General features: G+C 32.2%; 5 protein-coding genes, 3 long non-coding RNA genes and 2 pseudogenes across 22 annotated transcripts; 1 reads left to right on the forward strand and 9 right to left on the reverse strand.

Moving 5' to 3' along the window:
• Positions 1 to 320: 320 nt before the first annotated feature.
• LOC115984317 (beta-glucosidase 17-like) lies at positions 321 to 7,672 on the reverse strand. 2 transcript variants are annotated; one of them, XM_031107313.1, is made up of 14 exons: positions 7,573 to 7,672; positions 7,313 to 7,481; positions 7,044 to 7,113; positions 4,145 to 4,203; positions 3,944 to 4,019; positions 3,655 to 3,732; positions 3,488 to 3,575; positions 3,145 to 3,397; positions 2,881 to 2,996; positions 2,256 to 2,473; positions 1,816 to 1,847; positions 1,605 to 1,707; positions 1,407 to 1,515; positions 321 to 721 (listed from the first exon to the last, which is right to left on the reverse strand). In XM_031107313.1, the coding sequence occupies exons 2-14, from the start codon at positions 7,442 to 7,444 to the stop codon at positions 511 to 513; spliced, it is 1,545 nt and encodes a 514-aa protein (XP_030963173.1). In that variant the 5' UTR covers positions 7,445 to 7,481; positions 7,573 to 7,672; the 3' UTR covers positions 321 to 510. The 2 variants fall into 2 exon arrangements, with proteins under 2 accessions (XP_030963173.1, XP_030963174.1); XM_031107314.1 differs by having other exon boundaries at positions 7,569 to 7,648.
• Positions 7,673 to 10,790: 3,118 nt separating this feature from the next.
• On the reverse strand, positions 10,791 to 46,197 carry LOC115984402 (beta-glucosidase 17-like). Its single transcript, XM_031107435.1, has 14 exons — positions 45,385 to 46,197; positions 45,213 to 45,282; positions 44,730 to 44,788; positions 44,475 to 44,550; positions 44,232 to 44,309; positions 19,881 to 19,971; positions 19,464 to 19,716; positions 18,980 to 19,095; positions 17,861 to 18,078; positions 17,536 to 17,567; positions 17,316 to 17,418; positions 17,127 to 17,236; positions 17,082 to 17,095; positions 10,791 to 10,995 (listed from the first exon to the last, which is right to left on the reverse strand). Exons 1-14 carry the CDS (start codon positions 45,604 to 45,606, stop codon positions 10,791 to 10,793), a joined length of 1,647 nt encoding a protein of 548 aa, XP_030963295.1. The 5' UTR covers positions 45,607 to 46,197.
• On the forward strand, positions 36,964 to 41,884 carry LOC115984320. 2 transcript variants are annotated; one of them, XR_004090479.1, is made up of 7 exons: positions 36,964 to 37,289; positions 37,389 to 37,603; positions 38,436 to 38,505; positions 38,848 to 38,937; positions 39,279 to 39,394; positions 40,592 to 40,713; positions 41,679 to 41,884. It is a non-coding gene; the product is annotated as an uncharacterized LOC115984320 (long non-coding RNA). The 2 variants fall into 2 exon arrangements; XR_004090481.1 differs by lacking the exon at positions 41,679 to 41,884 and adding an exon at positions 41,552 to 41,666 and having other exon boundaries at positions 40,592 to 41,288.
• A 2,384-nt stretch (positions 46,198 to 48,581) lies between the features above and the next one.
• On the reverse strand, positions 48,582 to 57,581 carry LOC115984315 (beta-glucosidase 17-like). 4 transcript variants are annotated; one of them, XM_031107308.1, is made up of 13 exons: positions 57,220 to 57,581; positions 57,048 to 57,117; positions 56,565 to 56,623; positions 56,310 to 56,385; positions 56,067 to 56,144; positions 55,876 to 55,963; positions 55,534 to 55,786; positions 54,605 to 54,720; positions 52,307 to 52,524; positions 52,025 to 52,053; positions 51,828 to 51,930; positions 51,622 to 51,724; positions 48,582 to 49,099 (listed from the first exon to the last, which is right to left on the reverse strand). In XM_031107308.1, exons 1-13 carry the CDS (start codon positions 57,439 to 57,441, stop codon positions 48,886 to 48,888), a joined length of 1,629 nt encoding a protein of 542 aa, XP_030963168.1. In that variant the 5' UTR covers positions 57,442 to 57,581; the 3' UTR covers positions 48,582 to 48,885. The 4 variants fall into 4 exon arrangements, with proteins under 4 accessions (XP_030963168.1, XP_030963167.1, XP_030963170.1 ...); XM_031107307.1 differs by having other exon boundaries at positions 52,025 to 52,056; XM_031107310.1 differs by lacking the exon at positions 56,565 to 56,623 and having other exon boundaries at positions 52,025 to 52,056; positions 57,220 to 57,230.
• Positions 57,582 to 72,751: 15,170 nt separating this feature from the next.
• On the reverse strand, positions 72,752 to 73,641 carry LOC115984319. Of its 3 annotated transcripts, none has more exons than XR_004090478.1 (3): positions 73,389 to 73,641; positions 72,895 to 72,976; positions 72,752 to 72,809 (listed from the first exon to the last, which is right to left on the reverse strand). It is a non-coding gene; the product is annotated as an uncharacterized LOC115984319 (long non-coding RNA). The 3 variants fall into 3 exon arrangements; XR_004090477.1 differs by having other exon boundaries at positions 73,286 to 73,641; XR_004090476.1 differs by having other exon boundaries at positions 72,895 to 73,636.
• Positions 73,642 to 80,770: 7,129 nt separating this feature from the next.
• Positions 80,771 to 89,722, reverse strand: LOC115984316 (beta-glucosidase 17-like). 2 transcript variants are annotated; one of them, XM_031107311.1, is made up of 13 exons: positions 89,557 to 89,722; positions 89,297 to 89,366; positions 85,508 to 85,566; positions 85,275 to 85,350; positions 84,985 to 85,062; positions 84,818 to 84,905; positions 84,476 to 84,728; positions 84,205 to 84,320; positions 82,727 to 82,944; positions 82,283 to 82,314; positions 82,072 to 82,174; positions 81,874 to 81,982; positions 80,771 to 81,170 (listed from the first exon to the last, which is right to left on the reverse strand). In XM_031107311.1, the coding sequence occupies exons 1-13, from the start codon at positions 89,686 to 89,688 to the stop codon at positions 80,960 to 80,962; spliced, it is 1,545 nt and encodes a 514-aa protein (XP_030963171.1). In that variant the 5' UTR covers positions 89,689 to 89,722; the 3' UTR covers positions 80,771 to 80,959. The 2 variants fall into 2 exon arrangements, with proteins under 2 accessions (XP_030963171.1, XP_030963172.1); XM_031107312.1 differs by lacking the exons at positions 89,297 to 89,366; positions 89,557 to 89,722 and having other exon boundaries at positions 85,275 to 85,361.
• A 3,065-nt stretch (positions 89,723 to 92,787) lies between these two features.
• On the reverse strand, positions 92,788 to 99,919 carry LOC115984318 (annotated as a pseudogene).
• A 3,052-nt stretch (positions 99,920 to 102,971) lies between these two features.
• On the reverse strand, positions 102,972 to 121,998 carry LOC115987684 (annotated as a pseudogene).
• On the reverse strand, positions 103,996 to 105,702 carry LOC115987685. The gene is made up of 3 exons (XR_004091188.1): positions 105,620 to 105,702; positions 105,400 to 105,460; positions 103,996 to 104,234 (listed from the first exon to the last, which is right to left on the reverse strand). It is a non-coding gene; the product is annotated as an uncharacterized LOC115987685 (long non-coding RNA).
• A 3,706-nt stretch (positions 121,999 to 125,704) lies between the features above and the next one.
• On the reverse strand, positions 125,705 to 134,426 carry LOC115987681 (beta-glucosidase 17-like). Of its 7 annotated transcripts, none has more exons than XM_031111268.1 (14): positions 134,171 to 134,426; positions 132,725 to 132,899; positions 132,540 to 132,609; positions 131,654 to 131,712; positions 131,366 to 131,441; positions 131,082 to 131,159; positions 130,893 to 130,980; positions 130,551 to 130,803; positions 129,676 to 129,791; positions 127,637 to 127,854; positions 127,354 to 127,406; positions 127,158 to 127,260; positions 126,958 to 127,060; positions 125,705 to 126,016 (listed from the first exon to the last, which is right to left on the reverse strand). In XM_031111268.1, exons 2-14 carry the CDS (start codon positions 132,866 to 132,868, stop codon positions 125,803 to 125,805), a joined length of 1,575 nt encoding a protein of 524 aa, XP_030967128.1. In that variant the 5' UTR covers positions 132,869 to 132,899; positions 134,171 to 134,426; the 3' UTR covers positions 125,705 to 125,802. The 7 variants fall into 7 exon arrangements, with proteins under 7 accessions (XP_030967128.1, XP_030967129.1, XP_030967130.1 ...); XM_031111269.1 differs by lacking the exon at positions 134,171 to 134,426 and adding an exon at positions 134,132 to 134,149; XM_031111270.1 differs by lacking the exon at positions 134,171 to 134,426 and having other exon boundaries at positions 127,354 to 127,385; positions 132,725 to 133,476.
• Between the last annotated feature and the right edge of the window lie 2,664 nt (positions 134,427 to 137,090).

The following is a 137,090-nucleotide window of genomic DNA, read 5'->3' on the forward strand; positions in this document are numbered from 1 at the left end:
CTATAAATATTTCATGTAAGTCTGGTAGTGGTGGTGGTGGCGGCAGTGGCAATAATGAAGGGGGTGCATGGTGGTGGTGCGGCGGTGGCAATAAAGACAATAGTGATGACAATGGTGGTGACGGTGGTGGAGCAGTAGCGATGGTGTTAGTGGTATAAAGGAATGAAGGGAGTGAGAGCATAAGGGAATGATGAAAAACACTTTCTACTTTCTAAAAGTGGAAAACGCTTCTTTTGTTGTTGATTGCAGAAAACATTTTTCATTAACTTTTGTTTTTTGTTGTGTCAAACAAAAAAGTAATAGGATTCAAAACTCCACACATTAAAAAGTACTAGTAATTCTAAACAAATCTGATCAAACGTTTGGTATTTATCAACGTACCAAATTAAAGCTATTTGATCATCACTTCTACAAGACCATCACTATTATCTTAGTATGAAAAATGGAAGCCACAAGTTCATGTTTATTACAATTACGACACACATAGTGAATCACTCACTTTAAATTTCATCACTGATCAGAGTACAACAATGGAGGCCCTGTAGTGACGTTTTCCTTTTGAAGAAAATCTCTGAACCATAAAGCAGTGGTTTTCATATATCTAGTTAACCCATTTTTGTAATCTACATAATTGATGCCAAGCCGATATGCATAGCCAGATTCCCATTCAAAGTCATCAAGAAATGACCAGACATAGTATCCTTTAACGTTGATTCCAGCCCTGCAGAGAAGCCTTACTTGTTAATATCTTTGACATTGGAACTAAAAGATACTAGAACATTCACATCCCTTTTTTGTAAACTAGCCTAATACAACAAGTTAAAATATTCATCATAAATTATGTTTTTATTTTTTATTGAGAGAGAGAGAGAGAGAAGAAGAAGAAGAAGAAGAAGAAGAACATTGCTCTCTCCAAACTTGTTGAGCACTATAGCATTTTACCAAAAAAAAGAAAAAAAAAAAGAATAATATTAGGGAGTCACATGTTGGACAATAAAAAATGTTTTGAAGAGCAGGTTGCTAATAGCTAGCTATAAGTTTATCCACATCTCTAAGGAAATATGCATAAAAATTGTACATTTCTTATGTGAAAACATATTTTATCCCTTGATGCCAATTTACATTTTCAGTCTTCCTTGTAGTATTATTATTGTTAAATATTGTCAAGGTCTTACCAATGGGCAAAAAGAAAAAAAAAAAAAAATAGTTTTGGATATATGCAGCATCATATTCACAACATGTGAGTGGGACCCACATGTTGTGAGTGTGATACGACATCGACATGCATCCAAAACACTATATATCGTCTCTTTACATGATACATTTATCTTCACAGCAAGTGTTACTACATGAAGAATATTCATGTATTTGTTCAATATTATATGTATGCATGAATCAATACTCACTTGATAACTTTTATGAGACTTGATATATGGAGTTGGTGGTATTTTAACCTCAAGCTATCATTGAGAGCATCTTGAATTGGCAACGAGTTATTATTTACTTCAACTAATCCTGAAAAGAACAAATGCATAAGATTACATCCTATACATGATTAAAATTGTAAGTATACTACTTGTAAAGAGAATATAAGATTGTCTTACCGTTTTCTGTAATTATTATAGGTGGATTGTTGAATTCTTTCTTTACATATAGCAGAAGTTCTTGAATTCCTTTTGGATAGATGTAAAGCCAGCCAGAAGCAGTCTACAAAAGTAATTATTTATGACATTATTTGATCAATAAAATGAGTATAATCACATTCTTTATTTTAGAACATGCCAATGTGAAGGTGTGCTAAGAGAGAGAGATTACCGGTTCACCAATTGGAATTCCATCTTTGTCCGCTGCGTGTGACAACAAATTATGTGAATATATAAGTTAAAATCTTATAATTTTAGGTTAAATTACATATTTGGTCTTCAACATTTCACTTTTGTTACAAAATTGTATTTACACTTCAAAACAAATCACAACAATTTCTATACTTTCAAAATTAGTTCAAAAGGACTATATTTTCATTTGATCAATGGAAAAGAATAACGTGATGAAATAAATTCTAGTCACCTTATAGGCTCTATGCCATCAAAGTGACATTAGTTTCATGAATTCCATTTACTACGTCAAGATTTTCCATCTATCAAATGATGGTAAAGACAACAAAGAGAATTCGTTAACAATCGTCGAAATTTGGGGACCAAATATACAATTTAGCTAAATTTTCCTGCTTAGAAGGTTGTAGTTTTTGAACATACTAGTCAAATCTACATGGCTATCTGTTGAGTAACTTAGATTGACGCTACTAGAGGATGTGGAATCTTCTGCATATCTTGCAGTGTAGTAATTTACTCCGACGAAATCCAGAGACTCTTTTACCATTTTGGATTGTGCTTCAGTGAAGTTGGGTAGTCGATTCCCCACCAAAGCTCGCATGGACTCAGGGTAGTCACCATATGTAATTGGATTAACAAACCTATAAAAAATTAATAATAGTAATATAAATGATGTTGAGTTTGATGAAAATTAAAATAATAGTGATAATAAAGAAGATCATAGGACATTAAAGACACACAAGTGCATTAGAGTTGGACGTGGACCATCAAGAAATTGGTGCTTGCATAATTACTTTTTTTTTGGGGGGGGGGGGGGGGGGTAGGGGGTTATTTTTATCAATTGAGAACACTTTCTATGTTTTACGGTTTTAGGTTTATGCATTAATAATCGTTGTAACTTCTATTGTAGCCATCATAATTAAATTGCAGCAACTATGTGCACATATTCAAGAGTAGTAGGTAATTACTGTTGGTAATTATTTTCATGGCAAAAAGTGTTTCTTCGATGGAAAGAGCGCTAGCAGAAAATTGTAGTCATTGTACTTACCATCCAAATGCAAAATCAAGAGCTCTAGAGGCAGCGTTGCTGCTAGAAACTGTTGGGTACTTGGGCACCATCCAATAGGTTGATAGTGAAATACCGATCTCCCCCATTTGAGAAGCCTATAAAATTAAAATTCCCTCTATCATATGCATCCTAGATAACAATAAATATGTAAAACATTTTTATAATCCCATAGACTCTTCGCGTGCATATGTGTGTATACTGTATATCTATGTATAGCTAAACTATCATTATTTAAACACAAACCTGATAGTTCTCCCTATACAATTTTACAGCAGTTGCATGAGAAAGAATGATGTGATGAGCTACCACATAAGGCTCTGTTCCTGAGTTCCCAAAGGCGCAATTTCCTTCATAGCTAGAGCATCGACCAGGTGCCATTCTACCGGTGTCATAACCTTCACTGCTATACGTATTTGGCTCATTAAAAGTTGTCCAATTCTTCACTCTATCACCAAATTCTTTGAAGCAGAAGTCCGCATAGTGGTAAAAGTCATTCCTAATTTATTGGAGGATAAGGATCATTTTTTTTAATTGGATAAGGATCATTTGTACCTTTGATTAATGTTGTTGATTGCATGTAACTTACACAATGTTGGTGCTCAAGAATCCATTGTATTCATCTTCAAGTGCTTGTGGAGTATCAAAATGGAATAAAGTAACCATGGGTTGTATACCTGCTCATTATTGTGGAAATTATGAAGGGAACTTGCCAAAGAATACTGTGTTTGGGATGAAAGGGTAATGAAAGTTTACCATTATATAGGAGCTCATTAATGAGTTCATTGTAGAATTTGACACCTTGTTGGTTCACTCCCCTGCTAAGTTTTCCCTCTATGGACCAAATAAACTTCATTTATATCATAAATATCATTGGCAGTGACAATACAAATAGCAAGAATTCTTAATCCTTTTTTTTTTTTTGGTGTGTATTTTCTTTCTTTCATTCATTTTGTTTGTTTTGGTTTGCATTTGAATGAGATAGTCACACTAATCACCACCATATTAGGTACAATGGTATGGGAAGTATGAAGGATAAACTTACTAGGAAGTACTCTGGACCAAGAGATGGAGAATCTAAAGGAGTCTAAGCCAATTTCTTTCATCAGAGCTATATCCTCCTGAAACAAAGCTAAGTTTTCTTATCAAAATAACCCTCCCCTCCCCCCTCCCCCCAAAAAAAGAGTAAAGATATTCCTCTTTTGCACTGTGTAAGATGCTGAAGATAAAGTGAAGTAAATCATACCTTGAAACGATGATAAAAATCATCAGCTACCTTCCCTGAACTATGGTCCAAAATTTTTTCTGCCATGACCATAAAATATCTCAGAAATCATCATAAGATAGATACGTTGAAAAATTGACATTTATGATTTATATTATAATAAAGTATTAAAAAGTCCCCCCGCACGTGAGAAATTATTATTTACACTGAGAGAACTGTTGATGTGGTCCTTCTTGACCAATAAGATGATATCATCTATGCAAATATATGTGTAAACTTCCTAATCAACACAAGGAATAAAAAAAATAAAAATTACTAGATGATGTCACATTTACATAAATAATAGCATTTTATTGGTTGAAATGACAAAGAAGACCACGTTAGCAGTCTTCCTGATGGACTTAATAATTTCTTCCCTCTAAAGGAGTTAAAAAAATATTTAAAAATGAAATGTATTAACCGCTGGACTATGTGTACTGAATATCAGTGAATTATCGTGGGTTCAAGCAAATATATGAACTCCTGGAATTTAGAAATTCAAAGAAATAATTTTTTATTTTATTTTATATATTGGCTGGTAGACCACACATGGCCATCCTTCCATTATATCTTACATATATCTATGAAATCAAGTATGGAATGTTTTTGTTTTGGTAAACCAAGTATGGAATGTTTACTCACTTAAATTGGGTATCTGTTTCTCTCTTTCTCTTTTTTATAATTTAAAATATTGTATTTTGTATATCTGATTGAGTCTTTCAATTTCAAAATAGTTTGAAAGAAGTGCTTTGAATAATTGAAATTTGACACAAATTTATTATATATAAAAAAAATCTAATAAACTTTTAAAATTGTTTGTTTATACATTCTCAGAGTAGGACAATCTTTCTTTTCACGGAAAGCAATGAAATACATCTATGAAGGAGTTTGGTGAAGAATCTTAGCATCCCAATGTTGGGATATACATGAGTGAGTACAAGTCCCACATTGAGCAAAAGTAAAAGAAATGAATAATCAATTTTTAATTTGGGTCCAAAACTATAGATTTAAGGTTTTGAATGGTAGTGTATAGTAATTCAAATAATATCTATGATTTATGGTTTCAATCAATTGGGGATTTTCATTCTTCTAAGAGTTATTTAAAGCTAGCGTATGTTGTAAACAAATAATTCACATAATCTCTTTGACTTATAGTTAAAGGTTCAACCTTTTAAGGGAGAGAAAAGGGGGGGGGGGGGGGGGGTGGCATTATTCTAAGGATTCAATAATTGAAGTACGTTGACTTATGAGTATATGGGTTCACGTGCACATATGCCCTCAGGTGGATCTGGTTGCTTCTTATTCATTAATCATTAGTCATCAAGTCATAATAGGCCTAATTTAGAATAAAGATAATGTCAACTTAAAAGATATGTATTCAGGATCAAAAAGAGGCAATTGTATTACTATATATTGTTCCAAACTTTTTTATGGATAAGGTTCCAAATTTAGTTGTATAAGAATTTCTAATTTGACTACGTATATATAATTAGAAATAGGTTGGAGTAAGTCTTTTTTTTTCCCCCTAAAAATGGCGGTGAGTCTATTGGCATGGAAAATAATCAAAATATTACCAAATAATTCACACTTTCTCCTCCTTTTTCCATTTTTTTTGTTTTGTTTTGTTGTGTGTGTGTGTTGTTGTTGTTGTTGTTGTCGTCGTCGTCGGATGGCTGAAGTAGGTTCTATATGAAAGAGAACAAAAAATCCGGTGAAAAAATCTGTCTACAGCACCGCTCTTCTAAATATACACCGGATATAAAATTATATCTAATTTCTGTCTCTTTCTTTCCCAAGTCCATCTTTCCTTTCTCTTTTCTCATATCCCATATCTCTGTCTCTATTATAACTCAAAACTCTCTCTATTTTTTGTTTGGTTCCATATCTCAGATACATTTTTTACTCCTTAACTCAAAATTTTGACAAATTGGTGGAGCCCCTTATAACTCATAACTCAAATTTTGGAAACATTCTAAATACTGAACTTAGTTTTCATGACTCTTAACTCAAAAATTTGAGTTTTGAGTTATATAGAAAAACTACTAAAAAACTAAACCAAACAACTTACATTTCAGTGGGGCCCACACTTTTTGAGTTTTGAGTGATAAAAACTGAGTTATGAGTAACCACTCATGCACTCTCCCATAGTTAACTCTCCTCAAACCATTGTTAACTTGCATTGGGCTCTCTCTCCCTCTATGTTTATTATTTTATGTCACAATTGACATATAATATCATCTATTTTATAGGGGGTAGAGTCAGTAAACTCCTCAAGTGTGAGATCTAGTGTGTGTTTGGATCCACTGAAGCTGCTGCGTTTCACGTTTACGTTTCAGGCTTTTTTTTTTTTTTTTTTTTTTTTTGTGATGCTAAAACGCTACTGTTCATCACTGTTATGAACAGTAGCCGCATCTTTTGACCGTGAACAGTGTATATGTGCACTGTTCACGGACTCACAAATTACACTTTTCAGCAACTTTTTCATTAAAAATGGGTCCCACGGTACTATTCACACATTTAAAAATTATTTTGCTACAGTGTTTTCAGTTTTCAGTTTCAGCAAAATAAGTTCTATCCAAACAGACCCCTAGTCTCATATGAGAGAAATGTTGTATGTAATTGTTACATAAGATGCCGTATTTTCTTTTTCTCTATCTCTCGCACTTACAGAGAGAGATAGAATAGGAATGTTAACTTGCATTTGATATTCCTGCTCCTTTAAATTTTGACAGAATTTTGTTTCTACATCTCAAATCTCGATAAGTAGCACAATATTACCTATACTAGAAAATACATTTCAACTTGCTAAAATCATGTGGGCAATGTAATCTTGCAAAGAATTAATGTACCAGAGAAAACATTGATGCAAAGAGAGAGAGACCTGGATGTATCGCAGTGAAAGTATCCCATATGCTAGGTCCTTTCCCATCTTGGTATGCTGCCCCTTCAAGCTATAAAGGGGAGGAAAAAAAATCAAACCGCGAAACATACTTTTTTTTGCAGGAGTAACACCATACCATTGCCATCGTGCTATGCTACCCTTTCATCCTCCATATATATATATATATATATATATATATAGACACACACACAATGTAGGACATACGTATAAATGATAGAGCTAGCACAATACAATTGCTGCATACATACCTGGTAAGCACTTGACCCTGCTCCAAACACAAAACCAGCCGGAAAATCACTCCGGTTGAGACCTTCAATGCAAGCAAAAAAATAGGCCAAGGCCACAAGGTAGAAGAGCAAATGATGATGATGAATTTCCATGTTTGGCTTTTGGTTGCACTGCACTCTCTCCAAATCCCTATATATATTGTAGGGCACGATTAGGTGATGGACCAAATTAATTATTGGAAGTTTGATACACTTATGCTACCAACAATTATGCTACCTACACTTATGCTATCTACCGTATCCACTTTGAAGTTTCCTTTTTAGGTTTGAAATACCATCGAATCAATCATTTTGGGATTTCTTGCTCACTTATTTCTTTGAATTTGGAACCTGAAATAACCAAATATTCACCGACAGTCAACATGTTTAGCTGCAAAATGAACACAAACACACCCAAAAAAAAAAAAAAAAAAAGCCCAGCACCTTACAAAACAAAAGCTCAGCTAATTTTGAAATAGCAAGTCATTTTTGAATAGTTGAAAGTCGTAGAATATTAGTTAGCAAGAATGTAGGATGCATAAAAGTTTCCCCATATCATCGTTTACGTACTTTTCAACGTCTGGTCCAATCCCACATGGAAAGCCCAAGGAAAAAGAATGCGAATTGTGGTTTGTAGGCTAAGATGGTTTTTTCCTACAAATTTCTGGGTTCTATGGGGAAACTTTTGTAAGTGAGCTTGGATTGTTTGTAGTAAAGCCCATGGAAAGTATCATAAACCCAAAAATTTATTAACTGACAAGCCAAGCTGAACTAGGCAAACCAGATTGCTCTATATGACGCAAAATATTTAATCTTCCTAACCTCCCACAAATTTTTTTGCCCAGACGTCTATGAGTGTAATGCTGCATGTATCAGAAACATAATATACTTTTTCCTATAGACAGTAGCATATCGCTTTGAAATAATATTTTCTTTGAGGTTATGATGGGTGTGTTTTGTTTGGTAAAAACTAAAATTTGAAAGGGGGAAAGTTTGTTACCTTAAAACTGTTTTGTCTATTCTATTAGCATCATATTGGAACACAAATTAGCCACATAAATGGGCTAAAATCCTTAAATGTTAAGCTAATATATAAAATTAAGTTTAGTTCATAAAAAATTATTAAGAGGCTAGCTTTAAACACTACATTAACCATCATAATTTAAAATTCTTGTATATTATCGTTTTGTATGGACTTTTTGTTAATATGACTTCCTTATTTTGTATCTTTTCTTTTATTTTTCTCTCATTTGTAAGTGAAGTGAAAGTCTGAAAACCTAGACTTTAAATGTTTTCACTCTCATTTAATGATAAAAATATAATTTTAGAAGATTATATCACAAACTATTCGCATATCTCTTAATTAAAACTCTTCAAGTGAATAATTAAAAGATAACTTCGTATCCTATTATATCACAAATAAAACAATAACTTCAAACTTACTATATAATTTTTTTTTTTTTTTTTAGTAAAAAAGGTAGAAAATATTATTAGAAAAAGAAGAAGAAGAAGAAGATTATACAAGGAGCAACAAAATATTCAGCACAGGGGAGAATATTACTTAAAATGATACATAGGCCAAGCTTGCAAATTCTTTGTATATCATGGACTCTCACATTTGCTATGTAATTACAAATGGAAATCCCTTTTGCTTTAATTTATTAGCCTCTTGAGTCTTGACCTTCGGCTCACTTGTCATACAAGACCATCATCAATATTACAATTTGAAAAATGGAAGGTACAAGTTCATATTTCTTACAAAGGTCTGATTAATGTATGCCCTTTTGATCATTATTCATTTTGAGAAAGTTTTTATAAAAAATTGAAAATGTTTTCAAAATAGTTAATCTCTTTTTCATTTTTTCATAAAAAGTTACCTAAAATGGCTTACTAATGTATGCCCTAATGGCACATGTTAGTAAAATCCTTCTTACAATTATAGTAAATACAATAAATCACTTACTTTAAATTTCATTACTGATCAGAGTACAACAATGATGATACTCGTGGTGAGATTCTCCCTTGGAAGAAATTTTTTGAACCATAAAGCAATATGTTTCATATATCTTGTCAACCCATTTTTATAATCTATGTAATTGATGCCAAACCGATATGTATAACCCGATTCCCATTCGAAGTCATCAAGAAATGACCAAACATAGTATCCCTTAACGTTGATTCTAGCCCTGCAACCAAAGCCTCAATTACTGCTTAATATCTTTGACATTGGAACTTATAGATAATTAAAGCTATGCCATTTATCCATATCTTTAAGGCAATGTGCAGAAAATTTTTCTCAATTTTAATGCAAAACATGTTTTTGCTCTCTTGTTGTTAATTTACATTTTCAATCTTGCCCGTGGCCTTATTATTATTGTTATCCGTCGTTACCTATCAGAGATAAAACCTTGAAAAAACTTCAATTGAGGCCTCAATATAAAGATGTGGGTCTTTCACTCACAAGTGTGTGTGCATGTGTGCATAACAATTACTACATGACGCAAAACAAAAGTGTAAAAGAACTAGTTCTTGTTTGAGACCCTTATCATTCACAAAGTAAAAAAAAAAAAAAAAATTAGGAATCCACAAAAAATAAAGAATCCTCAATTTTATTGAAAATGTATTGTTCTTTTTTCTTTTACAAATTGCCAATCTATTTAAAGGCTCTAAAAAACTTATTTCCCAAGTAAAGATAATCCTATACATATTCTAATGGATAGAGTATCAAAATAGGACTCTAATTGAGTAGGAAAGTTTTAAAAGCATTTAGAATCAAGGAAATAAGGTCCCATCTTCTAAAATTACTAAACCTAGTTTAAAACCCTGTATGTGCACATACACAAATACAATTAAAAATGTTAGGTTCTAAATGTTTAGAACAATTGGCAAATCGTGAACACAAACTTGTCTAGATATAAATCTTAGAGTCTATAGGTTTTATTAGACAATGCTCAAGGTGATTCAAGTCAAGATTCAAGAATATACAAGCTGCAGGAAGAAGACTTCATATTCTGCCTGGTTCGATCGATCGAAGAACAGGCTCGATCGATCGAAAATCGTATCTGCAGAATTTTAAGTCGGCCCAAACAGCAGCTTAAGCCCATTAAGGATTAAGGTTTTAGATCTACTTCTCCCACTATATAAAGGAAACCCTAAGCCACGTTTTTGAGACAAAAGAGAGAGAGAGAGATTAGAGTGCTTCTTATGCCTCTTTTGGTTTTAGGGTTTTGTACCCATCAAAGGTCTGATTAATGTATGCCCTTTTGATCATTATTCATTTTGAGAAAGTTTTTATAAAAAATTGAAAATGTTTTCAAAATAGTTAATCTCTTTTTCATTTTTTCATAAAAAGTTACCTAAAATGGCTTACTAATGTATGTCCTAATGGCACATGTTAGTAAAATCCTTCTTACAATTATAGTAAATACAATAAATCACTTACTTTAAATTTCATTACTGATCAGAGTACAACAATGATGATACTCGTGGTGAGATTCTCCCTTGGAAGAAATTTTTTGAACCATAAAGCAATATGTTTCATATATCTTGTCAACCCATTTTTATAATCTATGTAATTGATGCCAAACCGATATGTATAACCCGATTCCCATTCGAAGTCATCAAGAAATGACCAAACATAGTATCCCTTAACGTTGATTCTAGCCCTGCAACCAAAGCCTCAATTACTGCTTAATATCTTTGACATTGGAACTTATAGATAATTAAAGCTATGCCATTTATCCATATCTTTAAGGCAATGTGCAGAAAAATTTTCTCAATTTTAATGCAAAACATGTTTTTGCTCTCTTGTTGTTAATTTACATTTTCAATCTTGCCCGTGGCCTTATTATTATTGTTATCCGTCGTTACCTATCAGAGATAAAACCTTGAAAAAACTTCAATTGAGGCCTCAATATAAAGATGTGGGTCTTTCACTCACAAGTGTGTGTGCATGTGTGCATAACAATTACTACATGACGCAAAACAAAAGTGTAAAAGAACTAGTTCTTGTTTGAGACCCTTATCATTCACAAAGTAAAAAAAAAAAAAAAAATTAGGAATCCACAAAAAATAAAGAATCCTCAATTTTATTGAAAATGTATTGTTCTTTTTTCTTTTACAAATTGCCAATCTATTTAAAGGCTCTAAAAAACTTATTTCCCAAGTAAAGATAATCCTATACATATTCTAATGGATAGAGTATCAAAATAGGACTCTAATTGAGTAGGAAAGTTTTAAAAGCATTTAGAATCAAGGAAATAAGGTCCCATCTTCTAAAATTACTAAACCTAGTTTAAAACCCTGTATGTGCACATACACAAATACAATTAAAAATGTTAGGTTCTAAATGTTTAGAACAATTGGCAAATCGTGAACACAAACTTGTCTAGATATAAATCTTAGAGTCTATAGGTTTTATTAGACAATGCTCAAGGTGATTCAAGTCAAGATTCAAGAATATACAAGCTGCAGGAAGAAGACTTCATATTCTGCCTGGTTCGATCGATCGAAGAACAGGCTCGATCGATCGAAAATCGTATCTGCAGAATTTTAAGTCGGCCCAAACAGCAGCTTAAGCCCATTAAGGATTAAGGTTTTAGATCTACTTCTCCCACTATATAAAGGAAACCCTAAGCCACGTTTTTGAGACAAAAGAGAGAGAGAGAGATTAGAGTGCTTCTTATGCCTCTTTTGGTTTTAGGGTTTTGTACCCATACCTCTCTAAAGTCTTGGTTGCTTAAGAGTTGTATTGTTGCTCATATTTGCAGTTTGTGTAAATATCTTGTGAGATCTAGAGGAGCTTTCCTTTACACAAACTTAGGGTTTTCAAGGAGGAGATATTTTCTACACCTTGATGATCAATTCAGTTGCTGCTATTGAAACTTAAAGACTACATAAGCGGGTGTGCTTGTAGCTGGTGGTGAATCCAAGAAAGAAGGAGTCTGTGGATTCAGAGCTTGCACGTGGTCGTGTCAGTAAGTTCTACTGGTTGGTAGCAATAAGAAGTCGAGCGTGAGGGCTTGTAAGTCTTATTGTATGAACTTCGATTCTTTCAAGATAGTGGATTCAAGTTTACCTTGAGGATAGCTAGGTCAAATCCTCCCCAGGTTTTTACCGGTTTGGTTTCCTGAGTGATCATATCTTGTGTTATTTATTTTCCGCTGCTTTGGATGATTTGATCTTTATTATTGTGATAACCTAGACTTGTTTAATTGGACTAAGTAACAACTTGGCTAATTACCTAGGTTTAATCAATTGTTTAAGGGGTCTAAAAACTGTCAAAAAACATACACACCCACACACCATATATATAAGTTTCTGCCTAATAAATAATGACTGTTTATAGTATTATGTAAAAAGTAGATAAATTTAAAATATTTTTAGCTAGACAAACAAATGGCATTTGAAAACATAAACTTTCAAACTCTCTCTTCTAATTTTAGAAATATAATTAGATATACAATTCAATTTTTTATGGTTCATTTATATTAGACTCCTCATATTTTGCACCGAATTAACTCACTTGACATAAAAATTATAAAGATTTGATGAGATACATAACACAAAATTAGACTCCAATTGAAATTCAAATTGGATTTTAATTGAATTTCTCTTAGATTGGTTATCTATATATATATATATATATATGAGTAAACATTCGATCAGGCTGTGACGTAAAACGAGTGTTTTACGCCAGCCAATAGGAGGCTGCCACATCATCAATTAAAATATCTTTTCTCTCTCTCTTACTGTCTCTCTTGTCTTCTCCGTTTCACAGGTCTCTCTTTTCTCTCTCTCTCTCTCTCTGTTTTTTTTTTTTTTTCTTTCTTTCTCACTTGTTCTCTTACTCTCTCCAGCCCTCTCACCCATGCCTTTCTTCTCCATCTAAAATCAAATCCAATTAAAAGCTTCAAGGCCATCAGCCCCTTCCTTTCTCCCTCTCAGCAAAGCCAGAGATTATTGTATTGTACTGTATTAGTTTTTGTTTTATATAAAATTAGTCGCTAACCCGGGCGATGCACGGGAAATAAATTGAATATAGTATATGGTTTAATCTTACTAAATAATAGTATATAGCTATAACATAAACTGATAGTTATATGTTATAAAATGAAGAAAAAAAATGTCTTGTACAATTATTTTTATTATTTACAATGCATTAAAATAAACTTATGCAACATTAAAAAAAAAATGTCATTTTAATTAACAGAATTATCCGTGTGATGCACAAGGAATCTATCGAGAATGAGGTATGATTTAATCTTGGTTTAATTTACTACAATCATCATATCAGTATAATTTAACAGGAAAACTTAGTTTGTATAAATGCATAGTATACTAGAAACGTGAGGTAACATTAATAAAATACAAATTGTAGCAATTTTGCAAGATTATATCTAAAAAAAATTGAACAAATATGATATTTTAGAACATAAAGTCGTGGGTTCCAGTTAGCTTAAGTGATAAAATTGAGTACTATCCAACAACATTATAACTCTTTTGGGAATGAACCTTAAATGAGCACAATGTTTAGCAAATTTAAGAACAAAAATAAATCATTTTCAATATTTTAGGGATGAAAGAAGAACTTTTTAATAGTTTAGGGATGAAAAATAAATTTCTTAAAGTTTAGGGATGAAAACCAAACTTTTGATAAAGTTTAGGAATCAAAATAACATTTTACCCTTTATTTTTCTATGATATATATGAATATTTTGCAAACATAACTTTGATAGATTTTTGTAAAAGATTTAAAAAATTCTTCATTTCTTCTTCTTTGATTGCACATTAAGATTCTAATTTAAAAAATCCCTAACATCAATATGAAATATTCAATTAAACAAAAATTTAAATATACATTAGGATTCTAATTATCTTGCATGCAGACCTACTCCCTTCTCTTGAACAATGTACCTCATAACTATTCAAGATACTATTTAATGATGATAATTACATAAAAGAAAAAGGGAAAAGAACAATAGTAATAAACTGAAACACAAAATACTATTCTATCCAATAGATGTTATAAGACCTTTTTTTTTTTTTTTTTTTTTTTTTAAATATTTGAAATTTGAAAATTATTTTTGTTACAAAGTCTCTATAGGAACTTATTTAGTTATATAAATTCCATCTGGTACTCAATTTTTGAAAGTTGAGTTCCAAAGTGGAACTCAATTTTGCCAAAGTCTATGAAATTCAGTAGAACATAGAACTCGAGTTTCAGAAAATTGAGTTCCACATTTGTCATATATCATTGAATTGTATAGAACTCGATTTTGGTGAAATTAATTTCTACTTTGAACTTGATTTTGAGAAAATCAAATTCCAAAAGATGCTACATAACAAAATAAGTTGTAGTAGAAACTTTTTAACAAAACAATTTGCATAAACTAAATATTTAACAAAAAAACACCGACATTGCAATGTTAAAAGAAATTTTGTAATAAATTGAAAGACAAATATATTTTTTCTAAAATTATTGTGATTGTTTTGTAACTTTTCAAATCTGCTAATCAGTTTCAAAAAACCACCTAGACCACAAAAGAATGATATCTAAAATCAAATAAATGTCAATTTAAATGTCTTGCAAAATAAGTTTATCAATTTGTATGACTATAAAACAACACAAATCAACCAATAATTACTTTGAATTTCAATACTTCACATTAAACAGTCAAACCCATTAAGCCAAGAGTTTAAATAATATTTTTGACATTTGAAATTCAGGGTATTCCTCTTTGAAACATTTTGTGGCTAGAATGTGTACTTACTCGGGCGTGGTCATAAGTCCCACCCTTTCTATGTAATAATGGTTAATCTATGAATGAAACTTTGGCAGACTTTTCTCTTGGAATAAAATGGAAAAATAAAAAATAAAATAAAGAAAGGCTACATGTTATCCATATTGTGCATCGGACTTGTTTACCTGGCATTCGATGAGAGTGCCAAATTGAACCAAATAAAAAAAATTAAAAAATTAAAAAAAAAAAACGAAGAAAAAGATATAACAGAAAAAGAAAACAAATTCACAGAAAAATAATACTGGTATCAAAATAGAAGTTAAAAACATATATTGTAGAACCCAACTTACAGGAAGAAGCGGAGGAGAAAGAAAGGGTAGTAAAGCCATTGAAGAAGACTTGTTTGTTGAAGGGCTGTGTTTGTTTTCTAAATCTTTGTGGTGTTCAAACTTCAAAGGCTTTCGTGTAGGGTTTACACGTTTTTGTGTCTATGGGTTTTAAAAAGAAATTCCTATATAGTCAAAATTGGTGTTGAGATTGTCAACGATTTTTTTCCAAGACAAAGGTGTGCCAATGGAAAAGAGAAACTGCTTGCAAATCGCAATTTTTTTGCAGTCCAGTTTTATTTATATGTACCGAGGGGAAAACAACTGTATGATTCAATGTAACGACTTGTTTCTTTTGGTTGTGGTTAGTTATTTAAAATCCCAAAAGACACAATTGTTCAGTGTCTTATTCTACAAAACGAATAGACACAATTGTTCGGTTTTTAAATGTAGGCGTGTGGCATAAATTTATGTAGCCACGTGGCGCAATGAGGCATGGTTAACAAAAAGTCAAACGTTTCAGCTATTAGTTATTATATAGATATAGATTCCCAATGAATCGGATCAAATCTAAAGCATTCCCTCTGACTCAAAGACGAAATCACCATCATGGGTTTTACAAAGAAATTGATGAACAACAACAACAACAACAATCTTAGCAACCAATTTGAAAGAGTGAGATTTTGATTATATACAAATATATAATTTCTTTTTTATATTTTCAGATTTGGGCCCCCAAAAAGAAAAGAAAAATAAAAAGAAAAGTAAAAAGAAAAGAAAAATAAAAAGAAAATAGAAATGTATAAAGCGGTGTTGTATCAAGGGGAAGAGTTACTTGGAGAGGTAGAGATATACCCATAAGAGAAAGAGAAGATCGAAGTGAAGGAAATCAGAATAAGTCAATTTTCACAAGCAAGTGAAAGATATCCACCACTGGCTGTGCTTCATACTATTACTACTACTGGGATTAAAAGCTTCAAGGCCATCAGCCCCTTCCCTTCTCCCTCTCAGCAATCAGAATGTACTCTTGCCAATTACAACATCTAGAACGAGTTCATATGCAATGCGGCAAAACTGCGAGGCTAGATCCTTATGGGTCAGGCTTGAGACGAGGAAATCCACATTAGAGGAGTTGCGATCGATCTGTGGCCATGGTCTGGGCTCTATGGTGGATCTGTGGTGTCAGGCGGTTGGGATGTGGTGAACACTGAATATGGGTTTAGTAAATTTGAGTTTGGGTTTGTGTAGTGAGATCTCTGGCTTTGCTGAGAGGGAGAAGGAAAGGGGCTGATGGCCTTGAAGATTTGATTTTAGATGGAGAAGAAATGTATGGGTGAGAGGGTTGGAGAGAGGAAGAGAACAAGTGAGAAAAAAAAAAAAAAAGGAGAGAGGAGAGAGACTTGTGAAATGGAGAAGACAAGAGAGACAGTAAGAGAGAAAGAGAAAAGATATTTTAATTGATGACATGGCAGCTTCCTATTGGCTAGCATAAAACACTGGTTTTACACCACAGCTTGACCGAATGTTTACTCTCTCTCTCTCTCTCTCTCTTTATATATATATATATATATATATAAATTAATAAATGATAAATATAGACACCTATATTCTTTCCTACATCACTACACAATGAGTTTTATCAATATCATATATATATATGCATGTATATAAATCGATACTCACCTGGTAGCTTTTAAGAGACTTTTTTTTTTTTTTTTTTTTTTTTTGAGAAGTAGCTTTTAAGAGACTTGATAGATGGAGTAGGTGGTATTTTAACCTTAAACTATCATTGAGAGCATCTTGAATTGTCCACGAGTTATTATTTACATCACTAAATCCTGAAAAGTATAGATGCATAAATACATGATTAAAATTTTTTAGTATAGTATTTGTAGAGGGAATACAAGATTGTCTTACCGTTTTCTGAAATTATAATAGGTGGATTATTGAAATTTTTCTCGACATATAGAATAAGTTCTTGAATTCCCCTTGGATAAATGTAAAGCCAGCTGGAAGGGGTCTACAAAATTAACCATTTATGGCATTCTTTACTTAGTAAATTGAGTATGATCACATTCTTTAAATTTCAACATAACTATATGAAGGTGCTGTGCTAAGAGACAGAGAGAAAGATTACCAGTTCGCCAATAGGAATGCCATCTTTCTCATCTGCATATGGCAGCAAATTGTGTGACTGTGTAAGTGAAATTTTCATAATTTTAAAGCTAAATAGTTACATTCAATTTCTTGGGTACTCTAGGTTCTCTAATTAAATTATACCATGTGGTTATACTGTTGTTGGGAAAGATAATCAATGCTTTTTGCACTTCATTGATCATTGCAATCATGTTATTGAATTTAATTAGAAAACCAAAGCAACAATACCTACGGTAAAATATGTAGTTTGTATTGTATTTTTATTGTAATTTTTATAATCATAAGGTTGTGGCTTTTGAACTTACTGGTTAGATTTACATGGCTATCTGTTGTGTAACTTAGGCTTACACTACTAGAAGATGTGGAGTCATCTGCATATCTTGCAGTGTAATAATTTACTCCAAGTAAATCTAGAGACCCCTTTACCATCTTGGATTGTATCACAGTGAGGTTGGGTAGTCGAGCTCCCACCAAAGCACGCATCAACTTAGGGTAGTCACCATAGGTAACAGGATGAGCAAACCTAGACAAGTAATAATAGTAACACAAATGATGATGAATTTAATAAAAATAATCACTATCAATAATAATTGGGAAACACACAACATATTCAAGAGCATTATTATATTTATTATTATCTTGGATACAAAATAGAATTTTACTCTAGCCTAATCTAAGTGTATATGTGTGTGAAGCTCCTTCCTGGAAACTTGAACCCCGACCTTTGCCCCCCACACTTCACAAACATTTATACTTATGGAGCGACCATCGCACCAAGGGTGTGTGGTGATATTCAAGAGCATTATTGATTATTGTCATGAAAGATCCAACCATTAATATGGTACTAGATTGTTAGTATAACTTATCACATATTTATGTAAAGGTTACATGATATTTTAATTATTCAAACATCAACTGGTCTAAACAAATTCATTTCATTTATTTATATCAAGATGAGACGTGTGGAATATGATATAATTTACTGGTTTTGTCAAGGATTTGGGAACTAGGGTAGTAGATCTCTAAAAAATTGGTGTCTGTACAATTATTGGGGATATTTCTAATATATGGGAAGACTTGTCTTAGGTTTATTATTGTAATTTTCCACATACATGTAGCTAGGTAATAGGATAGCTCAACTAATAAAGCCTTTGAAAATTGAATAAGAGATTTGAGGTTCAATCCCCTCCTACACCAAAAACCGATTGATATCTTGGTCTGATGATAATAAAACTACAAAAACTCTGTTGATGTAACCATAAGTCTGGGTGAATCATGCAAAATTTGGTATTCATGTGTGTGCATAGGTCTTTGTTGTTGTTTTCTTTTTCTTAATTTTTTTTGTTCTTTGCATGTCATAAATCCTAGCTTAGGTTTCCTATTTCCTCACATTTCTAGCAGAAAATTCCATTCATAGTACTTACCATCCAAATGCAAAATCAAGAGCTCTAGATGTAGCCTTGCTACTGGCAATTGTTTGGTACTTAGGCACCATCCAAAACGTTGATACTGTAATTCCAATTTCTCCCATTTGAGAAGCCTATAAAAAAATAAAAAAATAAATCCTCTATCAAAAGCATATTAACACTATATATGTAATTTTTTTTTTATTCCACAAAAGTTGTGTATGTATATATGTATAATTATATTATTATAGGCCAAAAAGTCTAATTATACAAAAAAGATTAAAACTATCAAGCTGACATGATATAACTAGCATACATTAAAAGTGGTATCAATTGAAGACTTGTGTAAAAGTTATATTGCACTAACCACAATTTAATATCTCAAAAAATTATGAAAAAAGTTGTGATTTTTATTTTTTATTTTTATGTTTCTAGCATTACTCAGCATAGATAGTTAAAGCCTTCTAAAATGATTTTTGAATATTATTGTTTAGGCACAAACCTGATACTTTTCCCTGTACAATTTTACAGCAGTTGCATGAGAAAGAAGGATGTGATGAGCTGCCATGTAGGGCTCTATCCCTGAGTTCCCAAAGGTGCAGTTTCCTACATAGTTAGAACATCGACCTGGTGCTATGGTACCGCTTGCATACCCTTCACTACTGAATGTATTTGGCTCATTAAAAGTGGTCCACAGCTTCACTCTATCACCAAATTCCTTAAAGCAGAAGTCCGCATATTCATGATAGTCATTTCTGATTTTTTGGAGGATAAAATGACTAATTTGTTAAAAGCACATCCAATAGAAATTTGTTGAATAATGTAACATTGATAAAAATTACACGAAGTATATCTCTATTTATCTCTCTCACATCCTTGGCTATTGCTTAATCAAATGTTGATGGTATGTCAAACTTACACAATGTTGATGCTCAAAAATCCATCATGCTCATCTTCAAGTACTTGTGGAGTGTCCCAGTGGAATAAAGTTACACAGGGTTGTATACTTGCTCATTATTCTGAAATTAGGAAGGGAATGTACCAAAAAAAAAAAAGGTTGGGATGAAGGGCAAATGAAGTTTTACCTTTATATAGGAGCTCATTAATGAGTTCATTGTAGAATTTGACTCCTTGTTCGTTCACTCCCCCGCTAAGTTTTCCCTCTAATTAAAAGACCAAAATGAACTTCATTTATTTATATTATACATATCTTTGGTACTTTTTTTCTTTTTCAGAAGAAATATCATTGGTATTTTGGCAGTGACAATATAAATAGCAAGATTTCTCATCCTTAACTTTTATTTTTTTGGGAATGAAATAGTCGATTCAAATGTGATTCACTAATTGCTACCATATTATGTAAAATGGTAAGGGAAGTATCATGGATGAACTTACTAGGAAGTACTCTAGACCATAAGATGAAGAATCTAAAGGAGTCTAGGCCAATTTCTTTCATTAGAGCTATATCCTCCTGAAACAAAGCTAAGTTTTCTTATCAAATTAACCCCACAAAAAAAGGTAAATGAAGAAAGTATATTTCTCTTTTGCACTATGTAAGATGCTCAAGGAAAAGTGAAGTAAATCATACCTTGATATGATGGTAAAAATCTTCAGCTACATTCCCTGTGCTATGGTCCAAAATTTTTTCTATCGTGATAACATAAAATTTCTCAGAAGCTATCATAACTATAAGAAGGATATGCGGTAAAATTGAAATTTATTACATCAAACCTTAGTACTATAGTGAAGTATAAAAAGTAAAAACCCTTTTTCCACTCAAAAGGTGTTAAATAAAATGTATTAAGATTGTTTGCTAGTTATATCTGTACTATATCTCATAATTCAAGATCTAAATAGTTGTTTATAAACTTAGATTAACCTGGTATATCTCTAGTCTGAGATTCAATTCACCGTATCAAATGGATGAAGTAAAACAAAATAGAAACAAACCTCTCTCTCATTGATATAAACAAAATATAATTACATGTTAAAGCTAGCGTATTTTGTAGGTGGTTAATTTTTTAATCAATAATGGAGCTAAATGAATTCTTTTGAGGGTACTATCCCTATCTCTTCTTTATTTGATTTTTGCCTTGGGATGCAGGAGGAAGATTGGAGTGCATAATCCCTTTCGTAATCTGTATGCTGTTTCTTCTTCTATGCACTTACCCTTCTTTCTTTTTTCTTTTTTCTTTTTTTTTTTGAGAGAAAAAAAAATTATACTAAGCATTATGTGTGGGTTTGGATCCACGTTTCCAAACCGACGTTTGTGGCTTTTTTTTTTTTTTTTTTTGTTTAAAGACTAGCACTTGGTGCACTGTTCATGTCCCATGAACAGTGCACCAAGGCATATGAACAGTAAAAAAGAGTGAACAGTACTTTTTCACACATTTAAAAATTATTTTGCTGCAATATTTTTAGTTTTCAGTTTTCAATTTCAACAAAAATAAGTTATATCCAAACGGACCATATATATATATATATATATACATACATACATGACACAAAGAAAAGCCAGCGTATTTTGTAAACAAATAAGTCACATAATTCCATTCACTTATAGATATAGGTTCAACCTTTTAGGGTCAAATGCCAAAAAAAAAAAAAAAAAAAACCTTTTAGGGTTTGCATTATTCTAAGGATTCAACGGTTTAAGTACATTGACTTACAGATTTACGTGCACATGTAACATTCTTAGGTGGATTTGGTCGTTTTGTACTCATCGCACATAAGTTACCATTACCCCTTAGATTTAGTACCCGTTTGGATTCCACATTTAGTGTTTTGCTTTTTTTTTTTCTCTTTTTTTTTTTTTTTTTTTTTTTTTTTTTTTTATTACCAACACCTCTTGCACTGTTCGTGGGACATGAACAGTGCATTAAAGCAAATAAATAGTGTTTGGGGGAGTGAACAGTAATCCAAAAATTATTTTTTTATTATTTTCAGCAATAAGTTTTTAGTAAAATAAGTGGTATCCAGACACATTCTTAGAATAAAGACACAAAATGTAAATGTTAGAGCATTAGGATCGAGAGATGCAAAAAAGAAAAAGAAAAACCTATTTTCCATTCTTAAACACTACTTTATATTTTTTATCAACTTATTTTATAACTTACCTTACATCCTAGTTTTTATTTTTACGTACAACCCAATAAAATAATATAAATTACCTAATAAAATAATAAAAAATATTATTCTCTCTCTTTTTCCCCACTCACTTTTTCTCTTCACACACAACCACATATTAAAATAATATATATTTTTTTACAACTTATGAATAGTAAGCTTGTATATATGCAACCTTACTATTCATAGGTTGCAAATTTTTTAAGTTTACAAACCTGGATGGAGTGAGTTTTGGGTGACTTGGATTGTAAATAGCAACTAAAGGGTGTTTACACCCCCAATACTAGTACTCTTAGAGATATGAGAGGGGAGCCTATTGTATTATAGTGTTCCAAATCTTGATATATAGGAATTTTTTACTTTACTAAGCATACTTAAGGGTAGCTTGGAGTAAGTCTTACTATAAATATTATTATCTATACTACTATTTAAGGGGTTTCCCCTGTTTGGATTCTACATTTTTCATACCTAAGATACCCTCATCATACCCACTTACAAGTTTTCAACTACCGGGGATAGATATGTAAATTAAAACTCCTACATTTTAAAACCACAAACTCACGTACGCTTTGCAGTTTCTATCTCACTTTCTCTCTCTCTCATTTTTTTCTTTTCAGATTGAAGACATTTAGTTTAGCTCTACATCCTCCTTTCTTTTCCTTCAGATTAAAGACATTTACTGTCAGAGGCTTCAACAAATTTTCAGGTTCTATTTTTTGCAAGTTCCTCTTTATTTTCTTTTCTTTTGTTTATGATTGACTTTCTTTAAGTTCTACTTTTTTTTTTCTTATATGTATCACGTTAACTTTTTTTTTTTTCTTCTTCTTTTTTTTAAATGTAATTTTGAAATAAATGGTTCCTTCATATACTCTACCATTGCACTTCTTAATGAATTGTCATTTCATGTTGTAGGTATTGTGATCCAAAGACAGGGCTGCCTTATGCTACAAAAGAAGCATTCAAAATCATTCGTAAATAGTTAAACAGTATGACTTCCCTTACCTCCTTTAATAGCCTTTGTTTACATTTTATTTAAAAATTTTGAATTGAAATAAAAATAGTTTCATATAAATGATCAATTACTATTTCCTTCTCCTTCCTCACTTCACTTCTTTTTTTTTTCCTTCTTCATATATATATATATATATATATATATATATATTTTTTTTTCATTGTATATGTTTTTGGCGTTAAATTTTTTTATTTAGGTATGTAGCAACCTTGAGTTCTACATTTTTTTTTAATGTATCACGTTAACTATCCTTTTTTTTTTTTTAAATGTAATTTTGAAATGTTGGTGGTGACTGAATGTATATGTTTTTGGCGTTAAATTTTTTTATTTAGGTATGTAGCAACCTTGAGTTCTACTTTTTTTTATTTTTTTATTTTTTTTATATATATGTATCACGTTAACTCTCTTTTTTTTTTCTTTTCTTTTTTTTTAAAAATTTAATTTTGAAATGTTGGTGGTGATTGAAAACAAAAAAAGCCACGTTGTATCAAAAAAATTATCTACCACGTTTCTATTTTGAAAAAAAAAAATCCTACATTTTGTAAAAAATAAAAATAAAAAAAAAAAACTCTGGCCGACCCTTTTTTAATTCAAATTCAAAAAAAAAAATAGAAAAAAGAAAAAAAAACCTTAACATGTTTGAATTCCACTCCCACATTTTACTCCTAACAAATTGTTTGAATTCCACTCTCCCATGTTTTACTCCTAAGAAACTGCTTTACTATCAAATTTAAAAATTTTTAACTTCTCCTTAATAACATGCATGCTAACGTTGGTTTGTTAATTAAAGTTTTTTTAAAAAAAAAAAAAAATACTTTGTTCCCTAATTCTTTTATCTCTCTTAGGTTCATGTATGCACAAACTTTTTGGATTGCATTGAGGAGTCATTGGAATGGACATGTAAAATAGTAGGGTTAGACATGTAAAATTATCAATTTAAAGAGTCCTAAATTTTAGATAAATTTGACAAAACATTACCTACAAAATAGGAACACTTCTACTAACCCACTTATTCTAACACATGTTTCTAATATTATATTCTTAAAAAAAACCTCACGTTGAGTAAAAAAAAAAAACACAACTAAATAGTAAAATTTCTAATATTTTATTCTTAGAAAAAACCTCACGTTCAGTTAAAAAAAAAAAAAAAACCCTAATGAAATATCCTTAATTTAATAAACTTATCTTTATCTCTAAATCATAAGAAATGGTTTAAAATCTTAAATTGATAAAAATTGAAAACAAAAAACCTAATGAAAAAAGCCACGTTGTATCAAAAAAATTATCTACCACGTTTCTATTTTGAAAAAAAAAAAAAAACCTTAGCACGTTTGAATTCCACTCCCACATTTTACTCCTAACAAATTGTTTGAATTCCACTCTCCCATGTTTTACTCCTAAGAAACTGCTTTACTATCAAATTTAAAAATTTTAACTTCTCTTTAACTTCTTTTGCTTATCCAGTTTTTATTTAAGTTTCATGTTATATCCTCCTTCCTTTTCATCTTCTTCTTCTTCTGGATATATCAAAAAAAAAAAAACCGAATAGAATATTACTGCATTGGAATAACAAAAGACTTCATTACTTGACTTCCAAGATTATCCGGATAAGTATATAAGAAAATATTATTCTTTTACTTATAATGTTTTTTAGTTTTCTATTTCTTACATTCAATTGATGCTTTAAAATATTGTATCTGTTTTTGCTCTCAAGTTGAAATATAAGTTATATCTCTAGATTTATTATATCGTTATATGAAAAGGAAGGGAGAACTTTGCCTAACTAACATAATATTCTAGGAGTTGAGCAAAATATCAATATATATGAGGTTTTGTAATCTGTTATAAAAAAATAAAAAATTTAAAATTTAAAAAAAATTTAAAAATTTTAACTTTAATAATAATTGTAGCTTGCAGTTCATCAACATCCATTATCAAGGGTACTAACCTCTAAGCACATGCTCATGTGCATGCTCAGAGGCTCTTCTATTTTTTGGGTAAGGGTTAATTTATAGCATTTATTATAATTTGGGATTACTACATTTTTCAATCACAAAAAAATTTAGGGGTGTGATGAGTTTCACGTGTGGAGAAATAATTTTCCAATCACAATAATATTTCATCACAAAAAAATCTAGGGGTGTGATTGGGCAATTATTTCTCCACACATGACACTCATCACACCCCTAGGTTTTTTTGGTGATTGGAAAATGTAGTAATCCCAAATTATAATAAATGCTCTAAATTAATCCTTACCCAAAAAATAGAAGAGCCTCTGAGCACGCGCGTGAGCGCGTGCTCAGAGGCTAGTTATTTTTTAATAATTTGATTAGTTGTTGATGTACAATGAAATAGTATTTACTGTGGGATATGTTTTAAAATTTAAAAAGAAATATAATAAGTTTATTTTTTGGGTAGGTGACATATGGTGCCACCTGTATTGCTATTGGCCAAATTGGTAGATATGGTAAGTGAGAATTAAGTCCACCTACCCCAAAAAATTCCTTCTCACTCTTCATAATTTTCAACTCCTTTCCGAAACAGTTTTTACCCTCCCTTAATCTCTTCTATCTTACCAAAACTCTTGCTCTTTATTGGCAAATATTCCTTCAAGTATTAGTAGACTTTGTTAACACCTTCCAAAACAAAGGTCTGCAGTGTCATGGGAAGTTCTCAAATATTACGATGGGTTTGTTAACACCTTTCAAAAAAGAAATCTTTAAACCGTGCACCTATTATAAACAAAGGTAAGGTTTCGTTCAAATTATGAAAAAAAAAAAAAGTGATAGGTTCCATTCGGTGCACTAATTTTTCTTATATTTTTTTGTTGTGTTCTTCGATCTCTTTATATTGGGCGTCCAATGACGAGTTTGAAACACTATTTGTGAGTGCGCACACCAATAGAGTTGCCGTTATATCTTGGAGAGCGAAATCGCTTCTTAAGGATAATGGATTTAGTTCCATATGTCTCAGCAATAAGTTTCTGCTTAATCTTGAATTATATATGCTATTACACTTGTTGATTTTGTTTAGTTGATCTGAGCAAATCCTTATTTTACAGTATTGCTATATTATTGAAATTGATTTATATCTTTGTTAATTAATTTGAGCAATCATTCAAACTATTTTTCCAACATTTACTTGTCTTCATACAACAACTGAATTCTTATTACCATTGTTAACTTGCATTGGTTTCTCTCTCATACACACACACAAAGTAAGAAAAATGAACTCAATGTTAAGTGGCATTCAGTGTTCCAAGTTCTTTTACTTTTGAAGAGACAATCCGCTAAAATCATGTGGAGAATGAAATTTGCAAAGAATTAATGTACCAATGAAAACATTGATGCAGAGAGTGAGAAAGAAAGAGAGTCTGAGACCTGGGTGTGTCGCAGTGAAAGTATCCCATATGCTAGTCCCTTTGCCATCCTGGTATGCAGCTCCTTCATACTGTAAAGGAAAAAGATTTAAAACACCAAACATACTTAATGCAAAAGCACCATACATATATGTTAGAGCTGGTAATTAATCCTGGTAAGCACTTGATCCTGCTTCAAACACGAAACCATCCAGAAAATCACTCCTGCTGAGACCTTCAATGCTAGCAAAAAAATAAGACAGAGCCACAAGGTAGAAGAATAGTTGATGAATTTCCATGTTTAACTTCTGGTTGCAGTGCACTGTTTAGCTCTAACTCCCTAGCTATATAATGTTGGGGGATCATCAAAGTCATTAGGTGATGCACCATATTAATTATTGGAAGTTTTAAATACTTGCATACGTACCCAAATTAAAATCTTTGAGACATGTGTTCTTAGTGTCTCTTTCCTAATCCACATGCAAATTAAAAATAAAAAATATAAATCGTAAACCGATTGTTACTCTTGGTCTATATTAAAGTATTATTTTTGGTCATCTGGATCACATGGCTTAATAAATTAAGGCCTAAATTTGTCCTATAATATAGAATTATTACTACTGGTTGACCGGTTGGGAAGCCATTGGCGATTCACCAACAGCAGCTGCAAATTGAACAAAGGAAACACCAGCAAATTACAAGATAAAAGCTCTGCTAATTCTAAGACGGCGAGTTAGTGTTGAGTAGTTGAAGTCGTAGCACATTTGGTAGCAAGAATGTTAGGTGCATAATTTTGCACCAAAGTACACTGTTTGGGTATATTTTAGAGCCCTACATAACGAGCTGAACCAGATAAACTTCACGTCTATGGACTTGAATACTAAGCCCAATCCCCAAGAGTAGATGAAGTGGGTCATGTCAAGCAAAGTAATACCTCCCAAACTACACGAACACATATAAAAAACCAAGGCCAAGTCAAGGCCACCCTTTAAATGCTACTGGCCGATATTCCGTGGGATGCCCGGTGCATTTTCAAAAAATCTTTAAGAAATTATCTTATAACCCGTTGGGTTCATCAATAGTATACTATTATTGTTAGTCATGACTAATCTACAAAGTTTGCTAGTAAAACTAAGTTCAAACTAAAACCTAGTCCTTGTAGGGAATTTAAGCCGAATTCCTTACCTGTGAGAAACAAAAAATAGAGAAAACATATGCCAAAGAAAACAATTACACGCACAAGACAATATTTACGTGGTTTGGCAATTTGCCTATGTTCACGGAGTTGCAGGGATTTCACTATTATTAGGGAAGAATACAGAGTACAAAATTGCAACTACAATAGTTTTTCTCTCTATATAAAACACGGCAACACAACCTCCTTAAAACCCTAATCATCAAAGTCGGTTTCTACATATACATAATGGGCCAAAAAACCACACAATATTATTCGGGTCGGGTCAGGTTGTCGAACCAGATCAAACAAAACTAGGCTCCACAAAGCCCAACAGTCCTTACCCATTTTCGATTCCAAAACTGGGTATCTTTTGTCATTTAGTGCTTTGCCATGAATTGTAAGAGGGAAATGAGACAAATACATTTTACAATGTTTAAGAAATCATAGACTTGAGCATAAAAGAAAAAAGTTACCACCATCTATGTCAATGTTTAATAAAAAAAAGTACTCTCCATAAATCTTTCAAATCTTCATCATATATACATAGAATATTTTATAAATTACATAGCAATCAAATACTTTGGGTTTTATCCTCTCTTCCATTATATACACCTACTCATAGCCCTCCATGCCAACTCATCTCAAATACACATGAAATTATCCAAACAAATAAGGATATTCTTTAATTTCAACCTGTCAACTACGCCTAGCTACCCAACCCCATGGTTCATCTTCTTCCTTTAGTTGTTGCCTTCTCTGAACGCTGATTGTTTTTTTTTTTTTTTTAAATAACATATTGGTAAGCAATCTCACTTGTAGAAAAGAGATTATAGATTACGTAACCTCTCTTTGACTTTAATTTAATAGTTATTGACGAAGTAGTACCATATTTTGTTTATATGCTTTCTATTAAACTATTATTATAATGAACGAAAGAAAACAAATAGTTATTATCTTTTATTTGGTGTCTAGTCTTGAAACAATGAACTAAAGGAAGCAAAGAGCATTATCTTTTAATTAATGGCTATTTAGTACAAAAAGAGTCATTATCTTTTAATGCGAGAGAATTCTCAAGAAGAGCGCTATATGGCAGAACCTCATACTTTTCCACATAAAGGATCCGTTTGGATACAACTGAAATCTGAAAATTGAAAAACACTGTAGCAAAATAATTTTTAAATGTGTGAATAGTACTGTGGGACCTATTTTTTTGTCTCTTAAAAGCGTGCCAAAAAAAAAATCCAAACACAGACGCGTTGGCTTTTTCAGCCGAATCCAAACATAACCAAAGTCTCTATTCATATATATTGATGATTGATTGATTGATTTACTAGGATGAGATAAGTAATAGATAATTATAGAGAATTCAAGGAGTACTATAAATATGTTCTTGCTACTCTCATATAATAGTAAATCTCACTAATTAAATTTATAATGAGATTTAATAATCATGTGATAGGGAAGTACCTATTTATAATACTTCAAAAGTATTTTATAATTTAACCACCGCACACCCTTGGTACGATAGTTACTCCACAAGTATAAGTGTTTGTAGAGTGTGGGGGGCAAGGGTCAGGATTCAAGTCTTCAGGAGAAAACTTCACACACATATATACTTATATTAAACTAGAGTAAAATTCTATCTTGTATCAAAAAAAGTATTCTATAATTTTCTAATAAATACAAATGTCATAAACCTTTTTTTTTTTCCCGTAATAAAACTTTTATCTAGGTGTAAGCCCAAATAATCATCTTTTTACTTTTCCTTAAGTGGACCAAGCCCATAGAAAGCCCAAGGGAAAAAGAATGTGAATTTTGGTTTGGGGGCTAAGGCTGTGTTTGGTTCGCGTAAAATCATTTCCAGAAAATATTCTATTTTCCGGAAAGGAAAACGTTTTCATGTGTTTGGCTGTCACAAAATTCATTTTACGGAAAATTAATTTTGGTGTTTGGTTCATTTAATTATTTTACCAGAAAATGCATCAAATTCAGCAAAACGCTCGTCCGACGAGCGTCCGACGAGCGTCCGACGAGCGTAGTACGAGCGGCGCTCGTCGATCGACGAGCGCGCTTGTCGGACGAACGCGCTCGTCTCTCGTCGATCGCTCGGACGAACGCGCTTGTCTCTCGTCGATCGACGAGCGCTCGTCGAGCGCGCTCATCGATCGCGATCGTCGATCGCGCCGCTCGATTGACGATCGCGATCGTGCACCGCGCCGCTCGTCCGCGCGGTGCGATCATCGGACAAGCGGCGCGATCGTCGATCGCGCCGCTCGTCGGCGGGATCATCCCTCTCTCTCTCTGATCTGGGCTCTCTCTTCTCTCTCTCTCTCTCTCTCTCTCTCTTTTCGGAAGTGAATTGAAGTGAAAATGAAGGCAGAAATGGATTTCCGTGGTCAAAGGGGAAATTTGTGGTCAACCGGAAATCATTTTCCGGAAAATAATGTTTTCCGTGATAGCCAAACGCATGCATTTTCTGGAAATTGATTTCCGAAATTGGTTTGAAGTCGATTTAAACGCAGCCTAAGAGAGGGTGTTTTTCCTCCTTATTTTTGGGTTCTATGGGGAAACTTTTGTAAGTAGGCTTGGAGTGTTTGTAAAGCCCATGGAAGCTATGCATACGTAAAAAGCCCAATTGTATGGGAAAGATGCTTGCACTTTGCACTCCAAGATATAAACTTCATTTGCAACCTCATATCCGCATATAATGCTAGCCTAATTGCAATTAATGTCCACTATCATAAACCCAAAAATTTATCAACTCCAAAAGATGCCAATACTCTTATACCAACAAGCCAAATTGAACTGGGCAAACCAAATTGCTCTACTTGACAACAAACATAATCATCCTAACCTCCCATAAACTTCTCTACCCAAAGTTTGAGTTATGCTAATACCCAGTGTTCTAAACAGGTCTAGAGCTGAGTCTTTCCTTAATATAGCAGTATAATAAGAAGCGATTAAATTCAATACAGATTGGATGTAAAACTCTTGTTTTACACCCTCTAATCATTGTGTGCCAAGTCAGCTTATTGCACTTAAAAAATATAACTTGACACACGATCAAGTCTTTTTAGCTTGTTGCACCTAATTTTTTCTTTCCCTCATTTATAGCTCATTATTAATTGAGGATTATTATTCATCAAGAGCTTTGTAATTTGATTGACACCTCTCTATGCACAAAGTGCTTAGGAGTTTAGGGAGAAAGAGTACTAGCAAATCAAAACCAAACACGTGTGTGACAAAAAAAAGGATCCCAACATAGATTATTATTATTTTTTGATAAATGAGAAAAATTATTTCATCGCCCAATCTCATGACAGTTATGTTTTAAGTTGTGTTGATAAATTTCTATATCAAAACAAGTGTTAATGATGATTGCATCCAAAATAGTTTAGTTATGTATTGTGTTCAGTCAAGAAGCTGATTGAAGAACTCAATCTTCAAATGACTTCAAATCTGCTTGAGATAAGTAGGTTTACTTATCTTTAGCAACAAGAATTAATACCAGATTGGTTGTCTCTTATCATCTTTAGACCCAAATTAAGAAACTGGGAGACCCCTATTGTAATACACTATATAGAAATTTAGAACTGATTTTTAGAATACGTGCATGTTGGAGGATACAGCAAAACAATTAATTCAACATACAACAAATCAGTTGCTCAAAATTAAATTACTACTCATGTACAACAAAGGTTCGCTTTTGATGACATTTTCCTTTTGGAGAAAATTTTTGAACCACAGAGTAGAGCGTTTCATGTATCTTGTCAACCCATTTTTGTAATCTATGTAAGTGATGCCAAACCGAAGAGTATAACCAAAATTCCACTCAAAGTCATCAAGAACTGACCACGCAATGTATCCTCTCACGTCAACCCCAGCCCTGCCAAAACCATAATCATTAATGTTTTAGAGAGAGAGAGAGAGAGAGAGAGAGAGAGAGAGAGAGAGAGAATATTACAATTTTCCACCCTAAATTATTACTCCAATTACACTTAACCCATGAGCTATTAAAATGGACGATCAACACTCCCCCCACCCCCCCCACCCCCAAATTTTAAAAATACGTTGTATTTAACAATTTTTCATTTGTTTTCCTATTAACGTTAACTGAATTCAGCATTGAAAACTCAATTTATCCCTTAGTTGTCCATTTTAAAGAGGAGTATAAGGTTTTCAGTGCGAAATTCTGTAATACTTAATACCAAAATAGATAGTAGAGAGGACATTGAAACAAAGTTATAACTTTGAGGGGTCAATCATACGTTTTGATAGTTAATAAGGTATTAAGTGTAATTGTATATTGAGAGTTTAGATGAAAGTAGGAGTATAGGTGTAATATGAGAGCTGGAGGGTTAATATTATCATTGCATAGCTAAATTAACCATTAATAAAAGTTTATAGTATATGGATTTGGTTCTAACTAAGTTATACATTTTTTTTTTAAATTTTAATTTTATGCAGAACTTTAACTCATGTGGGTCCATAGTTTCTCCAATATTTTTGGAGTTATGATATCCAGTATAGAGTTACTGATGAATGTGATACGCAAATATAATAAAGTTACTGTCGTGTGTGACCCTGTTACTGCATGTCTACAATTATTACAAAATTAAGAAATAGAAAAGAGTTATTAAGTTTTGTGATTAAACCTACATTAGATTTGAGGTAAAAACTATCATAATTGACCATATCATAGTTAAAAATAAAATAATCAAAAATAAAATAGGAATATAAGAAAATTAATTAATGCTCAATGTGATGTAAGTAACTAGCGAATATGACAAAATTACCATATCTAAAAAGTTGTGGGTATTATAGCATTTCCTTTTTTCATGCATATATAATATATCCAACATTAGGGTTTAAATGCTAATTCAATTGTCATAATAACATCATTTATGGTGCCCCATGCATGTGGTTCGAACTCCACTATCCCTCCACACATTTATGCATAGTCACTTACCTTATAGCCTTTAGGAGAATTGATAGATGACTTTGGTGGTACTTTCCTTAATTCACACACATATAATATATTTAACACTAAGGTTTTGGTGATCATCCAGTCATAATGGCATCATTTAGAGCTTGTTTGGTTTTTAAAAAAATGGTCACTCATCACTCATCACTCAGTTTTCATCACCTATCACTCATCACTCATCACTCATCACTTAAAATATCCCAATTTTTTGATTCCACCTGTTTGGCACAAATTTTCAACTTTTCGTCACTCAAATTTTTTTACTTTTTGTGGGACCCATACCTGAGCAATGGTCAGAGACTGCTGTTAGCCTACTAGCCAAACCCTCATCTCCCACCATTTTCTTCATTGCACATTTCATTTTGCTACCACCACAGTCACAGTTTAACACAAAAACTCCATTCACAGTTTAACCAAAGAAGTACAAACAACAAAAACTCTCAACAATTTAACACCACATAAAGCAGCTCATCACCCTCAAATCAAAACTTCATTCATACTTATTTATGATACACCACGAAATTTAAAAAAAGAAAAAAAGAAAAAAAGAGCTTCTAGATCGGAAACGAGCTTCCAATGGAGCTGTTCCTGGCGCCAACAACAGAGCTTCCAGATTGAATCTTTTCCAATCGTTTCCAATGGAGATCCGTCGTTGCTGTGGATGCTGATTTCGACGCTCCGGCCAGATCGAAGAACGAGTACGATAGCAACAATGAGGAGAACGAGTGCGTGGTGGAGCTTTTTGGCATATGATCGAAGATTGACGCCGATGATCTCTCAGCTTGGGTCGGCGTGGGTTGGCGTGTGAATGACCGGTGGGAGAAGAACAAAAAAGAAAGAACAGAAAGAACACTGAATCGGAAGAAAGCAAAAGGAACATTGCGCGTGTGAGTGGTCAGTGAGTATGAGCTTTTTGCTCTAAAGAAGAACAAAAAGAAGAACAGATAAAGAAGAAGAGAGAAAGAAAGAAAAGTGGAGGGAAAAAAAAAAGAGAGAATGACTGGTGGGATGTGACTGGCTTTTGGGGCCTATAATCTCCTCCTATTTACAAACATGCCACTGAAAATTAGATTTTGAGTTATGAAAACAGGTTTCATTTTCCATGACTGTGATCCGGATTTTTGAGTGACTGAGTCATGAAAACAATGACTGGAAACTCATCCAAACAACTACTCCTCCATGGGACCCACACAATTTGGATGATGGAAACAGAAAATTGAGTGATATCACTCAAAACTCATCCCATCCAAACAACCTCTTAGGGTGTCACATGTTTGTACTTTAAACCAGCACACCTCTCTCACTCCCACTATCTACCTATATAAGAAAAAAAAATTCCCAATACTATATGCATAGCAACTCACCTTATAGCCTTCAAGAGATTTGATAGATGACTATGGTAGTAATTTATCCTTAAGCTATCATTGAGAGCCTCTTGAATCGGCAATGAGCCATTATCAGGAACTCTTGAAAAGTATTAATATATATGTATATTTGATTTAGTTACAAATAAAAATTTCAATTACACTACTGAAACTGAAAGCGTAGATGATTGTGATTAACCTTTTGATAAAGTTGGATGTATTTAGTGCAAATGCAGTTAGAAATAGATAATTGTGGTTAACCTTTTGATAAAATGAAAAACCTTTTTTTTTTTTTTTTAAGAAATAATAAAATTAAAAACCTAATAAGAGAGTGATGGACATTGTTGACCTTATTTTTTTTAAAAAAAACTCACTATCTATTCATGAGGTGATCAAGGTTATAATTTCTTAAAATGTAAACAAAGGCTATTAAAAGAGGTAAGGGAAGTCATACTGTTAAACTGTTGGAGAATGATTTTGAATACTTCTTTTGTAGCATAAGACAACCCTGTCTTTGGATCACAATACCTACAACATGAAATGACAATTCATTAAGAAGTACAATGGTGGAGTATATGAAGGAACCATTTATTTCAAAATTACATTTTAAAATAAAGAAGAAGGGGAAAAAAAAAAGAGTTAACGTGATACATATAAGGAAAAAAAAAAAAAGTAGAACTTAAAGAAAGTCAATCATAAACAAAAGAAAAGAAAACAAAGAGGAACTTGCAAAAGATAGAACCTGAAAATTTGTTGAAACCTCTGACAGTAAATATCTTTAATATGAAGAAAAAGAGAAGATGATGTAGAGCTAAACTAAATGTCTTTAATTTGAAGAAGAATGAGAGAGAGAAAGTGAGATAGAAACTGTAAAGCGTACGTGAGTTTGTGGTTTTAAAGTGTAGGAGTTTTAATTTACATATCTATCTTCGGTAGTTGAAAACTTGTAAGTGGGTATGATGAGGGTATCTTAGGCATGAAAAATGTGGAATCCAAACAGGGGAAGCCCCTTAAATAGTAGTATAGATTGGTTTGGTATATAATTTATACCATGATATATATATATATATATTTTTTTTTTTTCATATTAAGTTACATAATAATTCTTGTAAAGTCTCTCACCCGAACTTATCTAATATTCCATTCCAATGACTCCTCAATGCAATCCAAAAAGTTTGTGCGTACATGAACCTGAGAGAGATAAAAGAATTAGGGTTAAACCAAGTATTTTTTTTTTTTTTTTTTTTAAAAATTTTAATTAACCAACCAACGTTTGAATGTATATGTTGTTAAAGATAATAGCTTAAGTTTGTTAGAGTTTGTGTTTGAAATATTTGAATTCAAATAGAAATAGAAAATAGAAAATTCTTCTCCCAAAAAAAAAAAAAGAAATAGAATAAAGCAAACATTTGAATAAAATAGTAGTTATCCGAAAATGTTGGTAGTGATAATCATCAATACCACGTTTTCGGATAATCATAAACGTATTTTTTTTTTTTATAATAACAAAAAATTATCTACCACGTTTTTATTTTGAAAAAAAAAATCCCACTTTTTGTAAAAAAAAATAAAAACCTAAAACGTTTTGAATTCCACTCCACATTTTACTCTAACAAATTGTTTTGCATTCACTCTCCTGTTTTACTCCTAAGAACTGCTTTATATCAAATTTAAAATTTACACTTCTCTTTAATAACATGCACGTTGGGTATTGACGATTTTTTTCTTTTTCTTGAACCCACCTGATTACCAAATGCATGTGGGCCCATAAATTTGAGATGGATAACCTTTTTTTTTTTTTTTTTTTGAGATGTAGACAACTTTAATTGGATAATTTAGATATACATAAAAGTTACACAAATTAAAAAAAAAATTCATTCTAAATAAAAAATTTAGTAGCTGTTTAGTAGTGATAGACGTGTAGATGATTGTGATTAACCTTTTGATAAAGTTGGATGTATTTAGTGCAAATGCAGTTAGAAATAGATAATTGTGGTTAACCTTTGATAAAATGAAAAACCTTTTTTTTTTTTTTTTAAGAAATAATAAAATTAAAAACCTAATAAGAGAGTGATGGACATTGTTGACCTTATTTTTTTTTAAAAAAACTCACTATCTATTCATGAGGTGATCAAGGTTATAATTTCTTAAAATGTAAACAAAGGCTATTAAAAGAGGTAAGGGAAGTCATTCTGTTTAACTGTTGGAGAATGATTTTGAATACTTCTTTTGTAGCATAAGACAACCCTGTCTTTGGATCACAATACCTACAACATGAAATGACAATTCATTAAGAAGTACAATGGTGGAGTATATGAAGGAACCATTTATTTCAAAATTACATTTTAAAATAAAGAAGAAGGGGAAAAAAAAAAGAGTTAACGTGATACATATAAGGAAAAAAAAAAAAAGTAGAACTTAAAGAAAGTCAATCATAAACAAAAGAAAAGAAAACAAAGAGGAACTTGCAAAAGATAGAACCTGAAAATTTGTTGAAACCTCTGACAGTAAATATCTTTAATATGAAGAAAAAGAGAAGATGATATAGAGCTAAACTAAATGTCTTTAATTTGAAGAAGAATGAGAGAGAGAAAGTGAGATAGAAACTGTAAAGCGTACGTGAGTTTGTGGTTTTAAAGTGTAGGAGTTTTAATTTACATATCTATTCTCGGTAGTTGAAAACTTGTAAGTGGGTATGATGAGGGTATCTTAGGCATGAAAAATGTGGAATCCAAACAGGGGAAGCCCTTTAAATAGTAGTATAGATAATTGTAGAAACCTTCTCCTACAATTAAGGAGATGTTAACACGTTACACTAAAAAAAGCGGTAAATTACATCATTTGGTATTGCTCCGCACCGTTTAAAAGCGATAGATTATGATTTTTCACTACGTTAAACACTGTTTGGAGCCTTCTTGGTATAAAAAAGAAAACTAACCGCTTAAGACCAAAAAAAAAAGAAACTGCTACACGGAGAAAGGAGAAAGAGAGACTGAGAGAAAAGAGAGACAGAGGAATAGAGAGGCAGAGAACGGAGAAAGAGAGAGAGATCGAGAGATCAAAAACTGCAGTTTGCAATCAAGAATGAAAAGATGTGTCTCACTTTCTGTCAGATTTATTCATCTAACTGTCCGCTAATTTCTTTCCCTGGAATAAGAAGAAGTAAGGAAGATGAAGCGTCAAGAACGAAGGGGAGTCAAGAATGAAATAGAGGGGCAGAGATAGAGAGAAGGGCGCCACCCAGATCTTCTGCCATCACCGTAAGCCTCCACTCACTACCTGACTATCGGAACCGGAATCGCTACTGGTATAGTTCTGTTTTAAATTTAAAAATTTAGGGTTTTTGGTTTTTATTTGGAGAATCAATTGGGTGTTAATTATGATTTAGATTGGTATTTTGGGTCAGAAATAGAGAGAGGCGATGAAACAGAGAAAGGCGATGAGTACGCGGAGAAAGAAGCAGAGAAAGAGAGAGGCGATGAAATCAAAAAGTTTCATTAAACAATTTTGCAGGCCCAAAACCTTGGCAGAATGGTAAACAGAGAAGGCACGGAGTGGGGGCTGGGTAGAGAAAAATCTGCCACCATCAGAGAGATAGGCTGTGTACCCATAACCAGTAAAGTTAATTTTTTTTTTTTTTCCTTTTCCTTTTCGTTTTCAAATCTGGGAATTGAATATAATTTAGGTTTGAATTTCTTGGTTGGATTGGTTTAGATTTAGATTTAGATTTTTTAATAATTTACTCAGGAATTTGGATTAGAATAGGTTTTGTTTTGCCTATTTGGGTTGCATTCGTTTTGGGTATCTGCCTACATGCATGGCATTTCATTCATGTATTTTTTTTAAAATTTTTTTTTTTTTATAATTGATATATATTTCATTACCTTTTCGATATATTTTGGTTTCCTATGTTCTCTTTGTTCGTTTTTGTAAAGTTATTTGAGTGCATTTTTTACTAATAAAAAAAAAAAAAAAAACACTTTCCCCATTATTTTCCCCATATTAGCTAAGTTTATACAAATTTTCCCCATTATTTTCCCGGTTCTTAATTTATACTTCTGTTAACAAGTGGTTGATTTTGTATTTACATTTAAAACACCGAAACATTGTCACTTTTCGTTTGGTGCATTAAGGAAATGTTTCAATGATATTTTTCACATTTTAATGTTCAGTCTCTCTGATAGGCGCCTCTTCTTTCTCCCACCATTTTTTCCCCTAATTTAAATGGTTAATTTGACATGCTTATTATTATTATTTTTTAATCTCTGTTTTCTGTTATTAATTGTTGTGTTTGGTTTTTGGGACACAACTTCAAAGCATAAAAACCTAGAACCATCTGAAAACCAAAACTGCAAGTTGTTTTTTTATTTTTGTTTTACTTTCTGCTTCCAATTTGTGTTCTGTTTTTTCTTTATTTCGTATATTTCTTTCTCTTTTGGCTTTCACTTTTCAGGAAACAGAGGTCTCTTCTCACGAAACCTTGCAGCAAGTTGTTCTCGCAGGTCCAACACAGATTCTGATTGGTACCTCTCATTTCTTTCAAGACTTTGTTTGCTCAAGTAATCAATTTTATTGCTCTCCTAACTCATTATTATTCTCAACTTTATTCCCATCATCTATTACAGTTTCAATTTTCATTTGATTTGGAATTTGTTCTTCTCAGATTGAAATTGCTGATTTATGCCCAATATGTTTAGAATGGGAATTTAATCTTAAGCTAATTAATATGCACTTGAATATTGTCCAGGCAACTATGGTTAGATATGGGCTCAAATTGCAAATTCGGAAGTACTAATACATATGTGTTTAGGAAGGTTTTTTTGTCAATGATTCATTAAGTGTTGTTTCTTTTACATGTACACAAGCTGTTTGATAAAATTCTTCAAGTGATGTTTGTTGGCCTTTTTTCTTCTCTTCCCCAATGATGATTAGCCCAAAGCACCGACTCCTTCAAGGTCACTCTTTTCCTCCCTTTCCGACAAAATTGCATAATATAATTGTGAATTGTTTTAACTTTTATTTAGTTTTACTAATTCTTTTATTTTTAAATTGCTTTTAGTTCAAGTATTGTTGATTTCAAAAGTCAATTTGGATTATAAGACTAAAATCTGCACCTAAGAATCAGTTAAATTGTTTGTTCGTTTTTCAGATTTCAATTTGTTTCAAATAAGGTTCCATTTCTTTATTTCAGCATGTTTTCTTTCCTTTTTTTTCCCCCTTTTTTATTGTTGTGTTTGGCTGCAGAGAAAGTCTCTGATATTTTCAGAAGTATAAAATGAGATTTTTTTATTGGCAGGTGGTTGACAACTTTCATTGTGATTTGATGGTTGGGTTGTGTACATGAAAGCTTCTTAGAGAGCAACTTGGCTATTGTTGGTGGCAGTGTACATTTAATTTGGAAGGATTGTCAAGGTAATAAAAAGTTTCCACCTGTTCTTGAGTGTGAAAAGGATTGTGGGCTGTTTTTTATTTTTTGGTTTTTATGGGTTTTCTTAATTCTTTTATGTTAAAGTTTATTGCATTGATTTTAGCAATGCTAATGAATTTTTTTGGGGGGAGGATTTGTATATATATATATATATATATATATGATTGATAAAATTCCTCAATGAAGGAGTGGTACTGGTATACTATATAGATTAAAAAAGAGTTGTATTTGTAGTTTCTTTTTTTTAATTTTTGTTTGTTATCCCACCAAGGAGATTAAATTTAATCTCAAACTATTGATATTGAACCATACTTTTTTATTGTTATTTTGTTGTGAAAGTTTAATACGTAGAACAAGCTTCTTCTTCTTCTTTTTTGTGTGTGCATGTTATCTCATTTATAAAATTTACTAAAAATTGAAACCATCTATGTTTGGTATGGTTTTTGGAGCCTAGATAAGCCTGCTGTGAGGTAATAACTTTTTTAAATAAAAAAACATAAAACAGTGAGAAATGCTTTTGTAATTGATGATGGAATTTATATAGCAACTGATATCTATTGGTAAGCTATCTCAGTAAGTGAAAAACATATTACAATACATAGTCTTCTGTCATATAATTTACAGAAACTACGATTGCAAACTACAAGATGAGAAAGCATGGTTTGTTTGGCTGATACTAGAAAAACGTAGCAGAAGGCCATAATGTTTCTATGATTGAACACAATATGATATTTCGGTTTTGGTCTTTTTTATTTTTTAATATTGTAAGAGCCTATTGCATTATTAGTAGAGAATTTGTTGTGTCAAGGATATTTAAAAAAGAATTTCGGACCCATTAGATTGAGAAGTCTTTTTTATCATAAGCCTTACTTTTAGTTACTTCTTGAAGTATTTTTCTGTAATGCTTGGTTTTTATTTATGCAGTAAGTTTTGGATTTCTATTGCTTTAGTTTCTATAGTTCACATTTGTATGTGCAATTTATCTTTTTAATAAAAGCTTATAGAAATTGCAATTGGTAAATCAATTTCGCGAACACATTTACGTCTTTGATTAGTTTTGGTGATAATATGTTTTTTCTTTTAAAGATTGCCTTTTAAAAATATTGTTTGCTAATTTGTGGGTTGAAAAAATAGAACTTGAATAGTTTTTTTTTTTTTTTTTTTTTTTTTTTTTTTAACAGAGTTGGTCTAGAATTTCCCACAGCCAAGGTGGGATGCAAAATTGGGTGTGGATACATAGCTTGAGGTCATTCACAGTGAAAGCTCCTACCTATGCCTTGGAATTTTTTTAAGAGCATGCTCTGTAAGTACTTTTATTCTGTTTTGAGATGATTAAAGCTTTATCATAATTATCTCATTGGAATTTTGGCATGGTTAAAAAAGGGGCAGCAAGGTATATAAATGTGCACATGCATAAATATTTGTATGTATCAGTCCCGCCAATTTGTAGTAAAGAATTATTATCTTCAACTATAAGATTTAAAATATATATATTGTTTCTTTAGCCAATCTGATTATTTTGGTTTTGATGTAATAATATTATTCTTATTTTTCTTTTTGGAAGGCATAACAAATTGAAGATATACTATATGATAGTAGGTCTAAAACAAAACTAAAAAATTAAACTAAAATCAAAGTAGAAATTTTATTCATATATATATATATATTGTTTTGCTTTCAAAGTTGGCTAAATTAATAATGTCTATCATGTGTTGGATGGAATTCATGATATATGTAATGGTTAGTGGAACTCATTTGCTGTTTCATATATCAATGTTTAGTATTTTTAAAATAGGCAAATACTTCCATTCTTCATATTTTTATAATAGGTCTTGATGCCTACAACGTCCCATTAAAGATTATGCCACTTAGTTTAGTGTTTTGAAGTGCATTGTTTTCCCATAACATTGTACTGTAACAAGAATAACTCAAGACGTTGGTTATTGTGTCTTTTATATCACAGAGGTGTAACAATGTATATTTTCTTTATTTGTAAGCAGTCAATTTACGTATTTGCAAGCAAATTTGGTAAGGACAAGTGAAATGATTTGTTGGTGGTAATGTAGTTGAGAAGATTTTGGATTCATAAGTCAACCTTTTTTTTAAAAAAATGTGAGCTAATGTAATTTTTTTTACTCAAGGTTTTCTTATATATTGTTCAATATATATTTGGCAGCCAAAACAGATTCATTTCGAATTGAATAAATTTTTTATTTCAGTTGTTTTCAATAACTGAAATTTAGTTTGCTTTTGGACGAATTCTGTCAGTTCATCAGCAATAAAATAGTGCAGAAAACCGGGGTACAATGCACAATTAACCACTACAGGAAGATATTTTTAGTAGTTGGGAGCTGCCGGAGTGGGTGCCGTTATAGAAATTCAGTGTTTCTCCCAGTGATTGCTATGCAAAAAAAAGACAATTTGAAAATCCTCTAGAAGTTGAACTGGTAGCTGTTTTGCATTGCTAGAATTTTGCTCATGAAGAACAGAAAAAAGGCTTATATTTTAGAAGGTTATTTTGGTATTGTTGCTTTGGTATATGAATGAAAATAATTAATTATTTACTGAGTTTTGTTTTGTTTTTTTTTTTTATTATTTTATTTTATTTTATAAATATTCTGGAGTATTTAATAAAACCCAATTTTTGGATATGTAAATCCAAGTGCTATTTGAGAAGAATAGAAAGTAGTTTGTATCAACTGAGAATTTTTTTTTTGATGTTGTTTGTGCAGAAATGGAAGTGTTTTTCTTTCAAAGTGCTTTTTGATAAGTAATTAAAGTAGAATTAATAGTCTATCTAAAGTGAAGGAAATGTCTATACTTGGTGAAAAGAAGAAATTTTACCTCTATTCTCTAATAGTCTGATGTAAAAAGTTAAGAAAACAGAAAATATACAAACTGCTTGATGAGTTTAAATTTTTTAAAGATGAGATTTTAGATGCAATTCCTCTAGCATGTATGTGCTTCAACTTTGGACATCGGTTTAGTATAATTTTCTAAATAACCACTTGAATTACAACTTATCTAAAAATAAAACCATTTGAATTACAAGAACTATGTGCTTTTAATTATTAAAAAAAAAAATCTCTTGACACTATAATGCTTATGACCATTACACACTTGAAACTTCCATAGTGGAAATTTGGTGGCTAGGACTGTAAGATGCATTCTTAGAATTCAGACTACAAAATATTGAGCAAATTGTAACTTGGCAGAGGAAAAATATGAATTTATTTTTCTTTTCCAATTTTGTTTTAGGTTCTTTGTTCTTTTATGGTTTTCAACTTTTCACAGATTTAATTTAGATGATGTTTATATATTAAAAATTTCAATTGTTAACCATGTTTGATGCTTTGTTTATTTATATTTATTTAAGATTAGAACAAAAATCTTTGGCATCTACATCAATCTGTTGCTTAGTGCTAAGGTTATAAAAGATCTTATAATACTTATATAATTACATCAAAGTTCTTTTTTATATCAGTAATGCTTTCTCTTATCAATCAGTTACTTTCTACCAATAGAAATTAAAATATTGTTTCTTTGTATTTATACATTGGAATTTTACCTTATATTATTATTGAATATATTCTCCTTACATGGAGCTCAAAAGGTTGTATTAGTTTCTATTATTTCAAAGATTACTTTTAAATAGATCTTCGTTATGCTATTGCCTCCAGTTGGACAACAATCACCCATTTAGCACACCAAAGAATCCATTTGAGGGGGTTCTACATATTTGCTATAGTTTTTGCAGGTGGCTGATGATGACTCAATTCATCCAAGTGAAACAGAGCTGGCATTTATAGTACATCAGACCTAGCTAGAATATGGCTTTGCTCACTAGATGTTTTTTTGGTTAATAAGTACTTAAGACTTTATTTTTTGCTATGGGGAATTTTGGACTTTTGACATTGTTATCGAACCCGACACTACATTGCACAATTGTAATTTTTGTTTTTGGAATTGATTGGCATTATTAAAACAAAGCCTTTAATAAACATATTAATTGTTGTATTTAATTTTATTGTTATGTCAATTTGATGGTATTTTAAAAGTGTATAATTTTCCCCGCGCATTACGCAGGTTAAATGCTAGTTAATTTAATGGCCGGTACAGTAAATTTTCCTAGTATGGCTAATACCCATACTGTTCTTTGTAATTTAAAGCACAACCTTGTATTGCTAAACACAATCTCTCTCACACAAACATGACTTATTAAATATTAGAGTCATAAGTTGGTATATCATCTTTAAATTGATAATTGTTAAAAGCACAAACCTGATACTTTTCCTTGTACAATTTCACAGCAGCTGCATGAGAAAGAAGAAAATTATGTCCCACTATATAGGGTTCTGTTCCGGAGTTCCAATGCGTGCAATTTCCGATATAGTTTGAACATCGACCAGGTGCCGTGGTGCCGTCTGCGTACCCCCCAATGGTAAATATATTTGGCTCGTTAATTGTGATCCAATACTTCACTCTATCACCAAATTCTTTGAAACAAAAGTCCATATAGTTGCGATAATCATCCCTAATTATAGAAGATTATTAATTGTTAATTAGTCAGATTACGTATATACTAATTGCATAATAGATTTTAATGTGTAATTTGAAACTTACACTATGTTTTGGCTCAAGAATCCACCATACTCATCTTCAAGGGCTTGTGGAACATCCCAACGGAATAGAGTTATAATTTATAAACGGTTTTAAACCTAATAAATTAACTATAGTCAATATTAAGAAGAGGCATATATTGATATAGAAAAGAATGATTAGCTTTATGAGTAGCATGTGTAAGGGAGAATGAAATTTCACCTTGAGACAGTAGCTCATTTATGAGGTTATTGTAGAATGAGACCCCTTCTTGGTTCACTCCCCCACTGAGTTTTCCTTCTGAGGACAAACTTAGGTTTTATAAATAAGATTACATGTTACTTGGAATATATACCATATAAAGAAATTATGCCATGTTTTGTAGGTTCTTAGTAAGGAAAAAAAAAGGTTATGAAATTATGCCTAATTTCACAAAATATAACAAAGGTTGAGCAATGGTCTTACTAGGTAGTATTCTGGGCCATGAGATGGAGAACCTAAAGAAGTCTAAACCAATTTCTTTCATTTGAGCTATGTCCTCCTGAAAACATTTTTCCAGTCTCTTTATTAATTTAATGCAAAAAAGAGAAAGAAAAGTAAAAGAAAGAAAACATAAATTCAATTGCAATATAGTGGGTGTAGAAGGGTAGCTAGGGATAGAATCAATTTTTTTTTTTTGGTGTGTAAGAAACTAATAGAATACAATCATATGAACCATACCTCAAAGCGATAATAAAAATTTTGAGCTATAACCCCGGTGCTATGGTCCGCAATTTTTTCTGTCATGACACCATAAAATTTCTCAAAAAAAAAAAAATCCTCACTAATGAGTTAAGTGGTACTATCTTTAGGTGGATTTGGTCTGTGGAGCAGATACTCTACCTACCTAAAAGTCAAAATTTTTATCCAAAACAAAGCACTATGCAGGCTTTGGAGGACACCAATTTCTGTCTTTGACACTAACTAGGGAAAGCTAGTTCTAATTATTTTTTTAACAAATAACTTTTACTTGTAAGTTGTCATTAACAATATGCTCTTAGTGAATCACTAATTGCTGTGAATGGTTTTCTTTCTCTTAGCGAGGCAAGTGTAATTTAGTTTGGAGAACTAGCTAGTAGCTGCTTGTTTTGCCTTTGTTTGCACATTTGTACATTCATGTTGATTAAAAGTTTCCCATATGCAGAAAGAGAGAAAAAGAGAGACCTGGATGTTCCCTAGTGAAAGTGTCCCATATGCTAGGTCCTTTTCCATGTTGATATGCAGCCCCTTCATACTTCCAATAGAAATGAAGAGAACGCATAATATTAGTATAAGAACATAGGGAATTAGTGTAGAAAGTATGTAAATATTAGTGTTATTGCGGTGACATATGTACCTGGTAAGCACTTGAGGCCCCTCCAAATATGAAACCAGCTGGTAAATCTCTCCGACTTAAACTTTCAGTGAAAGAGAAAAAATAGGTAACAACAAGCAGCACATACCAAAAGAGACGATGATGATGATAATGAATTTCCATGCCTGACTTTCTCCAACTCCCCATGAATGTGTTGGCCAACCAAAGTATAATTAGCACACTTATATAGTTGTTGAATTCCATTACTCATTCTCAGTGCACGTAGTTTATTGTTTTTTCACATAAAAATCAACTAAAAGTGTCATTTGGTTAACCAGGCAAGTAATCATCACGCTTAATTATATATGTATTTGGGATTGTGTCCAAAAGTACTTGTACCCTACCAATCTTCCAGCATTCCTAAAGGTCTTGGTGGTTATTATCATGCATTTAATTTGTTGCTATCCCAAACTTGTCCGTGGCTCCAATGATAATGTTAGAAAGAAGCAAGTACACCAATTTTTCTTGCTTCACGTGTCCATAATGTTCTTAAGTGGATTGGTTGTTTCGTACTCATCAGGTTTAGAATAAAAGACACAAAATGTAAATGTTAGAGATATGAGCTCAAGAGCCTATTTTATTATATCGTAATTTTTAACTTTACCAAGTTACCTTGGAGTAGTTTCTCAAAAAAAAAAAAAAGTTACCTTGGAGTAAGTCTTATTGTAAATATTAAGATCTGTAATTTGACTCCTAGGTTTTTTGAATGGATAATTTGACTAGTTGTACCTGCACATTGCACAATAAAATAGTATTTACTTGTCTTCATATGTTACATATCACCATTGTTAACTTGCATTGCTCTCTCTCTCTTTCACACAGTAGGAAAAATGAACTGAATTTTAACTTGCCTTCAGTGTTCCAAGTCCTTTAACTTTTGGGCAGACGATCCACCAAAATAATGTGGAAAATAAAACTAGCAAAGAATTATTGTACCAATAAAAATAGGCTAAAGACATAAGGTAGAAGAACAACTGATGATGATGAATTTCAATGTATACTTTTGGCTGCACTGCACTCTTTAGCTCCCAACTACCTGGCTATATACTGTTGGGGAATTATGAAAGTCATTACGTGATGCACCAAATTAATCATATATTGGAATTTTTAAACACTTGCATATGTGCCCGAATTAAAATCTTCACCAAATGTATTTTTAGTGTCTATTTTCTAATCCATATGCAAATTAAAATTTAAAAATATAAATAGTAAACCGATTATTATTTTTGTATTAAATTAAAGCACTTTTTCGGTCATCCGGATCACATGGCTTAATAAATTAAGGCCTAAATTTGCCCCACGATATAGAATTCTTTGCGTATAGGGAGGTATCGATTAAGTTATAAGACTCTCAGCCATCATATAGAATTCTTATTGATTCACTAACGGAATTTTTACTGGTTGACCTATTGGGAAGCTATTGGATTTACTTTTGAATTTTTTGTTTACTGTTAAATTTAGATCCGGAAACAAACAAAAATTTCCCCAACAGCACGTTACTGTTTATGAGTAGATGAAGTCGTAGCATTTTTGGGATTGAGAATGTTAGGTACATAATTTTGCACCATGGTTGATTGTTTGGGGCTAATTTTTTATAACTTGAGATAACGAGCTGAACAAGATAAACTTCACGTTTTTTGGACTTGAAAATCCTCGAAGGCCCAATCCCCAAGAGTAGATGAAATGGGTTATGTAAAGCAAGTAATCCGACCCCAAACTACCATACCAGACCACATAAAACCAAGGCCGAGACAAGGCTATCCTCAGAATTGGGATGAGACAAGCAATGGATAATTATAGAATACTCAACGAGTACTATAATTGCTCATCTATATTTATATATATATTTAAAAATTAAAACGTAGCAATTATTGTTACTATGCTCGTGTTGAGCCACATCATCGGTCACGTAACTATATATTATTATTATTATTATTATTATTATTCTCTCAACTTCACTTATTATTATATATATATATATATATATATATTGATGATTGATTGATTTATTAGGATGAGACAAGTAACGGATAATTGTAGAAAATTCAAGGAGTACCATAAATATGTACTTGCTACTCTCAAATAATAGTAGATTTTACTAATTAAATTAATAATGAGATTTAGTAATCAAGTGATAGGGGAGTATCCATTTATGATACTTCAAATGTATTCTATTATTTTCTGATAAATACAAATTCCATAAAATTTTTTTTTTTTTCCGGAATAAAACTATTATCTGGGTTTAAGCCCAAATAATCATCTTTCTACTTTTCCTTAAATGGACCAAGCCCATAGAAAGCCCAAGGGAAAAATAATGAGAATTTTGGTTTGGAGGCTAAGAGAGGGTGTTTTTCCTACTTATTTTTGGGTTTTATGGGTAAACTTTTGTAAGGGGGCTTGGAGTGTTTGTAAAGCCCATGGAAACTATGCATACGTAGAAAGCCCAATTGTATGGGGAAGACGTTTGCACTTTGCACTTCCAAGATATAAACTTCATTTGCAACCTCATTTCCGCATATAATGCTAGCCTAATCACAATTAATGTCCACCGTAATAAATCCAAAAATTTATCAACTCCAAAAGATGCCAATCCTCTTATACCAACAAGCCAAACTGAACTGGGCAAACCAAATTGCTTTACTTGACAACAAACATAATCATCCTAACCTCCCATAAACTTCTCTACCCAAAGTTTGAGTTATGCTAATACCCAGTGTTCTAAACAGGTCTAGAGCTGAGTCTTTCCTTAATGCAGCAGTATAACAAGAAGCGATTAAATTCAACACGGATTGGATGTAAAACTCTTGTTTTACACCCTCTAATCATTGTGTGCCAAGTCAGTTTATTGCGCTTAAAAAATATAACTTGACACACGATCAAGTCTTTTTAGCTTATTGCACCTATTCTTTTCTTACCCTCATTTAGAGTTCATTATTAATTGAGAATTATTATTCAATAAGAGTCTTGTAGTTTAATTGACACTTTCCTATGCACAAAGTGCTTAGGTGTTTAAGGAGAAAGAGTTTGAGCAAATCAAAACCCAACGTGTGTGACAACAAAAAGAATCGCAACATAGATTATTATTATTTTTTGATAAATGAGAAAAGTTATTTCATCGCCCAATCTCATGACAGTCATGTTTTAAGTTGTGTTGATGAATTTCTGTATCAAAACAAGTGTTAATGATGAATGCATCCAAAATAGTTTCGTTATATATCCTGTTCAGTCAAGAAGCTGATTGAAGAACTCAATCTTCAAATGACTTCAAATCTGCTTGAGATAAGTAGGTTTACTTATCTTTGGCAACAAGAATTAATACCAGATTGGTTGTCCCTTATCATCTTTAGACCCAAATTAAGAAACTGGGAGACCCCTATTGTAATACACTACATATAAATTTAGAACTGATTTTCAGAATAAGTGCATGCTAGAGGATACATCGAAACAATTAGTTCAACATACAACAAAACAGTTGCTCAAAATTCAATTACTACTCATGTACAACAAAGGTTCGCTTTTGATGACATTTTCCTTTTGGAGAAATTTTTTGAACCATAGAGTAGAGCGTTTCATGTATCTTGTCAGCACATTTTTGTAATCTATGTAAGTGATGCCAAACCGAAGAGTATAACCAGAATTCCACTCAAAGTCATCAAGAACTGTCCACGCAAAGTATCCTCTCACGTCAACCCCAGCCCTGCCAAAACCATAATAGTTAATGTTTGAGAGAGAGAGAGAGAGAGAGAGAGAGATAGAGAGAGAGAGAGAGAGAGAGAGAGAGAGAGAATATTACAATTTTCCACCCTAAATTATTGCTCCAATTACACTTAACCCATGAGCTATTAAAATGGACGATCAACACTCCCCCCACCCCCCCACCCCCCCCAATTTTAAAAATACATTATATTTAACAATTTTTCGTTTGTTTTCCTATTAACGTTAATTGAATTCAGCGTTGAAAAATCAATTTATCCCTTAGTTGTCTATTTTAAAGAGGAGTATATGGTTTTCAGTGCGAAATTATGTAATACTTAATACCAAAATAGACAGTAGAGAGGACATTGAAACAAAGTTATAACTTTGAGGGGTCAATCATACGTTTTCATAGTTTATAAGGTATTAAGTGTAATCGTATATTGATAGTTTAGATGAAAGTAGGAGTATAGGAGTAATATGAGAGCTGGAGGGTTAATATTCTAAATTAACCATTAATAAAAGTTTATAGTATATGGATTTGGTTCTAATTAAGTTATATATATATTTTTTAAAATTTTAATTTTAAGCAGAACTTTAACTCATGTGGGTCCATAGTTCCTCCAATATTTTTGGAGTTATGATATCCTGTATAGAGTTACTGTTGAATGTGATATGCAAATATAATAAAGTTACTGTTGTGTGTGACCCTGTAACTACATGTCTACAATTATTACAAAATTAAGAAATAGAAAAGAGTTATTAAGTTTTGTGATTGAACCTACCATCAGATTTGAGGTAAAAACTATCATAATTGACCATATCATAGTTAAAAATAAAAATAAAATAAAATAGGAATATAAGAAAATTAATTAATGTTCAATGTGATGTAATTAACTAACGAATATGACAAAATTATGTCATGAGAAATCTTGTTATTAGTAGAGATACCATATCTAAAAAGTTGTGGGTATTATAGCATTTCCTTGTTTCATGCATATATAATATATCCAACATTAGGGTTTAAATGCTAATTCAATTGTGATAATAAAATCATTTATGGTGCCCATGCCTATGGTTCGAACTCCACTATCCCTCCACACATTTATGCATAGTCACTCACCTTATAGCCTTTAGGAGAATTGATAGATGACTTTGGTAGTACTTTTCTTAATTCACACACATATAATATATTTAACACTAAGGTTTTGGTGATCATCCAGTCATAATGGCATCATTTAGAGCTTGTTTGGTTTAAAAGAAAATGGTCACTCATCACTCAGTTTTTATCATCCATCACTCATCACTTAAAACACCCAAATTTCTTGATTCAACCCGTTTGGCACATATTTTCAACTTTTCATCACTCAAATTTTTTTTACTTTTTGTGGGACCCATACTTGAGCAATGGTCATAGACTGCTGTTAGCCTACCTGCCAAACCCTCATCTCCCACCATTTTCTTCACTGCACATTTCATTTTGCCACCACCACCGTCACAGTTTAACACAAAAACTCCATTCACAGTTTAACCAAAGAAGTACAAACAACAAAAACTCTCAACAATTTAGCACCACCTAAACCAGCTCATCACCCCAAATTCAAAACTTCATTCATACTTATTTATGATACACCACGAAATTAAAAAAAAAAGAAAATGGCTTCCAGATAAAAAACGAGCTTCCAATGGAGCTGTTCCTGGCACTGACAACAGAACTTCCAGATCAAAGAACGAGCTTCCAGATCGAATCGTTTCCAATCGTTTCCAATGGAGATCTGTCGTTGCTGTGGATGTCGATTTCGACGCTCTGGCCAGATCAAAGAACGAGTACGATAGCAGTGATGAGGAGAACGAGCGCGTGGTGGAGCTTTTCGGCATGTGATCGAAGATTGACGCCGATAATCTCTCGGCTTGGGTCGGCGTGGGTCGGCGTGTGAGTGACCGGTGGGAGAAGAACAAAAAAGAAAGAACAGAAAGAACACTGAATCGGAAGAAAGCAAAAAGAATGTTGTGCGTGTGAGTGGTCGGTGAGTATGACTTTTTTGCTCTGAAGAAGAACAAAAAGAAGAACAGATAAAGAAGAAGAGAGAAAGAAAGAAAAGTGGAGGAAAAAAAAAAACAAAAGAAAGAAAGAAAGAAAGAAAAGAGAGAGTGACTGGTGGGATGACTGGCTTTTGGGGCCCACAATCTCCTCCTATTTACGAACGTGCCACTGAAAATCAAATTTTGAGTTATGAAAACAGGTTTCACCTATTTTCATTTTCCATGACTGTGATCCGGTTTTTTGAGTGACTGAGTCATGAAAACAATGACTGGAAACTCATCCAAACAACTACTCCTCCATGGGACCCACACAATTTGGATGATGGAAACAGAAAATTGAGTGATATCACTCAAAACTCATCCCATCCAAACAACCTCTTAGGGTGTCACATGTTTGTACTTTAAACCAGCACACCTCTCTCACTCCCACTATCACCTATATAAGAAAAAAAAATTCCCAATACTATATGCATAGCAACTCACCTTATAGCCTTCAAGAGATTTGATAGATGACTATGGTAGTAATTTATCCTTAAGCTATCATTGAGAGCCTCTTGAATCGGCAATGAGCCATTATCAGCAACTCCTGAAAAGTATTAATGTATATGTATATTTGATTTAGTTACAAATAAAAATTTCAATTACACTACTGAAATTAAAAGCATAGAAGGATGAAGATAGTTTCTTACCATTTTCGGTAATGAAAATAGGCGGATTGTTGTATTTTTTATTTATGTATAGCATAAGTTCTCGAATTCCTCTTGGATAAATGAAAAGCCAGTCGGCAGCAGTCTACAAAACCATTATTTACATAGTTTTTTTTTAGTATATACAAGAAGTACAATATTCTTTATATTCAAACATGAGAGAGAGAGAGAGAGAATACTGGTTGACCAATAAGAATGCCATCCTTCTCCGCTGTGGTAGCAAATAGAGTGACGACATGAGTGTTAGAAAAAAATATGAGGAAAATGCAAATGCAACTATAAATTTTACTAAAAAGGATTTACAAATTGAGGGGATAATGGATATGATTTATGCCAACTCAACAAAATAAATGCTTGAATACTTTTAGATGACTAATGACAATTCATTTTTATAAAAATTGTAATATGTATTCTTTGCATCACCATAAATATAAATCAAAGTTATGGATTTTGAGCTTAACTGGTCAGATTTACGTGGCTATCTGTTGTGTAACTTAGGTTGACGCTACTAGAAGAAGTAGAGTCATCTGCATATCTTGCAGTGTAGTAATTTACTCCAAGGAAATCTAGAGAACCCTTTAGCATCTTGGATTGTGATTCAGTAAATATGAGCAGTCGAGTCCCCACCAAAGCTCGCATAGTCTCAGGATAGTCACCAAATATAACTGGATCAACAAACCTACACAAATAATAATAGAAATAATAACAAGTCTCTATATGAGGGTTTGATACAATACATTGAGACACGACCTTAACTACTTAATCTAAAAGCTTAAGATGGTAAATTGCCAAGAGATTCGCAGTTCAGTTAGCAACTTTTGGTGTTTTCATGGAAAATAATATTAGATTTCAAATTTCACCACCCTTAACTATATCCACACCACTCATATATAAACAAACGTATTCTAATAAATTTCCCTTATCAAATATAAGTTTCCTAATACTACGTATTACGTAAAATTACATTTCAATTAGCCGTTTTAAGTTTTCAAATATAAGTTTTCTCTTTCTCATTTTGCTGTTCTTTTCTTGTGCGAATAAGGGGGATACTTATACCCATTATGGGTTGTCTTCCCAAAAAAAAAAAAAAAAAAAAGAGGATGAGGTAGTGGGCATGAGTCCCATCACCTATTAGTTCTCAAGGTTTTTTTGGGGGGGGGGGGGGGGGCGCATAGGTTTGCAATAGGCTCGTCCACTATCTATACTAGTCACTCAACATTTAGGGAGTATTTGGTAGAGGAGTTTGAGTAATATTGTTTGAGTGTTTTTTATATACGTGTGGGTGAAAAAATGTGTAATGTTGTCTAAAATGCTTAAAAGTGTGTTCAAACTAAGCTACCAAACAACCCCTTAATGTTGAGAGATTGTTGGTTGGTGGGAGCAATTAATGCATAGGTGATGGTTGTCCCCTTCGCAGGTGTTGCCTTTCCTTGGCGTAACCAAGCTTCCTTGCTTGGGTTGTCCACTTGTCCTTGATTTTTTTCTTCTCTATAAGCTTGGAGAGCGGATTGAGGGATTTTACTCTGTGGAATCTTGTGAGGCATTGTTCTCGAACTGTTGGTGGCTCCTTAGCTAGGTTACGACGATGATCTCGTTGGTTGTTTGGAAATATCTCCCAATCCTACTCGTTAGTAGGGACGGTGCCAGAACTTTGAGTTAAGAAGCGGCTTTAATGTTGGCTATATGCAGTGATTTTAACCTTTGACTTTGCTACTATTTAGCTGCTGAGATTTTTTTTTTTTTATTCTTAATTTTTGTGTGTGGATAAGAACAAAATTAATTTTGTTTAGAATTTTTTAAAGGGCATGGTTGTTTATTTTGGATAAAATTGGTTAATTAAGCTTAATTTTTTTAGTTTTTCTATTAGTAATTTTTGTTGTTGAGTTATTTTTTTGGGCTTGTATATTTTGTTTTAGATTTTAAATCTATAAATTTTTTTTTATTTTTTTATTTTTATGGTCACTAAAATGAGAAAAATGCTAGAGCTACAAGCTTTTTTTTATAAATTACTGTTATGATAAGTGGTTACTAGTAAGTAAAAAAACAATGTGAATGGTGAGCTCATTATGTGAACCAATAAAAATTTGCTACCAAAACAGTTTATAAAAATGCTGTAAAAAAGTTTGTGGGTAATATTATGCTTAAAAGAATCAATGATATTATTTAAGGGAAACAAAATGTAATTTTATATAACAAAATTGCTAGAATTAGTACGCATATATATAATCATGATAGTTCCGTCCATGCTCGTTAGCAGGCACTTCCTCATCACCCCACCCCCCCCCCCCCCCCCCAAACACACAAAACACATGATAAAAATAAAAATGTGCACGATTGCAAAAGTGAATGAACGAAGAATATGAACGAAGACTAACCTTGGCATTCTCACTAGAGTTTAAAAAACAGAGGAAGGCAAACATATAGATTGACCTTTGTTGCTAAGTTTATAGGTTATTTTGTTAATATTAATTAGTGAGATACGTACCATACCATGCATTATTCTCAAACCAAACAATTATGGATGGAGTCGATGGACCATAAGGTCCATAATAGAAGGGATTACAATGTATTCAAAATTCAAATCCAGCCACTTGAATTATAATGGCTATGCTTATTATGCTTTTGTTGTTTTTATGCAATGCTTCTTCTAAGTCTTAACTACCTTTATGTCAAGCAGAAAAATACACGCGTTTTGCAAATATCTATGAAGAAAAATAGGAATTAATAAATCTTGTATAAAATTAAGTCATAAAACTTACCATCCAAACAAAAAATCGAGACCTCTAAAGGCAGCCTTGGTGCTAGCAACTGTTTGGTATTTGGGCAGCACCCAACGACTTGATACTGTAATGCCAATTACTCCCATTTGAGAAGCCTACAAAAATCAAATTCAGATTATCCTATCCAATAAAATATATTATAAGACATTTTTATTTTGAAAGTAACTTTTGCAATATTATGAACCCTCTTTTTTCCATACTAAGAATAAATATTGAAGTACAATAGATTATCTCTTTTTTCCTTTAGAAGGATTAGGATAGTTTTATAGGCATTAATCAAGGAAATCATTTTCATACAAGAGGCTGTTTCGGTTTGGCGAGAAGAATGATACTAGTGTACCATTTCAGGATTACCGCTATTTATATATTTCCATTCATATATATATATATATGTGTGTGTGTGTGTGTATTTATTTAAGTATGAATATATTAAATTTTATTTTTTATCAACATAAATATTAATGTCCACATATTTTATAAGCCTATATATATTAACCAATATACTATGTTTTTTTTTTTTTTGAGAATCACCAATATATTAGTTTAAATAACATGTTTTTTATTATTTTATTATTATTTTTTTTTGTATTGGCATTGGCCAATACTGGCTAAAACACCCGAAATATCCCAGGTGCAACTCATAGCTTTTTTTTTGTACATTTTGAAGGAGTACCGGTATTAATTTAATGGCCGGTAGGGTAAATTTTCCTAGTATGGCTAATACCCATACGATATTGACTTGCTTGGTATTAATAGAACAAATCTACCAGGTTAGTGTTCTTTGTAATTTAAAGCACAACCTTGTATTGCTAAACACAATCTCTCTCACACAAACATGGCTTATTAAATATTATTGAGTCATAAGTTGGTATCTCATCTTTAAATTGATCATTTTTAAAAGCACAAACCTGATACTTTTCCCTATACAATTTCACGACAGTTGCATGAGAAAGAAGAAAATTATGTGCCACTATATAGGGTTCTGTTCCGGAGTTCCCATGCGTGCAATTTCCGATATAGTTTGAACATCGACCAGGTGCCATGGTGCCGTCTGCGTACCCCCCAATGGTAAATATATTTGGCTCGTTAATTGTGATCCAATACTTCACTCTATCACCAAATTCTTTGAAACAAAAGTCCACATAGTTGCGATAATCATCCCTAATTATAGAAGATTATTAATTGTTAATTAGTCAGATTACGTATATACTAATTGCATAATAGATTTTAATGTGTAATTTGAAACTTACACTATGTTTTGGCTCAAGAATCCACCATACTCATCTTCAAGGGCTTGTGGAACATCCCAATGGAATAAAGTTATAAACGGTTTTAAACCTAATAAATTAACTATAGTCAATATTAAGAAGAGGCATATATTGATATAGAAAAGAATGATTAGCTTTATGAGTAGCATGTGAAAGGGAGAATGAAATTTCACCTTGAGACAGTAGCTCATTTATGAGGTTACTGTAGAATGTGACCCCTTCTTGGTTCACTCCCCCACTGAGTTTTCCTTCTGAGGACAAACTTAGGTTTTATAAATAAGATTACATGTCACTTGGAATATATACCATATAAAGAAATTATGCCATGTTTTGTAGGTTCTTAGTAAGGAAAAAAAAAGGTTATGAAATTATGCCTAATTTCACAAAATATAACAAAGGTTGAGCAATGGTCTTACTAGGTAGTATTCTGGGCCATGAGATGGAGAACCTAAAGAAGTCTAAACCAATTTCTTTCATCTGAGCTATGTCCTCCTGAAAACATTTTTCCAGTCTTTTTATTAATTTAATGCAAAAAAGAGAAAGAAAAGTAAAAGAAAGAAAACATAAATTCAACTGCAATATAGTGGGTGTAGAAGGGTAGCTAGGGATAGAATCAATTTTTTTTTTTTGGTGTGTAAGAAACTAATAGAATACAATCATATGAACCATACCTCAAAGCGATAATAAAAATTTTGAGCTATAACCCCGGTGCTATGGTCCGCAATTTTTTCTGTCATGACACCATAAAATTTCTCAAAAAAAAAAAAATCCTCACTAATGAGTTAAGTGGTACTATCTTTAGGTGGATTTGGTCTGTGGAGCAGATACTCTACCTACCTAAAAGTCAAAATTTTTATCCAAAACAAAGCACTATGCAGGCTTTGGAGGACACCAATTTCTGTCTTTGACACTAACTAGGGAAAGCTAGTTCTAATTATTTTTTTAACAAATAACTTTTACTTGTAAGTTGTCATTAACAATATACTCTTAGTGAATCACTAATTGCTGTGAATGGTTTTCTTTCTCTTAGCGAGGCAAGTGTAGTTTAGTTTGGAGAACTAGCTAGTAGCTGCTTGTTTTGCCTTTGTTTGCACATTTGTACATTCATGTTGATTAAAAGTTTCCCATATGCAGAAAGAGAGAAAAAGAGAGACCTGGATGTTCCCTAGTGAAAGTGTCCCATATGCTAGGTCCTTTTCCATGTTGATATGCAGCCCCTTCATACTTCCAATAGAAATGAAGAGAACGCATAATATTAGTATAAGAACATAGGGAATTAGTGTAGAAAGTATGTAAATATTAGTGTTATTGCAGTGACATATGTACCTGGTAAGCACTTGAGGCCCCTCCAAATATGAAACCAGCTGGAAAATCTCTCCGACTTAAACTTTCAGTGAAAGAGAAAAAATAGGTAACAACAAGCAGCACATACCAAAAGAGACGATGATGATGATAATGAATTTCCATGCCTGACTTTCTCCAACTCCCCATGAATGTGTTGGCCAACCAAAGTATAATTAGCACACTTATATAGTTGTTGAATTCCATTACTCATTCTCAGTGCACGTAGTTTATTGTTTTTTCACATAAAAATCAACTAAAAGTGTCATTTGGTTAACCAGGCAAGTAATCATCACGCTTAATTATATATGTATTTGGGTCATCTGGATCACGATGCTTGCTCAATAAATTAATTTCTGCATTTGATTGTGTCCAAAAGTAATTGTACCCTACCAATCTTCCAGCATTCCTAAAGGTCTTGGTGGTTATTATCATGCATTTAATTTGTTGCTATCCCAAACTTGTCCGTGGCTCCAATGATAATGTTAGAAAGAAGCAAGTACACCAATTTTTCTTGCTTCACGTGTCCATAATGTTCTTAAGTGAATTGGTTGTTTCGTACTCATCAGTCACCATTAACCCTAAGGTTTAGAATAAAAGACACAAAATGTAAATGTTAGAGATATGAGCTCAAGAGCCTATTTTATTATATCGTAATTTTCAACTTTACTAAGTTACCTTGGAGTAAGTCTTATTGTAAATATTTAGATCTGTAATTTGACTCCTAGTTTTTTTGAATGGATAATTTGACTAGTTGTACCTGCACATTGCACAATAAAATAGTATTTACTTGTCTTCATATGTTACATATCACCATTGTTAACTTGCATTGCTCTCTCTCTCTCTCTCACACAGTAGAAAAATGAACTGAATTTTAACTTGCCTTCAGTGTTCCAAGTCCTTTAACTTTTGGGCAGACGATCCATCAAAATCATGTGGAAAATAAAACTAGCAAAGAATTATTGTACCAATAAAAATAGGCTCCCAAAAAAAATAAAAAAATAAATAAAAATAGGCTAAAGACGTAAGGTAGAAGAACAACTGATGATGATGAATTTCAATGTATGACTTTAGGCTGCACTGCACTCTTTAGCTCCCAACTCCCTGGCTATATACTGTTGGGGAATTATAAAAGTCATTACGTGATGCACCAAATTAATCATATATTGGAATTTTTAAACACTGGCATATGTGCCCGAATTAAAATCTTCACAAAATGTATTTTTAGTGTCTATTTTCTAATCCATATGCAAATTAAAATTTGAAAATATAAATCGTAAACCGATTATTATTTTTGTATTAAATTAAAGCACTTTTTTGGTCATCCGGATCACATGGCTTAATAAATTAAGGCCTAAATTTGCCCCACGATATAGAATTCTTTGCATATAAGGAGGTATCAATTAAGTTACAAGACTCTCAGCCATCATATAAAATTCTTATTGATGTACTAACGGAATTTTTACTAGTTGACCTATTGGGAAGCTATTGGATTCACTTTTGAATTTTTTGTTTACTGTTAAATTTAGATCCGGAAACAAACAAAAATTTCACCAACAGCACGTTACTGTTCTTGAGTAGATGAAGTCGTAGCATTTTTGGGATTAAGAATGTTAGGTACATAATTTTGCACCATAGTTGATTGTTTGGGCTAATTTTTTATAACCCAAGATAACGAGCTGAACAAGATAAACTTCACGTTTTTTGGACTTGAAAATCCTTGAAGGCCCAATCCCCAGGAGTAGATGAAATGGGTTATGTAAAGCAAGTAATCCGACCCCAAACTACACTACCAGACCACATAAAACCAAGGCCGAGTCAAGGCTATCCTCGGAATTGGGATGAGACAAGCAATGGATAATTATAGAATACTCAACGAGTACTATAATTGCTTATCTATATTTATATATATCTAAAAGTTGAAACGTAGCAATTATTGTTACTATACTTGTGTTAAGCCACATCATTGGTCACGTCACTATATATATATATATATATATTGGTTTACCAATTCTATTAATTTTTTATTGCAAAATTAATGTTTTTGTGGCCAATGCACTACACTCCAACATAAACTTTATTGTTTATATTCAAAGCTCCTTTCAACATTAAATTTTTAGTTTTAATGTGAATAGCATGGGATACCAAGTGGTCTTTTGCACTACCACCCTAAGTTAACTAAAATTTACTTTAAAAAAAAAAAAAAAATACTACTATAATCACTTCTACTACAACATATATCATTTCTTTTTAAAGAGAAAATGATTATAATCACTCTTCATCAATCACTATTTCTTCATTTTCAAGGAGCTAGTCAAACTTTATTTTTGGTTTCCCATTTATTTGAAATTTATAATTTTTTAAAATTTTATAAAACATTTATTTGTATGTTGTAATAGTTGATTCCGTTGTGTATATGAAAAGAAGGTGATCTTTTCATCTTCTCCAATCATTTCTTCTGTTATTATTATTTTTTTTTGAGATATTTCCTTTGTTATTTAATGTTAGACCAAAACGTTTTCTTTGCTATATGGAGTATAAAACAGACAACACGAATTTGGTGTGGTGTCATTACAAATTTATTACAAGTGATGCCTTCAAGTGTGAGATAGCAACAATGTTTGGTGGCTTCAAAGGTGACAATACCAACTTGGAGAAGAATGCCCCAAGTGTTGAAGAGAGCCTTGCAATAGGTAGGATGCTGTTGTCAAGGGAGATGGGATTTCTTTTTATGTTAACACATTTGTTCTTAACGTAGATTTCATGCTTGATGAATACACTAAGTAGGATATCCATTCCCATGGTTTCCACCAAAAGGTAAAATTTCTAATTTGTATAATACCTCTATTATATTTTGTTAGTAGTATTGAAATTGGGACCATGTTTGACATGAGCAGTAATTTATGTCTTTTTTTTCCCTCTTTTTTGTATTTTATTTGATAGTATAAGTTGAATAGTTGTTTTTTGTTTATTTCTTTTTAATTCCATATTGCAATAAGAAATTAGAAATATAAGATAAACTAAAGAAATTATTTTTCAGCTTATGTTTTTTCATATTTTAGGGAACTTTTTTTTCTTTCCTGTGACGTGTCCAAATAATAAAATAAATTAAAACTCAATTGTCTTCCTTCTTTCTTGGCCATCAGGCTTTCTTTTTTTTTTTTTTTTTTTTTTTTTTCCTATTCCGTATATTGTAACTTTTGTAACACTTGATGCTTCTAAATTTTTCATGTTGGATTTGATATGCCATATTTGATGTGCACAACATGTTAATCAGCTTGAGATAATCCAAGATATAGACTACCTGGCTAAAGCTAATAATCCACACATTCGATGGTTTGATGTTCAATCAAACTACCCTCAACAAGTATGTCACTCCCACAAGTAGTCTCACTTTTACTTATAAAAGAAAAAACAAAATAGTTTAGTCTTACATTTTTTTTTTTTGATAGTATTTTACATGTATCTTTCCAAATACTAATGTGGACACTTATCTTTAATGACATGGCAGGTAATGAGCTATTATTAACATACCAATAACATGATGGAAATGGGGCTTCAATGTGATGGAAGTTGGGTGTATGTAGGTTCTAAGAATGGTATAGTAAAGATCTGGGATTTGAGGTAAATAGATTTTCCCCCCAACATATATAAGGTGGATTTGTTATTATTAAATTATTATATTATGCCCCTATTGTTTAATATTATTTAGAGTTACTCTTATATATATATATATATATATATATATATAAGAGGAGGTGTAAAATTTATTATTGCTACACTCCTATTGAGCCACCTCATCCACCACATCATTATTCTTTTTCTTATTATTTTTTACATTTAATTTTTTTTGAAAATATTAAATATATAAATATATTGGTTTTACAAATTCATCTTAAATAGTCTTAACTTTACATATTCATGGTCTTTAATTATGATGTTATAACTAAATAATAAATCAATGAAAAATCAAAACAAAATATATTGTCTATACATATTCATCTTCAGCGGTTTTAACTTTACATATAATTTTGCATTTACAAGTTTATTTACTTTAATTTAGATGTTTATAACTAGAAAATAAAATCAATGAAGAATAAAACATTGTCTATACATATTCATCTGATATTACTCCTCATCATTTTCTCATTAGTGTATTTTTAAAGATTTTTTTAAGAAAATAAATTCAATTTTGTGTTTAAAATTAATTATTTAACTATTTATTATTCACATATTGGATTAGATAATGGCAATATTTACAAAATACATCTTTTTTTATTTTGGTTAAAATTTTCCTCTATTTTTTCCCCTTTAAAATTGTACTCTTGGTTTATTGATTTATTTTTATGTTATTAAGGAAAAAGAGTTAAAATCATCATGTATAAAGCTATAGCCAACCCTTTTACTTAGAATCGGCCACCTATTTCTATTGAATAACTTCAAAACCTTATTAAAAATTTTGAATTTGATTGTGCATTGGATCTTTGGTTTGATAACATCACATTTGATATGTTTTACATATCATAAAGGAGTTTGATTAGGATGTGAGTTTTATTTTTACCTTTCTTTATTAAATTAGTTCAAATTGCAAAAAATAAACTTAATGAGGTTACTCTAAAATGATTATCATGTGCAACGCAAGACTACGACTAGTATAGCAGTATTGATTAAAAACATGAAACATTTAGATCCCATATTGACGAAAACTTCATACAGTTGGCTTTGTGAGTTGTAAAAATTTTAGGGACAAAATACAGTTGGCTTTGTCAGTTAATGTCCTTATTTGTTGAGCATAAAATAAAAGGAATAATGTTAGGACATATGTGATTCACTTGTTAGGAACATATGTCACTATTTTATGTAATTGGCTAATCCTTTGACAAAACACACTTTACTTGTGTTTGGGTAGATTTAGGATGTGTTTAATACTTCAAGAAATCTTTTTTCAAGATCAAGTGTGAAAGCCATGCAAGTCTGTCCAAGATTCAAGCTGAAAAGTGCAAGTTCATTAAAGCTCGATAGCTAGCTCAACAGCTAGTATTTATCGAGCTTGAAGAGCTGTTCCAGCCCCGTGGCTTAACAGCTACTCGATAGCTGCTCGACAGATGGCTATCTGTCAAGGTTTATGAAAACAGAATTTCACTTCTGTTTTGACTCTAATTTGTGATTATGTGTTTGGGTCTTCTTTTCTCATAACTCTAGACATATAAAAGGACTATTTTAAGGGCCGTCAAAGTGGACACAAGTTGCACAAGTGTTAAGCAAAGTTCGTTCAAGCAAATTGTGACCGGAGACAGAATTTGCCATAGTTCATCGTTCTTTTGTAGAAGTTGCTGTGTTTGTGCACCGTAGGGTTTTGTGACCAAGTATCTTCTTGATCTTCATCGTCTGGATGAACTGAAGAACTTTGCAGCCAACAACCTTCTCTAGTTGGAGATTGAAGTCGCGTACCGAGATTCGAACAATTGGTTAGTCACGTACTGGGAGTCGTGCATCAAAAGGAAAGATTGTCACAACAGAACAAGTCTAATTGGGTATTGGAGTAAGGGTTCAACTGTAGGTTGGTAGAAGGTACTGGAATTCCTTTACTTGTAACCGCTTGTTGTGATAATAGTGAATTCTCAAGAGTGGTGACCTTAAACTCATTCGGTGAGGTTTTTGCCGTATTGGTTTTCTCCATTCGTAAACAAATCACCGTGTCAATTTAATTTCTGCTGCACTTAGTTTAATTGGTGATTTGTTTGTGCTACCACGCGCTTTGCATGTTAATTTGGTTAATTAATAAACTTGACTAATTAATCAATTAATTAATCACAAGGGGTCAATTCATTTTTGGCCTATTAAGTGGTATCAGAGTAGGCACACTCTGATTAGGGTTAATCTTTGTTGTGTTTATCCATTGACCTCTATTTGTATGGATAGAGGACAGTCTTTAATTATACCTCCTTTATTTGATGACACTAACTATGCATACTGGAAAGTATGCATGAGAGCTTTCTTGCAGTCTTTAGATGAAAAAGTGTGGCAAGCTGTTGAGATAGGCTGGACCAAGCCGAAGGAAGCACCGGTCGATTGGGATGATGCCAAGATCAAGGCAGCAAACTTCAACGGCAGGGCATTGAATACTTTATTCGGTGCGGTCACTAATGAGGAGTTCAAGAAGATATCATCTATAGAAACTACTAAGGAGGCATGGACCATTTTCTAGACAACCTATGAGGGAACTAAGGCTGTCAAAGATTCAAAACTTTAGAGGCTCACTACAAGCTTTGAAGAAATCAAGATGGAGGAGGATGAGTCGTTTGATGAGTTCTATGCCAAGCTCAAGGACATAGTGAACTCAGCTTTCAATCTTGGGGAAACCATTCTTGAACCCAAGATTGTGAGAAAGGTGCTCAGATCTCTACTTGAGAGATTCCGTGCGAAGATTACTGCTATTGAAGAATCAAAGGACATCGACAAGATTCCTCTAACAGAGCTAGTTGGTAATTTGCAGACCTATGAGTTAGGTTTAACAAGAATTGACAAGTCGGGTAAGTGTAAGAGCATGGCATTGAAGGCCAAGAGTAGTGATACTTATGAGTCTTTAGATGATGAGAATTCTAAGATGAAGTCCTACATCACCCGGCAATTCAAAAAGTTTATGAAGAATGCCAATGGGAAGGGCTTCGACAAGGACCGTAGGCAATCTAGCTCTTCACAATTCAAGAGCCAAGATAAAGGAAAGAAGGATGCTAGGGATGGTGATCAGTATACCGTTCCTTTAGGACCAAAGTGCTTTGGGTGTCAAGGCTTCAGTCATATGAAACAAGAGTGCCCTACATATCTTAAGACCATTGGGAAAAGCAAGGGACTTGTTGCTACCTTGAACGACACTGAGCCTGAGGATGATTTCGACAATGAGGATGACGGAATCTTAAATGCCTTCACTGCCACTGTTAATCCTATTGAGGGGATTGTTGAAGATGTGGATGAAGAAGAGGAATTGGTGGAGTCCAAGTTTGAGAAGATGGATGAACAAGATGACATCCACACAGCCTATGCAAAGTTGTACAAGGTCTCAGAAAAGCATGAGAAGTTGTATAGGTTGACCACCAAGAAGCTTAGTGATGTGGAGCTTGAGCATGAAGAGCTTTCCACAAAGTTTGATGAATCAAATCAGACTATTGGAGCACTGAGGTTTGAGAATAACTTCTTGGCTGAAAAGATCAAGAAGCTTGAGGCAGAATTGTTCCAAGTTAGAGCTCAGCTGGAAAGGACTTCAAGTGCTAAGCTTGATGAAATGCTCAGTCTTCAGAAATCTGCTTAAGATCAAACTGGTTTAGGGTATGATTTCTCTGCTCCTAGTATTGCTTCTACTAGTTCTACTGTTTTTGTTCCTCCTGCTAATAATGTTGAAATTAAGAACACTAATGTTAAAACTAATTTAGCTAGTGAGAACATAGACAAGGGTAAATCTATCTTAGGAGCACCCCCTAATCAAGATAAGAAAGAAGCTAAAAACCCTAGGGGTAAGAAGGTTAACTCTCAAAAGCTTAAACAGAAGAAGCAACATCTCTGTCATCACTGTGGAGTAACCGGTCATACTTGACCTAATTGCTATAAGTGGCTAGCCACTTAACATAGCAACGACATGATCGCATCGAGAAACCAGAATTAGTTTCCATCCTCTTTTACTCCCCTTGGAGATCTTCTCAAAGCCCTCATGTTCCTTTCGAACTTGAACGATTTTAATTTTTCTCTCTCACCGCCAGTTCAAGGGTTTATTCAAAGGAAAGGTTCTTCCAAGGTATAGAAGGAAAAAGGGCTCCAAGTGATTTTATCACTTTCTTTTCTCTCTTCGTGTTTTTGTTTTTGCATAACTTATGTGTTTTGCTTTTATTTTGAGTCAGTCTAGTTTTTAAGTTTTGCTTTGTTTAACATGTTTTTGTTTGTTTTCAGCTTTTTTTATTTTGTTTTTGATATAAAAAAAATTGAAAAATCAGACAAATATATAAAAACAATGTGTTTTGTGTACATTGGTACTTATGTACCTTGGATGGCTATTGAAACAAAATTTTCTAAATTTTGTATCTTTTGTAGCTTAGATGAGCATCTCTATGCACAACTAAGCAAGTGAGTTTTGTGGCTCGTGTTTGTAATGAGTAAGATTAAGTTATCTCTTGTACTTAACACTTGTATCACTCATTTTGACAGGAGAGACTAGAAAATCCTAAGAGAAAGGCATAAATAACCATCTCACCACTATTGCCCACCAATCATGAATGACATTTGTATGCCTCAGCATAGCAAAATTGGAATGTCAAATGCTTAACATAATTGGGTATTTCTTTTCTATCTCTTATATGCCCATGCATGGTTTGCTTAAAAGAAAAATATACAAAGAAAAATCAAAAGCAAAAAGATCAAAATGCTTTTAAATATGATTGCAAGCGTGTATTTTAGGAGATGTAGGAGTTATAGGATGTACTTCAAAGGTGATAGTCCCCATCAAACAGTTATGATTGTGTGTGAGTTAAAGTGATTTTCTCATATCTCAAATCGTCATAACATGTAGACACTTATGCAATCTTGCGATATTTTTCACACACAACACGCAATATTCTTTGCTACTTTTGATACATGTGTCCAAGTTTACATGTGTTTATGTTTCAATATCATTTTAACTTAAAAAAAAAAAGAAAAAAAGAAAAAGAAAAAGAAAAGAAATGAAGAAGACAAAAACCCTACCTCTCCCTATCACTAAAAAACAAGCGCCCCACCTTTTTATTTTTTCAATCCCACGCCTCCCTTTTTACTCACTAAAAACTAACACTCTATTTCACTCACTAAGAAAAGAAAGAAGAAAAAGCGCTCACCTCTATAGCCCAGGTTAGTATTCTTAAATCCTTATATCTTGATTTTTATATTTTGTTAATGTAGTGGATTACTAAATGGATTTGTTGGTTGATTTATTTTATCTAAAATTTGGGTTTGGTTTAGATATATCTCTTTCATAATATACAATCTTGTATTGTAGGTAAAGTTCTTGACAATTTGGTACTAGACCATAGTGTAATGTTTGTGTGTATTGGTGGCCCCAACCAATTTGTTGATTACTTTTAATTATATGCAAGCACCTATTACACATATAATTTTTTCCATTATAACCAACATAAAATATTTTTTTCCCTATTTTATTGAGTTTGTTGAAATCAATAATAAATTTGCTCATTACAGTTTTCAATTAATTGCTATTCTTAGTTCATATATAATTTTATGTGACTTGTTGTGATGATGGATATATTGTTAAGAGTGATGGGGATGTACTATTAATGTGGTTATTGGTGGTGGATGTATTCTTGGAAGTTCTAATTCACAAGAGAACTACAAGGTTCTTGACAGTAGTAAGAATTTATGATAGATGCAATGTTTGTGTCGGTAGTAAGGATTTATTTTTGATGCTTTGTCATTTTATTGTGGTGATTGTGTTAATTTTTTTAAATGAATATATTTTAATTAATTCTTTATTATTTACTGTAAACATAAAAATTTGTGTAGTTATAATTTTTGTATATTTATTAGTTTAATCTAAAATATTGCAGACCAATGTTAGGGAGGAGATCGTAGTATGAATAATTACACAAGATGACTTTGAGGAGGAAGGTGACTCTCAGATAGAGGAAATTAGCTCGGATGATGACTGATCTTCCAATACTTATGCTTTCAAGTTTAGTGAAGGACATAATATAGCTTTCATGTATTATTGAACATCATGCTATTTTGTAGACCTTTTAATATTTTCATTTTTATTGCATTATTCACTTATTAGTTTTGAACAATTATGGATTTGTACTTGTTATTTGAATGGAAATTTTTTTATGAGATGTATGTTTGTAATTTATATATTATTTTATTTACTTTCATATAATTCATGTATTTCTTTTTCGACAAAATTGTTTTGTTGCAATTAAACTACTAGAAATGGCCTTTCTTTTTTCGACGAAGCTATTTTGTTTCAAATAATGTATTAGTGACGTGGTAACTAATTTTTAATAACGGTCAAAGTTCGTTGAAAAGACATAAATGGTCACTAAGATTTTGTATTTTTGATGAAAAGCTAAGTATTTACGATGGCTTTTGGTCGTTGAAAAAAATATATTAATGATGGCTATAGTTCGTCGCAAAATGTATTTGGTCGTTTGACTTCATCATTTGAAATTGTATTTTTGACGGCAAATCAAGTATTTATGACAACTTTTTGTCATCGAAAAAATACATTAACGATGACCTTAGTTCGTCGCAAAATATTTGGTTGTCCAACTTCCTCATACGAAGTTGTATTTTTGATGGCAAAACAAGTATTTATGATGACTTTTAGCCGTCGAAAAAATACATTAATGATGGCCTTAGTTCATCACAAAATGTATTTGGTCGTCCAACTTCCTCTTATGAAGAAGTATTTTTGACGGAAAAAATAAATTGCTTACGACGGCTTTTTATTGTCAAAAATGAGTGTTAGCGACAGCCTTGTCGGTAATATAGTATTATGACGAGGCTTTTACCGACAGATGTCAACGGCCTTTTGCCGTCGACACTACTAATCTGCAACAGCTTTTTGTGTTGTTGCGACAAACTTTGGCCATCGCTAATAGCAATCTTTTTTGTAGTTTTTGAAATATAAAATTGGTTAGACTTGTTTAGTGTGTGTGTGTGTGTTTTTGGGATCCATGTGCTTAAAATTGTTGTTGAGAGATGATTTTGAGAGTCAAAAATGTTGACTGGATCATTGGTTGAGTTGCATGCTTGATTGCATTCATATTTGTGTTTTTCTCTTCTTGAAAAACTGTTTTTAAGAAATCTCGACAGCTCCTCAACACCTAGCTTATCTATTAAGCTCTTAAGCTATTTCTTATCACAATCTCGACACTTCTTGATAGCTAGGTGGATCGATCGAGAAAGTTCCTGTCCTCTCGATAGCTTCTCGACAGCTGGTGGATCGATCGAGCTTCTTTAATCGTGTCTGTTGAATTATTCCTCGACACATTCTCGATAGCTGGATCTGTCGATGCCTTTTTGCTCAACACCTTGCTGGACACCTGTCTCGACACCTTTATCTGTCGAGCTTTACTGACCTTTTATATAAAGGTTCAGCGCGATCCGTTTCTCACTTTTCTCGATCTCTCTCTCGACAGACTCATCTCTTCACCTCCCAAACCTCTCTCACTCACTCCAAACTTCTTCCTCAAGGTTTCTTCAAGGTCTTTCCAAGTTTTTCTTCACTTGGTGAGTTTCTTATCACTCATTTTCATGCATTTCATGTTTTGAAACCTAAATTTTGGGGTTTTTGAAAAATTTTGGGGTTTTTCAAAATTGATGAGTTTTTGTTGAAAATTTGGGATGGGTTGTTGCTTAAATGAGTTTAAAATCTCATGCATTGCATCACATGTTACATATATTTTGATCGATTTGTATGGCTATATATGTTTCTCGAAGCTTCAATTTTTAGAGAAAGACAGACAGATGGGTTGAAGGGTGACTCTGAAACTTGGGTATGGACTTTCCTTTTAGTAAGTTGTGAATTTATTTTTATTTTTTTCATTCCCCTTAAATTTTCTCAAGAAACAAACAAAGATTATTTATATAATCGGTTTGCAATTTCGTTAATTTAGAAGGGGTAAATTGGAATATTCATTTGGTCAATAATTTATCTACTCTACTCTCCCTCCAAATCTCTTCAATTTGGGAGAATTAAAAATGAGGGGTTAGAGATAGTTAAAACCCCTCCAAACCCTTCCAAACCCCTCCCCCTCCTTCTTTAAAAAACTTTCAAACAAGGTAATTGAATTACTCTCCCTCCCTTTACTCTACTCCCCCTCCTTTTTTAAACTCCCAAATAGGGCCATAAACCCACTATCTTAAGGTATCACTTAAGGAGAACAATGACTTATAAACTCTAAAGATAGCTCACTCTTAATCAATATGAGACAAACAACATAGAGCAATAGTGTTTGTAACACTCACCCACGCTAACATTTGGTATATGTAGGAGCTAGCTTTAGGCTAGCCCCGTACTAACATGGACATTCAATATATATGTCTCTCCTGGGTTACAACATCTTTAAGCTCACAATATCTTTATAATGCATAAATCCACAATAATAAACTATGCTCGCAACAAATTGGCACTACAAGAAAAAGGGGCTATTGCGGCGGGCCAGAAGCGCCGCTAAAGCCCAAAAAAGCGCCGCTAAAGGTACATTTGACCTATAGCGGCGGGTGCTATTGCGGCGGGCCGTCCCGCCAGTGCTGCAGTGCCGCTATAGGTCAATTGCGGCGGTCGAGAAAAGCGCCGCAATAGATCTTCCATTTAGCGGCCGTTTTGGTCTATTGCGGCGGGCTAAAAACCGCCGCCATATGAGGTTGTCATTCGGGTCAAGAGGCCTTTTAGCGGCAGGATAGGCCCGCCGCTATATGTCGTCACCTATAGCGGCGGTCAATAAGCGCCGCTATAGGGCTTCCTGTACAACGTACCCAATGCACCTTTTAGCGGCGGGCGAAACCGCCGCTATAGGTTTTTTTTTTTCCTTTTCTAGTGGGTTTTAAAACCACATTTCTATTTCTATTACAAATAACCTGTAATAATTAATTTTAGCTCCACTAAGACCTTAGGAGCACAACAATGAGCAAAATGCACCCTAATACAGCAAAAAATAAATAAATAAATTTGATACATATGGTCCTACATGTATGGTTAACTGGTTATCTATAATGATTTGTTTGCAATAACATGCAAATTGCATTTCACATTATCTATTCAAAATGTCTTTATTTCTTATTTTAATAAGTGGAACTCACAAAAATTGAGAGTTTTGCACATTATTTCTAAGTTAGTCTATGATCATAATTTTTATCTTATTCTTTCTGGCAATTATTTACAGATTGTTGTGACTTCCAAATTGATCTACTTTTTTTTCCCACTACTCACAAACCAATGAGATTCAAACACACGAAAAAAAAAAAGTGCAGCAATTATTCTTATCAATTTTTCTCACTATAAAACCAACATAGTTTTTCTTTACACAATTTTTTTAAGTTGTGAAAGTGTAAGCCAATTAAGTGGTAAATTAAATTTTTATTAAAAAAAAAAAAAATCAAGCATTCTTGTAAAAAGAAGATAAAGATTGGGTTTTGTGTCAATACCTTTGGGATTTCTGACTCTAGAACGAACTGTGGCGTTTGGCTGATCCAAGTTACAAAAGAAGCAAGTAGACCTATAGATTTATCATTTAAAAACCATCAGAAAAGTTGAGATAGAGCGGCCAATAGCAAAGATTTTAACTTTAGAGGACTTTGACTTTTCCTTGAGACCCATTAATTACAGATGGTGAAGGAAATTTAAGAAAGGATAGAAATATCAACATAATGCTTTTCAATGGATGCACCATTCTAGCACCATATTTTAATTTGATACTACCTACACAATATATCTAAGCCCACTGCATCATTATAAAAACATAATCATGCCTTTCAAACGAAAAAGAAAAGTTATCATGAAAAGCTACTTTCATATCAAGCACAAGATTTGTACATCTTAACTTCAAGAAAGATATATAATAAAAAGCCCTTCAAGCATTCAAAAACAATTAATCAGGACTTCCCAAAGGAGGTACACCATCCCTGAGCTCATAAATTATAAATCCCAAACCTTGACAAACTCTATTCAGGTTTCCTATTCCTGAACTCAATCACCTCTTCAATCTTCAAGTAACGATATATAATTTAGCAACAATAGCTCCTTAATTTCAATTCTAAGCCAAAACCTTGACTAACTCTATTTAGGTTTCCTATTCCTAAACTCAATCCCCTCTTCAGTCTTCAAGTAACAATATATAATGTAGCAACAATAGCTCATTAATTTCAATTCTAAGCCTATAATTAGTAGGAATTCAATGTGACAGCTAAAGGGATTGCAAATTAGTAAGAAGATAACAATTTAGTTTTTGGTCCATTGGAGGCCTGTTGGGCAAATAGTCCCATTTAGCAGTATTATTGCAATTTAAGGGCTTCATACCTTTACTTGTTTTGAACTGCCGCGCTTCCCTTTCTTTGAGCCAATTATCGTCTTAAACCAATGTCCAGAACCCATCCCTGCTATGAAGAATTTGTGTTTAACTCAACATACCCCTGAAAGTAATTCCAATGTAGATCTAGTCAAAATCAGCATTGAGAAAACAACATCAAGTTTAAGAATTTATAACATTTAGTTTTTCTTTTCCTCTACTACTCACTACTCAGCAACCAACCAAACAATCATCAACAGGATGTTTGCGGCTACCACATCTTGTTAGTAGTTATAAAACAATCACAACTCAATTAACAAATACAAAAATGATATGAAACAACTCCACAAGATTTCAAACTTAACTAAATTGGAATCAAAGAGAAGGAATCATAATCTTATAATAATATGCAAGACAGCTTTCACCAATTGATTATATACCCACCAAAAATTCAATAGTATATCAGACCACTAAATCTGTCTGGTTTAATGGTTCTTTCTCATTTTCATTAGTGATATTAACATGAGACGACTACATCTCTTTCTAGGATTCTCGGTCCCTGCCATGCTTTACTCATTCATATGAGTACTATTCTATTTGCCTATAGTACCTTTTCAAGTAGAATTCCAAGTTGACAGAGACTTTCCTAGCCATATAAGACAGATTCATCTTTTAATAAGTTGGGTTATATTCCTATATGATGCCAAATCTATGTGCAATTAATGCACTCTATTCAAGCCAATTTTCTAACAAGTTTTTAAGCATATATGACTGCAATAGCAAAGGAAGAAAAAGGAACCCATATAGCCCTATCAATTGGAAGTAATAAAACCGATAACAAAGAAACCGAAAATTCAAAGTAAAAAAGTAAACATACCGCTCCAGTAAAAAAGTAAACAATCTGTTTAATTTTCTTTAAAATATTGGGCTGAATTCAATGCAATTGAAACTTACCTTTGATGACCAAATACGTGGGCCAAGTTTCAGCATTCAGTGTCAGTTAGCTTATCATAGTTTCAGATTAAAAGAATAAAAGAATCAGGCATGTCCCAGCATTCAGAATAAAAGAATCAGGCATAGTTTCAGATTAGCTTTTCATAACACTCACAACAAAGGGCTTCAAGTTTCAAACTATTCAGCAGTAAACCTACTAGAAATAGTATGTACTTAATGCTTATATAAAGTTCTAAAAAGGTCAAAATAAAAAAGGTGCTTACACCCAAACACCTTGACACTAGATGTTTGAGCTTTGCCTCAAAGATTTCTAGACTATGACCCAAGGAGCTTAAACTTAAATAGCTTTAAAAACGAGTACTTTTACTAAAACTACCCGATACAATAAGCAAATAGTCTGAACCTGCCTTAGCCTTCAAAAGGATATATTTACCGTCATGACCAACACAAAAACATAAATAAAAACTACAATAACCAGATGCCATTTTATAGTACCATAAGGGGTGAGTTTCATGTAATACCTGTCTCAAACGCAAGAGCTGCAAGATCTTTCTAGTCTTTGGGTGCATGGCATTGATACTGTAAGTTCCAAATTCCAATAATAAGAACCTGGTGATCTACCATAAAGATTCATGTAACGGAAAAATCAAACAGGAAAACTTACCCACGAATGCGAATGATAAACAGGAGCTTCGCCTCTGGGTCAACATAAAACCCACCTTTCAAACACAAGCACAAACCCAAACCTATAGCCAAATGAGCACAAGCAATATACGTACCCAACTCTGAAAATCCCAAATCAAAAAATACTTATGGATTCACAATGCGAATCCCAATTTTTTTTGAACCCCAATCCCACAGCCAAACATCCATATCAAAGCACTAACCCCAAGACCCAATAGGGAAAAAAAATTGCAAATCAAAATCACATTGCAACCTAAACCCCAATAGTATATTCAATCACAAAAATATGAAATTCAAATCAATGATTTTCTTGTAATGTATTTATATGAAATTTCTACAATTAAAAAAAAAAAAAAAAAAAAAAATCTCACCGATGGGTAGAGGAGGTTCCAGAAAACCCACACTCTATATATTGAACTAAAAACCCAAAAATAAAAAATACAAAATAAAAATTACAAAGGGTAGAGGAGGTACTAGAAAATTGGCGGTGGAGGAGACTAGCGGCGGAGGTGGACATGAGAGGAGGAAAGGGGAAGAGGCGTAGGGCGGCGGCAGTGGTGGCTGGCGGCAGAGTGGCAAGGGTGAGGGAGAGAGTGAGAGGCGAGGATGAGGGAGAGAGAGAGAGTCGAGAATAAGGGGACGCCGATGGCTAGGGTGGGAAGTGGCGGCGGCGGCGGAAAGGCCAGGTGAGGGAGGCAGGGAGAGAGAGAGAGAGAGAGGCGAACGTGAGGGTGAGGGAGAAAGAGAGTGACGGCTGGTGTAATGGGTAAGAAGAAAAAAAATTAAAACCCTAACCAAAGCTTATTGTTTTTTTTTTTTTTTTTTTTTTTTTGCTCTGGTCTAATCGTTTCGTTGTTTTCTTTTTATTTTTTCTTTGTATTTGCTGATATGCTTCTTCTTTCTTTTTTTTTCTTTTTTTCTTTTTTTCTTTTTTTTTCCTTTGCCTTTTCTTTATTGTTAATAAGCCCTTTTTGTTAAGTTTTCTTTTTACATTTTTTTTCATTTTTCTTTCCTGGCCATGACGGGCATGACATGTTTTTTTTTTCTTTTTTTTCTTTTTTTAAGTTTTAACTAGATTTTTCTATTGATTAAAGTTTTAAAAAAAGTTTTAATTGGATATTTTATTTTTTAAAGAATAATTTTTTTTCTTTTGTATTGGTACTGGGCATGATTTTTCATTTTCTTCCTTTGTTTTTTTTTTTTTTTTCTTTTCCTAAGTCTAAATGCGTTAAGTGATGAGTTGCCTCACAAAAAAAATAATAATAATATAATAATTCCAACATAATTTAATACTTCCAATTATTTAAATATAATTTAATATTAAAAATTAATAAAATATAATATAATACTTCAAATTAATAAAATATAATTTAGTACTACAAATTAGTAAAATATAATTTAATAATTAATATAAAAAAAGGCCAACTTACCCCATTAACGTAAAAAAAAAAAACTGAACAAGGTAAGGTCAATTTTACTTCTACCAGAACAAGGTAACCTATTTTAGATCACAAAGTACACGAGTGGTTTAACTCAACAAAAAAAGAAAAAACAGGTACACGCGATTGACGTTGGCTTAAAACATATTAATGTTACGACATATAATTACACATCATAATATAATTTAAATAAAAAAAAATGTTTAGATGAAGAGTTTAGATTGTAGTTAAATTAATATTTTTATCAACTTAAAAATTATAGGAGAAAAAAATAAAAACAAAAAAATTATATTTATTTAAAAAAATCTGCAATTTGGTGAAGTCACTTGGTAAATTATGGTCACAATCAAACGGTTGGATTTAGAAAATGGCGTGGTCAATAACATATTATTGAATGTTACACTAACCAATAACTTATTATTGAATTCATATTTTTAAAATCCAACCATTGGATTACATGTGCTATATGTTATTAACATGCATACCAATTTTCATGCCAATTGGATGTAATTTACCATTTGATCTGTAAACTCATCTTTTATGCATTATGTTAAACTACAAAAACTTGAATTTAAACAATTGATTGATAACATAGTTATTAATCTTTAATCACCTTGAAAATTTGTAAGCATGAAAAATATGTGAAGAGAATGTAATTTGCCGGTAGATTTGTCAAAATTCACATTGAATTAATAAATATAGGGCTGGGTTCAAGTTACACCTAAAGTAACTTTAAAAAATGTTACACCAACCAATAACTTATTATTAAATTCATATTTTGAAAATCCAACCGTTGGATTACATTTTCTATATGTTCTTAACATGCATGCCAATTTTCATGCCAATCGGATGTAATTTACTATTTCATCTTTTATGCGTTATTTTAAACTACAAAAACTTAAATTTAAACAATTGATTGATGACGTGGCTATTAATCTTTGATCACCTTGAAATTTTGTAAGCATGAAAAATATATGAAGATAATGTAATCTAACGGTAGATTTGTCAAAATTCACATCGAATTAAGAAATATAGGGTTTGGTTCAAGTTACACTTGATGTAACTATAAAAAATGTCACATCAACCAATAACTTATTTTTGAATTCATATTTTGAAAATCCAACCGTTGGATCACATTTTCTATATGTTTTTAACATGAATGCAAATTTTCTTGCCAATCGGATGTAATTTACCCTTTGATCTACAAACTCATCTTTTATGCGTTATTTTAAATTACGAAAACTTAAATTTAAACAATTAATTGATGACATGGCTATTAATCTTTGATCACCTTGAAATTTTTTAAGTATGAAAAATATATGAAGATAATGTAATCTAACGGTAGATTTGTCAAAATTCACATCAAATTAAGAAATATAAGGTTGGGTTCTGGTTACACTTGATGTAACTCTAAAAAATGTTACACCAACCAATAACTTATTGTTAAATTCAAATTTTAAAAATCCAACCGTTGGATCATATTTTATATATGTTCTTAACATACATGCCAATTTTCATGCCAATCGGGTGTAATTTACCGTTTGATCTTTAAACTCATCTTTTATGCGTTATTTTAAATTACAAATACTTGAATTTAAACAATTGATTGATGACATGACTATTAATTTTTTATCACCTTCAAATTTTTTATGCTTAAAAAATATATGAAGATAATATAATCAACGGTAGATTTATCAAAATTCACATCGGATTAAGAAAAATAGTGTTGGGTTCAAGTTACACTTGATGTAACACTAAAAAATGTTACACCAACCAATAACTTATTTTTTAATATATATTTTGAAAATCCAACCGTTGGATCACATTTACTATTTGTTCTTAACATGCATGCCAATTTTCATGCCAATCGGGTGTAATTTACCATTTGATCTTTAAACTCATCTTTTATGCGTTATTTTAAATTACAAAAACTTGAATTTAAACAATTGATTGATGATATAACTATTAATCTTTGATCACCTTGAAATTTTGTATGCATGAAAAATATATGAAGATAATGTAATCTAACGGTAGATTTGTCAAAATTCACATCGGATTAAGAAATATAGCGTTGGGTTTAAGTTACACTTGATGTAACTCTAAAAAATGTTACACCAACCAATAACTTATTGTTTAATTCATATTTTGAAAATCCAACCGTTGGATCACATTTTCTATTTGTTCTTAACATGCATGCCAATTTTCATGCCAATCGAGTGTAATTTCCCATTTGATCTTTAAACTCATCTTTTATGCGTTATTTTAAATTACAAAAACTTGAATTTAAACAATTAATTGATGACATGACTATTAATTTTTCATCACCTTGAAATTTTGTATGCTTGAAAAATATATGAAGATAATGTAATCTAATGGTAGATTTGTCAAAATTCACATCGGATTAAGAAATATAGTGTTGGGTTCAAGTTACACTTGATGTAACTCTAAAAATGTTACATCAACCAATAACTTATTGTTAAATTCAAATTTTGAAAATCCAACCGTTGGATCTCATTTTATATATGTTCTTAATATACATGCCAATTTTCATGCCAATCAGGTGTAATTTACCATTTGATCTTTAAACTCATCTTTTATGTGTTATTTTAAATTACAAAAACTTGAATTTAAACAATTGATTGATGACATGACTATTAATTTTTTATCACCTTAAAATTTTTTATGCTTGAAAAATATATGAAGACAATATAATCTAACGGTAGATTTGTCAAAATTCACATCGGATTAAGAAATATAGTGTTGGGTTCAAGTTATACTTGATGTAACTCTAAAAAATGTTATACCAACCAATAACTTCTTGTTTAATTCATATTTTGAAAATCCAACCGTTGGATCAAATTTTCTATTTGTTCTTAACATGCATGCCAATTTTCATGCCAATCGGGTGTAATTTACCTATTGATCTTTAAACTTACCTTTTATGCGTTATTTTAAATTACAAAAACTTGAATTTAAACAATTGATTGATGACATGACTATTAATCTTTGATCACCTTGAAATTTTGTATGCATGAAAAATATATGAAGATAATGTAATCTAACAGTAGATTTGTCAAAATTCATATCGGATTAAGAAATATTGCGTTGGGTTCAAGTTACACTTGATGTAACTCTAAAAAATGTTACACCAACCAATAACTTATTGTTGAATTCAAATTTTGAAAATCCAACCGTTGGATCACATTTTCTATTTGTTCTTAACATGCATGCTAATTTTCATGCCAATCGGGTGTAATTTACTATTTGATCTTTGAACTCATCTTTTATGCGTTATTTTAAATTACAAAAACTTGAATTTAAATAATTGATTGATGACATGACTATTAATCTTTGATCACCTTAAAATTTTGTATGCACGAAAAATATATGAAGATAATGTAATCTAACGGTAGATTTGTCAAAATTCACATTGAATTAAGAAATATAGGATTGGGTTCAAGTTACACTTGATGTAACTATAAAAAATATTACACCAACCAATAACTTATTGTTGAATTAGAATTTTGAAAATCCAACCGTTGGATCACATTTATATTTGTTCTTAACGTGCATGCCAATTTTCATGCCAATCGGGTGTAATTTACCATTTGATCTTTAAACTCATATTTTATGCGTTATTTTAAATTACAAAAACTTTAATTTAAACAATTAGTTGATGACATGACTATTAATCTTTGATCACTTTAAAATTTTGTATGCATAAAAAATATATGAAGATAATATAATCTAACGGTAGATTTGTCAAAATTCACATCGAATTAAGAAATATAGCGTTGGGTTCAAGTTACACTTAATGTAACTCTAAAAAATGTTACACCAACCAATAACTTATTGTTGGATTCAAATTTTGAAAATCTAACCGTTGGATCACATTTTCTATATGTTCTTAATATGTTTGCCAATTTTCATGCCAATCGGGTGTAATTTACCATATGATCTTTAAACTCATCTTTTATGCGTTATTTTAAATTACAAAAACTTGAATTTAAACAATTGATTGATGACATGACTATTAATTTTTGATCACCTTGAAATTTTGTATGCTTGAAAAATATATGAAGATAATGTAATCTAATGGTAGATTTGTCAAAATTCACATCGGATTAAGAAATATAGCATTGGGTTCAAGTTATACTTGATGTAACTCTAACAAATGTTATACCAACCAATAACTTCTTGTTTAATTCATATTTTGAAAATCCAACCGTTGGATCAAATTTTCTATTTGTTCTTAACATGCATGCCAATTTTCATGCCAATCGGGTGTAATTTACCTATTGATCTTTAAACTTACATTTTATGCGTTATTTTAAATTACAAAAACTTGAATTTAAACAATTGATTGATGACATGACTATTAATCTTTGATCACCTTGAAATTTTGTATGCATGAAAAATATATGAAGATAATGTAATCTAACGGTAGATTTGTCAAAATTCACATCAAATTAAGAAATATAGCGTTGGGTTCAAGTTACACTTGATGTAACTCTAAAAAATGTTACACCAACCAATAACTTATTGTTGAATTCAAATTTTGAAAATCCAACCGTTGGATCACATTTTCTATATGTTCTTAACATGCATGCCAATTTTCATGTCAATCGGATGTAATTTACTATTTAATCTTAAAGTGGGAATGCGAAAAAAATAGATGAAAATTTAAAGGTCTATTGCAGCGGTCGTACCCGCCGCAAAAAGGAGTACATATTGCGGCGGGTCATTGACCGCCGCTATATCTAAGCATAGCGCCGCTAAAACAGGTCTATTGCGGCGGGTCATTGGCCCGCCGCTATAGTGCGCCGCAAAATACTAGAGCTATTGCGGCGGGCATGTAGAACGCCGCAATAGATCTCATGTATAGCGGCGGGCCAAGAAAACGCCGCAATAGGCTACCTATAGCGGCGGTTTTCGCACCCGCCGCAATAGGTCCGCCGCAATAGTTCAGTTTTCTTGTAGTGTGGTATAAAAAATTCCGCTATTTTAACAAATTGTTTTCATATTTCTTTAACTTGAGTGCTTGAAAATTGGCATCAAACGATGAAATTGAGATAATTGAAACATGGGCTAGGCTTGAGGCTATTATATTGGTGCTTCTCTTATAGATTATTGTCCATTTGGGCTTTTCTACTATAGATACTTCAGGATTGGTTGGTGAAATGACAGGCTGCATTTCGGCTTCTATTGTAGATACATAACGCATTTCTTGTTCCATGCAAATCCAGCATGTAACTACAAAACATTTCGTTGACATTGATGTATTATCTAAGTGACAACCCTCACCTTCAAAAGTTAGTATCCTTTGTATTGTATCTGAGAAAGCAAGAGAATCAATGGAGGTTGGGTTGTTGTTTATAAAAAAAAAATTTGGGGCTGTTATAAGAAACTCGTTTGTCCAATGACTCCGATTGATGTTACTATTAATTTTCTAGAAACAACATGCTGTTTTTCCAATTATGCACACATCTCTTAGAACTCTTCAATTGAATGATAAATAAATAATTTCATATCCTATTATATCACAAATAAAAAAATAACTTAGTATATATATATATATATATATATATATTTTTTTTTTTTGAGTTAAAAACAGCAGAAAATATTTTTTTTTTTAAGAAAAAAAAAATGAAGAATATACAACAGGAGCAACAAAATGATACATGGGCCAGGCTTGTAGATTCTTTGTGGATCATGGACTCAAAATTGCTGAGGAAGTTCTTGACCTTCGGCTCAGTTGGTAGAATGGTATTAGTTTGGGCTTTGATTATATATACTTTGACATATCTTTGTTTAAGAATGTTACTTTGTTGACTAATTTTAGTAGGCCCAGAGTTTGGATTTTGGATCAAGTTAATTCTCTCAGAGGTCCAGAAAAAACAAACCATTTTTTTTAGGGGCTAGTGTTATTGATCATAGGAACACGTACTCGATCTCTATGGCTAGCCTCCAAAAGTTAATAGGTAATCAATCTAAAAAAAATTAATTACATACTACAAATTAAAAAAACACTGAAATTGCATATGGACATTTACGTGAGTTTGAAAACATTTTATGTCATTTTCCTTGCAATAAAAACTATAAATATTTCATGTAAGTCTGGTAGTGGTGGTGGTGGCTGCAGTGGCAATAATGAAGGTGGTGCATGGTGGTGGTGCGGCGGTGGCAATAAAGACAACAGTGATGACAATGGTGGTGATGGTGGTGGAGCAATAGTGATGGTGTTAGTGGTATAAAGGAATGAAGGGAGTGAGAGCATAAGGGAATGATGAAAAACACTTTCTACTTTCTAAAAGTGGAAAATGCTTCTTTTGTTGTTGATTGCAGAAAACTTTTTTCATTAACTTTTGTTTTTTGTTGTGTCAAACACAAAAGTAATAGGATTCAAAACTCCGCACATTAAAAAATACTAGTAATTCTAAACAAATCTGATCAAACGTTTGGTATTTATCAATGTACCAAATTAAAGCTATTTGATCATCACTTCTACAAGACCATCACTATTATCTTGGTATGAAAAATGGAAGCTACAAGTTCATATTTATTACAATTACGACACACATAGTGAATCACTCACTTTAAATTTCATCACTGATCAGAGTACAACAATGGAGGCCCTGTAGTGACGTTTTCCTTTTGAAGAAAATCTCTGAACCATAAAGCAGTGTTTTTCATATATCTAGTTAACCCATTTTTGTAATCTACATAATTGATGCCAAGCCGATATGTATAGCCAAATTCCCATTCAAAGTCATCAAGAAATGACCAGACATAGTATCCTTTAACGTTGATTCCAGCCCTGCAGAGAAGCCTTACTTGTTAATATCTTTGACATTGGAACTAAAAGATACTAGAACATTCACATCCTTTTTTTGTAAACTAGCCTAATACGACCAGTTAAAATATTCATCATAAATTATGTTTTCATTTTTTATTGTGAGAGAGAGAGAGAGAGAGAGAGAGAGAGAGAAGAAGAAGAAGAAGAAGAAGAAGAAGAAGAAGAAGAACATTGCTCTCTCCAAACTTGTTGAGCACCATAGCATTTTACCAAAAAAAAAAAAAAAAAGAATAATATTGGGGAGTCACATGTTGGACAATAAAAAATGTTTTGAAGAGCAGGTTGCTAATAGCTAGCTATATGTTTATCCACATCTCTAAGGAAATATGCATAAAAATTGTACATTTCTTATGTGAAAACATAATTTATCCCTTGATGCCAATTTACATTTTCAATCTTCCTTGTGGTATTATTATTGTTAAATATTGTCAAGGTCTTACCAATGGGCGAAAAAAAAAAAAATCGTTTTGGATATATGTAGCATCATATTCATAACATGTGAGTGGGACCCACATGTTGTGAGTGTGATATGACATCGACATGCATCCAAAACACTATATATCGTCTCTTTACATGATACATTTACCTTCACAGCAAGTGTTACTACATGAAGAATATTCATGTATTTGTTCAATATTATATGTATGCATGAATCATTACTCACTTGATAACTTTTATGAGACTTGATAGATGGAGTTGGTGGTATTTTAACCTCAAGCTATCATTGAGAGCATCTTGAATTGGCAACGAGTTATTATTTACATCACTAAATCCTGAAAAGAACAAATGCATAAGATTACATCCTATACATGATTAAAATTGTAAGTATACTACTTGTAAAGAGAATATAAGATTGTCTTACCGTTTTCTGTAATTATTATAGGTGGATTGTTGAAATTTTTCTTTACATATAGCAGAAGTTCTTGAATTCCTTTTGGATAGATGTAAAGCCAGCCAGAAGGAGTCTAAAAAAGTAATTATTTATGACATTATTTGATCAATAAAATGAGTATAATCACATTCTTTATATTAGAACATGCCAATGTGAAGGTGTGTTGAGAGAGAGAGATTACCGGTTCACCAATTGGAATTCCATCTTTGTCCGCTGCGAGTGACAACAAATTATGTGAATATATAAGTAAGTTAAAATCTTATAATTTTAGGTTAAATTACATATTTGGTCTTCAACATTTCACTTTTGTTACAAAATTGTATTTACACTTTAAAACAAATCACTACAATTTCTATACTTTCAAAATTAGTTCAAAAGGACAGTATTTTCATTTGATCAGCGGAAAAGAATAATGTGATGAAATAAATTCAAGTCACCTTATAGGCTCTATGCCATCAAAGTGACATTAGTTTCATGAATTCCATTTACTACGTCAAGATTTTCCATCTATCAAATGATGGTAAAGACAACAAAGAGAATTCATAAACAAACGTCGAAATTTGGGGACCAAATATACAATTTAGCTAAATTTTCACGCTTAGAAGGTTGTAGTTTTTGGACATACTAGTCAAATCTACATGGCTATCTGTTGAGTAACTTAGATTGACGCTACTAGAGGATGTGGAATCATCTGCATATCTTGCAGTGTAGTAATTTACTCCAAGGAAATCCAGAGACTCTTTCACCATTTTGGATTGTGCTTTAGTGAAGTTGGGTAGTCGATTCCCCACCAAAGCTCGCATGGACTTAGAGTAGTCACCATATGTAATTGGATTAACAAACCTATAAAAAATTAATAATAGTAATATAAATGATGTTGAGTTTGATGAAAATTAAAATAATAGTGATAATAAAGAAGTTCATAGGACATTAAAGACACACAAGTGCATTAGAGTTGGTCGACCATCAAGAAATTGGTGCCTTCATAATTACTTTTTTTTTGGGGGGGGGGGGGGTAGGGGGTTATTTTTATCAATTGAGAACACTTTCTATGTTTTACGTTTTTAGGTTTATGCATTAATAATCGTTGTAACTTCTATTGTAGCCATCATAATTAAATTGCAGCAACTATGTGGACATATTCAAGAGCACTAGGTAATTATTGTTGGTAATTATTTTCATGGCAAAAAGTGTTTCTTCAATGGAAAGAGCATGATGGTTTTTAGACCCCTTAAAAACACAATTGGATTAACCTAGGTAATTAGCTAAGTTGTTACTTAGTCCAATTTAACAAAACTAGGTTATCACAATCAAAACAATCATATCATACAAAGCAGTGGAAAGATAAATAACACAAAGATATGATCACCCAGGAAACCAAACTGATAAAAACCTGGGGAGGATTTAACCTAACTATCCTCAAGGTAAACTTGAATCCACTATCTTGAAAGAATCGAAGTTCATACAATAAGACTTACAAGCTCCCACACTCGACTTCTTATTGCTACCCACCAGTAGAACTTACTAACATGACCACGTGCAAGCTCCGAATCCACGGACTCCTTCTTTTTTGGATTCACCACCAGATACAAGCACACCCACTTGTGTTTCTTTAAGCTTCAATGGCAGCAACTAAATTGATCATCAAGGTGTAGATAAAATCTCCTCCTTGAAAACCCTAAGTTTGTGTAAAAGAAAGCTCCTCTAGATCTCACAAGAGATTTACATAAACAGCAATATGAGCAACACTAAAACGTGGCTAGGATTTGCCTTTTATACTTAGGACAAATTAGAAAACCCTAAATGTTTTAAACAAACTAGGGCTGAGTTGGAAATTTGTAGAAAAATGCATTCTGCCTGAGATTCGATCGATCGAGCCTAAGCTTCGATCGATCGAGCCAGGCCGAAATGCACAATAGCTTTTGCATCAGCTCGATTCCAACTTTACATAAAAGATACAACTTTGAGCAAGTCTAAAACACTACTAAACACATGGTTTTGATCATGGTTTGCCAACAACACATTAGAGTTCTAAATACATAAAAACCTAAGTCTTTAGAACCTAACAGAGCACTAGCAGAAAATTGTAGTCATTGTACTTACCATCCAAATGCAAAATCAAGAGCTCTAGAGGCAGCGTTGCTGCTAGAAATTGTTTGGTACTTGGGCACCATCCAATAGGTTGATACTGTAATACCAATCTCCCCCATTTGAGAAGCCTATAAAATTAAAATTCCCTTTATCATATGCATCCTAGATAACAATAAATATGTAAAACATTTTTATAACCCCATAGACTCTTCGCGTGCATATGTGTAATGTGTGTATACTGTATATCTATGCATAGCTAAACTATCATTATTTAAACACAAACCTGATAGTTCTCCCTATACAATTTTACAGCAGTTGCATGAGAAAGAATGATGTGATGAGCTACCACATAAGGTTCTGTTCCTGAGTTCCCAAAGGTGCAATTTCCTACATAGCTAGAGCATCGGCCAGGTGCCGTGTTACCGGTTGCATAACCTTCACTGCTAAACGTATTTGGCTCATTAAAAGTTGTCCAATTCTTCACTCTATCACCAAATTCTTTGAAGCAGAAGTCCGCATAGTGGTAAAAGTCATTCCTAATTTATTGGAGGATAAGGATCATTTTTTTAATTGGATAAGGATCAATTGTACCTTTGATTAATGTTGTTGATTGTATGTAACTTACACAATGTTGGTGCTCAAGAATCCATTGTATTCATCTTCAAGTGCTTGTGGAGTATCCCAATGGAATAAAGTAACCAAGGGTTGTATACCTGCTCATTATTGTGGAAATTATGAAGGGAACTTGCCAAAGAATACTATGTTTGGGATAAAAGGGTAATGAAAGTTTACCATTATATAGGAGCTCATTAATGAGTTCATTGTAGAATTTGACACCTTGTTGGTTCACTCCCCCGCTAAGTTTTCCCTCTATGGACCAAATAAGCTTCATTTATATCATAAATATCATTGGCAGTGACAATACAAATAGCAAGAATTCTTAATCCTCTTTTTTTTTTTTTGGGTGTATTTTCCTTCTTTCATTCATTTTGTTTGTTTTGGTTTGCATTTGAATGAGATAGTCACACTAATCACTACCATATTAGGTACAATGGTATGGGAAGTATGAAGGATGAACTTACTAGGAAGTACTCTGGACCAAGAGATGGAGAATCTAAAGGAGTCTAAGCCAATTTCTTTCATCAGAGCTATATCCTCCTGAAACAAAGCTAAGTTTTCTTATCAAATTAACCCTCCCCTTTCCCCAACCACACACACCACCCCCCCCCCCCCCCCCCCAAAAAAAAAAAAATAGTAAAGATATTCCTCTTTTGCACTGTGTAAGATGCTGAAGATAAAGTGAAGTAAATCATACCTTGAAACGATGATAAAAATCTTGAGTTACATTCCCTGAACTATGGTCCAAAATTTTTTCTGCCATGACCATAAAATATCTCAGAAATCATCATAAGATAGATATGCAGAAAAATTGACATTTATTACATCAAACCTTGGTATTATAATAAAGTATTAAAAAGTCCCCCCTCCCCCCCTCTCGGCGAGAAATTATTATTTACACTAAGAGGACTACTGATGTGGTCTTCCCTGACTAATGAGATGATGTCATCTATGCAAATGTATGTGTAAACTTCCTAATCAGCACAAGGAATAAAAAATAAAAATTATCAGATGATGTCACATTTGCATAAATAACAACATTTTATTGGTTGAAAGGTCAGGGAGGACCACGTTAGCAGTCTTCTTGGAGGATCTAATAATTTCTCCCCCCCTTAAAGGAGTTAAAAAATATTTAAAAATGAAATGTATTAACTGTTGGACTATGTATACTTAATATCAGTGAACTATTGTGATTCAAACAAATATATAAACTCCCGGAATTTAGAAATTGATAAGAAATAACTTTTTTTTTTTAATTTATAATTTTAATTATTGGCTTGTAGACCACACATGGCCATCCTTCCGTTATATCTTACATGTACCTATGAAATCATGTATGGAATGTATCTGTTTCTCTATATTTCCTTTTATAATTTAAAATATTGTATTTTGTATATCTAATTGAGTCTTTTAATTTTAAAATAGTTTGAAAGAAGTGCTTCAAATAATTGTAATTTGACACAAATTTATTGTATATAAAAAAATCTAATAAACATTTCAAACTGTTTGTTGACACATTCAGAGTAGGAAAATCTCTCTCATGGAAAGCAATGCTATACACTTATGAAGGAGTTTGGTGAAGAATCTTAGCATCCTAATGTTGGGATATACCCAAGTGAGTAGAAGTCCCACATTAAGCAAAAGTAAAAGAAATGAATAATCGATATTTGGGTCCAAACTTATAGATTTAAGGTTTTGAATGGTAGTGTATAAAGGTTATTTAAAGCTAGCGTATCTTGTAAACAAGTAATTCACATAATCTCTTTAACTTATATTTAAATGTTCAACCTTTTAGGGGGGTTTGGCATTATTCTAAGGATTCAACATTGAAGTACAGAATTGGGCGAACCACCAGCTTCTTGGCTGAGTTATGGGCATTGCGTGATGGGCTCATGCTGTGCATCAATAGAAATTTTCAAGCTATTGAAGTTGAGCTGGATGCAAAAGCTGTTATTGATGTGCTTTCTAACCTAAATCAAGCTAATAATAACATTCTTTCTATTTTGGATGATTGCAGGCAACTGGTTTCCCAAATTTTTCGGGTCCAATTTAGCCAATGCTATGGAGAAGCTAATAAATGTACTGACCTACTTGCGAGAAGGGGAACTCAACAAACTAAAGACTTTTGTTTATTTGATAGTCTGCCTATGGACATTGCTAGCTATTTAGATTTTGATTATTCTGGCATGTATTTGAACAGGTGCTGTCCTGCTAACTCTGTTTCACTTTTCTAGTTTTTAATATTAAGGGTCCGTTTGGATACAGCTGAAAACTGAAAACTGAAATTGAAAAACACTGTAGCGAAATAATTTTTAAATGTGTAAATAGTACCGTGGGACCCATTTGTAATAAAAAAGTTACTGAAAAATGAAATTTGTGGGTCCATAAACAGTACACGATGTGCACTGATTGGTCCAAAAAAGTTTGAAAAGTCAAAGTTTGCGGCTACTGTTCATTGAACAGTGCATAAACAGTAGCCACAATCTGAAAAAACGCGTGAAAAAAAAAAAAAAAAAAGCAAACAAAACGCAGACACAGACGTATCAGCCCAATTCAAACGCAACTTAAGTCCCTCTTACCGAAAAAAATCATTGACAAAAAAAATCATTGACTTTGGGTATATGGGTTCACGTGCACATATACTCTTTAGGTGGATTTGGTTGTTTCTTACTCATTAGTCATCAACTCAATGAACTCATAATAGGCCTAATTTAGAATAAAGACAATGTAAATGTTTTTTTTTTTTTTTTTTTTTTTTTTTTGAGATTAAAGATTGAAATTTCATTAAAAGGTAAAAATAAGTATACAAAGGTGTCTGGAACTCGGCCAGACAAGAAAAAAGAAACAAAGAAAACAGGGGACAAAAACCCTTCTAAGCAAGAGATTAGAAACACTATAACCATGGGTCCCTAGAATAAAACAACCAAATCATCAAGGAGGTTTTTGTTGAGCTGCACAGAGCAACTGATGCTCGCGCAAAACCTGTAGCTCCATCAAAAATAACCTTTGGGTGTAGCTCTGAATGTGTTCAAAATGGTGTTTGTTTCGAGCATTCCACAAACCCCACCCAATGACAGACCAAACTTCAAGCTAAAGATATGGATTCAGGATCTAAGAGTCAATTGTATTACTATATTGTTCCAAACTTTTTTGTGTATAAGGTTCCAAATTTAGTTGTATAGGGATTCCTAATTTTACTGCTTATATAAATTAGAAACAGGTTGGAGTAAGTTTCTTTTATTTAGTGTGTGTTTGATAAAGATTATTTTGGCAACTTATTTTACTATTCAGTTTATTTTTGCTATTATTCATGGGTCTTACTGCACTTTTTGATACTGTTCATAGGTCACACTGTACTATTTTAGCTAATTTTTACCTTTATTTACAGTATTTTCAATAAAAAGTTTTCATTTTCAACAAAATAAGCGGATTCCAAACGAATTCTTATTTATTTATTCTCTTAAAAGTGGCGGTAGGTCTATTGGCATGGAATATATTACCAAATATTTCACACTTACTCCTTTTCCCTCTTTTTTTTTTTTTTTTGGTATGATGGGCCCAAGTAGGTTCTATATGAGAGTGATAGAAAAAATCCGGTGAAAAAATCTACATCACCACTCTTCTAAATATACACCGGATATAAAATTACATCTCATTTCTGTCTCTTTCCCAAGTCCCTCTCTTCCTTTCTCTTTTCTCATACGAGTTATATCCCATATTTCATATCTCTATCTCTAATATAACTCAAATTTTCTCTTTACTTTTTGTCTGGTTCCAAATCTCAGCTACATTTCTCCCTCCTTGACTCAAAATTTTGACAAATTGGTGGAGTCCACACACTCATAACTCAAATTTTGGAAACATTCTAAATACTGAACTCAGTTTCCATGACTCTTACTCAAAAATTTGAGTTTTGAGTTATGGAAACATTACTCAAAAACTAAACCAAACAACTTACATTTCAGTGGGACCCATGTTTTTTGAGTTTTAGTTGATAAAATCTGAGTTATATAACTCAAAACTCATCAAACCAAACATACTTTGAAACCACTCATGCACTCTTCCACAGTCAACTCTCCTCACACCATTGTTAACTTGCTTGGGCACTCTCTTCCTCTATGTTTATTTATTTTATGTAAGGATTGACATGTAATATCATATATTTTATACGGGGGTAGACTCCTCAAGTGTGAGATTCAGTCTCATGTGAGAAAAATGTTGTATGTAACTGTTACACAAGATATCACATTTTCTTTTTCTCTATTCTCCCACTTACAGGGAGAGATAGAATAGAAATGTTAACTTGCATTTGATATTCCTGTACCTTTAAATTTTGACTGAATTTTGTTTCTACATCTCAACAAGTAGCACAGTATTACCTATGCTAGAATATACATTTCAACTTTTGCCTGCTAAAATCATGTGGGCAATGAAAACTTGCAAAAAATTAATGTACCAAAGAAAACATTGATGCAGAGAGAGAGACCTGGATGTATCGCAGTGAAAGTATCCCATATGCTAGACCCTTTGCCATCTTGATATGCTGCCCCTTCATCCTATGAAGGAAAAAAATAAAAAATAAAAAATAAAACCGTAAAACATACTTTTTTTGCAAGAGTAACACTGTACCATTGCCATCCTGCTATGCTGCCCTTTCATCCTCTCTATATATATAGACATACACACACAATGTAGGACATATGTATAAATGATAGAGCTAGCACAATACTATTGCTGCATACATACCTGGTAAGCACTTGACCCTGCTCCAAACACAAAACCAGCCGGAAAATCACTCCGGTTGAGACCTTCAATGCAAGCAAAAAAATAGGCCAAGGCCACAAGGTAGAAGAGCAAATGATGACGATGAATTTCCATGTTTGACTTTTGGTTGCACTGCACTCTCTCCAAATCCCTATATATATTGTAGGGCACGATTAGGTGATGGACCTAATTAATTATTGGAAGTTTGACACACTTACATATGAAGACAAATTTAAAAATCTCACTTAGTGATTTCGATGTTTCTTTTCTAATCCATATGCAAATTTTAAAAACAAAAATCTTAAAATGATTATCATTCTTGTTTTATATTAAAGTAATTTTTTGGTAAACCATATACATGGCAGACTAAATTAAGGCCTAAATTTGCCCCACCATTTAGTAGGTAGAATTCTCGTTCATGCGATTGTTTCACATTTAATAGTGTCTACACTCTTTTATATTATGAGTAAAGTGTGGATATTATTTTAAAAATGTGGACATTTTTTGTGAAATTGTAGACATTGTGTAATATAATGTACATCAAAGTGTGAAATAGTAATTTCCATGATTTTATTCCTGGTTGACCGATTGGAAAGCTACCGTATCCACTTTGAAGTTTCCTTTTTAGGTTTGAAATACCATCGAATCAATCATTTTGGGATTTCTTGCTTACTTATTTCCTTGATTTTGGAACCTGAAATAACCAAATATTCACAAACAGTCAACATGTTAAGCTGCAAAATGAACACAAACAAACCCAAAAAAAAAAAAACCAGCACCTTAAAAAACAAAAGCTCAGCTAATTTTGAAATAGCAAGTCATTGTTGAATAGTTGAAGTCGTAGAATATTAGGTAGCAAGAATGTTGGGTGCATAAAAGTTTCCCCATATCATCTTTTAAGTACTTTTCACCACATGGAAAGCCCAAGGAAAAGAGAATGACAATTGTGGTTTGAAGGCTAAGATGGTTTTTTCCTACAAATTTCTGGTTTTATGGGGAAAATTTTGTAAGTGAGCTTGGATTGTTTGTAGTAAAGCCCATGGAAAGTATCATAAACCCAAAAATTTATTAACTGACAAGCCAAACTGAATTAGGCAAACCAGATTGCTCTATATGACGCAAAATATTTAATCTTCCTAACGTCCCACAATTTTTTTTGCCCAAACTATGAGTGTAATGCTGCATTTATCGGAAACATAATATACTTTTTCCTATAGACAATAGCACGTCGCTTTGAAATAATATTTTCTTTGAGGTTATGATGGGTGTGTTTTGTTTGGTCAAAACTAAAATTTGAAAGGGGGGAAAGTTTGTTACCTTAACAAATCGTTGGAAACTGTTTTGTCTAATCTATTAGCATCACATTGGAACACAAATTAGTCCACATAAATGGGCTAAAATCCTTAAATGTTAAGCTAATATATAAAATTAAGTTTAGTTCATAAAAAATTATTAAGAGGCTAGCTTTAAACACTACATTAACCTTCATAATTTAAAATTCTTGTATATTATCGTTTTGTATGGACTTTTGTTGATATGACTTCCCTATTTTGTATCTTTTCTTTTCTTTTTCTCTCATTTGTAAGTGAAGTGAAAGTCTGAAAACCTAGACTTTAAATGTTTTCACTCTCATTTAATCATTTCTCTTTAAGGATAAAAATATAATTTTAGAAGATAAAAAAGAAAAAGAAAAAGAAACTATTCACATATCTCTTTAGAACTCTTCAATTGAATAATTAAAAGATAACTTTGTATCTGTAAGGTTGAATTTATTCAATCATGTGTTGGCTTTATTCCGTGCCAAATTTGCTTGTAATTTAGCAATTAGATACTCTGTATTTAGGTGGGATTTATGTAAAGGTTGTGTGTGAGACAGTGTGAAGAAACCTCAAGATGTGTGCAATCAAAGGAGTCTCGCGACTGGATCTCGTGACTGACTTGCAACTGACAAGTCGCCAAAGTAGCACACATGTGGAGCATGCAGGGAAGCTGAAGGTCACGACAGTTGGAGCACTACAGAACAAAAATTCCAGTTTGGCTAGGCAGTTAGCTCACAACTCAGACTCGCGACTCGTTCCAATCGCGAGGTTGAGTCGCTAGAATGCCCTGTATGGATGAAAACTGACTTTTCACATTCCTTATACACTCTACTATAAATACCTTTATACCCATGAAATGTAGAGAGCTTCTAGAGAGAATTTTGAGAGAGAAACCTTAGAGAAAAATAAGATTGACTCATCCACAATTTTCATCATTTGATTCTTCAAATTCCTCTACTCTCACCCTTTCTATTGACATATCCTTGAGAGGTGCATTTTGCCAAATTCTTATCTCACCATACCCATATCAATGAGAAGGTATTTTGGTGCTTGGGAAGCAATTTAGAAAGGACCGATTTACTTGGTTGATGCAATGGGCTTGTTGCGGGATCTAGGAAGTTAAAGAAGACAAGGTTCGGTGTAACCCTGTTGGAGTAAGAAGCTTGGAGGGCTTAAGTGCACTAGGTAGATTAGGCTTCTTCTGTTATTCATGTATCTCAACTATATTCTTTAGTAGATCATTTACCGCTTGGAGGGCGGCGGAGAGGTTTTTTCCTGAGCTCTTCGATTTCCTCTTCAATAACACATCACTGTGTTATCTTTGTGTTTGCATCTCTCTTCCCTTACTTTTTACCTTTTAATTGCTATTGTGTTTATAATTATTTATGGTTTGGAGTGTTCTACCAATCTGGTTATTGCTTATATTTCATATTCCGCACATATACTGTTTGATTATAAGCTTGTGTTGGTAATTTTATAATTGAGAGTCTAAACGTTCATTAGTGTTTTGTACACTAATTGAATTTTCAGTATCGTATTATATCACAAATAAAACATCAAACTCACTATATAGTTTTTTTTATTTTATTTTATTTTTTATAGTAAAAAAGGTAGAAAATATTATTAGAAAAAAGAAGAAGAAAAAGATTATACAACAGAAGCAACAAAATATTCAGCACAGGGCAGAATATTACTTAAAATGATACGTAGGTCAGGCTTGCAAATTCTTTGTAGATCATGGACTCTCACATTTGCTATGTAATTACAAATGGAAATCCCTTTTGCTTTAATTTATTAGCCTCTTGAGTCTTGACCTTCGGCTCACTTGTCATACAAGACCATCATCAATATTATGATTTGAAAAATGGAAGGTACAAGTTCATATTTCTTACAAGGGTCTGATTAATGTATGCCCTTTTAATCATCATCCATTTTGAGAAAGTTTTTATAGAAAATTGAAAAAGTTGTCAAATTAAATAGTTAATCTCTTTTTCATTTTTCCATAAAAAGTTTTCTAAAATGGCTTACTAATGTATGCCCTAAGGGTACATGTTAGTAAAATCCTACTTACAATTATAGTGAATACAATAAATCACTTACTTTAAATTTCATTACTGATCAGAGTACAACAATGATGATACTCTCGTGGTGAGATTCTCCCTTTGAAGGAATTTTTTGAATCATAAAGCAGTATGTTTCATATATCTTGTCAACCCATTTTTGTAATATATGTAATTGATGCCAAACCGATATGTATAACCCGATTCCCATTCGAAGTCATCAAGAAATGACCAAACATAGTATCCCTTAACGTTGATTCTAGCCCTGCAACCAAAGCCTCAATTACTGCTTAATATCTTTGACATTGTAACTTATAGATAATTAAAGCTATGCCATTTATCCATATCTTTAAGGCAATGTGCAGACAAATTTTCACAATTTTAATGCAAAACATGTTTTTGGTCTCTTGTTGTTAATTTACATTTTCAATCTTGCCCGTGGCCTTATTATTATGGTTATCCATTGTTACCTATCAGAGATAAACCCTTGAAAAAATTTCAATTGAGGCCTTAATATAAAGATGTGGGACTTTCACTCACAAATGTGTGTGCATAACAATTACCACATGACGCAAAACAAAAGTGTAAAAGAACTGGTTCTTGTTGGAGACCCTTATCATTCAAAAAGAAAAAAATAAATAAATCATGAATCCACAAAAAATAAAGAATCCTCAATTTCATTGAAAATGTATTGTTCTTTTTTCTTTTACAGATTGCCAGTCTATTCAAAGGCTCTAAAAACCTTATTTCCCAAGTAAAGATAATCCTAGACAGATTCTAATGGATATAGTATCAAAATAGGACTCTAATTGAGTAGGAAAGTTTTAAAAGCATTTAGAATCAAGGAAATAAGGTCATATCTTATAAAATTACTAAAACTAGTTTAAAAGCCCGTGCGTACGTATATACAAACACAATTAAAAAGACACACACACACACCATATTTATAAGTTATTGCCTAATAAATAACGATTGTTTATAGTATTAGGTAAAAAGTTGATAAATTTAAAATATTTTTAGCAAGACAAACAAATGGCATTTGAAAACATAATCTTTCAAACTCCCTCTTCTTCTAATTTAGAAATATAATTAGATATACAATTGAGTTTTTTATGGTTCATTTATATTGAACTCCTCGTATTTTGTACTAAATTAACTCACTTGACATAAAAATTAAAAAATTTTGAAGGAACACATAACACAAAATTAGACTCCAATTGAAATTTAATTTGAATTCTAATTGAATTTTCTCTCAGATTGGTTTTATATATATAAATAAATTAATAAATGATAAATATAGACACCTATATTCTTTCTACATCACTACACAATGAATTTTTTCAATATATATATATATATATATATGAATGTATATAAATTGATACTCACCTGGTAGCTTTTAAGCGACTTGATAGATGGAGTTGGTGGTATTTTAACCTTAATCTATCATTGAGAGCATCTTGAATTGTCCACGAGTTATTATTTACATCACTAAATCCTGAAAAGAATAGATGCACAAATACATGATTAAAAATTTTTAGTACAATATTTTTTGAGGGAATACATGATTGTCTTACCGTTTTCTGTAATTATAATAGGTGGATTATTGAAATTTTTCTCTACGAATAGTATAAGTTCTTGAATTCCCCTTGGATAAATGTAAAGCCAGCTAGAAGGGGTCTACAAAATTAACCATATATGGCATTCTTTACTTAGTAAATTGAGTATGATCACATTCTTTAAATTTCAACATAACAATATGAAGGTGCTGTTCTAAGAGAGAGAGAGAGAGAGAAAGATTACCGGTTCACCAATAGGAATACCATCTTTCTCAGCTGCATATGGCAACAAACTGTGTGACTGTGTAAGTGAAAATCTCATAATTTTTAAGCTAAATAGTTACATTCAATTTCTTGGGTGATATACTTTAGTTTCTCCAATTAAATTTTACCGTGTAGTTATACTGTTGTTGGGAAAGATAATCAACACTTTTTGCACTTCATTGATCATTGCAATCATGTTATTGAATTTAATTAAAAAACCAAAGCTACAATACCTACGGAAAAATATGAAGTTTGTATTGTATTTTTATCGTAATTTTTATAATCATAAGGTTGTGGCTTTTGAACTTACTGGTTAGATTTACGTGGCTATCCGTTGTGTAACTTAGGTGTACACTACTAGAAGATGTGGAGTCATCTGCATATCTTGCAGTGTAGTAATTTACTCCAAGGAAATCTAGAGACCCCTTTACCATCTTGGATTGTATTACAGTGAAGTTGGGCAGTCGATTTCCAACCAAAGCACGCATGGACTTAGGGTAGTCACCATAGGTAACAGGATGAGCAAACCTAGACAAGTAAAAATAGTAATACTGATGATGATGAATTTCATAAAAATAATCACTATCAATAATAATTGGGAAACACACAAGATATTCAAGAGCATTATTGATTATTGTCATGAAAGATTCAACCATTAATAGTGTAACTTATCACATATTTATGTATAGGTTACGTGATATTTTAATTAATTATTCAAACATCAACTGGACTAAACAAATTCATTTCATTTATTTATATCAAGATGACACGTGTGGAATATGATCAAATTTACTGGTTTTGTCAAGGATTTGGGGTAGTAGATCTCAGAAAAATTGGTATCTGTACAATTATTGGGGATATTTCTAATATTTGGGAAGACTTGTCTTAGGTTTGTTATTGTAGTTTTCTACATACATGTAGCCAGGTAATAGGATAGTACATGTATGTGTGTATATATATAGATGAACTTTGAAACTCCTGTTGTGGAAGACATATTAAAACCTCAAAAACTCTGTTGATGTAACCGTAAGTCTGGGTGAATCGTGCAAAATTTGGTATTCATGTGTGTGCCTAGTTCTTGTTGTTGTTGTTGTTGTTGTTGTTGTTGTTGTTGTTGTTGTTGTTGTTTTTTTTTTTTTTTTTTTTTTTTTTTTTTTTTTTTTTTTTTTTTTCTGTTCTTTGCATGTCATAAATCCTAGCTTAGGTTTCCTATTTCCTCACATTTCTAGCAAAAAATTCCAGTCATAGTACTTACCATCCAAATGCAAAATCAAGAGCTCTAGAGGCAGCCTTGCTACTAGCAATTGTTTGGTACTTAGGCACCATCCAAAACGTTGATATTGTAATTCCAATTTCTCCCATTTGCGAAGCCTATAAAAAAATAAACCCTCTATCAAAAGCATCCTAACACTATATATGTAATTTTTTTTTTTTTTTTATACCACTGAAATTGTGTATGTATATATGAATCCATGTATAATTATATTATTATAGGCCAAAAAGTCTAATTATACAAAAAAGATTAAAACTATCAAGCTAACATAATACAACTAGTGTACAATAAAAGTAGTATCAATTGAAGACTTATGTAAAAGTAATATTGCACTAATGATAATTTAATATCTCAAAAAATTGTGAAAAAAGTTGTGATTTTTATTTTTATTTTTTATTTTTCATGTTTCTAGCATTGCTCATTATAGATAGTGAAAGCCTTCTAAAATTATTTTTGAATATTATTGTTTAGGCACAAACCTGATACTTTTCCCTGTACAATTTTACAGCAGTTGCATGAGAAAGAAGGATATGATGAGCTACCATGTAGGGCTCTATCCCTGAGTTCCCAAAGGTGCAGTTTCCTACATAGCTAGAACATCGACCTGGTGCTATGGTACCGGTTGCATACCCTTCACTACTAAATGTATTTGGCTCGTTAAAAGTGGTCCAGAGCTTTACTCTATCACCAAATTCCTTAAAGCAGAACTCCGCATAGTCATGATAGTCATTGCTGATTTATTAGAGGATAAAATGATTGATTTGTTAAAAACACATCCAACAAAAATTTGTTGAATAATGTAACATTGATAAAAATTACATGAAGTATATCTCTATCTGTCTCTCTCACGTCCTTGGCTATTGCCTAATCAAATGTTGATGGTATGTCAGACTTACACAATGTCGATGCTCAAAAATCCATCATACTCATCTTCAAGTGCTTGTGGAGTGTCCCAATGAAATAAAGTTATACAGGGTTGTATACCTGCTCATTATTCTGAAATTAGGAAGGGAACGTACCAAAAAAGAAAAGGTTGGGATGAAGGGCAAATGAAGTTTACCTTTATATAGGAGCTCATTAATGAGTTCATTATAGAATTTGACTCCTTGTTCATTCACTCCCCCGCTAAGTTTTCCCTCTATAAAAAAATGAACTTCATTTATTTTTATCATAAATATCATTGGTAATGTCCCTTTGAATATATACTACCGTCAATTTTTTTAAGACATTCTTCACTCTCCCTATGTGTATGTGTGTTAAAAATACTTTTTTTTTAGGAAACCTGTATTAAAAATACTTAATAATCTCAAAAAATAAATATCATTGTTACTTTGGCAGTGACAATATAAATAGCAAGAATTCTTATCCTTAGTTTTTTTTTTTTTTTTTTTAATTATTATTTTTTTTTGGGAATGACATAGTCAATTTAAATGTGATTCACTAATTGCTACCGTATTAGGTAAAATGGTAAGGGAAGTATCATGGATGAACTTACTAGGAAGTACTCTAGACCATGAGATGGAGAATCTAAAGGAGTCTAGGCCAATTTCTTTCATTAGAGCTATATCCTCCTGAAACAAAGCTAAGTTTTCTTATCAAATTAACCCCACAAAAAAAGGTAAATGAAGAAAGTATATTTCTCTTTTGCACTATGTAAGATGCTCAAGGAAAAGTGAAGTAAATCATACCTTGATATGATGGTAAAAATCTTCAGCTACATTCCCTGTGCTATGGTCCAAAATTTTTTCTATCATGATAACATAAAATTTCTCAAAAACTATCATAACTATAAGAAGGATGTGCGGTAAAAGTGAAATTTATCAACGTGCACGGGCTTTTGGAAAATGCTCCTCACACCTCCATTGGCTGAATGCGCATTCTTTTCACATTTTCAAAACGCAACTTTTTCTAAAAAGTTGCTTTTTAGACGTCACCAAATGCATATATTATATTTATAGTTTCAAAACGTGTTTTCTAGATTGAGAAAGCTGAAACAAACAGGCAATTATAGATTCACATGCACATGTAATTTTCCGAGGAGGATTTGATTGTTTCGTACTCATCAGTTACCGTTAGAGCATTCCCATCAAAGTTTTTAAAAAATTTAGTATTTAACATTTTAAAAAGTCACTTTATTAATTTTAACAACTCATTTTACAATACACTCAACATCAAAAGTTCTATTTTTTTACCATTTAATTTTTTAAAAATATAAACTACTCATTAAAATAATAAAAAACAACTACACAAACCACCTTTTCCACCACAAGCATTAAAATAATAATATATTTTTTTTAAGATTGGAGCTACAGTGAGCTTTCAAAGATGAAAGCTCACTGTTGCTATTTATTTATTTTTTAAGTTTTGCATGTTTGTTGTAGCTTACTTTTTGGTGCTTTTTGCAAACTTGATGTTAAAATTTAGCATTTATAGCATTTAGCATTCTTAATGAGAATGCTCTTAGTCCTAAGATTTAGAATAAAGACACAAAATGTAAATAGTATTTACTGTTGGATATGTTTTAAAATTTAAAAAGAAATATAATAAATTTAATTTTTGGGTAGGTGACATGTGGTGCCACCTGTATTGCTATTGACCAAATTGGTGGATACGGTAAGTGAGAATCGAGTCCACCTACCCCAAAAAATTCCTTCTCATTCTTCATAATTTTCAACTCCTTTTTGAAACAGTTTTTACCCTTTCTTAATCTCTTCTATCTTTCCAAAACTCTTGCTCTTCATTGGCAAATATGCCTTCAAAAAGTATCAGTAGACTTTGTTAACACCTTCCAAAACAAAGGTCAGTGTCATGGGAAGTTCTCAAATATTATGATGGGTTTGTTAACACCTTCCAAAAATTAAATCTTTAAACTGTGCACCTATATAAACAAAGGTAAGGTTTCATTCAAATTATGAAAAAAAAAAAAGTGCTATCTGATAGACTGATACTCTAATTTTTCTTATGTTTTTTTGTTTTTTGTTTTGTTTTTTTTTGTTTTTTGTTTTTGTTGTGTTCTTCAATCTATTTATATTGGGTATCCAATGATGAGTTTGAAACTCTATTTGTGAGTGCATATTAGCAGAGTTGCTGTTGTATTCTAGACAGATCGCCTGAGACATTTGCACTAAGGGGTCTTCCTAGTGGAGGCAAAATCACTACTTAAGAACAACGGATTTAGTTTGCTTCTACACTATTGATTTTGTTTAATTGATTTGAGCAAATCCTTATTTTACGGTATTGCTATATTATTGAAATTGATTTATAACTTTGTTAATTAATTTGTGCAATCTTTCAAACTATTTTTCTAACATTTACTTGTCTTCATACAACAACTGAATTGTTATTACCATTGTTTACTTGCATTGGTCTCTTTCTCTCTCTCTCACACAGAGTAAGAAAAATGAACTCAATGTTAACTTGCATTCAGTGTTCCAAGTCCTATAACATTTGAAAACACAATCCTTTAAAATCATGTGGAGAATGAAACTTGCAAAGAATTAATGTACCAATGAAAACATTGATGCAGAGAGTGAGAAAGAAAAGAGAGTCTGAGACCTGGGTGTGTCGCAGTGAAAGTATCCCATATGCTAGTCCCTTTGCCATCCTGGTATGCAGCTCCTTCATATTGTAAAGGAAAAAGATTTAAAACACCTAACATACTTAATGCAAAAACACTATACATATATGTTAGAGCTGGTAATTAATCATCATTGCTGCATACATACCTGGTAAGCACTTGACCCTGCTCCAAACACGAAACCATCCGGAAAATCACTCCTGCTGAGACCTTCAATGCTAGCAAAAAAATAAGACAGAGCCACAAGGTAGAAGAATAGTTGATGAATTTCCATGTTTAACTTCTGGTTGCAGTGCACTGTTTAGCTCTAACTCCCCAGCTATATAATGTTGGGGGATCATCAAAGTCATTAGGTGATGCACCATATTAATTATTGGAAGTTTTAAATACATGCATACGTACCCAAATTAAAATCTTTGACAAATGTGTTCTTAGTCTCTTTCCTAATCTATATGCAAATTAAAAATAAAAAATAAAAATCGTAAACCGATTGTTACTCTTGGTCTATATTAAAGTATTATTTTTGGTCATCTGGATCACATGGCTTAATAAATTAAGGCCTAAATTTGTCCCATAATATAGAGTTATTATTACTGGTTGACCGGTTGGGAAGCCATTGGATTCACCAACAGCAGCTGCAAAATGAACAAAGGAAACACCAGCAAATTACAAAATAAAGGCTCTGCTAATTCTAAGACGGCGAGTTAGTGTTGAGTAGTTGAAGTCGTAGCACATTTGGTAGCAAGAATGTTAGGTGCATAATTTTGCACCAAAGTACATTGTTTGGGTATATTTTAGAGCCCTACATAACGAGCTGAACCAGATAAACTTCACGTCTATGGACTTGAATATCCCTAAAGCCCAATCCCCAAGAGTAGATGAAGTGGGTCATGTCAAGCAAGTAATACCTCCCAAACTACATGAACACATATAAAACCAAGGCCAAGTCAAGGCCACCCTTTAAATGCTACTAGCTGATATTCTGTGGGATGCCCATTGCATTTTCAAAAAATCTATAAGAAATTATCTTATAACCCGTTGGGTTCATCAATGGTATACTATTATTGTTAGTCATGACTAATCTACAAAGTTTGCTAGTAAAACTAAGTTCAAACTAAAACCTAGTCCCTATCCATTTTTCGATTCCAAAACTGGGTATCTTTTGTCATTTAGTGCTTTGTTATGAATTGTAAGAGGGGAAATGAGACAAATACATTTTACAATGTTTAAGAAATCATAGACCTCAACATAAAAGAAAAAAGTTACCACCATCTATGTCAATGTTTAATAAAAAAAGTACTCTCCATAAATCTTTCAAATCTTCATCATATATACATAGAACATTTTATAAATTACATATATAGCAGTCAAATACTTTGGGTTTTATCCTCTCTTCCATTATATACACATGCTCATAGCCCTTCTTGCCAACTCATCTCAAATATACATGAAAATATCCAAACAAATAAGGATATTCTTTAATTTCAACCTGTCAACTACGCCTAGCTACCCAACCCCATGGTTCATCTTCTTCCTTTAGTTGTTGCCTTCCCTGAACGCTGATTGTTTTTTTTTTTTTTTTTAAATAACATATTGGTAAGCAATCTCACTAGTAGAAAAGAGATTATAGATTACTTAACCTCTCTTTGACTTTAATTTTATAGTTATTGATGAAGTAGTCCCATATTTTGTTTATATGCTTTCTATTAAACTATTATTATAATGAACTAAAGAAAACAAATAGTTATTATCTTTTATTTGGTGTCTAGTCTTGAAACAATGAACTAAAGGAAGCAAAAGAGCATTATCTTTTAATTAATGGCTATTTAGTACAAAAAGAGTCATTATCTTTTAATGCGAGAGAATTCTCAAAAAGAACGTCATATGGCAAAACCTCATACTTTCCCACATAAAGTCTCTATTCATATATATTGATGATTGATTGATTGATTTATTAGGATGAGACAAATAATGGATAATTATAGAGAATTCAAGGAGTACCATAAATACGTACTTGTTACTCTCATATAATAGTAAATCTCACTAATTAAATTTATGATAAGATTTAATAATCATGTGATAGGGGAGTACTTATTTATAATACTTCAAAAGTATTCTATAATTTTCTAATAAATTCAAATTTCATAAACTTTTTTTTTTTTTTTTTTCGTAATAAAACTTTTATCTGGGTGTAAGCCCAAATAATCATCTTTCTACTTTTCCTTAAGTGGACCAAGCCCATAGAAAGCCCAAGGGAAAAAGAATGAGAATTTTAGTTTGGGGGCCAAGAGAGGGTGTTTTTCCTATTTATTCTTGGGTTCTATGGGGAAACTTTTGTAAGTAGGCTTGGAGTGTTTGTAAAGCCCATGGAAGCTATGCATACGTAGAAAGCCCAATTGTATGGGGAAGATGTTTGCACTCTGCACTCCAAGATATAAACTTCATTTGCAACCTCATATCCGCATATAATGCTAGCCTAATCACAGTTAATGTCCACTGTCATAAACCCAAAAATTTATCAACTCCAAAAGATGCCAATACTCTTATACCAACAAGCCAAATTGAACTGGGCAAACCAAATTGCTCTACTTGACAACAAACATAATCATCCTAACCTCCCATAAACTTCTCTACCCAAAGTTTGAGTTATGCTAATACCCAGTGTTCTAAACAGGTCTAGAGCTGAGTCTTTCCTTAATATAGCAGTATAATAAGAAGCGATTAAATTCAATACAGATTGGATGTAAAACTCTTGTTTTACACCCTCTAATCATTGTGTGCCAAGTCAGCTTATTGCACCTAAAAAATATAACTTGACACACGATCAAGTCTTTTTAGCTTATTGCACCTAATTTTTTCTTTCCCTCATTTATAGCTCATTATTAATTGAGGATTATTATTCGTCAAGAGTCTTGTAATTTAATTGATACCTCCCTATGCACAAAATGCTTAGGAGTTTAGGGAGAAAGAGTACTAGCAAATCAAAACCAAACATGTGTGTGACAACAAAAAGGATCCCAACATAGATTATTATTATTTTTTTATAGATGAGAAAAATTATTTCATCGCCCAATCTCATGACAGTTATGTTTTAAGTTGTGTTGATAAATTTCTGTATCAAAACAAGTGTTAATGATGATTGCATCCAAAATAGTTTAGTTATGTATTATGTTCAGTCAAGAAGCTAATTGAAGAACTCAATCTTCAAATGACTTCAAATCTGCTTGAGATAAGTAGGTTTACTTATCTTTAGCAACAAGAATTAATACCGGATTGGTTCTCTTATCATCTTTAGACCCAAATTAAGAAACTGGGAGACCCCTATTGTAATACACTACATAGAAATTTAGAACTGATTTTCAGAATAAGTGCATGCTGGAGGATACAGTGAAACAATTAGTTCAACATACAACAAATCAGTTGCTCAAAATTCAATTACTACTCATGTACAACAAAGGTTCGCTTTTGATGACATTTTCCTTTTGGAGAAAATTTTTGAACCACAGAACAGAGCGTTTCATGTATCTTGTCAGCCCATTTTTGTAATCTATGTAAGTGATGCCAAACCGAAGAGTATAACCAGAATTCCACTCAAAGTCATCAAGAACTGACCACGCAAAGTATCCTCTCATGTCAACCCCAGCCCTGCCAAAACCATAATCGTTAATGTTTTTGAGAGAGAGAGAGAGAGAGAGAATATTACAATTTTCCACCCTAAATTATTACTCCAATTACACTTAACCCATGAGCGATTAAAACAGACGATCAACACTCACTACAAGAAATTTGGTCTTTAGCGATGGCATATAGTCGTCACTAATGCTTTAAATATCGTTGCTAATTATATTGGCGACGAAAAATGTCGTCGCTAACTTTCGTTAAACGAATTTGGTTACAAAAAAGTTTTTTAGTGATGATATTAATGTCGTCGCAAATACAATACTATTAACGACGACAAAGTCATTGCTAATAGTGACAATTGTCGTCATAAATAACTCAAGAACCCAAGACGAAATGTCGTCACTACTAGCTTATTAGTAGTGACGAATTTTTTTGTCATCGCTAGTAGATTATTAGTAACAACGACATTTTTGTTGTCGCTTATATGTCATTACTAGCGACAACGCTTGTTGTCGTCATAGATAATAATATATTACTAACCACAAACTTGTCATCACTAAAATTTGCATGTTAGCGATGATATTGTTTGTCGTCACTGATGATATGATAAAATATTAGCGACGACAATGTCGTCAGTAATAACATTTTACATTTTTTTGAATTTTTCTATAAAATTTACATTTTGAATTTTACATGGGTACCTGATGGAAAATAATAAATCACAATCCCACACATCACAAATTTTCAATCACAAATACTCATATAAGCATAATAATTGCTCAATCAATAACTACTAATAAGGGAAAACATACCCAAGTTCAATATCATATACATAATTTAAGTTCCAATTTATTCTCTCAAATACTAATCAAATAATAACATATTGCTCATGAAGATATGCTGCCAAGCTAAAACTTGTTGCAATGAAATGTATCTCCCCTCGACATCATATGTAAGATTGTAACCCAAGGCACGAGACATTTTAACCTGAAATAATGAGCATAAACCAATGTAAAGGTCAACTAAAATAGATGACAAAAATACTTACTAAATAATTTTAACATTCAAGTAAAAATTTTACATTTATATTTTTCAAAAATATCATAGATGAAAAGATATGAAAGCTTTATGTATTTAACAAAACTTAATATGCATCAAGACTCATTCTACAAAAGAAATAAGTCCAAATTAACAGTCATAACAAGGAACATATCAAAAGATATTAGGCAAAATATGATATTATGGTCAGTAACATTTTGGTAAAGTAATTTATTCAAAGTCTATACAATGATAAAGATAACTACATAAAAGATTATACTAACTACTACAAAAGTGGACTATGGGGACGAAACATATTCCCACCATATGCAAGAAACATAGTTATCCAGACTAAGCACCTTGAACTTTTTTTGTGATGGAAGTTTTGCAACTTGGATAGCTTCAATTAGCTTATGAGAAATAGAATAGATTCACAATATATCAATTATGTATACAAGCTGACTCACAAAGCCATTTTCATTATTAGAGCTTCTCTGCCCCTAAGTTGAATGTTTACAAGTCAAAATCTACCATTATTGGAGATTCTTCATATGATTTGTTACTTACAGTCCATTAGTCCTACTATTGCAGTGCCTTGTAGCTAGCTACTAAATGACATGCAAAAAATTTCACTCACTTTTATTTTAAAAAAGCGAAGATTCCGTAAGAACACAACACTTCCCTTCCCATTATTTTGCTAAATTCATATCTAATAAAATAAGCAATAGAAGTCATCTTCCTCACCATGTTCCGTAATAATAATAATAATAATAATAATAATAATAATAATAATAATAATAATAATAATATTATTATTATTATTATTATATTATATTATATTATAAGGACCCACAATATAAAAACTAAAACTATGGTGCCCATGTTCTTTCAAATCCAAATAACAGAGTGTACGAATAGCTTACTGTGCCCATGGCTTCAAACCCAAAAACTCACAATATCAAAATTATTAAAAAAAAAAAAAAAAAAAACTGAAATAAAGAAAAGAAAGAGCTTTTAATCATAGGGTTAGTTCATGCTTTCTTAACATGAAAGTATAGATCATTGAAAATTTAAAATTAAAAAAAAAAATCAAAATCAAAATCTCTAAAATTACCTTTGAGAGAGAACAGCAAAGAGGGAACAACGAAAGTATAGATCCAATTAATCTTTTAGAACTGAAAAGAAAAGCTTTTGTTATAGATGAACATTCAGAATTGGAAAAAAAAAAAAATCAATCACAATTTTCATTATAGAACTGCACAAGAAAGAGAGAAAATAGAATTAGGGAATGGAGAAGAAACAAAGACTGACAATGAGCCAGAGAGAGAGCTTACCGATTTGTGGAGGTTGAGTCATGAGGAGAGGAGAGAAAGAACGTGAAAAGAAAAAAAAAAGAAACTGTATATTTGGGTTTGTTTACAGGTTCCAAAAAAAAGGGGGTCTGTTTACATTTTTTATATTTTTTTTTAATTTGGGTACTTTAAAAAATTTCAATTCGCGCCTAATAAGTAAAAACTAGAAGAAGAACAGAATAAGTAAAAGGAAAATGTTAGGTACACAAAAAATTTTCATAATTATTGTAATAATTTGTCACATGGCAAGTTGTGAAGGGTGAAGGTCAAATGGTGGGTCCAAACCTCTACCACTTATAACTCACCACGTGACAAATTGTGATAAAAATTGTGAAATGTTTTGTGTCCCTAACATTACTATGAGTAAAAACTGAGAAGCTATTAAGAGCATCCGCACCTGGGCATGGATATGCCAAATGTAAGATGGGTTTAGCATAAAAACCCCAAAAACACCCAGCATTTGGACTTGTAAACATTCAGAATTGTAAAAATTTTTACAATTGTGCTACAGTAGAATCTTATTAGTAAGATGCTACTGTAGCACAATCTTATTTCTAAAAATTATTTTTTAATTGTCTCTCTCCTCTCTCTCTCTCTCATTATTTCCTTTTCTTTTCTCTATCTTCCTTCTCTCTCATTCAGCTTTCCTCTCTTCAGACTCAATCCCATAGCCACCACACCATGGCCTGACCCACTGTCACCGGCCATGGCAAGCCACCACCTAGTCATTATTTCTCTTCTCCCTCTCATTGCAGATCAGTGTGGTGGTGTGGAGATCGGCGTTTGGGGTTTGGCTCAGTGATCGGTGTTTGGGTGTGGTGTGGAGATCGGCGTTGGGCGTAGAGATAGGCGTTGGGCGTGGGATGTGGACATCGCCGTTGGGCATGGAGATCGCCGTTGGGCGTGGGATGTGGACATCGCCGTTGGGCATGGAGGTCGTGGGATGTGGAGATTGGCGTTGGGCGTTGGGTGTGGAGATCGGCGCAGAGATCGGTTTATGGGTTTCTTCATTTGTGGTGCGAGTTGTTCATTTATGGGTCTGATTTTGCTGGGTCTTTGTTGGTCATTTGTGGGTTTTGTTTTGGCGGTGGTGGGATGATGGCCAGTGAAGCAGGGGCATTTTGTTTGAGTTTTGTAGCCTTTTTGGACGGTGGAGGTGCTGGTGGTTTCAATGGAAGAGAGACAGAGGCCTTTTTGGACGGTGGAGGTGCTAGTGGTTTCAATGGAAGAGAGACAGAGGCCTTTTTGGACGGTGGAGGTGGTGGTTTCAGTGGAAGAGAGACGGAGGAAGAGAATTAAAAATCAAAGAGAGGAGAGAGAAGGGAGAGAATAGATATGGATTTGGGATATATTATTTTATTGGGTAGATATATTATTTTAAAGTGTAGAATAGGAAAATAAAAGTTGGAATGTTGGGTATGTTGTAAAATTGTATGGTATAATTAATAAAGTTGCTTTTTAGAATGGTAAAATAGGATAGGATGGGATTTTCGGCTGCGGATGCTCTAACGTGTCTGAGTGGAAAACTTAAAAAGCGGTTGGGAGAAGTGAAAAAACAGTAAAAGTAGGTTGTCATTTTTTGGGTTTTATCACCCTCTTTGACTACCTTTTTTTTTTTTTTTTTTTTTTTTTTTTTTTTTTTTGTTGAAACCCTCTTTGACTAATTAGTTTTAAAATATATATATATATATATATATATATATATATTTAATACTATTTTGCTAACCAAGGCAAATCCCAACGTCCCTACTAACTATCTCATCTACTAATTTTAATTGATATTTTGTGGTTTTGTTTAACTTTTTAATAAAAGTTACAAGTCCTTTACTTTATTTATTTTTTTTATTTTTAACTTATAAACTTGTAAGTGTTGTAACATGTATTTGTAAAGATCCATAATAAAATATACAGTTTCTATCAAATAATTAAATCTATAAATATGAAAGTGTGTGTATATATATATATATATACACACTTTCAAATTTATGAATATATATATTTTTTTTAAATAGTGGTAATTCTGAAGTGGTACACTGATATTGACTAGTACCAAAATATTTTGTTTCTTTGACTAAACCTTAACGGCCATGGATAATGAATTAAACTCGATGAAGAATAAGTAAAAGCGTGATTAGTAAAAGTGTGTTCTCACATGACCCACAGACACACTTTTGTCAATCACAATTCATTATATAGTAAGTTGTGGTACAAAATTATGCCTATTTATGTGGTCTTAGCATAATTCCAAAATAAAATCAAATGTCTAAATGGATAAATTATAAAGAGAGAAGTGGAAGAATACCAAAACATGTGGAGGAGAAACAACTAGAGAAAGAGTTTTTGGATTTCCATCCACAAATTTCTAATTTTTTTAATCATTTTTTTACTCCCAACGTGTCCATCAATGTATCATTTACCATTTCTTTTTTAATGTTGTCATGTCTTGTCTCATGGTCTTTTCTTTCACTTTTTTTTTTTTTAATTATATATATAACTAGTTAGATATAAACTAACTAGTTACTTTTTTTGCAAAATATAAACTAACTTGTTACTTTTATCATTTATAAAGATGCATAACATATTACATGGATTGTTACCAAAAATTAAATTTATAAACATTCAAATATATATATATATATATACTATTAGATTCATTAATATTATAATTATATAATTTTTTTTGTTTAAAAATAGTGGCAATTCTAAAATGGTACACCGGTATACATGTGTGGAGGAGAAAAAACAAGAAAAAAAAAAAACGTATGGATGAAAGAAAGGAAAAATAATATAAAGAATAAGAAATCACAATTGAGAAATGCTACAACAATATATGGAAAATAATTAATTTATTCTAAATCTAGTATGTATTTCAAGTTTTCAAAGACAATAAAAACACACATTTTTATTATGAGAAGTGCTACATATAGAAACTAAATTAATTTATTCTAAACCTAGAATGTATTTCAAGTTTTCAAAGACAATTAAAAACACACACACACACACACACACACGCACACACACACACACACACATTTTTTTATGACAAGTGTTACATTCACAACATTTTCGTAACGAATTATAGGTGGTTTGTTGTTATTGGTTCAAATTTGAACCTAACACTAACATTAGTTTTTTGCTCTAACAATAACAATCAGTAACAACCTATTACTTAAAATTTGTTGTAAAAATGTTAATAAAATTTGAGAACAATTGATGGTCAGATTGAGAGAACATTGCCATAAAGGTACACAACACACGTCCATCACATGCCATCCTTAGATTTGAAATCTAACAGTTGGATTCAAAGAGTGTAATGAAAGGTTAGTTCTAGTAAATTATGGTCACAATCAAATGGTTGGATTTAGTGAAATGTGAGGTTAAAGTTTAGTTAAAATTGGTCAAACCCGGTCAAACTTAATAGATGGTCCCAAGACCACTAGACTTTGTGAAATTCATATTCGAATCTTGATCACTAGGATTGAAAAGTATGTGACATATTGGTGTTTGTGAAATTTGAGACCAATTGGATGGTCAGATTGAGAGAACATAGCCATACAGATACACAACACATGTCCATCTCACACCATACTTGGATTTGAAATCTAACCATTGGATTTCAAAAAGGTAATGAAAGGTTAATTCTAGTAAATTATGGTCACAATCAAATGGTTGGATTTAGAGAAAGGTGCAGTCAAAGTTTAGTTAAAGTTGGTCAAACCCGGTCAAACTTAATAGATGGTCCTGAGACCACTAGATTTTATAAAATTCATATTCGAATCTGGATCATTGGGATTGAAAAGTATGGTGACATATTGGTGTTGGTGAAATTTTAGAACAATTAGATGGCCAGATTAAGAGAACATTGCTATGAAGGTACACAACACACATCCATCATACGCCAACCTGAGATTTGAAATCTAACTGTTGGATTCAAAGAGTGTAATGAAAGATTAATTCTAGTAAATTATGGTTACAATCAAATGGTTGGATTTACAAAAAGGCGCGGTCAAAGTTTAGTTAAAATTGGTCAAACCCGGTTAAACTTAATAGATGGTCCCGAGACCACTAGACTATGTGGAATTTATATTTGAATTTGGATCATTGGGATTGAAAAGTATGGTGACATATTGGTGTTGGTGAAATTTGAGAACAATTGGATGGTCAGATTAAGAGAACATTGCCGTAAAAGTACACAGCACACGTCCATCACGCACCATCCTTAGATTTGAAATCTAACTGCTGGATTCAAAAAGTGTAATGAAAGGTTAATTCTAGTAAATTATGGTTACAATCAAATGGTTGGATTTAGAAAAAGGCACGGTCAAATTTAGTTAAAATTGTTCAAATCCGGTTAAACTTAATATATGGTCTCAAGACCATAAGAATTTGTGAAATACATATTCAAATCTTGATCATTGGGATTGAAAAGTATGGTGACATATTGGTGTTGGTGAAATATGAGAACAATTGGATGGTCAGATTGAGAGAACATTGTCATAAAGGTACACAGCACACGTCCATCACGCGCCGTTCATATATTTGAAATCCACCCATTGGATTCAAAGAGTGTAATGAAATGTTAATTCTAGTAAATTATGGCCACAATCAAATAGTTGGATTTAGAGAAAGGAGCGGTCAAAATTTAGTTAAAGTTAGTCAAACTCGGTCAAACTTAATAAATGGTCCCGATACCACTAGACTTTTTGAAATTCATATTCGAATCTAGATCATTGGGATTGAAAAGTATAGTGACATATTGGTGTTGGTGAAATTTGAGAACAATTGGATGGTCAGATTGAGAGAACATTGTCGTAAAGGTACACAACACACGTCAATCATGTGCCATCCTTAGATTTGAAATCTAACCGTTGGATTCAAAGAGTGTAATGAAAGGTTAATTTTAGTAAATTATGGTTACAATCAAATGGTTGGATTTAGAGAAAGGCGTGGTCAAAGTTTAGTTAAAATTGGTCAAACCAGGTCAAACTTAATAGATGATCCCGAGACCACTAGACTTTGTGAAATTCATATTCAAATCTTAATCATTGGGATTGAAAAGTATGGTGACATATTGGTGTTGGTGAAATTTAAGAACAGTTGGATAGTTAGATTGAGAGAACATTGCCATAAAGATACACAACACACGTCCATCACGTGTCATCCTTAGATTTGAAATTTAACCGTTGGATTCAAAGAGTGCAATGAAAGGTTAATTCTAGTAAATTATGGTCACAATCAATGGTTGGATTTAGAGAAAGACATGATCAAAGTTTAGTTAAAGTTGGTCAAACCCGGTCAAACTTAACAGATGGTCCTGAGACCACTAGATTTTATGAAATTCATATTCGAATCTGGATCATTGGGATTGAAAAGTATGGTGACATATTGGTGTTGGTGAAATTTGAGAACAATTAGATGGTCAGATTAAGAGAACATTGCTATGAAGGTATACAACACACGTCCATCATACGCCACCCTTAGATTTGAAATCTAACCATTGAATTCAAAGAGTGTAATGAAAAGTTAATTCTAGTAAATTATGGTTACAATCAAATGGTTGGATTTAGAGAAAGGCATGGTCAAAGTTTAGTTAAAATTGGTCAAACTTAATAAATGGTCTCGAGACCACTAGACTTTGTGAAATTCATATTTGAATCTTGATCATTGGGATTGAAAAGTATGGTGACATATTGGTGTTGGTAAAATTTGAGAACAACTGGATGATCAGATTGAGTAAACATAGCCATAAAAGTACACAACATATGTCCATCACGTGCCATCCTTATATTTGAATTCTAACCATTGGATTCGAAGAGTGTAACGAAAGGATAATTCCAATAAATTATGGTCACAATGAAATGGTTGGATTTAGGGAAAGGCACGATCAAAGTTTAGTTAATGTTGGTTAAACTTAATAGATGGACCCGAGACCACTAGACTTTGTTAAATTCATATTTGAATCTTAATTAGTGGGATTGAAAAGTATGGTGACATATTGGTATTGGTGAAATTTGAGAACAATTGGATGGTTAGATTGGGAGAATATTGCTGTAAAGGTACACAACACACATCCATCATGCACCATCTTTAGATTTGAAATCTAACCGTTGGATTCAAAGAGTGTAATGAAAGTTTAATTCTAGTAAATTATGGTCACAATCAAATGGGTGGATTTAGGGAAAGGCGCGGTCAAAGTTTGGTTAAAGTTGGTCAAACTCGGTCAAACTTAATAGATGGTACCGAGAACAGTAGACTTTGTGAAATTCATATTCGAATCTTGATCATTGGGATTGAAAAGTATGGTGACATATTGGTTTTGGTGAAATTTGTGACCAATTGGATGGTTAGATTAAGAGAACATAGTCATATAGATACACAACACATGTCCATCTCACACCATACTTAGATTTGAAATCTAACAGTTGGATTTGAAGAGTGTAATGAAATGTTATTTCTAGTAAATTATGGTCACAATCCAACTTTTAGAAATAGAGAAAGGCACAGTCAAAGTTGGTCATGTTTGGTCAAACTTAATAGATGGTTTTGAGACTACTAGACTTTGTGAAATTAGGTTCAGTGGGAAGGTTTTCAGTGGATTATTGGGTATTGGAGTAGTTGTTAGAAAAATTTAATAAAGAAATAATTTTGAAAGATGATGAACGTCATGTTATCATTGACTTAGATAAAGTTGATTAGGCAAAATGATGAAAATTTTTATTATTTTCGCTCATACATCATGTATTATCACCTCTGATTTTAATTAATTTGAATATGTATGTTATAAATATATTTTAATTTGATTTATTTACTTACTTTTGGTAAATATTATTACATAATTGATGATTGAATTGGTTATTAATTGAATATATTATGAATTTATAATGGATGTACCTTTCATATTGACTAATACCTTTCTTATGACACATGATACAGAAAAATAAAAAATTGATTCACGATACAATTCACATTTTGATAACTATGAGAATTAGTCAGTATTTTGAGTGGAATCAGAACTTTCTCAATTTTTATTATTTTATTGATTTCAAGTTTCAAATGGGTAACATTATGATTTGAGAGTATTTTGAAGCAACAAGCCCTCCGTTGTCTCATATATATATATATATATATATATATATTAACGGATTTGAAAGTTTTATGTTACTTTGGAGGTTTCAAGTTTATTTTGGTCATTCGATAAGTTTGGGGGTATTTTGGTCATTTTGACGAGGTTAATGGTATTTTAATCATTTCAAATATTTTAAAGGAATTTATGTGATTTTAAATATTTTAAGAGGCATTTGGAGGATTTGATAAAAAAAAAAAAAAAATCATATTTTATCAAAATTGTTTTAGCCACATATTAGTGACGACAATCTTTGTCTTCATTAAAAGATCCCTTATAGTGACGACCGAATTCATTGCTAATATATAATCTGCTTCCCTCCAATAATTCCCACCACTTTTTGAGAGTGAAAATTTTACCCTCCATTATATTTAGGTAGATATATTTGCGACGACATGTTGTGTCATCGCTAATAGCCTTCTAATAGCGACCACTAATGTGTCATCGCTAATAAATAAAGCATATATATAATATACTTACTATATATTTTTGGCCACATATCTGTGACGAAACATAAGGTCGTCACTAAAGATGATTATTAGCGACGACAGATGTCGTTGTTAAAATAAACCTTATTTTAGCGACGTAAATGTTGTCGCAACAAAATTTATTGTCGTTGCTAAAAGTTTCCCTCCATTTTCCAAAAGTAAATAAAATTCCCTCCATGGCGTTAGTGACGACTTTTTAGCGACTACCTTAGTGTTGTCACTACAATACATTTATTAGCGATGACCATTTATTATCGTCGCTAATGTATGTCTAATAGTGATGACTTTTTAGCCGTCGCTAAAACATTGGTTGCAAAAGACCAAAATTCTTGTAGTGACTCCCCCCCCCCCCCAAAATTAAAAATACATTATATTTAACAATTTTTCGTTTGTTTTCCTATTAACGTTAACTGAATTCAGCGTTGAAAAATCAATTTATCCCTTAGTTGTCTATTTTAAAGAGGAGTATATGGTTTTCAGTGCGAAATTTTGTAATACTTAATACCAAAATAGATAGTAGAGAGGACATGGAAACAAAGTTATAACTTTGAGGGGTCAATCATACATTTTGATAGTTTATAAGGTATTAAGTGTAATCTTATATTGATAGTTTAGATGAAAGTAGGAGTATAGGAGTAATATGAGAGCTGGAGGGTTAATATTATCATTGCATAGCTAAATTAACCATTAATAAAAGTTTATAGTATATGGATTTGGTTCTAATTAAGTTTTTTTTTTTTTTTTTTTTTTTTTTTTTTTTTTTTTTTTTTTAAATTTTATACAGAACTTTAACTCATGTGGGTCCATAGTTCCTCCAATATTTTTGGAGTTATGATATCCAGTATAGAGTTACAGTTGAATGTGATATGCAAATATAATAAAGTTATTGTCGTGTGTGACCCTGTTACTGCATGTCTACAATTATTACAAAAGTAAGAAATAGAAAAGAGTAATTAAGTTTTGTGATTGAACCTACCATCAGATTTGAGGTAAAAACTATCATAATTGACCATATCATAGTTAAAAATAAAAATAAAATAAAATAGGAATATAAGAAAATTAATTAATGCTCAATGTGATGTAAGTAACTAACGAATATGACAAAATTATGTCATGAGAAATCTTGTTATTAGTAGAGATACCATATCTAAAAAGTTGTGGATATTATAGCATTTCCTTATTTCATGCATATATAATATATCCAACATTAGGGTTTAAATGCTAATTCAATTGTCGTAATAACATCATTTATGGTGCCCCATGCCTGTGGTTCGAACTCCACTATCCCTCCACACATTTATGCATAGTCACTCACCTTATAGCCTTCAGGAGAGTTGATAGATGACTTTGGTGGTACTTTCCTTAATTCACACACGTATAATATATTTAACACTAAGGTTTTGGTGATCATCCAGTCATAATGGCATCATGAGCTTGTTTGGTTTAAAAAAAAAATGGTCACTCATCACTCATCACTCAGTTTTCATCACCCATCACTCATCACTTAAAATATCCCAATTTCTTGATTCCACCCATTTGGCACATATTTTCAACTTTTCATCACTCAATTTTTTTTACTTTTTGTGGGACCCATACTTGAGCAATGGTTAGAGACTGTTGTTAGCCTACCCGCCAAACCCTCATCTCCCACCATTTTCTTCACTGCACATTTCATTTTGCTACCACCACAGTCACAGTTTAACACAAAAACTCCATTCACAATTTAACCAAAGTAGTACAAACAACAAAAACTCTCAACAATTTAACACCACCTAAAGCAACTCATCACCCCAAATTCAAAACTTCATCCATAATTATTTATGATACACCACGAAAAAAAAAAAAAAAAAAAAAAAGAGCTTCCAAATCGAAAATGAGCTTCCAACGGAGCTATTCCTAGCACCGACAACAGAGCTTCCAGATCGAAGAATGAGCTTCCAAATTAAATCGTTTATGATAGCAGCGATGAGGAGAACGAGCGTGTGGTGGAGCTTTTTAGCATGTGATCAAAGATTAACGCTGATGATCTCTCGGCTTAGGTCGGCGTGTGAGTGACTAGTGGGAGAAGAACAAAACAGAAAGAACAGAAAGAACACTGAATCAGAAGAAAGCAAAAAGAACGCTGTGCGTGTGAGTGGTCAGTGAGTATGAGCTTTTTGCTCTGAAGAAGAACAAAAAGAAGAATAGATAAAGAAGAAGAGAGAAAGAAAGAAAAGTGGAGAAAAAAAAAGAAAAAAGAAAAGAGAGAGTGACTGGTGGGATGTGACTGGCTTTTGGGGCCCACAATCTCCTCCTATTTATGAACATGCCACTGAAAATCAAATTTTGAGTTATGAAAACAGGTTTCACCTGTTTTCATTTTCCATGATTGTGATCCGGTTTTTTGAGTGACTGAGTCATGAAAACAATGACTAGAAACTCATCCAAACAACTACTCCTCCGTGGGACCTACACAATTTGGATGATGGAAATAGAAAATTGAGTGATATCACTCAAAACTCATCCCATCCAAACAACCTCTTAGGGTGTCACATGTTTGTACTTTAAACCAGCACACCTCTCTCACTCCCACTATCTACCTATATAAGAAAAGAAAAAATTCCCAATACTATATGCATAGCAACTCACCTTATAGCCTTCAAGAGATTTGATAGATGACTATGGTAGTAATTTATCCTTAAGCTATCATTGAGAGCCTCTTGAATCGGCAATGAGCCATTATCAGCAACTCCTGAAAAGTATTAATGTATATGTATATTTGATTTAGTTACAAATAAAAATTTCAATTACACTACTAAAACTGAAAGCATAGAATGATGAAGATTGTTTCTTACCATTTTCGGTAATGAAAATAGGCGGATTATTGTATTTTTTATTTATGTATAGCATAAGTTCTCGAATTCCTCTTGGATAAATGAAAAGCCAGTCAGCAGCGGTCTACAAAACCATTATTTACATAGTTTTTTTTTTAGTATATACAAGAAGTACAATATTCTTTATATTTAAACATGAGAGAGAGAGAGAGAGAGAGAATACTGGTTGACCAATAAGAATGCCATCCTTCTCCGCTGTGGCAGCAAATAGAGTGACAACATGAGTGTTAGGAAAAAATACGAGGAAAATGCAAATACAACTATAAATTTTACTACAAAGGATATTCAAATTGAGGGGACAATGGATATGATTTATGCCAATTCAACAAAATAAATGCTTGAATACTTTTAGATGACTAATGACAATTCATTTTTATAAAAATTGTAATATGTATTCTTTGCATCACCCTAAATATAAATCAAAGTTATGGATTTTGAGCTTAACTGGTCAGATTTACGTGGCTATCTGTTGTGTAACTTAGGTTGACGCTACTAGAAGAAGTAGAGTCATCTGCATATCTTGCAGTGTAGTAATTTACTCCAAGGAAATCTAGAGAACCCTTTAGCATCTTGGATTGTGATTCAGTAAATATAGGCAGTCGAGTCCCCACCAAAGCTCGCATAGTCTCAGGATAGTCACCAAATATAACTGGATCAACAAACCTACACAAATAATAATAGAAATAATAACAAGTCTCTATATGAGGGTTTGATACAATACATTGAGACACGACCTTAACTACTTAATCTAAAAGCTTGAGATGGTAAATTGCCAAGAGATTCGCAGTTCAGTTAGCAACTTTTGGTGTTTTCATGGAAAATAATATTAGATTTCAAATTTCACCACCCCTAACTATATCCGCACCACTCATATATAAACAAACGTATTCTAATAAATTTCCCTTATCAAATATAAGTTTCCTAATACTACGTAAAACTACATTTCAATTGGCCATTTTAAGTTTTCAAATATAAGTTTTCTCTTTCTCATTTTGCTGTCCTTTTCTTGTGCGAATAAGGGGGATATTTATACCCATTATGGGTTGTCTTCCCCCCCCAAAAAAAAAAGAAAAAGAAAAAGAAAAAAAGAGGATGAGGTAGTGGGCATGAGTCCCATCACCTGTTAGTTCTCAAGGTTTTTTTTTTTTTTTTTTGGGGGGGGGGGGCATAGGTTTGCAATAGGCTCATCCACTATTTATACTAATCACCTGACATTTAGGGGGTGTTTGGTAGAGGAGTTTGAGTAATGTTGTTTGAGTGTTTTTGATATGTGTGGGTGAAAAAAAGTATGGAAAAATGTGTAATGTTGTTTAAATATGTGTTCAAACTAAACTACCAAACACCCCCTTAATGTTGAGAGATTGTTGGTTGGTGGGAGCAATTAATGCATAGGTGATGGTTGTCCCCTTCGCATGTGTTGCCTTTCCTTGGCGTGACCAAGCTTCCTTGCTTGGGTTGTCCACTTGTCCTTGATTTTTTTTCTTCTATATAAGGGATTTTACTCGGTGGAATCTTGTGAGGCATTGTTCTCTAACTGTTGGGGGCTTCTCAGCTAGGTTAGGACGATGATCTCATTGGTTGTTTGGAAATATCACCCAATCCTACTTGTTAGTAGGGATGGTGCCAGAACTTTGAGTTAAAAAGCGGCTTTAATGTTGGCTATATGCAGTGATTTCAACCTTTGACTTTGCTATTATTTAGCTGCTGAGATTTTTTATTTTTATTCTTAATTTTTGTGTGTGGATAAGAACAAAATTATTTTTTTTTAGAATTTTTTAAAGGGCATGGTTGTTTTTTTGGATAAAATTGGTTAATTGAGCTTAATTTTTTTAGTTTTACTATTAGTAATTTTTGTTGTTGAGTTATTTTTTTGGGCTTGTATATTTTGTTTTAGATTTTAGATCTATAATTTTTTTTTTATGGTCACTAAAATGAGGAAAATGCTAGAGCTACAAGCTTTTTTATAAATTACTGTTATGATAAGTAGTTACTAGTAAGTAAAAAAACAATGTGAATGGTGAACTCATTATGTGAACCAATAAAAATTTGCTACCAAAATAGTTTGTAAAAATGCTGTAAAAAAGTTTGTGGGTAATATTATGCTTAAAAGAATCAAAAATATTATTTAAGGGAAACAAAATGTAATTTTATATAACAAAATTGCTAGAATTAGTACGCATATATATAATCATGATAATTCCGTCCATGCTCGTTAGCAGGCACTTCCTCATCACCCCCCCTCCAACACACAAAACACATGATAAAAATAAAAATGTGCACGATTGCAAAGTGATGAACGAAGAATATGAACGAAGACTAACCTTGGCATTCTCACTAGAGTTTAAAAAACGGAGGAAGGCAAATATATAGATTGACCTTTGTTGCTAAGTTTATAGGTTATTTTGTTAATATTAATTAGTAAGATACCATACCATGCATTATTCTCAAACCAAACAATTATGGATGGAGTCGATGGACCATAAGGTCCATAATAGAAGGGATTACAATGTATTCAAAATTCAAGTCCAGCCACTTGAATTATAATGGCTATGCTTATTATGCTTTTGTTGTTTTTATTCAATGCTTCTTCTAAGTCTTAACTACCTTTATTTCAAGCAAACAAATAGACGCTTTTTGCAAATATCTATGAAGAAAAATGTGTTTGTTTATAGGAATTAATAAATCTGGTATAAAATTAAGTCATAAAACTTACCATCCAAACAAAAAATCGAGACCTCTAAAGGCAGCCTTGCTGCCTTGGTGCTAGCAACTGTTTGGTATTTGGGCACCATCCAACGATAGGTGAATGCCAATTTCTCCCAGTTGAGAAGCCTATAAAAATCAAATTCAGATAATCCTATCCAATAAAATATACTATAAGACATTTTTATTTTGAAACTTTTGCAATATTATGAATATTCTTTTTTCCATTCTAAGAATAAATATTGAAGTACAATAGATTATCTCTTTTTTCCTTTTAGAAGGATTAGGATAGTTTTATAGGTTTTAATCAAGGGAATAATTTTCATACAAGAGGCTGTTTCAGTTTGGCAAGGAGAATGATACCAGTTAATACTAGTGTATTGTGTACCGTTTCAAGATTACCACTATTTATATATTTCCACCCAGGTGCAGCCCATAGCATTTTTTAGTACATTTTGAAGGAGTACCAATATTAGTTTAATAGCCGGTATAGTATATTTTCCTAATACGACTAATACCCTTACGATATTGACTTTCTTGGTATTAAGAGGACAAATCTACCAGGTTAGTGTTCTTTGTAATTTAAAGCACAACCCTGTATTGCTAAGCACAATCTCTCTCTCACAAACATGGCTTATTAAATATTATTGAGTCCTAAGTTGGTATATCATCTTTAAATTGATAATTGTTAAAGGCATAAACCTGATACTTTTCCCTGTACAATTTCACAGCAGCTGCATGAGAAAGAAGAAAATTATGTCCCACTATATAGGGTTTTGTTCCAGAGTTCCCATGTGTGCAATTTCCGATATAGTTAGAACATCGACCGGGTGCCTTGGTGCCGTCTACGTACCCCCCAATGGTAAATATATTTGGCTCGTGAATTGTGATCCAATACTTCACTCTATCACCAAATTCTTTGAAAGAAAAGTCCACATAGTTGCGATAATCATCCCTAATTATAGGAGATTAATTTATTGTTAATTAGTCAGATTACATATATACTAATTGCATAATAGATTTTAATGTGTAATTTGAAACTTACACTATGTCTTGGCTCAAGAATCCACCATACTCATCTTCAAGGGCTTGTGGAACATCCCAATGGAATAGAGTTATAAACGGTTTTAAACCTAATTAATTAACTATAGTCAATATTAAGAAGAGGCATATATTGATATAGAAAGGAATGATTGACTTAATGAGTAGCATGTGAAAGGAAGAATGAAATTTCACCTTGAGACAGTAGCTCATTTATGAGCTTATTGTAGAATGTGACCCCTTCTTGGTTCACTCCCCCACTAAGTTTTCCTTCTGAGGACAAACTTAGGTTTTATAAATAAGATTACATGTTACTTGGAATATATACCATATAAAGAAAGGGAAATGCTAACGAGTGCCCTTAGGGCACTCGTTAATAATCCATTTAAAAAAAGTTTTTATGAGAAATGAAAAAAAGGTAATTAATATTTTGACAGTTTTTTTCATTTCCTATAGAAATGGTATCAAAACTTTCTTAAAATGGATTATTAACGAGTGTTCTAAGGGCACTCGTTAGCATGACCCAGAAAGAAATTATGCCATGTTTTGTAGGTTCTTAGTAAAGAAAAAAAAAAAAAAAGTTATGAAATTATGCCTAATTTCACAAAATATGACAAAGGTTGAGCAATGGTCTTACTAGGTAGTATTCTGGGCCATGAGATGGAGAGCCTAAAGAAGTCTAAACCAATTTCTTTCATCAGAGCTATGTCCTCCTGAAAACATTTTTCCAGTTTTTTTATTAATTTAATGCAAAAAAGAAAAAGAAAAGTAAAAGAAAGAAAACATAAATTCAACTGCAATATAGTGGGTGTAGAAGGGTAGCTAGGGATAGAATCAAAATTTTTGTTTTTTGGTGTGTAGGAAACTAATAGAATACAATCATATGAACCATACCTCAAAGCGATAATAAAAATTTTCAGCTATAACCCCGGTGCTATGGTCCGCAATTTTTTCTGTCATGACACCATAAAATTTCTCAAAAAAAAAAAAAAAAAAAAAAAAACCCTCACTAATGAGTTAAGTGGTACTATCTTAAGTTGGATTTGGTTGTTTCCTCACTCATTACCCATCAATTTGGAGGATTCCATTTTGGCAAGAAATCCATAGTAGCAAAATGAGATGATGAAGCCGATTTACAGAAGGAAATCTTCTTTGGTCTGTGGAGCAGATACTGTACTTACCTAAAAGTCAAAATTCTTATCCAAAACAAAGCACTTTACAGGCTTTGGAGGACCCCAATTTCTGTCTCTGACACTAACTAGGGAAAGTTAGTTCTAATTATTTTTTTTAACAACTTACTTTTACTTGTAAGTTGTAATTAACAATATACACTTAGTGAATCACTAATTGCTGTGAATGGTTTTCTTTCTCTTAGTGAGGCAAGTGTAGTTTAGTCTGGAGAACTAGCTAGTAGCTGCTTGTTTTGCCTTTGTTTGCACATTTGTACATTCATGTTGATTAAAAGTGTCCCATATGCTAGGCCCTTTTGAGTGTGTGTGTGTGTGTGTGTGAGAGAGAGAGAGAGAGAGAGAGAGAGAGAGAGACCTGGATGTTCCCAAGTGAAAGTATCCCATATGCTAGGCCCTTTTCCATGTTGAAATGCAGCCCCTTCATACTTCCAATAGAAATTGAGAGAACCCCAAACATAAAATGAGTATAAAAACGTAAAGAATTAGTGTAGAAAGCATGTAAAATATTAGTGTGATTGCAGTGACATATATACCTGGTAAGCACTTGAGGCCCCTCCAAATATGAAACCAGCTGGAAAATCTCTCCGACTTATACTTTCAGTGAAAGAGAAAAAATAGGCCACAACAAGCAGCACATACCAAAAGAGACGATGATGATGACAATGAATTTCCATGCCTGACTTCCTCCAACTCCCCATGAATGTGTTGGCCAACCAAAGTATAATTAGCACACTTATATAGTTGTTGAATTGCATTACTCATTCTCAGTGCACGTAATTTATTGTTTTTTCACATAAAAATCAACTAAAAGTGTCATTTGGTTAACCGGGCAAGTAATCATCACGCTTAATTATATATGTATTTGGGTCATCTGGATCACGTTGCTCAATACTCAATAAATTAATTTCTGCATTTGATTGTGTCCAAAATTACTTGTATCCTACCAATCTTCCAGCATTCCTAAAGGTATTGGTGGCCGGTTATTATCATGCATTATTTAATTTGTTGCTATCCCAAACTAGTCCGTGGCCCCAATGATAATGTTAGAAAGAAGCTGTACACCAACTTTTCTTGCTTCACGTGTCCATGATGTTCTTAAGTGGATTGGTTGTTTCGCACTCATCAGTCACCATTAACCCCCTAAGGTTTAGAATAAAAGACACAAATTGCAAATGTTAGAGATATGAGCTCAGGAGTCAGGAGCCTATTTTATCATATCGTAATTTTTAACTTTACTAAGTTACATTGGATTAAGTCTTATTGTAAATATTAAGATCTGTAATTTGACTCCTAGTTTTTTTGAATGGATAATTTGACTAGTTGTACCTGCGCATTGCACAATAAAATAGTATTTACTTGTCTTCATATGTTACATATCACCATTGTTAACTTGCATTGCTCTAGCTCTCTCTCTCTCAGTAAGAAAAATGAAACTGAATATTAACTTGCCTTCAGTGTCGTTCCAAGTCCTTCAACTTTTGAGCAGACGATCCACCAAAATCATGATGAAAATAAAACTAGCAAAGAATTATTGTACCAATAAAAATAGGCCAAAGACATAAGGTTGAAGAACAACTGATGATGATGAATTTCTTGTTTACCGTTAAGAAACAAAAATTTCACCAACAGCACGTTACTGTTTTTGAGTAGATCATGAAGTCGTAGCATATTTGGGATTAAGAATGTTAGGTACATAATTATGCACCATAGTTGATTGTTTGGGGCTAATTTTTTATAACCCGAGATAACGAGCTGAACAAAATAAACTTCACGTCTTTTTGGACTTGAAACCTTGAAGGCCCAATCCCCAAGAGTAGATGAAATGGGTTATGTAAAGCAAGTAATCCGACCCCAAACTACACTACAAGACCACATATAAAACCAAGGCCAAGTCAAGGCTATCCTTGGAATTGGGATGAGACAAGCAATGGATAATTATAGAATACTCAATGAGTACCATAATTACTCATTTCACGTAATAGTGAATTTTACTAATTAAATTTATAGTAAGACTCACAAATCATGTGGGAGGAGGGAATGTCTATGGCAATCAATTATCCCCTACTATTGAGTTCAAGGTAGGAGCTTGAATTTGGGAATTAAGGGAATCGAATTTGCATCTGGCTGTGTGCGGCAGTTCTATCTCCCAGTTTTGCTGTTGCTTAACTGTTGAGATATTTATTTATTTATTTATTTTGTGTGTGTGTCTATTGCTGGGTAAGGACAAATTGGTTAATTGGGCTTAATTTGGGTATAAAATTGGTCGATTGGGCTTTTTTTTGTTGTTGGGCTAATTTTTTTGGGCTTGTATATTTTAGGCGAAAACACTATTTTAGTCTTTATATTTTGGGGTCATAGTCAATTTAGCTTATACATTTTGGTAGCAATCAATTTGGTCCGTGTTATTTTCAACTTAAAGTTAATTTGGTCTCTACCGTTAACTCACTAACAGAAAATGTCTACGTGGCAGATGGAGTGCATAGTTGGCGCACTTGAATCTTACATGGCCAATAAAATAATTTTTTAAAATTTGAATTAACATTAGAAATAGATTATTCCATATGCATCAAAATCAAAACTCATATCTTCTGTGTTCAATGAGTTCTCACCAACAAACCCGAAATTTTTACATACAAATTAGATCCGTAGCAACTAAAACTAACCCAACTACCTATATGGCAAACCTAGTACAGTTGCAACCTAGATCCAGTTTTCATGCTATCACAGCGCTCATGGGTTTGGATCTAATTGTGGTGGTGCAATGCTTGCTTCGTTAGATTTGCACAAATGAGAGAAACCAAAGAATAGGAGAAAAGAAAAAAAAAATGAAGTGAGGGATTTTTGTGGTTTGGGTTGAAGATTGAAGGTTAGAAAAGATTAGATCTTTGTTGATTTGTGTGATTTGATTTTGGGGAATTGATCAACAAATCTCTTTCGGTCGACTCACACCGTAGCTGGTTAGGAAAAGAAGAACAATTGCCTAGATTTGGGTTTTCATTTCCCTTTCACTTGTTCCAAATATTGAATGAACCCGTTGAAATTTAGATGCACATTGATGTTGCGATTTTTCCAAATATTCTCAAAAAAGAAAATCAAGATAATGTTTAGGGAATCTGGGTTGTCATTTCCAGACATGGGTTATTGCAAATCTAGGTTTTTGTTGTACATTATTTGAAATATGTTCATTAGTTGAATTACATGTTTAAAGAAATTTTTGGTTGAATTGATGTAGTTGATTAAAAAAAAAAATAATCTATACAGAAATTTTGTATTAAGATAACGAATTTTGATTAAAGAGTTCAACTGTTCAAGATTACAAATTGTGTTTTTCCTTTTTATTTATTTATTTATTTTTGTGTTCCTAAAGATTAAATTAATTTTTGTTTATGAAGTATTTTATTCTTTTTGATGAGTTTGATATGAATTTTTTATTTTAAGTTTTTGTTTTTTGACGTGGACTTTCAGTAATTCAAATGCTCATGTGGACCTTTTTTAATGTTAATTAAAATTAGAAAAAAAATATATTTTATTGGCCATGTAAGATTCAAGTGCACCAACTGTACACTTCGTCTACCACGTAGACATTTTCAATTAGTGAGTTAACGGTAGGGACCAAATTGACTGTAAGTTGAAAATAATAAGGACCAAATTGACTACTACCAAAATGTAGGGACTAAATTAACTGTGACTCCAAAATGTAAGGACTTAAATGGTGTTTTCACATATATTTTATTTTAGATTTTAGAGCTATAGATTTTTTTTTTTTTAATGGTCTTCAAAAGGAGAAAAATGCTAGAGTTACAAATTTTTTTACAAATTGTTGATGTGGTGATTGGTTATTAGTAAGTAAAAAATTGGTATAAATGATGAGTCCAAATGCAAATCAATAAGAATTTGCTACATCAACAATTTGTAAAAATGTTGTAGAAAAATTTGTGGCTATAACATTTAACATTACTCTTAAAAGAATCAATAATATTGTTAAGGGAGTTTAATTTTATAAAACATAATTGTTAAAATTATATACGAATTAAAAAAAAAAAAAAAAATTTGGGGTGGGTGGGGAATTGCCCCAAAGTCAGGGGAGTGGCTCTGTCTCTGATTGAGTTCTTATATTGGTGTATTGGGTTTCCAGTTGTAGCAAACAAGTTTATTCATGGAGGGGATTTCATACAAGAATTCCAGAGTCTTGGCGCCACAACAATGGGAGGCAAACGTGTTGATTCTTGAGGTTATGAAATCGATTTTACAAAGGTTTTACAAGTTTAGACTATCATGATTTTCTCATGAGGTAGGTTACCCGAGAGTGGTTTTTATTTTTAAAAGTTTTCAAAAGTTTCTTTTTACTTCGTAAATCGTCACCAAATGTGTTTGTGCTTCTAAAGTTTTTTTGTTGTCATCATTGCCTGTGATACATTAATTATTAACTCCAGGGCTTAAGCAAAAATAATTTTGTTAGATATAATATGTTAAATTGTTAATAAATAAATAGGGGACAAGTATAGATTTCCAAATTAAGGTGATATTCTTCTTTAGACCCAAAGAAAACTGGGTCTCATATCATCTTTAGACCCAAATGATTGACAGAGGATTGGTTGTCTCATATCATCTTTAGACCTAAAGAAAACTGGGAAACTCCTATTATAATATACTTGATAGAAATTTAGAACTAATTTTCAGAATAAGTGCATGTTGGAAGACATAGCGAATAGTTAGTTCAACATAAAACAAATCAGTTGTTATAAATTCAATTACTACTCAAGTACGACAAAGGTTTGCTTCTGATGACATTTTCCTTTTGGAGGAAATTTTTGAACCAAAAAGCAGAGCGTTTCATGTATCTTGTCAACCCATTTTTGTAATCTACGTAAATGATGCCAAATCGAATAGTATAACCAGATTCCCATTCAAAGTCGTCAAGAAATGACCACACAAAGTATCCTCTCACGTCAACCCCAGCACTATCAAAACAAAATTGTTAATATCTTAGAAATTGAAACTTGAATTATATATATATATATACATAAAGAGAGAGAGAGAGAGAGAGAGAGAGAGAGAGAGAGAGAGAGAGAGAGACTTTGCCACCATAAATTATTACCCTATTACACTTAATCACACCTCTTGAATTATTGAAACTCATGATTATGATAGTTTAGGGTGGAAAAATGTGTGTGTCTATATATATACATATATATATATATATATATATATATATATATTCATTAGTCTCCAATATGAGGAAGAAAGAGTTTAAGTGTTAGCAGGTCTTAGTCTTATCTTTACATATTACCGAAATAACTATTAATAAAAATTTTTAGCATATGGATTTGATCTAATTAAGTTATATATTATTTTTTAAATTTGTTTCTTTTACTTTAATGGGGAACTTTAACTCACATGGGTCCTTAGTACTTCCAATATTTTTAGGGGTTTGATACCCATTAAAAGTTACCATTCAATGTGACATGTGAATATAAAATTTACCATCATGTGTGACCCTGTTGCTGTATGTCTGGAATTATTATTAAAAAAAAAAGATTTTCCATGTGATGTGGCTGAAGCAACCATTAAATTTAAGCTAAACACTACCTTAATTGAACTTACCATAGTTTAAGATAAATATTAAAATTAAAATATTAAAAAAATCAGTTAATGCTCAAGGTGATGTGAGTTACTAAGAAAAAATTACTGTGATGTGAGATCATGTTATTAGTAGAGATACCATATCTGGAAAAAAAAAATGTGGATGTTATAGAATTTTCTTAATTCACACGTATATAATATATCCAAAATTAGGGTTTAAGTAATAGCTTAATCATCATAATGGCATAATTTACGATATCCCATGCCTATGGTTTGAACTCTACCTTCCTCTACACACACTATATGTATAGTCACTCACCTTATAGCCTCCAATAGATTTGATAGATGACTATAGTAGTATTTTATCTTCAAGTTGTCGTTGAGAGCCTCTTGAATCGGGGATGAGCCATTATCAGCAACTCCTGAAATGTACAAATGTAAATGTAAATTTGATTTAATTACAAATAAAAATTTCAATTACACTACTGAAAGCATAGAAGGATGAAGATCGTTTCTTACCATTTTCTGTAATGTAAATTGGTGGATTATTATATTTTTTCTTTATGTATAACATAAGTTCTCGAATTCCTCTTGGATAAATGTACAGCCAATCAGTAGCGGTCTACAAAACCATTATTTACATAGTTTTCTTATTATATACAAGCAGTATAACGCTCTGTATATAAAAACATAGGGTGAGAGTGAGAGAGATTACTGGTTGACCAATAGGAATGCCATCCTTCTCAGCTGTGGCATCAAATAGATTAACTTCATGAGTGTTAGGAAAAAATATAAGGAAAATGCAAATGTAACTACAAATTTTACTACAAAAGAATTACAAATTGAGGGGACGATGAATATGATTTATGTCAACTCAACAAAATAAAAGGTTGAAATACTTTTTGATGACTAATGATAATTCATTTTTATGAAATTTGTAATATGTATTCTTTGCATCAACCAAAATATAAATCAAAGTTGTTGATTTTGAGCTTAACTGGTTAGATTTACATGGCTATCTGTTGTGTAACTTATGTTGATGGTACTAGAAGATGTAGAATCATCTGCATATCTTGCAGTGTAGTAATTTATTCCAAGGAAATCTAGAGAACCCTTTAGCATCTTGGATTGCGATTCAGTAAATACAGGTAGTCGAGTCCCCACCAAAGCTCGCATGGTCTTAGGATAGTCACCAAAAATAATTGGATCAACAAACCTACACAAATGATAACAGAAATAATAACAAGTCTCCTTATAAGGGTTTGATACAAAATGTTGAAACACTACCTTAACTGCTTAATCTAAAAGCTTAATATTGTAACTTATCAAGAAATTTGCAATTCAACTAGTAACTCTTGGTGTTTTCAAGGGAAACAATCAAAGTTCAATACAAAGTTATATACCCGCCTCTTAAAAAAAAAAAAATCACTTTACACCTTTTTTTTGCACATACATGCAACAATATTTAAGATTTTGGTGGTAGCAAATAGTAAACTCACTTACATTATGAGAAACTCATAAAGGAATAAATAAATAAATTAAAGAAGAAATTTCTCTCTCTCTCTCTCTCTCTCTCTCTCTCTGGAAAATTATATTTTACCGCCATAAACTATACGACTGATTACACTTTGCACTATAAACTTTTTGAATGAATGTTTTGCACCTTAAACTATGATCTTTATTATAGTTTGCACCCCTACATCAAATTTACGGTTAACTTGGATGGAAAAATATGGCACCACGTGAAAGGACATAATTGCTAATCTTCTCAATGTTTTAAAAACAGAAGATAAATTATACTTTACCGGCCTAACTTTGAATTTCCATTCAAGTTAATAGCAAACTTAACGTCGGAGTGCAAAATGTAATAAAGTTCATAGTTTATGATGCAAAATGTGCATTTGAAAAGTTTAGGGTGCAAAATGCAATATAAATGTGTAGTTTATGGCAGTAAAATGTAATTCCTCCCAACATCATTTTAGATTCTAAGTTAGTAAGGGAAATATAAAACCATTATACCTTATATATTAAAAGAAAGATTATTTCACTGTTTGAGAAACGTAAAACATATACGTGTGTAGTGAGTTAAAACAAACAAGAGTCATGTTAACAGGTGTCCTCAGGGTAATGGTTAACAATTTATTTTAGAAAAATTTTAACACCACTTTTATGGAAAATTGAAAAAGCTATCAAAATATTAATTACTTTTTTTTTCTTTTCCTTTTCCCATAAAAACATTCCTAAAATGGATTGTTAGCTATTGCTATAAGGGATCTATTAACATTTCCCAACAAATATAACTCAAAAAAGAATTTATTTAATTACTTGGGAAACTCCATCAATGAAACCAAAAAAATCAGCCATTGATTGCAACCATCTCTCGTTTATCAGCGTTTCCTCTCTCTGTCTCTCAACAAGGTTCAGGATGATCTCCTCGATTGTTTTGTGTGGACTTCTCGAATTGGCCCTTGGGACAATCCTACTCGAAAGTGCTTTTCCATGTACTCAGATTCTCACTCTAGAATTTAGCTACGATTAAAAACTCAATTGCACATTAAAGAGGAGAAGAGTGATTTGTGAGAGTAACATACCCTGTTAAGTTGTTAGTAAAGAATTTGAACAAAGACTGGCCTTGGCTTTCTCACTAGAGTTTAAAAACTATGGAAGGAAAATATATAGTATTTTTTTCTTGAAAATTTTTGTCAAAAGTTAATAGGTTATTTTGTTAATATTAATTAGAAAGATACCATGCATTGTTTTCAAATAAAAAAATTATGGGTGGCCCATAAGGTCCATAATAGAAGGGATCGAACCATGTATTCAAAATTCAAATCCAGCCACATGCATCGTGGTAGCTATACTTGGAATGCTTTTCTTCTTCTTGTTGGTTTTTGCCGAATGGCTTAGCAAGTTAGAATGCTTCTCCTACCTTTACTTCAAGCCAAAAATAATTGCCTTTTGCAAATATCTTTGAAGACAATCGTGTTTATTTATAGGAATAATTGAGTCTAATATAAAATTAAGTCATAAAACTTACCAACCAAGCATAAAATCAAGAGCTCTCAAGGCAGCCTTGGTGCTAGCAACTGTTTGGTATTTGGGCACATACCAAAGACTTTGTATTGTAATGCCAATTTCTCCCATTTGAGAAGCCTACAAAAATCAAATTTAGATTATCTTATCTAATAAAATATACTATAATACATTTTACTTTGAAGGCAAACTTTTGCAATATTATGGACCTTCTTTTTTTTCCTTATTAAGAATATATATTTAAGCACAATAGATTATCCCATTTTTTCTTAAGAAGGATTACGATAGTTTTATAGGTATTAATAACGCAAATTTACCAAGGCTAGTGTTCATTGTAATCTAAAGCACAAGCCAGTATTCCTAAACACAATGTCCCTCTCACACACATGGCTCGTCTATATATATATATATATATATATATATTTAAAGCCAGTGTTAAGAGAAAATTCAATTAGATCCCAAATTAGATATCAATTGTGTGCTAATTTTGTGCCATGTGTTCACTAAAGTTTTTTAATCTTTATACTAAGTGAGTTAATGAGTGCAAAATATTAAGAGTCTAATATTAATGAAATATACAAATAAAGAAATAAAAAACCAATCATATATTTACTAAACAAAAATCACTACACTGTCTATCTTATTAAAAATTAGAATAGAAATTATCAAAAATAGTACTAAATTTAGTTTGGAATTTTAATATGCATCTAATTACGTTTATTTTTTTAATAATTCAATCAATCATTTATATTTTTATGATTAAAAAAATGTATTTATTTATAAATACATCCGTGCATATGCATAGATTACATGCTACTTAATTAGTGAGTCGTAAATTGATATATCCACTTTAAATTGATAATTGTTAAAAGCACAAACCTGATACTTTTCCTTGTATAATTTCACAGCAATTGCATGTGAAAGAAGTAAATTATGTCCCACTATATAAGGTTCTATCCCAGAGTTCCCATATGTGCAATTTCCAATATAGTTAGAACATCGACCAGGTGCATCAACTCCTGTTACGTAGCCCCCAATGGTAAATATATTTGGCTCATTAATTGTGACCCAATACTTTACTCTATCACCAAATTCTTTGAAACAAACATCCACGTAGTTGTGATAATCATCCCTAATTATAGGACATTTATCAATTGTTGATTAATCAAATTGCATAAATACTAAATTCATAATAGATTTAATGTGTGCTTCGAAACTTACACTATATTTTGGCTCAAGAATCCACCATACTCCTCTTCAAGGGCTTGTGGAACATCCCAATGGAATAGAGTTATAAAAGGTTTTAAACCTGATTAATTAATTATAGTCAATATTAGGAATATGCCTATATTGATAAAACAAATTACGATTAGCTTTATGAGAATCACATGAGAGGGAGGAAAATTCTACCTTGAGACAATAGCTCATTTATAAGGTTATTGTAGAATGTGATCCCTTTTTGGTTCACTCCCCCGCTGATTTTTCCCTCTGAGGATGAAATTAAGCTTTATAAATAGGATAATATGTTACTTTGAATATAATACCTAATAAATATATTTTTCCCAAAAATGACATGTTTTTGTAGGTTCTCAGTAGGGAAAAAAATGGTTATGAAATTATGCCTAATCCTTTTAAATTGATTTCAAAAAAATAAATGGCAAAGATTGAGTTATTGAGTTAAACATTGGTCTTACTAGGTAGTATTCTGGTCCATGAGATGGACAATCGAAAGAAATCTAAACCAATTTCATTCATCAAAGCTATGTCCCCCTGAAACATTTTTCAGACTTTTCATTAGTTTAATACAAAATAGACAAGCAAAAGTAAAAGAAAGAAAGCATCGTTTCAAGTTCAAATGCTATATAATGGATGTGTAGAAGGGTAGCTAGCTAGGAATATAGTCTTTCTTTCTTTTTCTTTTTTTTTCTTTTTTTTGGGTGTGAAAGAAATTAAGAGAATACAATCACATGAATTAAAAATACCTTAAAACGATAGTAAAATTCATCAGCTATATCTCCCGTGGTATGGTCAGCAATTTTTTCTGTAATGACACCATAAATTTCTCAAAAATAGTCACCAATGAGCTAATTGGTTCACTAAAAAAATTGTTATACATCAAACTATAGGAAAACATAGAAATAAAAGTGATTTTTATTTTAATTACAAAAAAGATCAGTTATGTCACTTGTGTTAACTCAACGTGTGATTATAAAATGCACTATGCTAAGCACGTGAGTGTGACAGCCCATTTTCTTAGACCCTATATGATTACAAATAAAGGGAAAATATGTAATTAAACAATAATTAACAAGAATCCCTTTGACTTAAATGTTCACACCTTAGGAGACATTATTTTGTAAACTTCATGTCTGTGTGCGAGACCAACACGTATGATGTACAGTTCACTAAATACTAATGTTTTTTTTTTTTTTTTTTTTGCTAAATAAATGCTAGTGTTTTAGTATTTACTGAATGTATACGTACACTGGCCCAAAGGTTAATATATACTGTCTTTGGGTGGATAAGGTTCTTTCCTTACTCATTACCCATCAATTTGGAGGATTCCAAGCTAGCAAAAAATCCATAGTAGTAAAATAAGATGGGGCAGATTTACTGATCTTTGGTCTCTGGAGCTTATTGTACCTACCTACCTAAAAGCCAAAATTTCAATCCAAAACAAAGCAATAATTAAGCCTTTGGAGAACCCCAGTTTCTGTCCTTGACACATACTAGTCGAAGTTAGCTTGTTGTAATTTCTGATGCATGTGTTACTTTTGTTACTAAAATTGCATAAAATTATTTTGTTCTCCTGATTGAATAAAATTGCTTATTCACAAATTATAATGAGAGAGAGAGAGAGAGAGAGACCTGGATGTTCCACAGTGAAAGTGTCCCATATGCTAGGCCCTTTTCCATGTTGAAATGCAGCCCCTTCATACTTCCAATAGAAATTAAGAGAACCCCAAACATAATATGAGTATAAGAACATAGAGAATTAGTGTAGAAAGCATGTAAAGTATTAGTGTTAATGCAGTGGCATATGCTATATGTACCTGATAAGCACTTGAGGCTCCTCCAAATATGAAACCAGCTGGAAAATCTCTCCGACTTATACTTTCAGTGAAAGAGAAAAAATAGGCCACAACAAGCAGCAGATACCAAAATAAATTATGACGATGATGATGAAGTATTTCCATTTCTGGCTTTCTCCAGCTCCCAAAGCGTCAGCTAACCAAAGTATAATTGGCACACTTCTATTTAATTATTTATAGTCTTGAAACTACAGTACACCCATTCTCAGTGTACATAATTTTCTTGTTTTTTAATCAGCTAAAAGTCATTTGTTTAACCTTGCAAGTAATCTTCACTCTTTTAAATACATTGAGCAAAGTGATCTAGACGACCCAAACTCCATCTTTATTATGCGCTATCGCATTAGGCCACATAAACACTTATATTGTGTTTGGTTGGGGTGAATTTAGGGGGATGGAAAACATAGAGTGAAGAATTGGGTGGAAAATAGTGTTTTCCACTGTTTGGAAAAGAGAGGAAAACCTGGGAGAAAATTTTCTCTCCGGGCCCACAAATTTCGTCCTCCCAAATTGGGAGGAAAAGCTAAGTGGAAAACTGTCTCACAGCACTTTTACCATAATACCCCGTTCTGGAATCAAGTAAAAAAAAAAAAAAAAAAAATAGAGAGAGAGCGTTGGAGGGAAAAAAAAAAACTGAGAATGAGCATTCTTTGTGCCTAGAACGTTCTTGAAGAAAAAGAAAAGAATGATAAAGACAACGTGTGTGGAGGAGAAAAAAAAGAAAAAGAAAAAGAAAAACGTATGGTTGAGAAAGGAGATATAACATAATGAATAAAAAATCATAATTTAGAAATGTTACCGCAATATTCTCACAATAATTTTTAAGTAATAGAATGTTATTAGTTAATATTAGTGAGTAAAAGAATAATTTCAGTGGTGGGTTCAAATTAGAACTAGTAACAACTTTCCACATAAATTTTGTTGTGAAAATATTGTGAAAAATGTTGTGAACGTAACACTTTTCATTGAAAAATATAATTGTTGGTAACTTTTATATTATTTAATGAGTGCAAATAAATATATTTCCTACCTATTATGTAATAAGGGTATAATAATCAATTTATATAAACTATATTTTCTATCCTCTCATTTTTCTTTTCAACTAAACAAAAGAGTTATACACCTTCTCACTTTTCCACCCTTTCAACCAAACACACATGAGGGAAAACTAAATGTTTTCTATCCTCCCACTTTTCCATCCTTTCACTAATTTTTTATCCTTCCACTTTTCCACTCCTCCAACCAAACAGACCCTTAGAGAGATAAAAAATTATCACCAAGAACGAACATTATAGGATGAAATTCTCTATAAAAAATAAAATTGCATGTGTATAATAAAACAAGCTAGCAAATAATTAATGCAAGTACCGATGAAAGCTTTGATTCAGAAGAAAGAGAGTCTGAGACCTGGATGTATCGTAGTGAAAGTATCCCATATGATAGACCCTTTGCCATACTGGCACTACACCATTCTCGGAAAATCACTCCGGTTGAGACCTTCAATGCAAGCAAAAAACATAGGCCAAGGGCACAAGGTAGAAGAGCAAATTAATAATGGTGATGAATTTCCATGTATGACTTTTGGTTGCACTGTACTCTCTCCAATTTTCTATATCGTGTTGGGTAGTCATATCGATTAGGTGATGACCAAATCAAATTAATGGAAGTTTGCTTCACTTACATATATATTAAGTCAATTAAAATCTAACTCAATCAAAAGTGATTTTGATGTTTCGTTTCCAATCCATTTGAAAATTCAAAAAAGCAAATTCTTAAACCGATTATCATTCTTGTTCTATATTAAAGTAATTTTTTGTCATCTTGCTCACATGGCTTAAGAAATTAAGGACTTAATTAGTCTTACCATTTAGTGGGTAGAAGTAGAATTCTTGACATTTTTTTTTATAAATAATTTATTTATATTTGGAGCCCAAAAATCCGAAATTCACAAGCAGCCTGTGGCTGCAAGATGAAGTTAAAAAAAAAAAAAAAAAAATTGTTGGGTGCATTATTTAATTAGCACCTTCACAACACGAAAGCTCAGCTAATTCTAAGACGTACAGCACGTGATTGTAGAGTAGTTGAAGTCGTAGCATATTTGGTATCAAGAATGTTAGTTTTATAAACTTGTGGTTGATAGTTATTTCTTCAATGAGAGATTCAAGAGAGGCGGTGTTGATTTCTAACATTAATGAGACACAGTTTCCAGCTTGTCAATTTACTGCATACGTTGCAGGAGAATTTTAGAACATTGAAAGAAAGAATAGCAATTTTTATTTTTATTTTTACTGAATAAACAAGATTACAAAATATATCTTTCTGTGAAGGATCTAAGTCAATGATTGACGTACATATCTAAAAAGGTCAAAGTGGCAGAAAATTTTGACTCTGCCACATTAGCACAAATTGAGTCAGTCAATTGTACTTGATCTCTTTAGAGAAGTGAGGCTATCAGAATCAAGGATATTGCAGAATCCCCAACCATAGTACATTGTTTGGTGCTAATTTTTTACAGCCCAACATAACGAGCTGAACAAAATAACATGTATTTGGAGTTCAAAATCCCAAATGACCCGATTCTTAATAACTTGTTTGGGTTAAGGGAGGATTGAGTAGAGTTGGTCAGAAATTAGTCTAATCAATAAAATATATCCTAACAATTAATAGAATAGTTTTTTGAAAATAATTAATGAAAACTAAGAAGCGATTTGAGGGGAAAAAAAGCATGGGGGGTTGTGTGGGATTCCGGATTTCAGTTTATAATTTATTTATTTTATTTGTTTCTTTGGAAGGAAATTAAAAAAATATAATAATATACTTTTAGTTTGAATAGAATTTAAATTTGTTAAAATTTAAATGATAAAGTTTTTCATAAATTAAAGTTTTGTTAATTTTATCCCTTAATTTAAGAAAATAATTCCTAACAATTAATAAAAAATTAATTTAATAATTGTTGGGTTATAGACTGACCACAATTAATGAATGTAATCACCTAAGTTGATTAATTAGATCAAATTAAATGCAATATTATAGAGGCACCAACAAATCACTATACTAATCTAGAGTGCAGTGGAAGTTAAATTTGATACAATGATTTATTGACTAAAGGGAGAAACCTTCACAAGGCAAAAACCTCAATAAGTGAATTTTAGGTCACTACTCCCAAGATCCACTTATCAAGAATCAACCAATTACAAATACAAGGAATTTTAGCCTTTTGGCCTATCCTAAAGTATCTACTTACAGTAAAATCCTTACGTTAATCTTCAATTAGACTTGATCTTATAGAGACTTCTTCAATTATACAAATCTCCAATTTGTGACTAACTCCCAGCAACTTGATACTTGTTATTGGATGCAAAGTTCTTTACTACACACTTGTAAAAGAGAAAGCAACTTGGTTACAAAACCCTAAGGCTCACAAGAAGTATGTAGATTCTTTGTGAGTTTCTGTGTATGATGACGGCTATTAAATAATGTTTTTATATTGTCTAGTAGGTTAGAGAATGAATTCCTAGAAAAGACACATCATCATGGGCCGAAAATTAGATCTAAGAAATCTAAATCCACCTCATTAATTCTCGATAGAAGCTTGCATTGAGCCAAGTGTCCAGCAGATGGTTTTCAGCATTTTCAAACTTGTTTTTTTTGGTGCAGTTTTCATGTCTTCAATACTACCACTTGTAAGGTCTTATCAACATACTTTATGATATTCTTGAATTCACTCAAATCTATCCAAATACAAATAAAATGCGTTTTGTCATAAAATATGCCAACTATGAATATATGACCCTAACAATCTCCCTCTTTTGCAATCCGTGACAAAATCAAAAAAGTACATGAATGTCCTAGAATACATTCTAATCATGATTTACATTGAAAAATAAGTCTACTCTAATACTTGAAAAACTTTGCAAGAAGAGAGATCAATGTATGAATATGCAACCTATCTTAAAACTAAAACACTAAACAAGATACATCAAGGCATCATATGGGAAAAATAGACAAGTTATATAAATATAGAGACATGTGTAAAAGGTAAGAAAAAAAACAACACATGTGAGAAGAAAAGAAAACATACATCATATATATATATATATATATATATGTATAAAACTCAAGGTATGTAAAATGGTTGCAGAACCAAGAGATACAAGTAGTGGAAAAAACACCTATACTATACATCAAAATCCTCACAACATCCCTTAAAACTAACTCTCCCCCTATTAATTAGGTCAGCTACTCTCAAACTACTCCCCCTTTTTGTTACAATGGACAAAGGTGGATCATTGTGAGGTAATCATCTCGTCATCAGAAGAGTCAGAAG

Source organism: Quercus lobata, chromosome 4, assembly GCF_001633185.2.
Source record: "Quercus lobata isolate SW786 chromosome 4, ValleyOak3.0 Primary Assembly, whole genome shotgun sequence".
Taxonomy (NCBI): Eukaryota; Viridiplantae; Streptophyta; class Magnoliopsida; order Fagales; family Fagaceae; genus Quercus; species Quercus lobata.

Bases quoted from the DNA above. Each gene is read 5' to 3' on its own strand.
- LOC115984317 (XM_031107313.1), bottom strand. From the start codon at position 7,444: ATGGAAATTCATCATCATCATTTGCTCTTCTACCTTGTGGCCTTGGCC. The intron at 3,576-3,654 runs GTAAACTTTCAT...AATAATGAGCAG, and splicing joins TAATGAGCTCCTATATAATG to GTATACAACCCATGGTTACT. The intron at 1,516-1,604 runs GTAAGACAATCT...TGTTCTTTTCAG, and splicing joins TATAATAATTACAGAAAACG to GATTAGTTGAAGTAAATAAT.
- LOC115984402 (XM_031107435.1), bottom strand. From the start codon at position 45,606: ATGGAATTCAACAACTATATAAGTGTGCTAATTATACTTTGGTTGGCC. The intron at 45,283-45,384 runs GTACATATGTCA...TTCTATTGGAAG, and splicing joins GGGCCTCAAGTGCTTACCAG to TATGAAGGGGCTGCATATCA. The intron at 44,789-45,212 runs GTCTCTCTTTTT...GTGTCATGACAG, and splicing joins TTTCACTAGGGAACATCCAG to AAAAAATTGCGGACCATAGC.
- LOC115984315 (XM_031107307.1), bottom strand. From the start codon at position 57,441: ATGGAATTCAACAACTATATAAGTGTGCTAATTATACTTTGGTTGGCC. The intron at 56,386-56,564 runs GTATGGTTCATA...AAATGTTTTCAG, and splicing joins ATTTTTATTATCGCTTTGAG to GAGGACATAGCTCAGATGAA. The intron at 51,931-52,024 runs GTATTCTCTCTC...ATGGTTTTGTAG, and splicing joins GCATTCTTATTGGTCAACCA to ACTGCTGCCGACTGGCTTTT.
- LOC115984316 (XM_031107311.1), bottom strand. From the start codon at position 89,688: ATGGAAATTCATCGTCATCATTTGCTCTTCTACCTTGTGGCCTTGGCC. The intron at 85,567-89,296 runs GTCTCTCTCTCT...TGGTCATGGCAG, and splicing joins TTTCACTGCGATACATCCAG to AAAAAATTTTGGACCATAGT. The intron at 85,351-85,507 runs GTATGATTTACT...GCTTTGTTTCAG, and splicing joins ATTTTTATCATCGTTTCAAG to GAGGATATAGCTCTGATGAA.
- LOC115987681 (XM_031111268.1), bottom strand. From the start codon at position 132,868: ATGGAAATACTTCATCATCATCGTCATAATTTATTTTGGTATCTGCTG. The intron at 131,713-132,539 runs GTCTCTCTCTCT...GTGTCATTACAG, and splicing joins TTTCACTGTGGAACATCCAG to AAAAAATTGCTGACCATACC. The intron at 127,855-129,675 runs GTAAGTTTTATG...TCATTTGTGTAG, and splicing joins CTTGATTTTATGCTTGGTTG to GTTTGTTGATCCAATTATTT.